We start from the raw sequence: 129,830 nt of genomic DNA on the forward strand, positions 1-129,830 counted from the left end.
GTTGTGGTGGCTGTTGTTGGCAGTCCGGTGTTGGAGGAGAGTGTCTGCTGTAGTGGGGAAGTGTGGTCAGGGCTGTTGAAAGTAGGAGGAGGGGAGGAAAAGGAGGAGGGAAATGTTGGTGGGAGAGCCGTATGGATGGCAAGGGCCAAAGGGTGGGTGCCTTGGTGCAGGTTGTGGTGGCTGTTGTTGGTAGTCCGGTGTTGGAGGAGAGTGTCTGCTGTAGTGGGGAAGTGTGGTTCGGGCTGTTGAAAGTAGGAGGAGGGGAGGAAAAGGAGGAGGGAAGTGTTGGTGGGAGAGCGGTATGGATGGCAAGGGCCAAAGGGTGGGTGCCTTGGTGCAGGTTGTGGTGGCTGTTGTTGGTAGTCCGGTGTTGGAGGAGAGTGTCTGCTGTAGTGGGGAAGTGTGGTCAGGGCTGTTGAAAGTCGGAGGAGGGGAGGAAAAGGAGGAGGGAAGTGTTGGTGGGAGAGCCGTGTGCATGCCAGTGCCAAAAGGGTGGGTGCCTTGGGTCAGGTTGTGGTGGCTGTTGTTGGTAGTCCGGTGTTGGAGGAGAGTGTCTGCTGTAGTGGGGAAGTGTGGTTCGGGCTGTTTCAAAGTAGGAGGAGGGGAGGAAAAGGATGAGGGAAGTGTTGGTGGGAGAGCCGTATGGATGGCAAGGGCCAAAGGGTGGGTGCCTTGGTGCAGGTTGTGGTGGCTGTTGTTGGTAGTTGGGTGTTGGAGGAGAGTGTCTGCTGTAGTGGGGAAGTGTGGTTCGGGCTGTTGAAAGTCGGAGGAGGGGAGGAAAAGGAGGAGGGAAGTGTTGGTGGGAGAGCCGTATGGATGGCAAGGGCAAAAGGGTGGGTGCCTTGGTGCAGGTTGTGGTGGCTGTTGTTGGTAGTCCGGTGTTGGAGGAGAGTGTCTGCTGTAGTGGGGAAGTTTGGTCAGGGCTGTCAAAAACAGGAGGAGGGGAGGAAAAGGAGGAGGGAAGTGTTGGTGGGAGCGCCATATGGATGGCAAGGGCCAAAGGGTGGGTGCCTTGGGTCAGGTTGTGGTGGCTGTTGTTGGTGGTCCGGTGTTGGAGGAGAGTGTCTGCTGTAGTGGGGAAGTGTGGTTCGGGCTGTTGAAAGTCGGAGGAGGGGAGGAAAAGGAGGAGGGAAGTGTTGGTGGGAGAGCCGTATGGATGGCAAGGGCCAAAGGGTGGGTGCCTTGGGTCAGGTTGTGGTGGCTGTTGTTGGTAGTCCGGTGTTGGAGGAGAGTGTCTGCTGTAGTGGGGAAGTGTGGTTCGGGCTGTTGAAAGTAGGAGGAGGGGAGGAAAAGGAGGAGGGAAGTGTTGGTGGGAGAGCCGTATGGATGGCAAGGGCAAAAGGGTGGGTGCCTTGGGTCAGGTTGTGGTGGCTGTTGTTGGTAGTCCGGTGTTGGAGGAGAGTGTCTGCTGTAGTGGGGAAGTGTGGTTCGGGCTGTTGAAAGTCGGAGGAGGGGAGGAAAAGGAGGAGGGAAGTGTTGGTGGGAGAGCCGTATGGATGGCAAGGGCAAAAGGGTGGGTGCCTTGGTGCAGGTTGTGGTGGCTGTTGTTGGTAGTCCGGTGTTGGAGGAGAGTGTCTGCTGTAGTGGGGAAGTGTGGTCAGGGCTGTCAAAAACAGGAGGAGGGGAGGAAAAGGAGGAGGGAAGTGTTGGTGGGAGAGCCGTGTGCATGCCAGTGCCAAAAGGGTGGGTGCCTTGGGTCAGGTTGTGGTGGCTGTTGTTGGTAGTTGGGTGTTGGAGGAGAGTGTCTGCTGTAGTGGGGAAGTGTGGTTCGGGCTGTTGAAAGTCGGAGGAGGGGAGGAAAAGGAGGAGGGAAGTGTTGGTGGGAGAGCCGTATGGATGGCAAGGGCCAAAGGGTGGGTGCCTTGGGTCAGGTTGTGGTGGCTGTTGTTGGTAGTCCGGTGTTGGAGGAGAGTGTCTGCTGTAGTGGGGAAGTGTGGTTCGGGCTGTTGAAAGTCGGAGGAGGGGAGGAAAAGGAGGAGGGAAGTGTTGGTGGGAGAGCCGTATGGATGGCAAGGGCAAAAGGGTGGGTGCCTTGGTGCAGGTTGTGGTGGCTGTTGTTGGTAGTCCGGTGTTGGAGGAGAGTGTCTGCTGTAGTGGGGTAGTGTGGTTCGGGCTGTTGAAAGTCGGAGGAGGGGAGGAAAAGGAGGAGGGAAGTGTTGGTGGGAGCGCCATATGGATGGTAAGGGCCAAAGGGTGGGTGCCTTGGGTCAGATTGTGGTGGCTGTTGTTGGTGGTCCGGTGTTGGAGGAGAGTGTCTGCTGTAGTGGGGAAGTGTGGTTCGGGCTGTTGAAAGTAGGAGGAGGGGAGGAAAAGGAGGAGGGAAGTGTTGGTGGGAGAGCCGTGTGTATGCCAATGCCAAAAGGGGGGGGGTGCCTTGGGTCAGGTTGTGGTGGCTGTTGTTGGTAGTCCGGTGTTGGAGGAGAGTGTCTGCTGTAGTGGGGAAGTGTGGTTCGGGCTGTTGAAAGTAGGAGGAGGGGAGGAAAAGGAGGAGGGAAGTGTTGGTGGGAGAGCCGTATGGATGGCAAGGGCAAAAGGGTGGGTGCCTTGGGTCAGGTTGTGGTGGCTGTTGTTGGTAGTCCGGTGTTGGAGGAGAGTGTCTGCTGTAGTGGGGAAGTGTGGTCAGGGCTGTCAAAAACAGGAGGAGGGGAGGAAAAGGAGGAGGGAAGTGTTGGTGGGAGAGCCGTGTGCATGCCAGTGCCAAAAGGGTGGGTGCCTTGGGTCAGGTTGTGGTGGCTGTTGTTGGTAGTTGGGTGTTCGAGGAGAGTGTCTGCTGTAGTGGGGAAGTGTGGTTCGGGCTGTTGAAAGTCGGAGGAGGGGAGGAAAAGGAGGAGGGAAGTGTTGGTGGGAGAGCCGTATGGATGGCAAGGGCCAAAGGGTGGGTGCCTTGGGTCAGGTTGTGGTGGCTGTTGTTGGTAGTCCGGTGTTGGAGGAGAGTGTCTGCTGTAGTGGGGAAGTGTGGTTCGGGCTGTTGAAAGTCGGAGGAGGGGAGGAAAAGGAGGAGGGAAGTGTTGGTGGGAGAGCCGTATGGATGGCAAGGGCAAAAGGGTGGGTGCCTTGGTGCAGGTTGTGGTGGCTGTTGTTGGTAGTCCGGTGTTGGAGGAGAGTGTCTGCTGTAGTGGGGACGTGTGGTCAGGGCTGTCAAAAACAGGAGGAGGGGAGGAAAAGGAGGAGGGAAGTGTTGGTGGGAGAGCCGTATGGATGGCAAGGGCAAAAGGGTGGGTGCCTTGGTGCAGGTTGTGGTGGCTGTTGTTGGCAGTCCGGTGTTGGAGGAGAGTGTCTGCTGTAGTGGGGAAGTGTGGTCAGGGCTGTTGAAAGTAGGAGGAGGGGAGGAAAAGGAGGAGGGAAATGTTGGTGGGAGAGCCGTATGGATGGCAAGGGCCAAAGGGTGGGTGCCTTGGTGCAGGTTGTGGTGGCTGTTGTTGGTGGTCCGGTGTTGGAGGAGAGTGTCTGCTGTAGTGGGGAAGTGTGGTTCGGGCTGTTGAAAGTCGGAGGAGGGGAGGAAAAGGAGGAGGGAAGTGTTGGTGGGAGAGCCGTATGGATGGCAAGGGCCAAAGGGTGGGTGCCTTGGGTCAGGTTGTGGTGGCTGTTGTTGGTAGTCCGGTGTTGGAGGAGAGTGTCTGCTGTAGTGGGGAAGTGTGGTCAGGGCTGTTGAAAGTAGGAGGAGGGGAGGAAAAGGAGGAGGGAAGTGTTGGTGGGAGAGCCGTGTGCATGCCAGTGCCAAAAGGGTGGGTGCCTTGGGTCAGGTTGTGGTGGCTGTTGTTGGTAGTCCGGTGTTGGAGGAGAGTGTCTGCTGTAGTGGGGAAGTGTGGTTCGGGCTGTTTCAAAGTCGGAGGAGGGGAGGAAAAGGATGAGGGAAGTGTTGGTGGGAGAGCCGTATGGATGGCAAGGGCCAAAGGGTGGGTGCCTTGGGTCAGGTTGTGGTGGCTGTTGTTGGTAGTTGGGTGTTGGAGGAGAGTGTCTGCTGTAGTGGGGAAGTGTGGTTCGGGCTGTTGAAAGTCGGAGGAGGGGAGGAAAAGGAGGAGGGAAGTGTTGGTGGGAGAGCCGTATGGATGGCAAGGGCAAAAGGGTGGGTGCCTTGGTGCAGGTTGTGGTGGCTGTTGTTGGTAGTCCGGTGTTGGAGGAGAGTGTCTGCTGTAGTGGGGAAGTTTGGTCAGGGCTGTCAAAAACAGGAGGAGGGGAGGAAAAGGAGGAGGGAAGTGTTGGTGGGAGCGCCATATGGATGGCAAGGGCCAAAGGGTGGGTGCCTTGGGTCAGGTTGTGGTGGCTGTTGTTGGTGGTCCGGTGTTGGAGGAGAGTGTCTGCTGTAGTGGGGAAGTGTGGTTCGGGCTGTTGAAAGTCGGAGGAGGGGAGGAAAAGGAGGAGGGAAGTGTTGGTGGGAGAGCCGTATGGATGGCAAGGGCCAAAGGGTGGGTGCCTTGGGTCAGGTTGTGGTGGCTGTTGTTGGTAGTCCGGTGTTGGAGGAGAGTGTCTGCTGTAGTGGGGAAGTGTGGTTCGGGCTGTTGAAAGTAGGAGGAGGGGAGGAAAAGGAGGAGGGAAGTGTTGGTGGGAGAGCCGTATGGATGGCAAGGGCAAAAGGGTGGGTGCCTTGGTGCAGGTTGTGGTGGCTGTTGTTGGTAGTCCGGTGTTGGAGGAGAGTGTCTGCTGTAGTGGGGAAGTGTGGTTCGGGCTGTTGAAAGTCGGAGGAGGGGAGGAAAAGGAGGAGGGAAGTGTTGGTGGGAGAGCCGTATGGATGGCAAGGGCAAAAGGGTGGGTGCCTTGGTGCAGGTTGTGGTGGCTGTTGTTGGTAGTCCGGTGTTGGAGGAGAGTGTCTGCTGTAGTGGGGAAGTGTGGTCAGGGCTGTCAAAAACAGGAGGAGGGGAGGAAAAGGAGGAGGGAAGTGTTGGTGGGAGAGCCGTGTGCATGCCAGTGCCAAAAGGGTGGGTGCCTTGGGTCAGGTTGTGGTGGCTGTTGTTGGTAGTTGGGTGTTGGAGGAGAGTGTCTGCTGTAGTGGGGAAGTGTGGTTCGGGCTGTTGAAAGTCGGAGGAGGGGAGGAAAAGGAGGAGGGAAGTGTTGGTGGGAGAGCCGTATGGATGGCAAGGGCCAAAGGGTGGGTGCCTTGGGTCAGGTTGTGGTGGCTGTTGTTGGTAGTCCGGTGTTGGAGGAGAGTGTCTGCTGTAGTGGGGAAGTGTGGTTCGGGCTGTTGAAAGTCGGAGGAGGGGAGGAAAAGGAGGAGGGAAGTGTTGGTGGGAGAGCCGTATGGATGGCAAGGGCAAAAGGGTGGGTGCCTTGGTGCAGGTTGTGGTGGCTGTTGTTGGTAGTCCGGTGTTGGAGGAGAGTGTCTGCTGTAGTGGGGTAGTGTGGTTCGGGCTGTTGAAAGTAGGAGGAGGGGAGGAAAAGGAGGAGGGAAGTGTTGGTGGGAGCGCCATATGGATGGTAAGGGCCAAAGGGTGGGTGCCTTGTGTCAGATTGTGGTGGCTGTTGTTGGTGGTCCGGTGTTGGAGGAGAGTGTCTGCTGTAGTGGGGAAGTGTGGTTCGGGCTGTTGAAAGTCGGAGGAGGGGAGGAAAAGGAGGAGGGAAGTGTTGGTGGGAGAGCCGTATGGATGGCAAGGGCCAAAGGGTGGGTGCCTTGGTGCAGGTTGTGGTGGCTGTTGTTGGTAGTCCGGTGTTGGAGGAGAGTGTCTGCTGTAGTGGGGAAGTGTGGTCAGGGCTGTTGAAAGTCGGAGGAGGGGAGGAAAAGGAGGAGGGAAGTGTTGGTGGGAGAGCCGTGTGCATGCCAGTGCCAAAAGGGTGGGTGCCTTGGGTCAGGTTGTGGTGGCTGTTGTTGGTAGTCCGGTGTTGGAGGAGAGTGTCTGCTGTAGTGGGGAAGTGTGGTTCGGGCTGTTTCAAAGTAGGAGGAGGGGAGGAAAAGGATGAGGGAAGTGTTGGTGGGAGAGCCGTATGGATGGCAAGGGCCAAAGGGTGGGTGCCTTGGGTCAGGTTGTGGTGGCTGTTGTTGGTAGTCCGGTGTTGGAGGAGAGTGTCTGCTGTAGTGGGGAAGTGTGGTTCGGGCTGTTGAAAGTCGGAGGAGGGGAGGAAAAGGAGGAGGGAAGTGTTGGTGGGAGAGCCGTATGGATGGCAAGGGCAAAAGGGTGGGTGCCTTGGTGCAGGTTGTGGTGGCTGTTGTTGGTAGTCCGGTGTTGGAGGAGAGTGTCTGCTGTAGTGGGGAAGTTTGGTCAGGGCTGTCAAAAACAGGAGGAGGGGAGGAAAAGGAGGAGGGAAGTGTTGGTGGGAGCGCCATATGGATGGCAAGGGCCAAAGGGTGGGTGCCTTGGGTCAGGTTGTGGTGGCTGTTGTTGGTGGTCCGGTGTTGGAGGAGAGTGTCTGCTGTAGTGGGGAAGTGTGGTTCGGGCTGTTGAAAGTCGGAGGAGGGGAGGAAAAGGAGGAGGGAAGTGTTGGTGGGAGAGCCGTATGGATGGCAAGGGCCAAAGGGTGGGTGCCTTGGGTCAGGTTGTGGTGGCTGTTGTTGGTAGTCCGGTGTTGGAGGAGAGTGTCTGCTGTAGTGGGGAAGTGTGGTTCGGGCTGTTGAAAGTCGGAGGAGGGGAGGAAAAGGAGGAGGGAAGTGTTGGTGGGAGAGCCGTATGGATGGCAAGGGCAAAAGGGTGGGTGCCTTGGGTCAGGTTGTGGTGGCTGTTGTTGGTAGTCCGGTGTTGGAGGAGAGTGTCTGCTGTAGTGGGGAAGTGTGGTTCGGGCTGTTGAAAGTCGGAGGAGGGGAGGAAAAGGAGGAGGGAAGTGTTGGTGGGAGAGCCGTATGGATGGCAAGGGCAAAAGGGTGGGTGCCTTGGTGCAGGTTGTGGTGGCTGTTGTTGGTAGTCCGGTGTTGGAGGAGAGTGTCTGCTGTAGTGGGGAAGTGTGGTCAGGGCTGTCAAAAACAGGAGGAGGGGAGGAAAAGGAGGAGGGAAGTGTTGGTGGGAGAGCCGTGTGCATGCCAGTGCCAAAAGGGTGGGTGCCTTGGGTCAGGTTGTGGTGGCTGTTGTTGGTAGTTGGGTGTTGGAGGAGAGTGTCTGCTGTAGTGGGGAAGTGTGGTTCGGGCTGTTGAAAGTAGGAGGAGGGGAGGAAAAGGAGGAGGGAAGTGTTGGTGGGAGAGCCGTATGGATGGCAAGGGCCAAAGGGTGGGTGCCTTGGGTCAGGTTGTGGTGGCTGTTGTTGGTAGTCCGGTGTTGGAGGAGAGTGTCTGCTGTAGTGGGGAAGTGTGGTTCGGGCTGTTGAAAGTCGGAGGAGGGGAGGAAAAGGAGGAGGGAAGTGTTGGTGGGAGAGCCGTATGGATGGCAAGGGCAAAAGGGTGGGTGCCTTGGTGCAGGTTGTGGTGGCTGTTGTTGGTAGTCCGGTGTTGGAGGAGAGTGTCTGCTGTAGTGGGGTAGTGTGGTTCGGGCTGTTGAAAGTCGGAGGAGGGGAGGAAAAGGAGGAGGGAAGTGTTGGTGGGAGCGCCATATGGATGGTAAGGGCCAAAGGGTGGGTGCCTTGGGTCAGATTGTGGTGGCTGTTGTTGGTGGTCCGGTGTTGGAGGAGAGTGTCTGCTGTAGTGGGGAAGTTTGGTCAGGGCTGTCAAAAACAGGAGGAGGGGAGGAAAAGGAGGAGGGAAGTGTTGGTGGGAGAGCCGTGTGTATGCCAATGCCAAAAGGGGGGGGGTGCCTTGGGTCAGGTTGTGGTGGCTGTTGTTGGTAGTCCGGTGTTGGAGGAGAGTGTCTGCTGTAGTGGGGAAGTGTGGTTCGGGCTGTTGAAAGTAGGAGGAGGGGAGGAAAAGGAGGAGGGAAGTGTTGGTGGGAGAGCCGTATGGATGGCAAGGGCAAAAGGGTGGGTGCCTTGGGTCAGGTTGTGGTGGCTGTTGTTGGTAGTCCGGTGTTGGAGGAGAGTGTCTGCTGTAGTGGGGAAGTGTGGTCAGGGCTGTCAAAAACAGGAGGAGGGGAGGAAAAGGAGGAGGGAAGTGTTGGTGGGAGAGCCGTATGGATGGCAAGGGCAAAAGGGTGGGTGCCTTGGTGCAGGTTGTGGTGGCTGTTGTTGGCAGTCCGGTGTTGGAGGAGAGTGTCTGCTGTAGTGGGGAAGTGTGGTCAGGGCTGTTGAAAGTAGGAGGAGGGGAGGAAAAGGAGGAGGGAAATGTTGGTGGGAGAGCCGTATGGATGGCAAGGGCAAAAGGGTGGGTGCCTTGGGTCAGGTTGTGGTGGCTGTTGTTGGTGGTCCGGTGTTGGAGGAGAGTGTCTGCTGTAGTGGGGAAGTGTGGTTCGGGCTGTTGAAAGTCGGAGGATGGGAGGAAAAGGAGGAGGGAAGTGTTGGTGGGAGAGCCGTATGGATGGCAAGGGCCAAAGGGTGGGTGCCTTGGGTCAGGTTGTGGTGGCTGTTGTTGGTAGTCCGGTGTTGGAGGAGAGTGTCTGCTGTAGTGGGGAAGTGTGGTCAGGGCTGTTGAAAGTAGGAGGAGGGGAGGAAAAGGAGGAGGGAAGTGTTGGTGGGAGAGCCGTGTGCATGCCAGTGCCAAAAGGGTGGGTGCCTTGGGTCAGGTTGTGGTGGCTGTTGTTGGTAGTCCGGTGTTGGAGGAGAGTGTCTGCTGTAGTGGGGAAGTGTGGTTCGGGCTGTTTCAAAGTAGGAGGAGGGGAGGAAAAGGATGAGGGAAGTGTTGGTGGGAGAGCCGTATGGATGGCAAGGGCCAAAGGGTGGGTGCCTTGGGTCAGGTTGTGGTGGCTGTTGTTGGTAGTTGGGTGTTGGAGGAGAGTGTCTGCTGTAGTGGGGAAGTGTGGTTCGGGCTGTTGAAAGTCGGAGGAGGGGAGGAAAAGGAGGAGGGAAGTGTTGGTGGGAGAGCCGTATGGATGGCAAGGGCAAAAGGGTGGGTGCCTTGGGTCAGGTTGTGGTGGCTGTTGTTGGTAGTCCGGTGTTGGAGGAGAGTGTCTGCTGTAGTGGGGAAGTTTGGTCAGGGCTGTCAAAAACAGGAGGAGGGGAGGAAAAGGAGGAGGGAAGTGTTGGTGGGAGCGCCATATGGATGGCAAGGGCCAAAGGGTGGGTGCCTTGGGTCAGGTTGTGGTGGCTGTTGTTGGTGGTCCGGTGTTGGAGGAGAGTGTCTGCTGTAGTGGGGAAGTGTGGTTCGGGCTGTTGAAAGTCGGAGGAGGGGAGGAAAAGGAGGAGGGAAGTGTTGGTGGGAGAGCCGTATGGATGGCAAGGGCCAAAGGGTGGGTGCCTTGGGTCAGGTTGTGGTGGCTGTTGTTGGTAGTCCGGTGTTGGAGGAGAGTGTCTGCTGTAGTGGGGAAGTGTGGTTCGGGCTGTTGAAAGTAGGAGGAGGGGAGGAAAAGGAGGAGGGAAGTGTTGGTGGGAGAGCCGTATGGATGGCAAGGGCAAAAGGGTGGGTGCCTTGGTGCAGGTTGTGGTGGCTGTTGTTGGTAGTCCGGTGTTGGAGGAGAGTGTCTGCTGTAGTGGGGAAGTGTGGTTCGGGCTGTTGAAAGTCGGAGGAGGGGAGGAAAAGGAGGAGGGAAGTGTTGGTGGGAGAGCCGTATGGATGGCAAGGGCAAAAGGGTGGGTGCCTTGGTGCAGGTTGTGGTGGCTGTTGTTGGTAGTCCGGTGTTGGAGGAGAGTGTCTGCTGTAGTGGGGAAGTGTGGTCAGGGCTGTCAAAAACAGGAGGAGGGGAGGAAAAGGAGGAGGGAAGTGTTGGTGGGAGAGCCGTGTGCATGCCAGTGCCAAAAGGGTGGGTGCCTTGGGTCAGGTTGTGGTGGCTGTTGTTGGTAGTTGGGTGTTGGAGGAGAGTGTCTGCTGTAGTGGGGAAGTGTGGTTCGGGCTGTTGAAAGTCGGAGGAGGGGAGGAAAAGGAGGAGGGAAGTGTTGGTGGGAGAGCCGTATGGATGGCAAGGGCCAAAGGGTGGGTGCCTTGGGTCAGGTTGTGGTGGCTGTTGTTGGTAGTCCGGTGTTGGAGGAGAGTGTCTGCTGTAGTGGGGAAGTGTGGTTCGGGCTGTTGAAAGTCGGAGGAGGGGAGGAAAAGGAGGAGGGAAGTGTTGGTGGGAGAGCCGTATGGATGGCAAGGGCAAAAGGGTGGGTGCCTTGGTGCAGGTTGTGGTGGCTGTTGTTGGTAGTCCGGTGTTGGAGGAGAGTGTCTGCTGTAGTGGGGTAGTGTGGTTCGGGCTGTTGAAAGTAGGAGGAGGGGAGGAAAAGGAGGAGGGAAGTGTTGGTGGGAGCGCCATATGGATGGTAAGGGCCAAAGGGTGGGTGCCTTGTGTCAGATTGTGGTGGCTGTTGTTGGTGGTCCGGTGTTGGAGGAGAGTGTCTGCTGTAGTGGGGAAGTGTGGTTCGGGCTGTTGAAAGTAGGAGGAGGGGAGGAAAAGGAGGAGGGAAGTGTTGGTGGGAGAGCCGTATGGATGGCAAGGGCCAAAGGGTGGGTGCCTTGGTGCAGGTTGTGGTGGCTGTTGTTGGTGGTCCGGTGTTGGAGGAGAGTGTCTGCTGTAGTGGGGAAGTGTGGTTAGGGCTGTTGAAAGTCGGAGGAGGGGAGGAAAAGGAGGAGGGAAGTGTTGGTGGGAGAGCCGTATGGATGGCAAGGGCCAAAGGGTGGGTGCCTTGGTGCAGGTTGTGGTGGCTGTTGTTGGTAGTCCGGTGTTGGAGGAGAGTGTCTGCTGTAGTGGGGAAGTGTGGTTCGGGCTGTTGAAAGTCGGAGGAGGGGAGGAAAAGGAGGAGGGAAGTGTTGGTGGGAGAGCCGTATGGATGGCAAGGGCAAAAGGGTGGGTGCCTTGGTGCAGGTTGTGGTGGCTGTTGTTGGTAGTTGGGTGTTGGAGGAGAGTGTCTGCTGTAGTGGGGAAGTGTGGTTCGGGCTGTTGAAAGTCGGAGGAGGGGAGGAAAAGGAGGAGGGAAGTGTTGGTGGGAGAGCCGTGTGCATGCCAGTGCCAAAAGGGTGGGTGCCTTGGGTCAGGTTGTGGTGGCTGTTGTTGGTAGTCCGGTGTTGGAGGAGAGTGTCTGCTGTAGTGGGGAAGTTTGGTCAGGGCTGTCAAAAACAGGAGGAGGGGAGGAAAAGGAGGAGGGAAGTGTTGGTGGGAGAGCCGTATGGATGGCAAGGGCCAAAGGGTGGGTGCCTTGGGTCAGGTTGTGGTGGCTGTTGTTGGTGGTCCGGTGTTGGAGGAGAGTGTCTGCTGTAGTGGGGAAGTGTGGTTCGGGCTGTTGAAAGTAGGAGGAGGGGAGGAAAAGGAGGAGGGAAGTGTTGGTGGGAGAGCCGTGTGCATGCCAGTGCCAAAAGGGTGGGTGCCTTGGTGCAGGTTGTGGTGGCTGTTGTTGGTAGTCCGGTGTTGGAGGAGAGTGTCTGCTGTAGTGGGGAAGTGTGGTCAGGGCTGTTGAAAGTAGGAGGAGGGGAGGAAAAGGAGGAGGGAAGTGTTGGTGGGAGAGCCGTGTGCATGCCAGTGCCAAAAGGGTGGGTGCCTTGGGTCAGGTTGTGGTGGCTGTTGTTGGTAGTCCGGTGTTCGAGGAGAGTGTCTGCTGTAGTGGGGAAGTGTGGTTCGGGCTGTTGAAAGTAGGAGGAGGGGAGGAAAAGGAGGAGGGAAGTGTTGGTGGGAGAGCCGTATGGATGGCAAGGGCAAAAGGGTGGGTGCCTTGGGTCAGGTTGTGGTGGCTGTTGTTGGTAGTCCGGTGTTGGAGGAGAGTGTCTGCTGTAGTGGGGAAGTGTGGTCAGGGCTGTCAAAAACAGGAGGAGGGGAGGAAAAGGAGGAGGGAAGTGTTGGTGGGAGAGCCGTGTGCATGCCAGTGCCAAAAGGGTGGGTGCCTTGGGTCAGGTTGTGGTGGCTGTTGTTGGTAGTTGGGTGTTGGAGGAGAGTGTCTGCTGTAGTGGGGAAGTGTGGTTCGGGCTGTTGAAAGTCGGAGGAGGGGAGGAAAAGGAGGAGGGAAGTGTTGGTGGGAGAGCCGTATGGATGGCAAGGGCCAAAGGGTGGGTGCCTTGGGTCAGGTTGTGGTGGCTGTTGTTGGTAGTTGGGTGTTGGAGGAGAGTGTCTGCTGTAGTGGGGAAGTGTGGTTCGGGCTGTTGAAAGTCGGAGGAGGGGAGGAAAAGGAGGAGGGAAGTGTTGGTGGGAGAGCCGTATGGATGGCAAGGGCAAAAGGGTGGGTGCCTTGGTGCAGGTTGTGGTGGCTGTTGTTGGTAGTTGGGTGTTGGAGGAGAGTGTCTGCTGTAGTGGGGAAGTGTGGTCAGGGCTGTCAAAAACAGGAGGAGGGGAGGAAAAGGAGGAGGGAAGTGTTGGTGGGAGAGCCGTATGGATGGCAAGGGCCAAAGGGTGGGTGCCTTGGTGCAGGTTGTGGTGGCTGTTGTTGGCAGTCCGGTGTTGGAGGAGAGTGTCTGCTGTAGTGGGGAAGTGTGGTCAGGGCTGTTGAAAGTAGGAGGAGGGGAGGAAAAGGAGGAGGGAAATGTTGGTGGGAGAGCCGTATGGATGGCAAGGGCCAAAGGGTGGGTGCCTTGGTGCAGGTTGTGGTGGCTGTTGTTGGTAGTCCGGTGTTGGAGGAGAGTGTCTGCTGTAGTGGGGAAGTGTGGTTCGGGCTGTTGAAAGTAGGAGGAGGGGAGGAAAAGGAGGAGGGAAGTGTTGGTGGGAGAGCGGTATGGATGGCAAGGGCCAAAGGGTGGGTGCCTTGGTGCAGGTTGTGGTGGCTGTTGTTGGTAGTCCGGTGTTGGAGGAGAGTGTCTGCTGTAGTGGGGAAGTGTGGTCAGGGCTGTTGAAAGTCGGAGGAGGGGAGGAAAAGGAGGAGGGAAGTGTTGGTGGGAGAGCCGTGTGCATGCCAGTGCCAAAAGGGTGGGTGCCTTGGGTCAGGTTGTGGTGGCTGTTGTTGGTAGTCCGGTGTTGGAGGAGAGTGTCTGCTGTAGTGGGGAAGTGTGGTTCGGGCTGTTTCAAAGTAGGAGGAGGGGAGGAAAAGGATGAGGGAAGTGTTGGTGGGAGAGCCGTATGGATGGCAAGGGCCAAAGGGTGGGTGCCTTGGGTCAGGTTGTGGTGGCTGTTGTTGGTAGTCCGGTGTTGGAGGAGAGTGTCTGCTGTAGTGGGGAAGTGTGGTTCGGTCTGTTGAAAGTCGGAGGAGGGGAGGAAAAGGAGGAGTGAAGTGTTGGTGGGAGAGCCGTATGGATGGCAAGGGCAAAAGGGTGGGTGCCTTGGTGCAGGTTGTGGTGGCTGTTGTTGGTAGTCCGGTGTTGGAGGAGAGTGTCTGCTGTAGTGGGGAAGTTTGGTCAGGGCTGTCAAAAACAGGAGGAGGGGAGGAAAAGGAGGAGGGAAGTGTTGGTGGGAGCGCCATATGGATGGCAAGGGCCAAAGGGTGGGTGCCTTGGGTCAGGTTGTGGTGGCTGTTGTTGGTGGTCCGGTGTTGGAGGAGAGTGTCTGCTGTAGTGGGGAAGTGTGGTTCGGGCTGTTGAAAGTCGGAGGAGGGGAGGAAAAGGAGGAGGGAAGTGTTGGTGGGAGAGCCGTATGGATGGCAAGGGCCAAAGGGTGGGTGCCTTGGGTCAGGTTGTGGTGGCTGTTGTTGGTAGTCCGGTGTTGGAGGAGAGTGTCTGCTGTAGTGGGGAAGTGTGGTTCGGGCTGTTGAAAGTAGGAGGAGGGGAGGAAAAGGAGGAGGGAAGTGTTGGTGGGAGAGCCGTATGGATGGCAAGGGCAAAAGGGTGGGTGCCTTGGGTCAGGTTGTGGTGGCTGTTGTTGGTAGTCCGGTGTTGGAGGAGAGTGTCTGCTGTAGTGGGGAAGTGTGGTTCGGGCTGTTGAAAGTCGGAGGAGGGGAGGAAAAGGAGGAGGGAAGTGTTGGTGGGAGAGCCGTATGGATGGCAAGGGCAAAAGGGTGGGTGCCTTGGGTCAGGTTGTGGTGGCTGTTGTTGGTAGTCCGGTGTTGGAGGAGAGTGTCTGCTGTAGTGGGGAAGTGTGGTCAGGGCTGTCAAAAACAGGAGGAGGGGAGGAAAAGGAGGAGGGAAGTGTTGGTGGGAGAGCCGTGTGCATGCCAGTGCCAAAAGGGTGGGTGCCTTGGGTCAGGTTGTGGTGGCTGTTGTTGGTAGTTGGGTGTTGGAGGAGAGTGTCTGCTGTAGTGGGGAAGTGTGGTTCGGGCTGTTGAAAGTCGGAGGAGGGGAGGAAAAGGAGGAGGGAAGTGTTGGTGGGAGAGCCGTATGGATGGCAAGGGCCAAAGGGTGGGTGCCTTGGGTCAGGTTGTGGTGGCTGTTGTTGGTAGTTGGGTGTTGGAGGAGAGTGTCTGCTGTAGTGGGGAAGTGTGGTCAGGGCTGTCAAAAACAGGAGGAGGGGAGGAAAAGGAGGAGGGAAGTGTTGGTGGGAGAGCCGTGTGCATGCCAGTGCCAAAAGGGTGGGTGCCTTGGGTCAGGTTGTGGTGGCTGTTGTTGGTAGTTGGGTGTTCGAGGAGAGTGTCTGCTGTAGTGGGGAAGTGTGGTTCGGGCTGTTGAAAGTAGGAGGAGGGGAGGAAAAGGAGGAGGGAAGTGTTGGTGGGAGAGCCGTATGGATGGCAAGGGCCAAAGGGTGGGTGCCTTGGGTCAGGTTGTGGTGGCTGTTGTTGGTAGTCCGGTGTTGGAGGAGAGTGTCTGCTGTAGTGGGGAAGTGTGGTTCGGGCTGTTGAAAGTCGGAGGAGGGGAGGAAAAGGAGGAGGGAAGTGTTGGTGGGAGAGCCGTATGGATGGCAAGGGCAAAAGGGTGGGTGCCTTGGTGCAGGTTGTGGTGGCTGTTGTTGGTAGTTGGGTGTTGGAGGAGAGTGTCTGCTGTAGTGGGGAAGTGTGGTCAGGGCTGTCAAAAACAGGAGGAGGGGAGGAAAAGGAGGAGGGAAGTGTTGGTGGGAGAGCCGTATGGATGGCAAGGGCAAAAGGGTGGGTGCCTTGGTGCAGGTTGTGGTGGCTGTTGTTGGCAGTCCGGTGTTGGAGGAGAGTGTCTGCTGTAGTGGGGAAGTGTGGTCAGGGCTGTTGAAAGTAGGAGGAGGGGAGGAAAAGGAGGAGGGAAATGTTGGTGGGAGAGCCGTATGGATGGCAAGGGCCAAAGGGTGGGTGCCTTGGTGCAGGTTGTGGTGGCTGTTGTTGGTAGTCCGGTGTTGGAGGAGAGTGTCTGCTGTAGTGGGGAAGTGTGGTTCGGGCTGTTGAAAGTAGGAGGAGGGGAGGAAAAGGAGGAGGGAAGTGTTGGTGGGAGAGCGGTATGGATGGCAAGGGCCAAAGGGTGGGTGCCTTGGTGCAGGTTGTGGTGGCTGTTGTTGGTAGTCCGGTGTTGGAGGAGAGTGTCTGCTGTAGTGGGGAAGTGTGGTCAGGGCTGTTGAAAGTCGGAGGAGGGGAGGAAAAGGAGGAGGGAAGTGTTGGTGGGAGAGCCGTGTGCATGCCAGTGCCAAAAGGGTGGGTGCCTTGGGTCAGGTTGTGGTGGCTGTTGTTGGTAGTCCGGTGTTGGAGGAGAGTGTCTGCTGTAGTGGGGAAGTGTGGTTCGGGCTGTTTCAAAGTAGGAGGAGGGGAGGAAAAGGATGAGGGAAGTGTTGGTGGGAGAGCCGTATGGATGGCAAGGGCCAAAGGGTGGGTGCCTTGGGTCAGGTTGTGGTGGCTGTTGTTGGTAGTTGGGTGTTGGAGGAGAGTGTCTGCTGTAGTGGGGAAGTGTGGTTCGGGCTGTTGAAAGTCGGAGGAGGGGAGGAAAAGGAGGAGGGAAGTGTTGGTGGGAGAGCCGTATGGATGGCAAGGGCAAAAGGGTGGGTGCCTTGGTGCAGGTTGTGGTGGCTGTTGTTGGTAGTCCGGTGTTGGAGGAGAGTGTCTGCTGTAGTGGGGAAGTTTGGTCAGGGCTGTCAAAAACAGGAGGAGGGGAGGAAAAGGAGGAGGGAAGTGTTGGTGGGAGCGCCATATGGATGGCAAGGGCCAAAGGGTGGGTGCCTTGGGTCAGGTTGTGGTGGCTGTTGTTGGTGGTCCGGTGTTGGAGGAGAGTGTCTGCTGTAGTGGGGAAGTGTGGTTCGGGCTGTTGAAAGTCGGAGGAGGGGAGGAAAAGGAGGAGGGAAGTGTTGGTGGGAGAGCCGTATGGATGGCAAGGGCCAAAGGGTGGGTGCCTTGGGTCAGGTTGTGGTGGCTGTTGTTGGTAGTCCGGTGTTGGAGGAGAGTGTCTGCTGTAGTGGGGAAGTGTGGTTCGGGCTGTTGAAAGTAGGAGGAGGGGAGGAAAAGGAGGAGGGAAGTGTTGGTGGGAGAGCCGTATGGATGGCAAGGGCAAAAGGGTGGGTGCCTTGGGTCAGGTTGTGGTGGCTGTTGTTGGTAGTCCGGTGTTGGAGGAGAGTGTCTGCTGTAGTGGGGAAGTGTGGTTCGGGCTGTTGAAAGTCGGAGGAGGGGAGGAAAAGGAGGAGGGAAGTGTTGGTGGGAGAGCCGTATGGATGGCAAGGGCAAAAGGGTGGGTGCCTTGGTGCAGGTTGTGGTGGCTGTTGTTGGTAGTCCGGTGTTGGAGGAGAGTGTCTGCTGTAGTGGGGAAGTGTGGTCAGGGCTGTCAAAAACAGGAGGAGGGGAGGAAAAGGAGGAGGGAAGTGTTGGTGGGAGAGCCGTGTGCATGCCAGTGCCAAAAGGGTGGGTGCCTTGGGTCAGGTTGTGGTGGCTGTTGTTGGTAGTTGGGTGTTGGAGGAGAGTGTCTGCTGTAGTGGGGAAGTGTGGTTCGGGCTGTTGAAAGTCGGAGGAGGGGAGGAAAAGGAGGAGGGAAGTGTTGGTGGGAGAGCCGTATGGATGGCAAGGGCCAAAGGGTGGGTGCCTTGGGTCAGGTTGTGGTGGCTGTTGTTGGTAGTCCGGTGTTGGAGGAGAGTGTCTGCTGTAGTGGGGAAGTGTGGTTCGGGCTGTTGAAAGTCGGAGGAGGGGAGGAAAAGGAGGAGGGAAGTGTTGGTGGGAGAGCCGTATGGATGGCAAGGGCAAAAGGGTGGGTGCCTTGGTGCAGGTTGTGGTGGCTGTTGTTGGTAGTCCGGTGTTGGAGGAGAGTGTCTGCTGTAGTGGGGTAGTGTGGTTCGGGCTGTTGAAAGTCGGAGGAGGGGAGGAAAAGGAGGAGGGAAGTGTTGGTGGGAGCGCCATATGGATGGTAAGGGCCAAAGGGTGGGTGCCTTGGGTCAGATTGTGGTGGCTGTTGTTGGTGGTCCGGTGTTGGAGGAGAGTGTCTGCTGTAGTGGGGAAGTGTGGTTCGGGCTGTTGAAAGTAGGAGGAGGGGAGGAAAAGGAGGAGGGAAGTGTTGGTGGGAGAGCCGTGTGTATGCCAATGCCAAAAGGGGGGGGGTGCCTTGGGTCAGGTTGTGGTGGCTGTTGTTGGTAGTCCGGTGTTGGAGGAGAGTGTCTGCTGTAGTGGGGAAGTGTGGTTCGGGCTGTTGAAAGTAGGAGGAGGGGAGGAAAAGGAGGAGGGAAGTGTTGGTGGGAGAGCCGTATGGATGGCAAGGGCAAAAGGGTGGGTGCCTTGGGTCAGGTTGTGGTGGCTGTTGTTGGTAGTCCGGTGTTGGAGGAGAGTGTCTGCTGTAGTGGGGAAGTGTGGTCAGGGCTGTCAAAAACAGGAGGAGGGGAGGAAAAGGAGGAGGGAAGTGTTGGTGGGAGAGCCGTGTGCATGCCAGTGCCAAAAGGGTGGGTGCCTTGGGTCAGGTTGTGGTGGCTGTTGTTGGTAGTTGGGTGTTCGAGGAGAGTGTCTGCTGTAGTGGGGAAGTGTGGTTCGGGCTGTTGAAAGTCGGAGGAGGGGAGGAAAAGGAGGAGGGAAGTGTTGGTGGGAGAGCCGTATGGATGGCAAGGGCCAAAGGGTGGGTGCCTTGGGTCAGGTTGTGGTGGCTGTTGTTGGTAGTTGGGTGTTGGAGGAGAGTGTCTGCTGTAGTGGGGAAGTGTGGTCAGGGCTGTCAAAAACAGGAGGAGGGGAGGAAAAGGAGGAGGGAAGTGTTGGTGGGAGAGCCGTGTGCATGCCAGTGCCAAAAGGGTGGGTGCCTTGGGTCAGGTTGTGGTGGCTGTTGTTGGTAGTTGGGTGTTCGAGGAGAGTGTCTGCTGTAGTGGGGAAGTGTGGTTCGGGCTGTTGAAAGTAGGAGGAGGGGAGGAAAAGGAGGAGGGAAGTGTTGGTGGGAGAGCCGTATGGATGGCAAGGGCCAAAGGGTGGGTGCCTTGGGTCAGGTTGTGGTGGCTGTTGTTGGTAGTCCGGTGTTGGAGGAGAGTGTCTGCTGTAGTGGGGAAGTGTGGTTCGGGCTGTTGAAAGTCGGAGGAGGGGAGGAAAAGGAGGAGGGAAGTGTTGGTGGGAGAGCCGTATGGATGGCAAGGGCAAAAGGGTGGGTGCCTTGGTGCAGGTTGTGGTGGCTGTTGTTGGTAGTTGGGTGTTGGAGGAGAGTGTCTGCTGTAGTGGGGAAGTGTGGTCAGGGCTGTCAAAAACAGGAGGAGGGGAGGAAAAGGAGGAGGGAAGTGTTGGTGGGAGAGCCGTATGGATGGCAAGGGCAAAAGGGTGGGTGCCTTGGTGCAGGTTGTGGTGGCTGTTGTTGGCAGTCCGGTGTTGGAGGAGAGTGTCTGCTGTAGTGGGGAAGTGTGGTCAGGGCTGTTGAAAGTAGGAGGAGGGGAGGAAAAGGAGGAGGGAAATGTTGGTGGGAGAGCCGTATGGATGGCAAGGGCCAAAGGGTGGGTGCCTTGGTGCAGGTTGTGGTGGCTGTTGTTGGTAGTCCGGTGTTGGAGGAGAGTGTCTGCTGTAGTGGGGAAGTGTGGTTCGGGCTGTTGAAAGTAGGAGGAGGGGAGGAAAAGGAGGAGGGAAGTGTTGGTGGGAGAGCGGTATGGATGGCAAGGGCCAAAGGGTGGGTGCCTTGGTGCAGGTTGTGGTGGCTGTTGTTGGTAGTCCGGTGTTGGAGGAGAGTGTCTGCTGTAGTGGGGAAGTGTGGTCAGGGCTGTTGAAAGTCGGAGGAGGGGAGGAAAAGGAGGAGGGAAGTGTTGGTGGGAGAGCCGTGTGCATGCCAGTGCCAAAAGGGTGGGTGCCTTGGGTCAGGTTGTGGTGGCTGTTGTTGGTAGTCCGGTGTTGGAGGAGAGTGTCTGCTGTAGTGGGGAAGTGTGGTTCGGGCTGTTTCAAAGTAGGAGGAGGGGAGGAAAAGGATGAGGGAAGTGTTGGTGGGAGAGCCGTATGGATGGCAAGGGCCAAAGGGTGGGTGCCTTGGGTCAGGTTGTGGTGGCTGTTGTTGGTAGTTGGGTGTTGGAGGAGAGTGTCTGCTGTAGTGGGGAAGTGTGGTTCGGGCTGTTGAAAGTCGGAGGAGGGGAGGAAAAGGAGGAGGGAAGTGTTGGTGGGAGAGCCGTATGGATGGCAAGGGCAAAAGGGTGGGTGCCTTGGTGCAGGTTGTGGTGGCTGTTGTTGGTAGTCCGGTGTTGGAGGAGAGTGTCTGCTGTAGTGGGGAAGTTTGGTCAGGGCTGTCAAAAACAGGAGGAGGGGAGGAAAAGGAGGAGGGAAGTGTTGGTGGGAGCGCCATATGGATGGCAAGGGCCAAAGGGTGGGTGCCTTGGGTCAGGTTGTGGTGGCTGTTGTTGGTGGTCCGGTGTTGGAGGAGAGTGTCTGCTGTAGTGGGGAAGTGTGGTTCGGGCTGTTGAAAGTCGGAGGAGGGGAGGAAAAGGAGGAGGGAAGTGTTGGTGGGAGAGCCGTATGGATGGCAAGGGCCAAAGGGTGGGTGCCTTGGGTCAGGTTGTGGTGGCTGTTGTTGGTAGTCCGGTGTTGGAGGAGAGTGTCTGCTGTAGTGGGGAAGTGTGGTTCGGGCTGTTGAAAGTAGGAGGAGGGGAGGAAAAGGAGGAGGGAAGTGTTGGTGGGAGAGCCGTATGGATGGCAAGGGCAAAAGGGTGGGTGCCTTGGGTCAGGTTGTGGTGGCTGTTGTTGGTAGTCCGGTGTTGGAGGAGAGTGTCTGCTGTAGTGGGGAAGTGTGGTTCGGGCTGTTGAAAGTCGGAGGAGGGGAGGAAAAGGAGGAGGGAAGTGTTGGTGGGAGAGCCGTATGGATGGCAAGGGCAAAAGGGTGGGTGCCTTGGTGCAGGTTGTGGTGGCTGTTGTTGGTAGTCCGGTGTTGGAGGAGAGTGTCTGCTGTAGTGGGGAAGTGTGGTCAGGGCTGTCAAAAACAGGAGGAGGGGAGGAAAAGGAGGAGGGAAGTGTTGGTGGGAGAGCCGTGTGCATGCCAGTGCCAAAAGGGTGGGTGCCTTGGGTCAGGTTGTGGTGGCTGTTGTTGGTAGTTGGGTGTTGGAGGAGAGTGTCTGCTGTAGTGGGGAAGTGTGGTTCGGGCTGTTGAAAGTCGGAGGAGGGGAGGAAAAGGAGGAGGGAAGTGTTGGTGGGAGAGCCGTATGGATGGCAAGGGCCAAAGGGTGGGTGCCTTGGGTCAGGTTGTGGTGGCTGTTGTTGGTAGTCCGGTGTTGGAGGAGAGTGTCTGCTGTAGTGGGGAAGTGTGGTTCGGGCTGTTGAAAGTAGGAGGAGGGGAGGAAAAGGAGGAGGGAAGTGTTGGTGGGAGAGCCGTATGGATGGCAAGGGCAAAAGGGTGGGTGCCTTGGTGCAGGTTGTGGTGGCTGTTGTTGGTAGTCCGGTGTTGGAGGAGAGTGTCTGCTGTAGTGGGGTAGTGTGGTTCGGGCTGTTGAAAGTCGGAGGAGGGGAGGAAAAGGAGGAGGGAAGTGTTGGTGGGAGCGCCATATGGATGGTAAGGGCCAAAGGGTGGGTGCCTTGGGTCAGATTGTGGTGGCTGTTGTTGGTGGTCCGGTGTTGGAGGAGAGTGTCTGCTGTAGTGGGGAAGTGTGGTTCGGGCTGTTGAAAGTAGGAGGAGGGGAGGAAAAGGAGGAGGGAAGTGTTGGTGGGAGAGCCGTGTGTATGCCAATGCCAAAAGGGGGGGGGTGCCTTGGGTCAGGTTGTGGTGGCTGTTGTTGGTAGTCCGGTGTTGGAGGAGAGTGTCTGCTGTAGTGGGGAAGTGTGGTTCGGGCTGTTGAAAGTCGGAGGAGGGGAGGAAAAGGAGGAGGGAAGTGTTGGTGGGAGAGCCGTATGGATGGCAAGGGCAAAAGGGTGGGTGCCTTGGGTCAGGTTGTGGTGGCTGTTGTTGGTAGTCCGGTGTTGGAGGAGAGTGTCTGCTGTAGTGGGGAAGTGTGGTCAGGGCTGTCAAAAACAGGAGGAGGGGAGGAAAAGGAGGAGGGAAGTGTTGGTGGGAGAGCCGTGTGCATGCCAGTGCCAAAAGGGTGGGTGCCTTGGGTCAGGTTGTGGTGGCTGTTGTTGGTAGTTGGGTGTTCGAGGAGAGTGTCTGCTGTAGTGGGGAAGTGTGGTTCGGGCTGTTGAAAGTCGGAGGAGGGGAGGAAAAGGAGGAGGGAAGTGTTGGTGGGAGAGCCGTATGGATGGCAAGGGCCAAAGGGTGGGTGCCTTGGGTCAGGTTGTGGTGGCTGTTGTTGGTAGTCCGGTGTTGGAGGAGAGTGTCTGCTGTAGTGGGGAAGTGTGGTTCGGGCTGTTGAAAGTCGGAGGAGGGGAGGAAAAGGAGGAGGGAAGTGTTGGTGGGAGAGCCGTATGGATGGCAAGGGCAAAAGGGTGGGTGCCTTGGTGCAGGTTGTGGTGGCTGTTGTTGGTAGTTGGGTGTTGGAGGAGAGTGTCTGCTGTAGTGGGGAAGTGTGGTCAGGGCTGTCAAAAACAGGAGGAGGGGAGGAAAAGGAGGAGGGAAGTGTTGGTGGGAGAGCCGTATGGATGGCAAGGGCAAAAGGGTGGGTGCCTTGGTGCAGGTTGTGGTGGCTGTTGTTGGCAGTCCGGTGTTGGAGGAGAGTGTCTGCTGTAGTGGGGAAGTGTGGTCAGGGCTGTTGAAAGTAGGAGGAGGGGAGGAAAAGGAGGAGGGAAATGTTGGTGGGAGAGCCGTATGGATGGCAAGGGCCAAAGGGTGGGTGCCTTGGTGCAGGTTGTGGTGGCTGTTGTTGGTGGTCCGGTGTTGGAGGAGAGTGTCTGCTGTAGTGGGGAAGTGTGGTTCGGGCTGTTGAAAGTCGGAGGAGGGGAGGAAAAGGAGGAGGGAAGTGTTGGTGGGAGAGCCGTATGGATGGCAAGGGCCAAAGGGTGGGTGCCTTGGGTCAGGTTGTGGTGGCTGTTGTTGGTAGTCCGGTGTTGGAGGAGAGTGTCTGCTGTAGTGGGGAAGTGTGGTCAGGGCTGTTGAAAGTAGGAGGAGGGGAGGAAAAGGAGGAGGGAAGTGTTGGTGGGAGAGCCGTGTGCATGCCAGTGCCAAAAGGGTGGGTGCCTTGGGTCAGGTTGTGGTGGCTGTTGTTGGTAGTCCGGTGTTGGAGGAGAGTGTCTGCTGTAGTGGGGAAGTGTGGTTCGGGCTGTTTCAAAGTAGGAGGAGGGGAGGAAAAGGATGAGGGAAGTGTTGGTGGGAGAGCCGTATGGATGGCAAGGGCCAAAGGGTGGGTGCCTTGGGTCAGGTTGTGGTGGCTGTTGTTGGTAGTTGGGTGTTGGAGGAGAGTGTCTGCTGTAGTGGGGAAGTGTGGTTCGGGCTGTTGAAAGTCGGAGGAGGGGAGGAAAAGGAGGAGGGAAGTGTTGGTGGGAGAGCCGTATGGATGGCAAGGGCAAAAGGGTGGGTGCCTTGGGTCAGGTTGTGGTGGCTGTTGTTGGTAGTCCGGTGTTGGAGGAGAGTGTCTGCTGTAGTGGGGAAGTTTGGTCAGGGCTGTCAAAAACAGGAGGAGGGGAGGAAAAGGAGGAGGGAAGTGTTGGTGGGAGCGCCATATGGATGGCAAGGGCCAAAGGGTGGGTGCCTTGGGTCAGGTTGTGGTGGCTGTTGTTGGTGGTCCGGTGTTGGAGGAGAGTGTCTGCTGTAGTGGGGAAGTGTGGTTCGGGCTGTTGAAAGTCGGAGGAGGGGAGGAAAAGGAGGAGGGAAGTGTTGGTGGGAGAGCCGTATGGATGGCAAGGGCCAAAGGGTGGGTGCCTTGGGTCAGGTTGTGGTGGCTGTTGTTGGTAGTCCGGTGTTGGAGGAGAGTGTCTGCTGTAGTGGGGAAGTGTGGTTCGGGCTGTTGAAAGTAGGAGGAGGGGAGGAAAAGGAGGAGGGAAGTGTTGGTGGGAGAGCCGTATGGATGGCAAGGGCAAAAGGGTGGGTGCCTTGGTGCAGGTTGTGGTGGCTGTTGTTGGTAGTCCGGTGTTGGAGGAGAGTGTCTGCTGTAGTGGGGAAGTGTGGTTCGGGCTGTTGAAAGTCGGAGGAGGGGAGGAAAAGGAGGAGGGAAGTGTTGGTGGGAGAGCCGTATGGATGGCAAGGGCAAAAGGGTGGGTGCCTTGGTGCAGGTTGTGGTGGCTGTTGTTGGTAGTCCGGTGTTGGAGGAGAGTGTCTGCTGTAGTGGGGAAGTGTGGTCAGGGCTGTCAAAAACAGGAGGAGGGGAGGAAAAGGAGGAGGGAAGTGTTGGTGGGAGAGCCGTGTGCATGCCAGTGCCAAAAGGGTGGGTGCCTTGGGTCAGGTTGTGGTGGCTGTTGTTGGTAGTTGGGTGTTGGAGGAGAGTGTCTGCTGTAGTGGGGAAGTGTGGTTCGGGCTGTTGAAAGTCGGAGGAGGGGAGGAAAAGGAGGAGGGAAGTGTTGGTGGGAGAGCCGTATGGATGGCAAGGGCCAAAGGGTGGGTGCCTTGGGTCAGGTTGTGGTGGCTGTTGTTGGTAGTCCGGTGTTGGAGGAGAGTGTCTGCTGTAGTGGGGAAGTGTGGTTCGGGCTGTTGAAAGTCGGAGGAGGGGAGGAAAAGGAGGAGGGAAGTGTTGGTGGGAGAGCCGTATGGATGGCAAGGGCAAAAGGGTGGGTGCCTTGGTGCAGGTTGTGGTGGCTGTTGTTGGTAGTCCGGTGTTGGAGGAGAGTGTCTGCTGTAGTGGGGTAGTGTGGTTCGGGCTGTTGAAAGTAGGAGGAGGGGAGGAAAAGGAGGAGGGAAGTGTTGGTGGGAGCGCCATATGGATGGTAAGGGCCAAAGGGTGGGTGCCTTGTGTCAGATTGTGGTGGCTGTTGTTGGTGGTCCGGTGTTGGAGGAGAGTGTCTGCTGTAGTGGGGAAGTGTGGTTCGGGCTGTTGAAAGTCGGAGGAGGGGAGGAAAAGGAGGAGGGAAGTGTTGGTGGGAGAGCCGTATGGATGGCAAGGGCCAAAGGGTGGGTGCCTTGGTGCAGGTTGTGGTGGCTGTTGTTGGTAGTCCGGTGTTGGAGGAGAGTGTCTGCTGTAGTGGGGAAGTGTGGTCAGGGCTGTTGAAAGTCGGAGGAGGGGAGGAAAAGGAGGAGGGAAGTGTTGGTGGGAGAGCCGTGTGCATGCCAGTGCCAAAAGGGTGGGTGCCTTGGGTCAGGTTGTGGTGGCTGTTGTTGGTAGTCCGGTGTTGGAGGAGAGTGTCTGCTGTAGTGGGGAAGTGTGGTTCGGGCTGTTTCAAAGTAGGAGGAGGGGAGGAAAAGGATGAGGGAAGTGTTGGTGGGAGAGCCGTATGGATGGCAAGGGCCAAAGGGTGGGTGCCTTGGGTCAGGTTGTGGTGGCTGTTGTTGGTAGTCCGGTGTTGGAGGAGAGTGTCTGCTGTAGTGGGGAAGTGTGGTTCGGGCTGTTGAAAGTCGGAGGAGGGGAGGAAAAGGAGGAGGGAAGTGTTGGTGGGAGAGCCGTATGGATGGCAAGGGCAAAAGGGTGGGTGCCTTGGTGCAGGTTGTGGTGGCTGTTGTTGGTAGTCCGGTGTTGGAGGAGAGTGTCTGCTGTAGTGGGGAAGTGTGGTCAGGGCTGTCAAAAACAGGAGGAGGGGAGGAAAAGGAGGAGGGAAGTGTTGGTGGGAGCGCCATATGGATGGCAAGGGCCAAAGGGTGGGTGCCTTGGGTCAGGTTGTGGTGGCTGTTGTTGGTGGTCCGGTGTTGGAGGAGAGTGTCTGCTGTAGTGGGGAAGTGTGGTTCGGGCTGTTGAAAGTCGGAGGAGGGGAGGAAAAGGAGGAGGGAAGTGTTGGTGGGAGAGCCGTATGGATGGCAAGGGCCAAAGGGTGGGTGCCTTGGGTCAGGTTGTGGTGGCTGTTGTTGGTAGTCCGGTGTTGGAGGAGAGTGTCTGCTGTAGTGGGGAAGTGTGGTTCGGGCTGTTGAAAGTAGGAGGAGGGGAGGAAAAGGAGGAGGGAAGTGTTGGTGGGAGAGCCGTATGGATGGCAAGGGCAAAAGGGTGGGTGCCTTGGGTCAGGTTGTGGTGGCTGTTGTTGGTAGTCCGGTGTTGGAGGAGAGTGTCTGCTGTAGTGGGGAAGTGTGGTTCGGGCTGTTGAAAGTCGGAGGAGGGGAGGAAAAGGAGGAGGGAAGTGTTGGTGGGAGAGCCGTATGGATGGCAAGGGCAAAAGGGTGGGTGCCTTGGTGCAGGTTGTGGTGGCTGTTGTTGGTAGTCCGGTGTTGGAGGAGAGTGTCTGCTGTAGTGGGGAAGTGTGGTCAGGGCTGTCAAAAACAGGAGGAGGGGAGGAAAAGGAGGAGGGAAGTGTTGGTGGGAGAGCCGTGTGCATGCCAGTGCCAAAAGGGTGGGTGCCTTGGGTCAGGTTGTGGTGGCTGTTGTTGGTAGTTGGGTGTTGGAGGAGAGTGTCTGCTGTAGTGGGGAAGTGTGGTTCGGGCTGTTGAAAGTCGGAGGAGGGGAGGAAAAGGAGGAGGGAAGTGTTGGTGGGAGAGCCGTATGGATGGCAAGGGCCAAAGGGTGGGTGCCTTGGGTCAGGTTGTGGTGGCTGTTGTTGGTAGTCCGGTGTTGGAGGAGAGTGTCTGCTGTAGTGGGGAAGTGTGGTTCGGGCTGTTGAAAGTCGGAGGAGGGGAGGAAAAGGAGGAGGGAAGTGTTGGTGGGAGAGCCGTATGGATGGCAAGGGCAAAAGGGTGGGTGCCTTGGTGCAGGTTGTGGTGGCTGTTGTTGGTAGTCCGGTGTTGGAGGAGAGTGTCTGCTGTAGTGGGGTAGTGTGGTTCGGGCTGTTGAAAGTCGGAGGAGGGGAGGAAAAGGAGGAGGGAAGTGTTGGTGGGAGCGCCATATGGATGGTAAGGGCCAAAGGGTGGGTGCCTTGGGTCAGATTGTGGTGGCTGTTGTTGGTGGTCCGGTGTTGGAGGAGAGTGTCTGCTGTAGTGGGGAAGTGTGGTTCGGGCTGTTGAAAGTAGGAGGAGGGGAGGAAAAGGAGGAGGGAAGTGTTGGTGGGAGAGCCGTGTGTATGCCAATGCCAAAAGGGGGGGGGTGCCTTGGGTCAGGTTGTGGTGGCTGTTGTTGGTAGTCCGGTGTTGGAGGAGAGTGTCTGCTGTAGTGGGGAAGTGTGGTTCGGGCTGTTGAAAGTCGGAGGAGGGGAGGAAAAGGAGGAGGGAAGTGTTGGTGGGAGAGCCGTATGGATGGCAAGGGCCAAAGGGTGGGTGCCTTGGGTCAGGTTGTGGTGGCTGTTGTTGGTAGTCCGGTGTTGGAGGAGAGTGTCTGCTGTAGTGGGGAAGTGTGGTCAGGGCTGTCAAAAACAGGAGGAGGGGAGGAAAAGGAGGAGGGAAGTGTTGGTGGGAGAGCCGTGTGCATGCCAGTGCCAAAAGGGTGGGTGCCTTGGGTCAGGTTGTGGTGGCTGTTGTTGGTAGTTGGGTGTTCGAGGAGAGTGTCTGCTGTAGTGGGGAAGTGTGGTTCGGGCTGTTGAAAGTCGGAGGAGGGGAGGAAAAGGAGGAGGGAAGTGTTGGTGGGAGAGCCGTATGGATGGCAAGGGCCAAAGGGTGGGTGCCTTGGGTCAGGTTGTGGTGGCTGTTGTTGGTAGTCCGGTGTTGGAGGAGAGTGTCTGCTGTAGTGGGGAAGTGTGGTTCGGGCTGTTGAAAGTCGGAGGAGGGGAGGAAAAGGAGGAGGGAAGTGTTGGTGGGAGAGCCGTATGGATGGCAAGGGCAAAAGGGTGGGTGCCTTGGTGCAGGTTGTGGTGGCTGTTGTTGGTAGTTGGGTGTTGGAGGAGAGTGTCTGCTGTAGTGGGGAAGTGTGGTCAGGGCTGTCAAAAACAGGAGGAGGGGAGGAAAAGGAGGAGGGAAGTGTTGGTGGGAGAGCCGTATGGATGGCAAGGGCAAAAGGGTGGGTGCCTTGGTGCAGGTTGTGGTGGCTGTTGTTGGCAGTCCGGTGTTGGAGGAGAGTGTCTGCTGTAGTGGGGAAGTGTGGTCAGGGCTGTTGAAAGTAGGAGGAGGGGAGGAAAAGGAGGAGGGAAATGTTGGTGGGAGAGCCGTATGGATGGCAAGGGCAAAAGGGTGGGTGCCTTGGGTCAGGTTGTGGTGGCTGTTGTTGGTGGTCCGGTGTTGGAGGAGAGTGTCTGCTGTAGTGGGGAAGTGTGGTTCGGGCTGTTGAAAGTCGGAGGAGGGGAGGAAAAGGAGGAGGGAAGTGTTGGTGGGAGAGCCGTATGGATGGCAAGGGCCAAAGGGTGGGTGCCTTGGGTCAGGTTGTGGTGGCTGTTGTTGGTAGTCCGGTGTTGGAGGAGAGTGTCTGCTGTAGTGGGGAAGTGTGGTCAGGGCTGTTGAAAGTAGGAGGAGGGGAGGAAAAGGAGGAGGGAAGTGTTGGTGGGAGAGCCGTGTGCATGCCAGTGCCAAAAGGGTGGGTGCCTTGGGTCAGGTTGTGGTGGCTGTTGTTGGTAGTCCGGTGTTGGAGGAGAGTGTCTGCTGTAGTGGGGAAGTGTGGTTCGGGCTGTTTCAAAGTAGGAGGAGGGGAGGAAAAGGATGAGGGAAGTGTTGGTGGGAGAGCCGTATGGATGGCAAGGGCCAAAGGGTGGGTGCCTTGGGTCAGGTTGTGGTGGCTGTTGTTGGTAGTTGGGTGTTGGAGGAGAGTGTCTGCTGTAGTGGGGAAGTGTGGTTCGGGCTGTTGAAAGTCGGAGGAGGGGAGGAAAAGGAGGAGGGAAGTGTTGGTGGGAGAGCCGTATGGATGGCAAGGGCAAAAGGGTGGGTGCCTTGGGTCAGGTTGTGGTGGCTGTTGTTGGTAGTCCGGTGTTGGAGGAGAGTGTCTGCTGTAGTGGGGAAGTTTGGTCAGGGCTGTCAAAAACAGGAGGAGGGGAGGAAAAGGAGGAGGGAAGTGTTGGTGGGAGCGCCATATGGATGGCAAGGGCCAAAGGGTGGGTGCCTTGGGTCAGGTTGTGGTGGCTGTTGTTGGTGGTCCGGTGTTGGAGGAGAGTGTCTGCTGTAGTGGGGAAGTGTGGTTCGGGCTGTTGAAAGTCGGAGGAGGGGAGGAAAAGGAGGAGGGAAGTGTTGGTGGGAGAGCCGTATGGATGGCAAGGGCCAAAGGGTGGGTGCCTTGGGTCAGGTTGTGGTGGCTGTTGTTGGTAGTCCGGTGTTGGAGGAGAGTGTCTGCTGTAGTGGGGAAGTGTGGTTCGGGCTGTTGAAAGTAGGAGGAGGGGAGGAAAAGGAGGAGGGAAGTGTTGGTGGGAGAGCCGTATGGATGGCAAGGGCCAAAGGGTGGGTGCCTTGGTGCAGGTTGTGGTGGCTGTTGTTGGTAGTCCGGTGTTGGAGGAGAGTGTCTGCTGTAGTGGGGAAGTGTGGTTCGGGCTGTTGAAAGTCGGAGGAGGGGAGGAAAAGGAGGAGGGAAGTGTTGGTGGGAGAGCCGTATGGATGGCAAGGGCAAAAGGGTGGGTGCCTTGGTGCAGGTTGTGGTGGCTGTTGTTGGTAGTCCGGTGTTGGAGGAGAGTGTCTGCTGTAGTGGGGAAGTGTGGTCAGGGCTGTCAAAAACAGGAGGAGGGGAGGAAAAGGAGGAGGGAAGTGTTGGTGGGAGAGCCGTGTGCATGCCAGTGCCAAAAGGGTGGGTGCCTTGGGTCAGGTTGTGGTGGCTGTTGTTGGTAGTTGGGTGTTGGAGGAGAGTGTCTGCTGTAGTGGGGAAGTGTGGTTCGGGCTGTTGAAAGTCGGAGGAGGGGAGGAAAAGGAGGAGGGAAGTGTTGGTGGGAGAGCCGTATGGATGGCAAGGGCCAAAGGGTGGGTGCCTTGGGTCAGGTTGTGGTGGCTGTTGTTGGTAGTCCGGTGTTGGAGGAGAGTGTCTGCTGTAGTGGGGAAGTGTGGTTCGGGCTGTTGAAAGTCGGAGGAGGGGAGGAAAAGGAGGAGGGAAGTGTTGGTGGGAGAGCCGTATGGATGGCAAGGGCAAAAGGGTGGGTGCCTTGGTGCAGGTTGTGGTGGCTGTTGTTGGTAGTCCGGTGTTGGAGGAGAGTGTCTGCTGTAGTGGGGTAGTGTGGTTCGGGCTGTTGAAAGTAGGAGGAGGGGAGGAAAAGGAGGAGGGAAGTGTTGGTGGGAGCGCCATATGGATGGTAAGGGCCAAAGGGTGGGTGCCTTGTGTCAGATTGTGGTGGCTGTTGTTGGTGGTCCGGTGTTGGAGGAGAGTGTCTGCTGTAGTGGGGAAGTGTGGTTCGGGCTGTTGAAAGTAGGAGGAGGGGAGGAAAAGGAGGAGGGAAGTGTTGGTGGGAGAGCCGTATGGATGGCAAGGGCCAAAGGGTGGGTGCCTTGGTGCAGGTTGTGGTGGCTGTTGTTGGTGGTCCGGTGTTGGAGGAGAGTGTCTGCTGTAGTGGGGAAGTGTGGTTAGGGCTGTTGAAAGTCGGAGGAGGGGAGGAAAAGGAGGAGGGAAGTGTTGGTGGGAGAGCCGTATGGATGGCAAGGGCAAAAGGGTGGGTGCCTTGGTGCAGGTTGTGGTGGCTGTTGTTGGTAGTCCGGTGTTGGAGGAGAGTGTCTGCTGTAGTGGGGAAGTGTGGTTCGGGCTGTTGAAAGTCGGAGGAGGGGAGGAAAAGGAGGAGGGAAGTGTTGGTGGGAGAGCCGTATGGATGGCAAGGGCAAAAGGGTGGGTGCCTTGGTGCAGGTTGTGGTGGCTGTTGTTGGTAGTTGGGTGTTGGAGGAGAGTGTCTGCTGTAGTGGGGAAGTGTGGTTCGGGCTGTTGAAAGTCGGAGGAGGGGAGGAAAAGGAGGAGGGAAGTGTTGGTGGGAGAGCCGTGTGCATGCCAGTGCCAAAAGGGTGGGTGCCTTGGGTCAGGTTGTGGTGGCTGTTGTTGGTAGTCCGGTGTTGGAGGAGAGTGTCTGCTGTAGTGGGGAAGTTTGGTCAGGGCTGTCAAAAACAGGAGGAGGGGAGGAAAAGGAGGAGGGAAGTGTTGGTGGGAGAGCCGTATGGATGGCAAGGGCCAAAGGGTGGGTGCCTTGGGTCAGGTTGTGGTGGCTGTTGTTGGTGGTCCGGTGTTGGAGGAGAGTGTCTGCTGTAGTGGGGAAGTGTGGTTCGGGCTGTTGAAAGTAGGAGGAGGGGAGGAAAAGGAGGAGGGAAGTGTTGGTGGGAGAGCCGTGTGCATGCCAGTGCCAAAAGGGTGGGTGCCTTGGGTCAGGTTGTGGTGGCTGTTGTTGGTAGTCCGGTGTTGGAGGAGAGTGTCTGCTGTAGTGGGGAAGTGTGGTCAGGGCTGTTGAAAGTAGGAGGAGGGGAGGAAAAGGAGGAGGGAAGTGTTGGTGGGAGAGCCGTGTGCATGCCAGTGCCAAAAGGGTGGGTGCCTTGGGTCAGGTTGTGGTGGCTGTTGTTGGTAGTCCGGTGTTCGAGGAGAGTGTCTGCTGTAGTGGGGAAGTGTGGTTCGGGCTGTTGAAAGTCGGAGGAGGGGAGGAAAAGGAGGAGGGAAGTGTTGGTGGGAGAGCCGTATGGATGGCAAGGGCCAAAGGGTGGGTGCCTTGGGTCAGGTTGTGGTGGCTGTTGTTGGTAGTCCGGTGTTGGAGGAGAGTGTCTGCTGTAGTGGGGAAGTGTGGTTCGGGCTGTTGAAAGTCGGAGGAGGGGAGGAAAAGGAGGAGGGAAGTGTTGGTGGGAGAGCCGTATGGATGGCAAGGGCCAAAGGGTGGGTGCCTTGGTGCAGGTTGTGGTGGCTGTTGTTGGTAGTTGGGTGTTGGAGGAGAGTGTCTGCTGTAGTGGGGAAGTGTGGTTCGGGCTGTTGAAAGTCGGAGGAGGGGAGGAAAAGGAGGAGGGAAGTGTTGGTGGGAGAGCCGTATGGATGGCAAGGGCAAAAGGGTGGGTGCCTTGGTGCAGGTTGTGGTGGCTGTTGTTGGCAGTCCGGTGTTGGAGGAGAGTGTCTGCTGTAGTGGGGAAGTGTGGTTCGGGCTGTTGAAAGTAGGAGGAGGGGAGGAAAAGGAGGAGGGAAGTGTTGGTGGGAGAGCCGTATGGATGGCAAGGGCCAAAGGGTGGGTGCCTTGGGTCAGGTTGTGGTGGCTGTTGTTGGTAGTCCGGTGTTGGAGGAGAGTGTCTGCTGTAGTGGGGAAGTGTGGTTCGGGCTGTTGAAAGTAGGAGGAGGGGAGGAAAAGGAGGAGGGAAGTGTTGGTGGGAGAGCCGTATGGATGGCAAGGGCAAAAGGGTGGGTGCCTTGGGTCAGGTTGTGGTGGCTGTTGTTGGTAGTCCGGTGTTGGAGGAGAGTGTCTGCTGTAGTGGGGAAGTTTGGTCAGGGCTGTCAAAAACAGGAGGAGGGGAGGAAAAGGAGGAGGGAAGTGTTGGTGGGAGCGCCATATGGATGGCAAGGGCCAAAGGGTGGGTGCCTTGGGTCAGGTTGTGGTGGCTGTTGTTGGTGGTCCGGTGTTGGAGGAGAGTGTCTGCTGTAGTGGGGAAGTGTGGTTCGGGCTGTTGAAAGTCGGAGGAGGGGAGGAAAAGGAGGAGGGAAGTGTTGGTGGGAGAGCCGTATGGATGGCAAGGGCCAAAGGGTGGGTGCCTTGGGTCAGGTTGTGGTGGCTGTTGTTGGTAGTCCGGTGTTGGAGGAGAGTGTCTGCTGTAGTGGGGAAGTGTGGTTCGGGCTGTTGAAAGTCGGAGGATGGGAGGAAAAGGAGGAGGGAAGTGTTGGTGGGAGAGCCGTATGGATGGCAAGGGCCAAAGGGTGGGTGCCTTGGGTCAGGTTGTGGTGGCTGTTGTTGGTAGTCCGGCGTTGGAGGAGAGTGTCTGCTGTAGTGGGGAAGTGTGGTTAGGGCTGTTGAAAGTAGGAGGAGGGGAGGAAAAGGAGGAGGGAAGTGTTGGTGGGAGAGCCGTATGGATGGCAAGGGCAAAAGGGTGGGTGCCTTGGTGCAGGTTGTGGTGGCTGTTGTTGGTGGTCCGGTGTTGGAGGAGAGTGTCTGCTGTAGTGGGGAAGTGTGGTTCGGGCTGTTGAAAGTAGGAGGAGGGGAGGAAAAGGAGGAGGGAAGTGTTGGTGGGAGAGCCGTGTGTATGCCAATGCCAAAAGGGGGTGGGTGCCTTGGGTCAGGTTGTGGTGGCTGTTGTTGGTAGTCCGGTGTTGGAGGAGAGTGTCTGCTGTAGTGGGGAAGTGTGGTTCGGGCTGTTGAAAGTAGGAGGAGGGGAGGAAAAGGAGGAGGGAAGTGTTGGTGGGAGAGCCGTATGGATGGCAAGGGCAAAAGGGTGGGTGCCTTGGGTCAGGTTGTGGTGGCTGTTGTTGGTAGTCCGGTGTTGGAGGAGAGTGTCTGCTGTAGTGGGGAAGTGTGGTCAGGGCTGTCAAAAACAGGAGGAGGGGAGGAAAAGGAGGAGGGAAGTGTTGGTGGGAGAGCCGTGTGCATGCCAGTGCCAAAAGGGTGGGTGCCTTGGGTCAGGTTGTGGTGGCTGTTGTTGGTAGTTGGGTGTTCGAGGAGAGTGTCTGCTGTAGTGGGGAAGTGTGGTTCGGGCTGTTGAAAGTCGGAGGAGGGGAGGAAAAGGAGGAGGGAAGTGTTGGTGGGAGAGCCGTATGGATGGCAAGGGCCAAAGGGTGGGTGCCTTGGGTCAGGTTGTGGTGGCTGTTGTTGGTAGTCCGGTGTTGGAGGAGAGTGTCTGCTGTAGTGGGGAAGTGTGGTTCGGGCTGTTGAAAGTCGGAGGAGGGGAGGAAAAGGAGGAGGGAAGTGTTGGTGGGAGAGCCGTATGGATGGCAAGGGCAAAAGGGTGGGTGCCTTGGTGCAGGTTGTGGTGGCTGTTGTTGGTAGTCCGGTGTTGGAGGAGAGTGTCTGCTGTAGTGGGGTAGTGTGGTTCGGGCTGTTGAAAGTAGGAGGAGGGGAGGAAAAGGAGGAGGGAAGTGTTGGTGGGAGAGCCGTATGGATGGCAAGGGCAAAAGGGTGGGTGCCTTGGTGCAGGTTGTGGTGGCTGTTGTTGGTGGTCCGGTGTTGGAGGAGAGTGTCTGCTGTAGTGGGGAAGTGTGGTTCGGGCTGTTGAAAGTAGGAGGAGGGGAGGAAAAGGAGGAGGGAAGTGTTGGTGGGAGAGCCGTGTGTATGCCAATGCCAAAAGGGGGTGGGTGCCTTGGGTCAGGTTGTGGTGGCTGTTGTTGGTAGTCCGGTGTTGGAGGAGAGTGTCTGCTGTAGTGGGGAAGTGTGGTTCGGGCTGTTGAAAGTAGGAGGAGGGGAGGAAAAGGAGGAGGGAAGTGTTGGTGGGAGAGCCGTATGGATGGCAAGGGCAAAAGGGTGGGTGCCTTGGGTCAGGTTGTGGTGGCTGTTGTTGGTAGTCCGGTGTTGGAGGAGAGTGTCTGCTGTAGTGGGGAAGTGTGGTCAGGGCTGTCAAAAACAGGAGGAGGGGAGGAAAAGGAGGAGGGAAGTGTTGGTGGGAGAGCCGTGTGCATGCCAGTGCCAAAAGGGTGGGTGCCTTGGGTCAGGTTGTGGTGGCTGTTGTTGGTAGTTGGGTGTTCGAGGAGAGTGTCTGCTGTAGTGGGGAAGTGTGGTTCGGGCTGTTGAAAGTCGGAGGAGGGGAGGAAAAGGAGGAGGGAAGTGTTGGTGGGAGAGCCGTATGGATGGCAAGGGCCAAAGGGTGGGTGCCTTGGGTCAGGTTGTGGTGGCTGTTGTTGGTAGTCCGGTGTTGGAGGAGAGTGTCTGCTGTAGTGGGGAAGTGTGGTTCGGGCTGTTGAAAGTCGGAGGAGGGGAGGAAAAGGAGGAGGGAAGTGTTGGTGGGAGAGCCGTATGGATGGCAAGGGCCAAAGTGTGGGTGCCTTGGGTCAGGTTGTGGTGGCTGTTGTTGGTAGTCCGGTGTTGGAGGAGAGTGTCTGCTGTAGTGGGGAAGTGTGGTTCGGGCTGTTGAAAGTCGGAGGAGGGGAGGAAAAGGAGGAGGGAAGTGTTGGTGGGAGAGCCGTATGGATGGCAAGGGCAAAAGGGTGGGTGCCTTGGTGCAGGTTGTGGTGGCTGTTGTTGGCAGTCCGGTGTTGGAGGAGAGTGTCTGCTGTAGTGGGGAAGTGTGGTCAGGGCTGTTGAAAGTAGGAGGAGGGGAGGAAAAGGAGGAGGGAAATGTTGGTGGGAGAGCCGTATGGATGGCAAGGGCCAAAGGGTGGGTGCCTTGGTGCAGGTTGTGGTGGCTGTTGTTGGTAGTCCGGTGTTGGAGGAGAGTGTCTGCTGTAGTGGGGAAGTGTGGTTCGGGCTGTTGAAAGTAGGAGGAGGGGAGGAAAAGGAGGAGGGAAGTGTTGGTGGGAGAGCCGTATGGATGGCAAGGGCCAAAGGGTGGGTGCCTTGGTGCAGGTTGTGGTGGCTGTTGTTGGTAGTCCGGTGTTGGAGGAGAGTGTCTGCTGTAGTGGGGAAGTGTGGTCAGGGCTGTTGAAAGTAGGAGGAGGGGAGGAAAAGGAGGAGGGAAGTGTTGGTGGGAGAGCCGTGTGCATGCCAGTGCCAAAAGGGTGGGTGCCTTGGGTCAGGTTGTGGTGGCTGTTGTTGGTAGTCCGGTGTTGGAGGAGAGTGTCTGCTGTAGTGGGGAAGTGTGGTTCGGGCTGTTTCAAAGTAGGAGGAGGGGAGGAAAAGGATGAGGGAAGTGTTGGTGGGAGAGCCGTATGGATGGCAAGGGCCAAAGGGTGGGTGCCTTGGGTCAGGTTGTGGTGGCTGTTGTTGGTAGTCCGGTGTTGGAGGAGAGTGTCTGCTGTAGTGGGGAAGTGTGGTTCGGGCTGTTGAAAGTCGGAGGAGGGGAGGAAAAGGAGGAGGGAAGTGTTGGTGGGAGAGCCGTATGGATGGCAAGGGCAAAAGGGTGGGTGCCTTGGTGCAGGTTGTGGTGGCTGTTGTTGGTAGTCCGGTGTTGGAGGAGAGTGTCTGCTGTAGTGGGGAAGTGTGGTCAGGGCTGTCAAAAACAGGAGGAGGGGAGGAAAAGGAGGAGGGAAGTGTTGGTGGGAGAGCCGTATGGATGGCAAGGGCAAAAGGGTGGGTGCCTTGGTGCAGGTTGTGGTGGCTGTTGTTGGCAGTCCGGTGTTGGAGGAGAGTGTCTGCTGTAGTGGGGAAGTGTGGTTCGGGCTGTCGAAAGTAGGAGGAGGGGAGGAAAAGGAGGAGGGAAGTGTTGGTGGGAGAGCCGTATGGATGGGAAGGGCAAAAGGGTGGGTGCCTTGGGTCAGGTTGTGGTGGCTGTTGTTGGTAGTCCGGTGTTGGAGGAGAGTGTCTGCTGTAGTGGGGAAGTGTGGTTCGGGCTGTTGAAAGTAGGAGGAGGGGAGGAAAAGGAGGAGGGAAGTGTTGGTGGGAGAGCCGTATGGATGGCAAGGGCCAAAGGGTGGGTGCCTTGGGTCAGGTTGTGGTGGCTGTTGTTGGTAGTTGGGTGTTGGAGGAGAGTGTCTGCTGTAGTGGGGAAGTGTGGTTCAGGCTGTTGAAAGTAGGAGGAGGGGAGGAAAAGGAGGAGGGAAGTGTTGGTGGGAGAGCCGTGTGCATGCCAGTGCCAAAAGGTGGGTGCCTTGGGTCAGGTTGTGGTGGCTGTTGTTGGTAGTCCGGTGTTGGAGGAGAGTGTCTGCTGTAGTGGGGAAGTGTGGTCAGGGCTGTTGAAAGTAGGAGGAGGGGAGGAAAAGGAGGAGGGAAGTGTTGGTGGGAGAGCCGTGTGCATGCCAGTGCCAAAAGGGTGGGTGCCTTGGGTCAGGTTGTGGTGGCTGTTGTTGGTAGTTGGGTGTTGGAGGAGAGTGTCTGCTGTAGTGGGGAAGTGTGGTTCGGGCTGTTTCAAAGTAGGAGGAGGGGAGGAAAAGGAGGAGGGAAGTGTTGGTGGGAGAGCCGTGTGCATGCCAGTGCCAAAAGGGTGGGTGCCTTGGGTCAGGTTGTGGTGGCTGTTGTTGGTAGTCCGGTGTTGGAGGAGAGTGTCTGCTGTAGTGGGGAAGTGTGGTTCGGGCTGTTGAAAGTAGGAGGAGGGGAGGAAAAGGAGGAGGGAAGTGTTGGTGGGAGAGCCGTATGGATGGCAAGGGCCAAAGGGTGGGTGCCTTGGTGCAGGTTGTGGTGGCTGTTGTTGGTAGTCCGGTGTTGGAGGAGAGTGTCTGCTGTAGTGGGGAAGTGTGGTCAGGGCTGTTGAAAGTCGGAGGAGGGGAGGAAAAGGAGGAGGGAAGTGTTGGTGGGAGAGCCGTATGGATGGCAAGGGCAAAAGGGTGGGTGCCTTGGTGCAGGTTGTGGTGGCTGTTGTTGGTAGTCCGGTGTTGGAGGAGAGTGTCTGCTGTAGTGGGGAAGTGTGGTTCGGGCTGTTGAAAGTCGGAGGAGGGGAGGAAAAGGAGGAGGGAAGTGTTGGTGGGAGAGCCGTATGGATGGCAAGGGCAAAAGGGTGGGTGCCTTGGTGCAGGTTGTGGTGGCTGTTGTTGGTAGTCCGGTGTTGGAGGAGAGTGTCTGCTGTAGTGGGGAAGTGTGGTTCGGGCTGTCGAAAGTAGGAGGAGGGGAGGAAAAGGATGAGGGAAGTGTTGGTGGGAGAGCCGTATGGATGGCAAGGGCAAAAGGGTGGGTGCCTTGGGTCAGGTTGTGGTGGCTGTTGTTGGTAGTCCGGTGTTGGAGGAGAGTGTCTGCTGTAGTGGGGAAGTGTGGTTCGGGCTGTTGAAAGTAGGAGGAGGGGAGGAAAAGGAGGAGGGAAGTGTTGGTGGGAGAGCCGTATGGATGGCAAGGGCAAAAGGGTGGGTGCCTTGGGTCAGGTTGTGGTGGCTGTTGTTGGTAGTCCGGTGTTGGAGGAGAGTGTCTGCTGTAGTGGGGAAGTGTGGTCAGGGCTGTTGAAAGTAGGAGGAGGGGAGGAAAAGGAGGAGGGAAGTGTTGGTGGGAGCGCCGTATGGATGGCAAGGGCCAAAGGGTGGGTGCCTTGGTGCAGGTTGTGGTGGCTGTTGTTGGTAGTCCGGTGTTGGAGGAGAGTGTCTGCTGTAGTGGGGAAGTGTGGTTCGGGCTGTTGAAAGTCGGAGGAGGGGAGGAAAAGGAGGAGGGAAGTGTTGGTGGGAGAGCCGTGTGCATGCCAATGCCAAAAGTGTGGGTGCCTTGGGTCAGGTTGTGGTGGCTGTTGTTGGTAGTCCGGTGTTGGAGGAGAGTGTCTGCTGTAGTGGGGAAGTGTGGTTCGGGCTGTTGAAAGTCGGAGGAGGGGAGGAAAAGGAGGAGGGAAGTGTTGGTGGGAGAGCCGTATGGATGGCAAGGGCCAAAGGGTGGGTGCCTTGGTGCAGGTTGTGGTGGCTGTTGTTGGTAGTTGGGTGTTGGAGGAGAGTGTCTGCTGTAGTGGGGAAGTGTGGTTCGGGCTGTTGAAAGTAGGAGGAGGGGAGGAAAAGGAGGAGGGAAGTGTTGGTGGGAGAGCCGTGTGCATGCCAGTGCCAAAAGGGTGGGTGCCTTGGGTCAGGTTGTGGTGGCTGTTGTTGGTAGTCCGGTGTTGGAGGAGAGTGTCTGCTGTAGTGGGGAAGTGTGGTTCGGGCTGTTGAAAGTCGGAGGAGGGGAGGAAAAGGAGGAGGGAAGTGTTGGTGGGAGAGCCGTATGGATGGCAAGGGCAAAAGGGTGGGTGCCTTGGTGCAGGTTGTGGTGGCTGTTGTTGGTAGTCCGGTGTTGGAGGAGAGTGTCTGCTGTAGTGGGGAAGTGTGGTTCGGGCTGTTGAAAGTAGGAGGAGGGGAGGAAAAGGAGGAGGGAAGTGTTGGTGGGAGAGCCGTATGGATGGCAAGGGCAAAAGGGTGGGTGCCTTGGGTCAGGTTGTGGTGGCTGTTGTTGGTGGTCCGGTGTTGGAGGAGAGTGTCTGCTGTAGTGGGGAAGTGTGGTTCGGGCTGTTGAAAGTAGGAGGAGGGGAGGAAAAGGAGGAGGGAAGTGTTGGTGGGAGAGCCGTGTGCATGCCAGTGCCAAAAGGGTGGGTGCCTTGGGTCAGGTTGTGGTGGCTGTTGTTGGTAGTCCGGTGTTGGAGGAGAGTGTCTGCTGTAGTGGGGAAGTGTGGTTCGGGCTGTTGAAAGTCGGAGGAGGGGAGGAAAAGGAGGAGGGAAGTGTTGGTGGGAGAGCCGTATGGATGGCAAGGGCCAAAGGGTGGGTGCCTTGGGTCAGGTTGTGGTGGCTGTTGTTGGTAGTCCGGTGTTGGAGGAGAGTGTCTGCTGTAGTGGGGAAGTGTGGTTCGGGCTGTTGAAAGTAGGAGGAGGGGAGGAAAAGGATGAGGGAAGTGTTGGTGGGAGAGCCGTATGGATGGCAAGGGCCAAAGGGTGGGTGCCTTGGTGCAGGTTGTGGTGGCTGTTGTTGGTAGTCCGGTGTTGGAGGAGAGTGTCTGCTGTAGTGGGGAAGTGTGGTCAGGGCTGTCAAAAACAGGAGGAGGGGAGGAAAAGGAGGAGGGAAGTGTTGGTGGGAGAGCCGTATGGATGGCAAGGGCAAAAGGGTGGGTGCCTTGGTGCAGGTTGTGGTGGCTGTTGTTGGTGGTCCGGTGTTGGAGGAGAGTGTCTGCTGTAGTGGGGAAGTGTGGTCAGGGCTGTTGAAAGTAGGAGGAGGGGAGGAAAAGGAGGAGGGAAGTGTTGGTGGGAGAGCCGTATGGATGGCAAGGGCCAAAGGGTGGGTGCCTTGGTGCAGGTTGTGGTGGCTGTTGTTGGTAGTTGGGTGTTGGAGGAGAGTGTCTGCTGTAGTGGGGAAGTGTGGTTCGGGCTGTCGAAAGTAGGAGGAGGGGAGGAAAAGGAGGAGGGAAGTGTTGGTGGGAGAGCCGTATGGATGGCAAGGGCAAAAGGGTGGGTGCCTTGGTGCAGGTTGTGGTGGCTGTTGTTGGTAGTCCGGTGTTGGAGGAGAGTGTCTGCTGTAGTGGGGAAGTGTAGTCAGGGCTGTTGAAAGTCGGAGGAGGGGAGGAAAAGGAGGAGGGAAGTGTTGGTGGGAGAGCCGTGTGCATGCCAGTGCCAAAAGGGTGGGTGCCTTGGTGCAGGTTGTGGTGGCTGTTGTTGGTAGTTGGGTGTTGGAGGAGAGTGTCTGCTGTAGTGGGGAAGTGTGGTTCGGGCTGTTGAAAGTAGGAGGAGGGGAGGAAAAGGAGGAGGGAAGTGTTGGTGGGAGCGCCGTATGGATGGCAAGGGCAAAAGGGTGGGTGCCTTGGGTCAGGTTGTGGTGGCTGTTGTTGGTGGTCCGGTGTTGGAGGAGAGTGTCTGCTGTAGTGGGGAAGTGTGGTTCGGGCTGTTGAAAGTCGGAGGAGGGGAGGAAAAGGAGGAGGGAAGTGTTGGTGGGAGAGCCGTATGGATGGCAAGGGCAAAAGGGTGGGTGCCTTGGGTCAGGTTGTGGTGGCTGTTGTTGGTAGTCCGGTGTTGGAGGAGAGTGTCTGCTGTAGTGGGGAAGTGTGGTCAGGGCTGTCAAAAACAGGAGGAGGGGAGGAAAAGGAGGAGGGAAGTGTTGGTGGGAGAGCCGTATGGATGGCAAGGGCAAAAGGGTGGGTGGATTGGTGCAGGTTGTGGTGGCTGTTGTTGGTAGTTGGGTGTTGGAGGAGAGTGTCTGCTGTAGTGGGGAAGTGTGGTCAGGGCTGTTGAAAGTAGGAGGAGGGGAGGAAAAGGAGGAGGGAAGTGTTGGTGGGAGAGCCGTATGGATGGCAAGGGCAAAAGGGTGGGTGCCTTGGGTCAGGTTGTGGTGGCTGTTGTTGGTAGTTGGGTGTTGGAGGAGAGTGTCTGCTGTAGTGGGGAAGTGTGGTTCGGGCTGTTGAAAGTAGGAGGAGGGGAGGAAAAGGAGGAGGGAAGTGTTGGTGGGAGAGCCGTATGGATGGCAAGGGCCAAAGGGTGGGTGCCTTGGTGCAGGTTGTGGTGGCTGTTGTTGGTAGTTGGGTGTTGGAGGAGAGTGTCTGCTGTAGTGGGGAAGTGTGGTCAGGGCTGTTGAAAGTAGGAGGAGGGGAGGAAAAGGAGGAGGGAAGTGTTGGTGGGAGAGCCGTATGGATGGCAAGGGCCAAAGGGTGGGTGCCTTGGGTCAGGTTGTGGTGGCTGTTGTTGGTAGTTGGGTGTTGGAGGAGAGTGTCTGCTGTAGTGGGGAAGTGTGGTTCGGGCTGTTGAAAGTAGGAGGAGGGGAGGAAAAGGAGGAGGGAAGTGTTGGTGGGAGAGCCGTATGGATGGCAAGGGCCAAAGGGTGGGTGCCTTGGGTCAGGTTGTGGTGGCTGTTGTTGGTAGTCCGGTGTTGGAGGAGAGTGTCTGCTGTAGTGGGGAAGTGTGGTTCGGGCTGTTGAAAGTCGGAGGAGGGGAGGAAAAGGAGGAGGGAAGTGTTGGTGGGAGCGCCGTATGGATGGCAAGGGCCAAAGGGTGGGTGCCTTGGGTCAGGTTGTGGTGGCTGTTGCTGGTAGTCCGGTGTTGGAGGAGAGTGTCTGCTGTAGTGGGGAAGTGTGGTTCGGGCTGTTGAAAGTAGGAGGAGGGGAGGAAAAGGAGGAGGGAAGTGTTGGTGGGAGAGCCGTGTGCATGCCAATGCCAAAAGTGTGGGTGCCTTGGGTCAGGTTGTGGTGGCTGTTGTTGGTAGTCCGGTGTTGGAGGAGAGTGTCTGCTGTAGTGGGGAAGTGTGGTTCGGGCTGTTGAAAGTAGGAGGAGGGGAGGAAAAGGAGGAGGGAAGTGTTGGTGGGAGAGCCGTATGGATGGCAAGGGCCAAAGGGTGGGTGCCTTGGGTCAGGTTGTGGTGGCTGTTGTTGGTAGTTGGGTGTTGGAGGAGAGTGTCTGCTGTAGTGGGGAAGTGTGGTTCGGGCTGTCGAAAGTAGGAGGAGGGGAGGAAAAGGAGGAGGGAAGTGTTGGTGGGAGAGCCGTATGGATGGCAAGGGCAAAAGGGTGGGTGCCTTGGGTCAGGTTGTGGTGGCTGTTGTTGGTAGTTGGGTGTTGGAGGAGAGTGTCTGCTGTAGTGGGGAAGTGTGGTTCGGGCTGTTGAAAGTAGGAGGAGGGGAGGAAAAGGAGGAGGGAAGTGTTGGTGGGAGAGCCGTATGGATGGCAAGGGCCAAAGGGTGGGTGCCTTGGGTCAGGTTGTGGTGGCTGTTGTTGGTAGTCCGGTGTTGGAGGAGAGTGTCTGCTGTAGTGGGGAAGTGTGGTTCGGGCTGTTGAAAGTAGGAGGAGGGGAGGAAAAGGAGGAGGGAAGTGTTGGTGGGAGAGCCGTATGGATGGCAAGGGCCAAAGGGTGGGTGCCTTGGTGCAGGTTGTGGTGGCTGTTGTTGGTAGTCCGGTGTTGGAGGAGAGTGTCTGCTGTAGTGGGGAAGTGTGGTTCGGGCTGTCGAAAGTAGGAGGAGGGGAGGAAAAGGAGGAGGGAAGTGTTGGTGGGAGAGCCGTATGGATGGCAAGGGCAAAAGGGTGGGTGCCTTGGTGCAGGTTGTGGTGGCTGTTGTTGGTAGTCCGGTGTTGGAGGAGAGTGTCTGCTGTAGTGGGGAAGTGTAGTCAGGGCTGTTGAAAGTAGGAGGAGGGGAGGAAAAGGAGGAGGGAAGTGTTGGTGGGAGAGCCGTGTGCATGCCAGTGCCAAAAGGGTGGGTGCCTTGGGTCAGGTTGTGGTGGCTGTTGTTGGTAGTTGGGTGTTGGAGGAGAGTGTCTGCTGTAGTGGGGAAGTGTGGTTCGGGCTGTTGAAAGTAGGAGGAGGGGAGGAAAAGGAGGAGGGAAGTGTTGGTGGGAGAGCCGTATGGATGGCAAGGGCCAAAGGGTGGGTGCCTTGGGTCAGGTTGTGGTGGCTGTTGTTGGTAGTCCGGTGTTGGAGGAGAGTGTCTGCTGTAGTGGGGAAGTGTGGTTCGGGCTGTTGAAAGTCGGAGGAGGGGAGGAAAAGGAGGAGGGAAGTGTTGGTGGGAGAGCCGTATGGATGGCAAGGGCAAAAGGGTGGGTGCCTTGGGTCAGGTTGTGGTGGCTGTTGTTGGTAGTCCGGTGTTGGAGGAGAGTGTCTGCTGTAGTGGGGAAGTGTGGTCAGGGCTGTCAAAAACAGGAGGAGGGGAGGAAAAGGAGGAGGGAAGTGTTGGTGGGAGAGCCGTATGGATGGCAAGGGCAAAAGGGTGGGTGCCTTGGGTCAGGTTGTGGTGGCTGTTGTTGGTAGTCCGGTGTTGGAGGAGAGTGTCTGCTGTAGTGGGGAAGTGTGGTCAGGGCTGTTGAAAGTCGGAGGAGGGGAGGAAAAGGAGGAGGGAAGTGTTGGTGGGAGAGCCGTATGGATGGCAAGGGCCAAAGGGTGGGTGCCTTGGGTCAGGTTGTGGTGGCTGTTGTTGGTAGTCCGGTGTTGGAGGAGAGTGTCTGCTGTAGTGGGGAAGTGTGGTTCGGGCTGTTGAAAGTAGGAGGAGGGGAGGAAAAGGAGGAGGGAAGTGTTGGTGGGAGAGCCGTATGGATGGCAAGGGCCAAAGGGTGGGTGCCTTGGTGCAGGTTGTGGTGGCTGTTGTTGGTAGTTGGGTGTTGGAGGAGAGTGTCTGCTGTAGTGGGGAAGTGTGGTTCGGGCTGTTGAAAGTAGGAGGATGGGAGGAAAAGGAGGAGGGAAGTGTTGGTGGGAGCGCCGTATGGATGGCAAGGGCCAAAGGGTGGGTGCCTTGGTGCAGGTTGTGGTGGCTGTTGCTGGTAGTCCGGTGTTGGAGGAGAGTGTCTGCTGTAGTGGGGAAGTGTGGTTCGGGCTGTTGAAAGTAGGAGGAGGGGAGGAAAAGGAGGAGGGAAGTGTTGGTGGGAGAGCCGTATGGATGGCAAGGGCAAAAGGGTGGGTGCCTTGGATCAGGTTGTGGTGGCTGTTCTTGGTAGTTGGGTGTTGGAGGAGAGTGTCTGCTGTAGTGGGGAAGTGTGGTCAGGGCTGTTGAAAGTCGGAGGAGGGGAGGAAAAGGAGGAGGGAAGTGTTGGTGGGAGAGCCGTATGGATGGCAAGGGCCAAAGGGTGGGTGCCTTGGTGCAGGTTGTGGTGGCTGTTGTTGGTAGTCCGGTGTTGGAGGAGAGTGTCTGCTGTAGTGGGGAAGTGTGGTTCGGGCTGTTGAAAGTAGGAGGAGGGGAGGAAAAGGAGGAGGGAAGTGTTGGTGGGAGAGCCGTATGGATGGCAAGGGCCAAAGGGTGGGTGCCTTGGGTCAGGTTGTGGTGGCTGTTGTTGGTAGTCCGGTGTTGGAGGAGAGTGTCTGCTGTAGTGGGGAAGTGTGGTTCGGGCTGTTGAAAATCGGAGGAGGGGAGGAAAAGGAGGAGGGAAGTGTTGGTGGGAGCGCCGTATGGATGGCAAGGGCCAAAGGGTGGGTGCCTTGGGTCAGGTTGTGGTGGCTGTTGCTGGTAGTCCGGTGTTGGAGGAGAGTGTCTGCTGTAGTGGGGAAGTGTGGTTCGGGCTGTTGAAAGTAGGAGGAGGGGAGGAAAAGGAGGAGGGAAGTGTTGGTGGGAGAGCCGTGTGCATGCCAATGCCAAAAGTGTGGGTGCCTTGGGTCAGGTTGTGGTGGCTGTTGTTGGTAGTCCGGTGTTGGAGGAGAGTGTCTGCTGTAGTGGGGAAGTGTGGTTCGGGCTGTTGAAAGTCGGAGGAGGGGAGGAAAAGGAGGAGGGAAGTGTTGGTGGGAGAGCCGTATGGATGGCAAGGGCAAAAGGGTGGGTGCCTTGGGTCAGGTTGTGGTGGCTGTTGTTGGTAGTTGGGTGTTGGAGGAGAGTGTCTGCTGTAGTGGGGAAGTGTGGTTCGGGCTGTCGAAAGTAGGAGGAGGGGAGGAAAAGGAGGAGGGAAGTGTTGGTGGGAGAGCCGTATGGATGGCAAGGGCCAAAGGGTGGGTGCCTTGGGTCAGGTTGTGGTGGCTGTTGTTGGTAGTCCGGTGTTGGAGGAGAGTGTCTGCTGTAGTGGGGAAGTGTGGTTCGGGCTGTTGAAAGTAGGAGGAGGGGAGGAAAAGGAGGAGGGAAGTGTTGGTGGGAGAGCCGTATGGATGGCAAGGGCCAAAGGGTGGGTGCCTTGGGTCAGGTTGTGGTGGCTGTTGTTGGTGGTCCGGTGTTGGAGGAGAGTGTCTGCTGTAGTGGGGAAGTGTGGTTCGGGCTGTTGAAAGTCGGAGGAGGGGAGGAAAAGGAGGAGGGAAGTGTTGGTGGGAGAGCCGTATGGATGGCAAGGGCAAAAGGGTGGGTGCCTTGGTGCAGGTTGTGGTGGCTGTTGTTGATAGTCCGGTGTTGGAGGAGAGTGTCTGCTGTAGTGGGGAAGTGTGGTTCGGGCTGTTGAAAGTAGGAGGAGGGGAGGAAAAGGAGGAGGGAAGTGTTGGTGGGAGAGCCGTGTGCATGCCAGTGCCAAAAGGGTGGGTGCCTTGGGTCAGGTTGTGGTGGCTGTTGTTGGTAGTTGGGTGTTGGAGGAGAGTGTCTGCTGTAGTGGGGAAGTGTGGTTCGGGCTGTTGAAAGTAGGAGGAGGGGAGGAAAAGGAGGAGGGAAGTGTTGGTGGGAGAGCCGTATGGATGGCAAGGGCAAAAGGGTGGGTGCCTTGGTGCAGGTTGTGGTGGCTGTTGTTGGTAGTTGGGTGTTGGAGGAGAGTGTCTGCTGTAGTGGGGAAGTGTGGTTCGGGCTGTTGAAAGTCGGAGGAGGGGAGGAAAAGGAGGAGGGAAGTGTTGGTGGGAGAGCCGTATGGATGGCAAGGGCCAAAGGGTGGGTGCCTTGGGTCAGGTTGTGGTGGCTGTTGTTGGTAGTTGGGTGTTGGAGGAGAGTGTCTGCTGTAGTGGGGAAGTGTGGTCAGGGCTGTCAAAAACAGGAGGAGGGGAGGAAAAGGAGGAGGGAAGTGTTGGTGGGAGCGCCGTATGGATGGCAAGGGCAAAAGGGTGGGTGCCTTGGTGCAGGTTGTGGTGGCTGTTGTTGGTAGTCCGGTGTTGGAGGAGAGTGTCTGCTGTAGTGGGGAAGTGTGGTTCGGGCTGTTGAAAGTAGGAGGAGGGGAGGAAAAGGAGGAGGGAAGTGTTGGTGGGAGAGCCGTATGGATGGCAAGGGCAAAAGGGTGGGTGCCTTGGTGCAGGTTGTGGTGGCTGTTGTTGGTAGTTGGGTGTTGGAGGAGAGTGTCTGCTGTAGTGGGGAAGTGTGGTCAGGGCTGTCAAAAACAGGAGGAGGGGAGGAAAAGGATGAGGGAAGTGTTGGTGGGAGAGCCCTGTGCATGCCAGTGCCAAAATGGTGGGTGCCTTGGGTCAGGTTGTGGTGGCTGTTGTTGGTAGTTGGGTGTTGGAGGAGAGTGTCTGCTGTAGTGGGGAAGTGTGGTTCGGGCTGTTGAAAGTAGGAGGAGGGGAGGAAAAGGAGGAGGGAAGTGTTGGTGGGAGAGCCGTATGAATGCCAATGCCAAAAGGGTGGGTGCCTTGGGTCAGGTTGTGGTGGTTGTTGTTGGTAGTTGGGTGTTGGAGGAGAGTGTCTGCTGTAGTGGGGAAGTGTGGTTCGGGCTGTTGAAAGTAGGAGGAGGGGAGGAAAAGGAGGAGGGAAGTGTTGGTGGGAGAGCCGTGTGCATGCCAGTGCCAAAAGGGTGGGTGCCTTGGGTCAGGTTGTGGTGGCTGTTGTTGGTAGTCCGGTGTTGGAGGAGAGTGTCTGCTGTAGTGGGGAAGTGTGGTCAGGGCTGTTGAAAGTAGGAGGAGGGGAGGAAAAGGAGGAGGGAAGTGTTGGTGGGAGAGCCGTATGGATGGCAAGGGCAAAAGGGTGGGTGCCTTGGTGCAGGTTGTGGTGGCTGTTGTTGGTGGTCCGGTGTTGGAGGAGAGTGTCTGCTGTAGTGGGGAAGTGTGGTCAGGGCTGTTGAAAGTAGGAGGAGGGGAGGAAAAGGAGGAGGGAAGTGTTGGTGGGAGAGCCGTATGGATGGCAAGGGCAAAAGGGTGGGTGCCTTGGGTCAGGTTGTGGTGGCTGTTGTTGGTGGTCCGGTGTTGGAGGAGAGTGTCTGCTGTAGTGGGGAAGTGTGGTTCGGGCTGTTGAAAGTAGGAGGAGGGGAGGAAAAGGAGGAGGGAAGTGTTGGTGGGAGAGCCGTATGGATGGCAAGGGCAAAAGGGTGGGTGCCTTGGTGCAGGTTGTGGTGGCTGTTGTTGGTAGTTGGGTGTTGGAGGAGAGTGTCTGCTGTAGTGGGGAAGTGTGGTTCGGGCTGTTGAAAGTAGGAGGAGGGGAGGAAAAGGAGGAGGGAAGTGTTGGTGGGAGAGCCGTATGGATGGCAAGGGCCAAAGGGTGGGTGCCTTGGTGCAGGTTGTGGTGGCTGTTGTTGGTAGTTGGGTGTTGGAGGAGAGTGTCTGCTGTAGTGGGGAAGTGTGGTCAGGGCTGTCAAAAACAGGAGGAGGGGAGGAAAAGGATGAGGGAAGTGTTGGTGGGAGAGCCCTGTGCATGCCAGTGCCAAAATGGTGGGTGCCTTGGTGCAGGTTGTGGTGGCTGTTGTTGGTAGTTGGGTGTTGGAGGAGAGTGTCTGCTGTAGTGGGGAAGTGTGGTTCGGGCTGTTGAAAGTCAGAGGAGGGGAGGAAAAGGAGGAGGGAAGTGTTGGTGGGAGAGCCGTATGGATGGCAAGGGCAAAAGGGTGGGTGCCTTGGTGCAGGTTGTGGTGGTTGTTGTTGGTAGTTGGGTGTTGGAGGAGAGTGTCTGCTGTAGTGGGGAAGTGTGGTTCGGGCTGTTGAAAGTCGGAGGAGGGGAGGAAAAGGAGGAGGGAAGTGTTGGTGGGAGAGCCGTGTGCATGCCAGTGCCAAAAGGGTGGGTGCCTTGGTGCAGGTTGTGGTGGCTGTTGTTGGTAGTCCGGTGTTGGAGGAGAGTGTCTGCTGTAGTGGGGAAGTGTGGTCAGGGCTGTTGAAAGTAGGAGGAGGGGAGGAAAAGGAGGAGGGAAGTGTTGGTGGGAGAGCCGTATGGATGGCAAGGGCAAAAGGGTGGGTGCCTTGGTGCAGGTTGTGGTGGCTGTTGTTGGTGGTCCAGTGTTGGAGGAGAGTGTCTGCTGTAGTGGGGAAGTGTGGTTCGGGCTGTTGAAAGTAGGAGGAGGGGAGGAAAAGGAGGAGGGAAGTGTTGGTGGGAGAGCCGTATGGATGGCAAGGGCAAAAGGGTGGGTGCCTTGGGTCAGGTTGTGGTGGCTGTTGTTGGTAGTCCGGTGTTGGAGGAGAGTGTCTGCTGTAGTGGGGAAGTGTGGTCAGGGCTGTTGAAAGTAGGAGGAGGGGAGGAAAAGGAGGAGGGAAGTGTTGGTGGGAGAGCCGTATGGATGGCAAGGGCCAAAGGGTGGGTGCCTTGGGTCAGGTTGTGGTGGCTGTTGTTGGTAGTCCGGTGTGGGAGGAGAGTGTCTGCTGTAGTGGGGAAGTGTGGTTAGGGCTGTTGAAAGTAGGAGGAGGGGAGGAAAAGGATGAGGGAAGTGTTGGTGGGAGAGCCGTATGGATGGCAAGGGCAAAAGGGTGGGTGCCTTGGTGCAGGTTGTGGTGGCTGTTGTTGATAGTCCGGTGTTGGAGGAGAGTGTCTGCTGTAGTGGGGAAGTGTGGTTCGGGCTGTTGAAAGTCGGAGGAGGGGAGGAAAAGGAGGAGGGAAGTGTTTGTGGGAGAGCCGTGTGCATGCCAATGCCAAAAGGGTGGGTGCCTTGGTGCAGGTTGTGGTGGCTGTTGTTGGTAGTTGGGTGTTGGAGGAGAGTGTCTGCTGTAGTGGGGAAGTGTGGTTCGGGCTGTTGAAAGTAGGAGGAGGGGAGGAAAAGGAGGAGGGAAGTGTTGGTGGGAGAGCCGTATGGATGGCAAGGGCAAAAGGGTGGGTGCCTTGGGTCAGGTTGTGGTGGCTGTTGTTGGTAGTCCGGTGTTGGAGGAGAGTGTCTGCTGTAGTGGGGAAGTGTGGTTCGGGCTGTTGAAAGTAGGAGGAGGGGAGGAAAAGGAGGAGGGAAGTGTTGGTGGGAGAGCCGTATGGATGGCAAGGGCCAAAGGGTGGGTGCCTTGGTGCAGGTTGTGGTGGCTGTTGTTGGTAGTCCGGTGTTGGAGGAGAGTGTCTGCTGTAGTGGGGAAGTGTGGTCAGGGCTGTTGAAAGTCGGAGGAGGGGAGGAAAAGGAGGAGGGAAGTGTTGGTGGGAGAGCCGTATGGATGGCAAGGGCAAAAGGGTGGGTGCCTTGGTGCAGGTTGTGGTGGCTGTTGTTGGTAGTCCGGTGTTGGAGGAGAGTGTCTGCTGTAGTGGGGAAGTGTGGTTCGGGCTGTTGAAAGTCGGAGGAGGGGAGGAAAAGGAGGAGGGAAGTGTTGGTGGGAGAGCCGTATGGATGGCAAGGGCCAAAGGGTGGGTGCCTTGGGTCAGGTTGTGGTGGCTGTTGTTGGTAGTCCGGTGTTGGAGGAGAGTGTCTGCTGTAGTGGGGAAGTGTGGTTCGGGCTGTTGAAAGTCGGAGGAGGGGAGGAAAAGGAGGAGGGAAGTGTTGGTGGGAGAGCCGTGTGCATGCCAATGCCAAAAGGGGGGGGGGCCTTGGTGCAGGTTGTGGTGGCTGTTGTTGGTAGTCCGGTGTTGGAGGAGAGTGTCTGCTGTAGTGGGGAAGTGTGGTCAGGGCTGTCAAAAACAGGAGGAGGGGAGGAAAAGGAGGAGGGAAGTGTTGGTGGGAGAGCCGTATGGATGGCAAGGGCAAAAGGGTGGGTGCCTTGGGTCAGGTTGTGGTGGCTGTTGTTGGTGGTCCGGTGTTGGAGGAGAGTGTCTGCTGTGGTGGGGAAGTGTGGTTCGGGCTGTTGAAAGTAGGAGGAGGGGAGGAAAAGGAGGAGGGAAGTGTTGGTGGGAGAGCCGTATGGATGGCAAGGGCCAAAGGGTGGGTGCCTTGGGTCAGGTTGTGGTGGCTGTTGTTGGTAGTCCGGTGTTGGAGGAGAGTGTCTGCTGTAGTGGGGAAGTGTGGTTCGGGCTGTTGAAAGTAGGAGGAGGGGAGGAAAAGGAGGAGGGAAGTGTTGGTGGGAGAGCCGTATGGATGGCAAGGGCAAAAGGGTGGGTGCCTTGGTGCAGGTTGTGGTGGCTGTTGTTGGTAGTCCGGTGTTGGAGGAGAGTGTCTGCTGTAGTGGGGAAGTGTGGTTCGGGCTGTTGAAAGTAGGAGGAGGGGAGGAAAAGGAGGAGGGAAGTGTTGGTGGGAGAGCCGTATGGATGGCAAGGGCCAAAGGGTGGGTGCCTTGGGTCAGGTTGTGGTGGCTGTTGTTGGTGGTCTGGTGTTGGAGGAGAGTGTCTGCTGTAGTGGGGAAGTGTGGTTCGGGCTGTTGAAAGTCGGAGGAGGGGAGGAAAAGGAGGAGGGAAGTGTTGGTGGGAGAGCCGTATGGATGGCAAGGGCCAAAGGGTGGGTGCCTTGGGTCAGGTTGTGGTGGCTGTTGTTGGTAGTCCGGTGTTGGAGGAGAGTGTCTGCTGTAGTGGGGAAGTGTGGTCAGGGCTGTCAAAAACAGGAGGATGGGAGGAAAAGGAGGAGGGAAGTGTTGGTGGGAGCGCCGTATGGATGGCAAGGGCCAAAGGGTGGGTGCCTTGGTGCAGGTTGTGGTGGCTGTTGTTGGTAGTCCGGTGTTGGAGGAGAGTGTCTGCTGTAGTGGGGAAGTGTGGTTCGGGCTGTTGAAAGTCGGAGGAGGGGAGGAAAAGGAGGAGGGAAGTGTTGGTGGGAGAGCCGTATGGATGGCAAGGGCCAAAGGGTGGGTGCCTTGGTGCAGGTTGTGGTGGTTGTTGTTGGTAGTCCGGTGTTGGAGGAGAGTGTCTGCTGTAGTGGGGAAGTGTGGTTCGGGCTGTTGAAAGTCGGAGGAGGGGAGGAAAAGGAGGAGGGAAGTGTTGGTGGGAGAGCCGTATGGATGGCAAGGGCCAAAGGGTGGGTGCCTTGGTGCAGGTTGTGGTGGCTGTTGTTGGTAGTCCGGTGTTGGAGGAGAGTGTCTGCTGTAGTGGGGAAGTGTGGTTCGGGCTGTCGAAAGTAGGAGGAGGGGAGGAAAAGGAGGAGGGAAGTGTTGGTGGGAGAGCCGTATGGATGGCAAGGGCAAAAGGGTGGGTGCCTTGGTGCAGGTTGTGGTGCTTGTTGTTGGTAGTTGGGTGTTGGAGGAGAGTGTCTGCTGTAGTGGGGAAGTGTGGTCAGGGCTGTCAAAAACAGGAGGAGGGGAGGAAAAGGATGAGGGAAGTGTTGGTGGGAGAGCCCTGTGCATGCCAGTGCCAAAATGGTGGGTGCCTTGGGTCAGGTTGTGGTGGCTGTTGTTGGTAGTTGGGTGTTGGAGGAGAGTGTCTGCTGTAGTGGGGAAGTGTGGTTCGGGCTGTTGAAAGTAGGAGGAGGGGAGGAAAAGGAGGAGGGAAGTGTTGGTGGGAGAGCCGTATGAATGCCAATGCCAAAAGGGTGGGTGCCTTGGTGCAGGTTGTGGTGGTTGTTGTTGGTAGTTGGGTGTTGGAGGAGAGTGTCTGCTGTAGTGGGGAAGTGTGGTTCAGGCTGTTGAAAGTAGGAGGAGGGGAGGAAAAGGAGGAGGGAAGTGTTGGTGGGAGAGCCGTGTGCATGCCAGTGCCAAAAGGGTGGGTGCCTTGGGTCAGGTTGTGGTGGCTGTTGTTGGTAGTCCGGTGTTGGAGGAGAGTGTCTGCTGTAGTGGGGAAGTGTGGTCAGGGCTGTTGAAAGTAGGAGGAGGGGAGGAAAAGGATGAGGGAAGTGTTGGTGGGAGAGCCGTATGGATGGCAAGGGCAAAAGGGTGGGTGCCTTGGTGCAGGTTGTGGTGGCTGTTGTTGGTGGTCCGGTGTTGGAGGAGAGTGTCTGCTGTAGTGGGGAAGTGTGGTCAGGGCTGTTGAAAGTAGGAGGAGGGGAGGAAAAGGAGGAGGGAAGTGTTGGTGGGAGCGCCATATGGATGGCAAGGGCCAAAGGGTGGGTGCCTTGGTGCAGGTTGTGGTGGCTGTTGTTGGTAGTCCGGTGTTGGAGGAGAGTGTCTGCTGTAGTGGGGAAGTGTGGTCAGGGCTGTTGAAAGTAGGAGGAGGGGAGGAAAAGGAGGAGGGAAGTGTTGGTGGGAGAGCCGTATGGATGGCAAGGGCCAAAGGGTGGGTGCCTTGGGTCAGGTTGTGGTGGCTGTTGTTGGTAGTTGGGTGTTGGAGGAGAGTGTCTGCTGTAGTGGGGAAGTGTGGTTCGGGCTGTTGAAAGTAGGAGGAGGGGAGGAAAAGGAGGAGGGAAGTGTTGGTGGGAGAGCCGTATGGATGGCAAGGGCCAAAGGGTGGGTGCCTTGGTGCAGGTGGTGGTGGCTGTTGTTGGTAGTTGGGTGTTGGAGGAGAGTGTCTGCTGTAGTGGGGAAGTGTGGTTCGGGCTGTTGAAAGTAGGAGGAGGGGAGGAAAAGGAGGAGGGAAGTGTTGGTGGGAGAGCCGTATGGATGGCAAGGGCCAAAGGGTGGGTGCCTTGGGTCAGGTTGTGGTGGCTGTTGTTGGTAGTTGGGTGTTGGAGGAGAGTGTCTGCTGTAGTGGGGAAGTGTGGTTCGGGCTGTTGAAAGTAGGAGGAGGGGAGGAAAAGGAGGAGGGAAGTGTTGGTGGGAGAGCCGTATGGATGGCAAGGGCCAAAGGGTGGGTGCCTTGGTGCAGGTTGTGGTGGCTGTTGTTGGTAGTCCGGTGTTGGAGGAGAGTGTCTGCTGTAGTGGGGAAGTGTGGTCAGGGCTGTTGAAAGTCGGAGGAGGGGAGGAAAAGGAGGAGGGAAGTGTTGGTGGGAGAGCCGTATGGATGGCAAGGGCCAAAGGGTGGGTGCCTTGGGTCAGGTTGTGGTGGCTGTTGTTGGTAGTCCGGTGTTGGAGGAGAGTGTCTGCTGTAGTGGGGAAGTGTGGTTCGGGCTGTTGAAAGTAGGAGGAGGGGAGGAAAAGGAGGAGGGAAGTGTTGGTGGGAGAGCCGTATGGATGGCAAGGGCAAAAGGGTGGGTGCCTTGGGTCAGGTTGTGGTGGCTGTTGTTGGTAGTTGGGTGTTGGAGGAGAGTGTCTGCTGTAGTGGGGAAGTGTGGTCAGGGCTGTCAAAAACAGGAGGAGGGGAGGAAAAGGAGGAGGGAAGTGTTGGTGGGAGAGCCCTGTGCATGCCAGTGCCAAAAGGGTGGGTGCCTTGGGTCAGGTTGTGGTGGCTGTTGTTGGTAGTCCGGTGTTGGAGGAGAGTGTTTGCTGTAGTGGGGAAGTGTGGTTCGGGCTGTTGAAAGTAGGAGGAGGGGAGGAAAAGGAGGAGGGAAGTGTTGGTGGGAGAGCCGTGTGCATGCCAATGCCAAAAGGGGGGGGGGGCCTTGGTGCAGGTTGTGGTGGCTGTTGTTGGTAGTCCGGTGTTGGAGGAGAGTGTCTGCTGTAGTGGGGAAGTGTGGTTCGGGCTGTTGAAAGTCGGAGGAGGGGAGGAAAAGGAGGAGGGAAGTGTTGGTGGGAGAGCCGTATGGATGGCAAGGGCAAAAGGGTGGGTGCCTTGGGTCAGGTTGTGGTGGCTGTTGTTGGTAGTCCGGTGTTGGAGGAGAGTGTCTGCTGTAGTGGGGAAGTGTGGTTCGGGCTGTTGAAAGTAGGAGGAGGGGAGGAAAAGGAGGAGGGAAGTGTTGGTGGGAGAGCCGTATGGATGGCAAGGGCCAAAGGGTGGGTGCCTTGGGTCAGGTTGTGGTGGCTGTTGTTGGTAGTCCGGTGTTGGAGGAGAGTGTCTGCTGTAGTGGGGAAGTGTGGTTCGGGCTGTTGAAAGTAGGAGGAGGGGAGGAAAAGGAGGAGGGAAGTGTTGGTGGGAGAGCCGTATGGATGGCAAGGGCCAAAGGGTGGGTGCCTTGGTGCAGGTTGTGGTGGCTGTTGTTGGTGGTCTGGTGTTGGAGGAGAGTGTCTGCTGTAGTGGGGAAGTGTGGTTCGGGCTGTTGAAAGTAGGAGGAGGGGAGGAAAAGGAGGAGGGAAGTGTTGGTGGGAGAGCCGTGTGCATGCCAGTGCCAAAAGGGTGGGTGCCTTGGTGCAGGTTGTGGTGGCTGTTGTTGGTAGTCCGGTGTTGGAGGAGAGTGTCTGCTGTAGTGGGGAAGTGTGGTTCGGGCTGTTGAAAGTAGGAGGAGGGGAGGAAAAGGAGGAGGGAAGTGTTGGTGGGAGAGCCGTATGGATGGCAAGGGCAAAAGGGTGGGTGCCTTGGTGCAGGTTGTGGTGGCTGTTGTTGGTAGTTGGGTGTTGGAGGAGAGTGTCTGCTGTAGTGGGGAAGTGTGGTTCGGGCTGTTGAAAGTAGGAGGAGGGGAGGAAAAGGAGGAGGGAAGTGTTGGTGGGAGAGCCGTATGGATGGCCATGGCCAAAGGGTGGGTGCCTTGGTGCAGGTTGTGGTGGCTGTTGTTGGTAGTCCGGTGTTGGAGGAGAGTGTCTGCTGTAGTGGGGAAGTGTGGTCAGGGCTGTCAAAAACAGGAGGAGGGGAGGAAAAGGAGGAGGGAAGTGTTGGTGGGAGAGCCGTATGGATGGCAAGGGCAAAAGGGTGGGTGCCTTGGTGCAGGTTGTGGTGGCTGTTGTTGGTGGTCCGGTGTTGGAGGAGAGTGTCTGCTGTAGTGGGGAAGTGTGGTCAGGGCTGTTGAAAGTAGGAGGAGGGGAGGAAAAGGAGGAGGGAAGTGTTGGTGGGAGAGCCGTATGGATGGCAAGGGCAAAAGGGTGGGTGCCTTGGTGCAGGTTGTGGTGGCTGTTGTTGGTAGTTGGGTGTTGGAGGAGAGTGTCTGCTGTAGTGGGGAAGTGTGGTTCGGGCTGTTGAAAGTAGGAGGAGGGGAGGAAAAGGAGGAGGGAAGTGTTGGTGGGAGAGCCGTATGGATGGCAAGGGCCAAAGGGTGGGTGCCTTGGGTCAGGTTGTGGTGGCTGTTGTTGGTAGTTGGGTGTTGGAGGAGAGTGTCTGCTGTAGTGGGGAAGTGTGGTTCGGGCTGTTGAAAGTAGGAGGAGGGGAGGAAAAGGAGGAGGGAAGTGTTGGTGGGAGAGCCGTATGGATGGCAAGGGCCAAAGGGTGGGTGCCTTGGTGCAGGTTGTGGTGGCTGTTGTTGGTAGTCCGGTGTTGGAGGAGAGTGTCTGCTGTAGTGGGGAAGTGTGGTTCGGGCTGTTGAAAGTAGGAGGAGGGGAGGAAAAGGAGGAGGGAAGTGTTGGTTGGAGAGCCGTATGGATGGCAAGGGCAAAAGGGTGGGTGCCTTGGTGCAGGTTGTGGTGGCTGTTGTTGGTAGTTGGGTGTTGGAGGAGAGTGTCTGCTGTAGTGGGGAAGTGTGGTTCGGGCTGTTGAAAGTAGGAGGAGGGGAGGAAAAGGAGGAGGGAAGTGTTGGTGGGAGAGCCGTATGGATGGCAAGGGCAAAAGGGTGGGTGCCTTGGTGCAGGTTGTGGTGGCTGTTGTTGGTAGTCCGGTGTTGGAGGAGAGTGTCTGCTGTAGTGGGGAAGTGTGGTTCGGGCTGTTGAAAGTAGGAGGAGGGGAGGAAAAGGAGGAGGGAAGTGTTGGTGGGAGAGCCGTATGGATGGCAAGGGCCAAAAGGGTGGGTGCCTTGGTGCAGGTTGTGGTGGCTGTTGTTGGTAGTCCGGTGTTGGAGGAGAGTGTCTGCTGTAGTGGGGAAGTGTGGTTCGGGCTGTTGAAAGTAGGAGGAGGGGAGGAAAAGGAGGAGGGAAGTGTTGGTGGGAGAGCCGTATGGATGGCAAGGGCCAAAGGGTGGGTGCCTTGGTGCAGGTTGTGGTGGCTGTTGTTGGTAGTCCGGTGTTGGAGGAGAGTGTCTGCTGTAGTGGGGAAGTGTGGTCAGGGCTGTCAAAAACAGGAGGAGGGGAGGAAAAGGAGGAGGGAAGTGTTGGTGGGAGAGCCGTATGGATGGCAAGGGCAAAAGGGTGGGTGCCTTGGGTCAGGTTGTGGTGGCTGTTGTTGGTGGTCCGGTGTTGGAGGAGAGTGTCTGCTGTAGTGGGGAAGTGTGGTCAGGGCTGTTGAAAGTCGGAGGAGGGGAGGAAAAGGAGGAGGGAAGTGTTGGTGGGAGAGCCGTATGGATGGCAAGGGCAAAAGGGTGGGTGCCTTGGGTCAGGTTGTGGTGGCTGTTTTTGGTAGTCCGGTGTTGGAGGAGAGTGTCTGCTGTAGTGGGGAAGTGTGGTTCGGGCTGTTGAAAGTAGGAGGAGGGGAGGAAAAGGAGGAGGGAAGTGTTGGTGGGAGAGCCGTATGGATGGCAAGGGCCAAAGGGTGGGTGCCTTGGGTCAGGTTGTGGTGGCTGTTGTTGGTAGTTGGGTGTTGGAGGAGAGTGTCTGCTGTAGTGGGGAAGTGTGGTTCGGGCTGTTGAAAGTAGGAGGAGGGGAGGAAAAGGAGGAGGGAAGTGTTGGTGGGAGAGCCGTATGGATGGCAAGGGCCAAAGGGTGGGTGCCTTGGGTCAGGTTGTGGTGGCTGTTGTTGGTAGTTGGGTGTTGGAGGAGAGTGTCTGCTGTAGTGGGGAAGTGTGGTTCGGGCTGTTGAAAGTAGGAGGAGGGGAGGAAAAGGAGGAGGGAAGTGTTGGTGGGAGAGCCGTATGGATGGCAAGGGCAAAAGGGTGGGTGCCTTGGGTCAGGTTGTGGTGGCTGTTGTTGGTGGTCCGGTGTTGGAGGAGAGTGTCTGCTGTAGTGGGGAAGTGTGGTTCGGGCTGTTGAAAGTAGGAGGATGGGAGGAAAAGGAGGAGGGAAGTGTTGGTGGGAGAGCCCTGTGCATGCCAGTGCCAAAAGGGTGGGTGCCTTGGTGCAGGTTGTGGTGGCTGTTGTTGGTAGTCCGGTGTTGGAGGAGAGTGTCTGCTGTAGTGGGGAAGTGTGGTTCGGGCTGTTGAAAGTCGGAGGAGGGGAGGAAAAGGAGGAGGGAAGTGTTGGTGGGAGAGCCGTATGGATGGCAAGGGCCAAAGGGTGGGTGCCTTGGGTCAGGTTGTGGTGGCTGTTGTTGGTAGTCCGGTGTTGGAGGAGAGTGTCTGCTGTAGTGGGGAAGTGTGGTCAGGGCTGTCGAAAGTAGGAGGAGGGGAGGAAAAGGAGGAGGAAAGTGTTGGTGGGAGAGCCGTATGGATGGCAAGGGCAAAAGGGTGGGTGCCTTGGTGCAGGTTGTGGTGGCTGTTGTTGGTAGTCCGGTGTTGGAGGAGAGTGTCTGCTGTAGTGGGGAAGTGTGGTTAGGGCTGTTGAAAGTCGGAGGAGGGGAGGAAAAGGAGGAGGGAAGTGTTGGTGGGAGAGCCGTATGGATGGCAAGGGCCAAAGGGTGGGTGCCTTGGTGCAGGTTGTGGTGGTTGTTGTTGGTCGTCTGGTGTTGGAGGAGAGTGTCTGCTGTAGTGGGGAAGTGTGGTCAGGGCTGTTGAAAGTCGGAGGAGGGGAGGAAAAGGAGGAGGGAAGTGTTGGTGGGAGAGCCGTATGGATGGCAAGGGCCAAAGGGTGGGTGCCTTGGGTCAGGTTGTGGTGGCTGTTGTTGGTAGTCCGGTGTTGGAGGAGAGTGTCTGCTGTAGTGGGGAAGTGTGGTCAGGGCTGTCGAAAGTAGGAGGAGGGGAGGAAAAGGAGGAGGAAAGTGTTGGTGGGAGAGCCGTATGGATGGCAAGGGCAAAAGGGTGGGTGCCTTGGTGCAGGTTGTGGTGGCTGTTGTTGGTAGTCCGGTGTTGGAGGAGAGTGTCTGCTGTAGTGGGGAAGTGTGGTTCGGGCTGTTGAAAGTCGGAGGAGGGGAGGAAAAGGAGGAGGGAAGTGTTGGTGGGAGAGCCGTATGGATGGCAAGGGCCAAAGGGTGGGTGCCTTGGTGCAGGTTGTGGTGGCTGTTGTTGGTAGTTGGGTGTTGGAGGAGAGTGTCTGCTGTAGTGGGGAAGTGTGGTCAGGGCTGTTGAAAGTAGGAGGAGGGGAGGAAAAGGAGGAGGGAAGTGTTGGTGGGAGAGCCGTATGGATGGCAAGGGCAAAAGGGTGGGTGCCTTGGTGCAGGTTGTGGTGGCTGTTGTTGGTAGTCCGGTGTTGGAGGAGAGTGTCTGCTGTAGTGGGGAAGTGTGGTTCGGGCTGTTGAAAGTAGGAGGAGGGGAGGAAAAGGAGGAGGGAAGTGTTGGTGGGAGAGCCGTATGGATGGCAAGGGCCAAAGGGTGGGTGCCTTGGGTCAGGTTGTGGTGGCTGTTGTTGGTAGTCCGGTGTTGGAGGAGAGTGTCTGCTGTAGTGGGGAAGTGTGGTTCGGGCTGTTGAAAGTCGGAGGAGGGGAGGAAAAGGAGGAGGGAAGTGTTGGTGGGAGAGCCGTATGGATGGCAAGGGCAAAAGGGTGGGTGCCTTGGTGTAGGTTGTGGTGCTTGTTGTTAGTAGTTGGGTGTTGGAGGAGAGTGTCTGCTGTAGTGGGGAAGTGTGGTCAGGGCTGTCAAAAACAGGAGGAGGGGAGGAAAAGGATGAGGGAAGTGTTGGTGGGAGAGCCCTGTGCATGCCAGTGCCAAAATGGTGGGTGCCTTGGGTCAGGTTGTGGTGGCTGTTGTTGGTAGTTGGGTGTTGGAGGAGAGTGTCTGCTGTAGTGGGGAAGTGTGGTTCGGGCTGTTGAAAGTAGGAGGAGGGGAGGAAAAGGAGGAGGGAAGTGTTGGTGGGAGAGCCGTATGAATGCCAATGCCAAAAGGGTGGGTGCCTTGGGTCAGGTTGTGGTGGTTGTTGTTGGTAGTTGGGTGTTGGAGGAGAGTGTCTGCTGTAGTGGGGAAGTGTGGTTCGGGCTGTTGAAAGTAGGAGGAGGGGAGGAAAAGGAGGAGGGAAGTGTTGGTGGGAGAGCCGTGTGCATGCCAGTGCCAAAAGGGTGGGTGCCTTGGGTCAGGTTGTGGTGGCTGTTGTTGGTAGTCCGGTGTTGGAGGAGAGTGTCTGCTGTAGTGGGGAAGTGTGGTCAGGGCTGTTGAAAGTAGGAGGAGGGGAGGAAAAGGATGAGGGAAGTGTTGGTGGGAGAGCCGTATGGATGGCAAGGGCAAAAGGGTGGGTGCCTTGGTGCAGGTTGTGGTGGCTGTTGTTGGTGGTCCGGTGTTGGAGGAGAGTGTCTGCTGTAGTGGGGAAGTGTGGTCAGGGCTGTTGAAAGTAGGAGGAGGGGAGGAAAAGGAGGAGAGAAGTGTTGGTGGGAGAGCCGTATGGATGGCAAGGGCAAAAGGGTGGGTGCCTTGGTGCAGGTTGTGGTGGCTGTTGTTGGTAGTTGGGTGTTGGAGGAGAGTGTCTGCTGTAGTGGGGAAGTGTGGTCAGGGCTGTCAAAAACAGGAGGAGGGGAGGAAAAGGAGGAGGGAAGTGTTGGTGGGAGAGCCGTATGGATGGCAAGGGCCAAAGGGTGGGTGCCTTGGGTCAGGTTGTGGTGGCTGTTGTTGGTGGTCCGGTGTTGGAGGAGAGTGTCTGCTGTAGTGGGGAAGTGTGGTCAGGGCTGTTGAAAGTAGGAGGAGGGGAGGAAAAGGAGGAGGGAAGTGTTGGTGGGAGAGCCGTATGGATGGCAAGGGCAAAAGGGTGGGTGCCTTGGTGCAGGTTGTGGTGGCTGTTGTTGGTAGTTGGGTGTTGGAGGAGAGTGTCTGCTGTAGTGGGGAAGTGTGGTTCGGGCTGTTGAAAGTAGGAGGAGGGGAGGAAAAGGAGGAGGGAAGTGTTGGTGGGAGAGCCGTATGGATGGCAAGGGCAAAAGGGTGGGTGCCTTGGGTCAGGTTGTGGTGGCTGTTGTTGGTAGTTGGGTGTTGGAGGAGAGTGTCTGCTGTAGTGGGGAAGTGTGGTTCGGGCTGTTGAAAGTAGGAGGAGGGGAGGAAAAGGAGGAGGGAAGTGTTGGTGGGAGAGCCGTATGGATGGCAAGGGCCAAAGGGTGGGTGCCTTGGTGCAGGTTGTGGTGGCTGTTGTTGGTAGTCCGGTGTTGGAGGAGAGTGTCTGCTGTAGTGGGGAAGTGTGGTTCGGGCTGTTGAAAGTAGGAGGAGGGGAGGAAAAGGAGGAGGGAAGTGTTGGTTGGAGAGCCGTATGGATGGCAAGGGCAAAAGGGTGGGTGCCTTGGTGCAGGTTGTGGTGGCTGTTGTTGGTAGTTGGGTGTTGGAGGAGAGTGTCTGCTGTAGTGGGGAAGTGTGGTTCGGGCTGTTGAAAGTAGGAGGAGGGGAGGAAAAGGAGGAGGGAAGTGTTGGTGGGAGAGCCGTATGGATGGCAAGGGCAAAAGGGTGGGTGCCTTGGTGCAGGTTGTGGTGGCTGTTGTTGGTAGTCCGGTGTTGGAGGAGAGTGTCTGCTGTAGTGGGGAAGTGTGGTTCGGGCTGTTGAAAGTAGGAGGAGGGGAGGAAAAGGAGGAGGGAAGTGTTGGTGGGAGAGCCGTATGGATGGCAAGGGCCAAAAGGGTGGGTGCCTTGGTGCAGGTTGTGGTGGCTGTTGTTGGTAGTCCGGTGTTGGAGGAGAGTGTCTGCTGTAGTGGGGAAGTGTGGTTCGGGCTGTTGAAAGTAGGAGGAGGGGAGGAAAAGGAGGAGGGAAGTGTTGGTGGGAGAGCCGTATGGATGGCAAGGGCCAAAGGGTGGGTGCCTTGGTGCAGGTTGTGGTGGCTGTTGTTGGTAGTCCGGTGTTGGAGGAGAGTGTCTGCTGTAGTGGGGAAGTGTGGTCAGGGCTGTCAAAAACAGGAGGAGGGGAGGAAAAGGAGGAGGGAAGTGTTGGTGGGAGAGCCGTATGGATGGCAAGGGCAAAAGGGTGGGTGCCTTGGGTCAGGTTGTGGTGGCTGTTGTTGGTGGTCCGGTGTTGGAGGAGAGTGTCTGCTGTAGTGGGGAAGTGTGGTCAGGGCTGTTGAAAGTCGGAGGAGGGGAGGAAAAGGAGGAGGGAAGTGTTGGTGGGAGAGCCGTATGGATGGCAAGGGCAAAAGGGTGGGTGCCTTGGGTCAGGTTGTGGTGGCTGTTTTTGGTAGTCCGGTGTTGGAGGAGAGTGTCTGCTGTAGTGGGGAAGTGTGGTTCGGGCTGTTGAAAGTAGGAGGAGGGGAGGAAAAGGAGGAGGGAAGTGTTGGTGGGAGAGCGGTATGGATGGCAAGGGCCAAAGGGTGGGTGCCTTGGGTCAGGTTGTGGTGGCTGTTGTTGGTAGTTGGGTGTTGGAGGAGAGTGTCTGCTGTAGTGGGGAAGTGTGGTTCGGGCTGTTGAAAGTAGGAGGAGGGGAGGAAAAGGAGGAGGGAAGTGTTGGTGGGAGAGCCGTATGGATGGCAAGGGCCAAAGGGTGGGTGCCTTGGGTCAGGTTGTGGTGGCTGTTGTTGGTAGTTGGGTGTTGGAGGAGAGTGTCTGCTGTAGTGGGGAAGTGTGGTTCGGGCTGTTGAAAGTAGGAGGAGGGGAGGAAAAGGAGGAGGGAAGTGTTGGTGGGAGAGCCGTATGGATGGCAAGGGCAAAAGGGTGGGTGCCTTGGGTCAGGTTGTGGTGGCTGTTGTTGGTGGTCCGGTGTTGGAGGAGAGTGTCTGCTGTAGTGGGGAAGTGTGGTTCGGGCTGTTGAAAGTAGGAGGATGGGAGGAAAAGGAGGAGGGAAGTGTTGGTGGGAGAGCCGTGTGCATGCCAGTGCCAAAAGGGTGGGTGCCTTGGTGCAGGTTGTGGTGGCTGTTGTTGGTAGTCCGGTGTTGGAGGAGAGTGTCTGCTGTAGTGGGGAAGTGTGGTTCGGGCTGTTGAAAGTCGGAGGAGGGGAGGAAAAGGAGGAGGGAAGTGTTGGTGGGAGAGCCGTATGGATGGCAAGGGCCAAAGGGTGGGTGCCTTGGGTCAGGTTGTGGTGGCTGTTGTTGGTAGTCCGGTGTTGGAGGAGAGTGTCTGCTGTAGTGGGGAAGTGTGGTCAGGGCTGTCGAAAGTAGGAGGAGGGGAGGAAAAGGAGGAGGAAAGTGTTGGTGGGAGAGCCGTATGGATGGCAAGGGCAAAAGGGTGGGTGCCTTGGTGCAGGTTGTGGTGGCTGTTGTTGGTAGTCCGGTGTTGGAGGAGAGTGTCTGCTGTAGTGGGGAAGTGTGGTTAGGGCTGTTGAAAGTCGGAGGAGGGGAGGAAAAGGAGGAGGGAAGTGTTGGTGGGAGAGCCGTATGGATGGCAAGGGCCAAAGGGTGGGTGCCTTGGTGCAGGTTGTGGTGGTTGTTGTTGGTCGTCTGGTGTTGGAGGAGAGTGTCTGCTGTAGTGGGGAAGTGTGGTCAGGGCTGTTGAAAGTCGGAGGAGGGAAGGAAAAGGAGGAGGGAAGTGTTGGTGGGAGAGCCGTATGGATGGCAAGGGCCAAAGGGTGGGTGCCTTGGGTCAGGTTGTGGTGGCTGTTGTTGGTAGTCCGGTGTTGGAGGAGAGTGTCTGCTGTAGTGGGGAAGTGTGGTCAGGGCTGTCGAAAGTAGGAGGAGGGGAGGAAAAGGAGGAGGAAAGTGTTGGTGGGAGAGCCGTATGGATGGCAAGGGCAAAAGGGTGGGTGCCTTGGTGCAGGTTGTGGTGGCTGTTGTTGGTAGTCCGGTGTTGGAGGAGAGTGTCTGCTGTAGTGGGGAAGTGTGGTTAGGGCTGTTGAAAGTCGGAGGAGGGGAGGAAAAGGAGGAGGGAAGTGTTGGTGGGAGAGCCGTATGGATGGCAAGGGCCAAAGGGTGGGTGCCTTGGTGCAGGTTGTGGTGGTTGTTGTTGGTCGTCTGGTGTTGGAGGAGAGTGTCTGCTGTAGTGGGGAAGTGTGGTCAGGGCTGTTGAAAGTCGGAGGAGGGGAGGAAAAGGAGGAGGGAAGTGTTGGTGGGAGAGCCGTATGGATGGCAAGGGCCAAAGGGTGGGTGCCTTGGTGCAGGTTGTGGTGGTTGTTGTTGGTAGTCCGGTGTTGGAGGAGAGTGTCTGCTGTAGTGGGGAAGTGTGGTTCGGGCTGTTGAAAGTAGGAGGAGGGGAGGAAAAGGAGGAGGGAAGTGTTGGTGGGAGAGCCGTATGGATGGCAAGGGCCAAAGGGTGGGTGCCTTGGGTCAGGTTGTGGTGGCTGTTGTTGGTAGTCCGGTGTTGGAGGAGAGTGTCTGCTGTAGTGGGGAAGTGTGGTTCGGGCTGTTGAAAGTCGGAGGAGGGGAGGAAAAGGAGGAGGGAAGTGTTGGTGGGAGAGCCGTATGGATGGCAAGGGCAAAAGGGTGGGTGCCTTGGTGTAGGTTGTGGTGCTTGTTGTTAGTAGTTGGGTGTTGGAGGAGAGTGTCTGCTGTAGTGGGGAAGTGTGGTCAGGGCTGTCAAAAACAGGAGGAGGGGAGGAAAAGGATGAGGGAAGTGTTGGTGGGAGAGCCCTGTGCATGCCAGTGCCAAAATGGTGGGTGCCTTGGGTCAGGTTGTGGTGGCTGTTGTTGGTAGTTGGGTGTTGGAGGAGAGTGTCTGCTGTAGTGGGGAAGTGTGGTTCGGGCTGTTGAAAGTAGGAGGAGGGGAGGAAAAGGAGGAGGGAAGTGTTGGTGGGAGAGCCGTATGAATGCCAATGCCAAAAGGGTGGGTGCCTTGGGTCAGGTTGTGGTGGTTGTTGTTGGTAGTTGGGTGTTGGAGGAGAGTGTCTGCTGTAGTGGGGAAGTGTGGTTCGGGCTGTTGAAAGTAGGAGGAGGGGAGGAAAAGGAGGAGGGAAGTGTTGGTGGGAGAGCCGTGTGCATGCCAGTGCCAAAAGGGTGGGTGCCTTGGGTCAGGTTGTGGTGGCTGTTGTTGGTAGTCCGGTGTTGGAGGAGAGTGTCTGCTGTAGTGGGGAAGTGTGGTCAGGGCTGTTGAAAGTAGGAGGAGGGGAGGAAAAGGATGAGGGAAGTGTTGGTGGGAGAGCCGTATGGATGGCAAGGGCAAAAGGGTGGGTGCCTTGGTGCAGGTTGTGGTGGCTGTTGTTGGTGGTCCGGTGTTGGAGGAGAGTGTCTGCTGTAGTGGGGAAGTGTGGTCAGGGCTGTTGAAAGTAGGAGGAGGGGAGGAAAAGGAGGAGGGAAGTGTTGGTGGGAGAGCCGTATGGATGGCAAGGGCAAAAGGGTGGGTGCCTTGGGTCAGGTTGTGGTGGCTGTTGTTGGTGGTCCGGTGTTGGAGGAGAGTGTCTGCTGTAGTGGGGAAGTGTGGTTCGGGCTGTTGAAAGTAGGAGGAGGGGAGGAAAAGGAGGAGGGAAGTGTTGGTGGGAGAGCCGTATGGATGGCAAGGGCAAAAGGGTGGGTGCCTTGGGTCAGGTTGTGGTGGCTGTTGTTGGTAGTTGGGTGTTGGAGGAGAGTGTCTGCTGTAGTGGGGAAGTGTGGTTCGGGCTGTTGAAAGTAGGAGGAGGGGAGGAAAAGGAGGAGGGAAGTGTTGGTGGGAGAGCCGTATGGATGGCAAGGGCCAAAGGGTGGGTGCCTTGGTGCAGGTTGTGGTGGCTGTTGTTGGTAGTTGGGTGTTGGAGGAGAGTGTCTGCTGTAGTGGGGAAGTGTGGTCAGGGCTGTCAAAAACAGGAGGAGGGGAGGAAAAGGATGAGGGAAGTGTTGGTGGGAGAGCCCTGTGCATGCCAGTGCCAAAATGGTGGGTGCCTTGGGTCAGGTTGTGGTGGCTGTTGTTGGTAGTTGGGTGTTGGAGGAGAGTGTCTGCTGTAGTGGGGAAGTGTGGTTCGGGCTGTTGAAAGTCGGAGGAGGGGAGGAAAAGGAGGAGGGAAGTGTTGGTGGGAGAGCCGTATGGATGGCAAGGGCAAAAGGGTGGGTGCCTTGGTGCAGGTTGTGGTGGTTGTTGTTGGTAGTTGGGTGTTGGAGGAGAGTGTCTGCTGTAGTGGGGAAGTGTGGTTCGGGCTGTTGAAAGTCGGAGGAGGGGAGGAAAAGGAGGAGGGAAGTGTTGGTGGGAGAGCCGTGTGCATGCCAGTGCCAAAAGGGTGGGTGCCTTGGTGCAGGTTGTGGTGGCTGTTGTTGGTAGTCCGGTGTTGGAGGAGAGTGTCTGCTGTAGTGGGGAAGTGTGGTCAGGGCTGTTGAAAGTAGGAGGAGGGGAGGAAAAGGATGAGGGAAGTGTTGGTGGGAGAGCCGTATGGATGGCAAGGGCAAAAGGGTGGGTGCCTTGGTGCAGGTTGTGGTGGCTGTTGTTGGTGGTCCGGTGTTGGAGGAGAGTGTCTGCTGTAGTGGGGAAGTGTGGTTCGGGCTGTTGAAAGTAGGAGGAGGGGAGGAAAAGGAGGAGGGAAGTGTTGGTGGGAGAGCCGTATGGATGGCAAGGGCAAAAGGGTGGGTGCCTTGGGTCAGGTTGTGGTGGCTGTTGTTGGTAGTCCGGTGTTGGAGGAGAGTGTCTGCTGTAGTGGGGAAGTGTGGTCAGGGCTGTCAAAAACAGGAGGATGGGAGGAAAAGGAGGAGGGAAGTGTTGGTGGGAGCGCCGTATGGATGGCAAGGGCCAAAGGGTGGGTGCCTTGGGTCAGGTTGTGGTGGCTGTTGTTGGTAGTCCGGTGTTGGAGGAGAGTGTCTGCTGTAGTGGGGAAGTGTGGTTCGGGCTGTTGAAAGTAGGAGGAGGGGAGGAAAAGGAGGAGGGAAGTGTTGGTGGGAGAGCCGTATGGATGGCAAGGGCCAAAGGGTGGGTGCCTTGGGTCAGGTTGTGGTGGCTGTTGTTGGTAGTCCGGTGTTGGAGGAGAGTGTCTGCTGTAGTGGGGAAGTGTGGTCAGGGCTGTTGAAAGTAGGAGGAGGGGAGGAAAAGGAGGAGGGAAGTGTTGGTGGGAGAGCCGTATGGATGGCAAGGGCCAAAGGGTGGGTGCCTTGGGTCAGGTTGTGGTGGCTGTTGTTGGTAGTCCGGTGTGGGAGGAGAGTGTCTGCTGTAGTGGGGAAGTGTGGTTAGGGCTGTTGAAAGTAGGAGGAGGGGAGGAAAAGGAGGAGGGAAGTGTTGGTGGGAGAGCCGTATGGATGGCAAGGGCAAAAGGGTGGGTGCCTTGGTGCAGGTTGTGGTGGCTGTTGTTGGTAGTCCGGTGTTGGAGGAGAGTGTCTGCTGTAGTGGGGAAGTGTGGTTCGGGCTGTTGAAAGTAGGAGGAGGGGTGGAAAAGGAGGAGGGAAGTGTTGGTGGGAGAGCCGTATGGATGGCAAGGGCAAAAGGGTGGGTGCCTTGGGTCAGGTGGTGGTGGCTGTTGTTGGTGGTCCGGTGTTGGAGGAGAGTGTCTGCTGTAGTGGGGAAGTGTGGTTCGGGCTGTTGAAAGTAGGAGGAGGGGAGGAAAAGGAGGAGGGAAGTGTTGGTGGGAGAGCCGTATGGATGGCAAGGGCAAAAGGGTGGGTGCCTTGGGTCAGGTTGTGGTGGCTGTTGTTGGTAGTTGGGTGTTGGAGGAGAGTGTCTGCTGTAGTGGGGAAGTGTGGTTCGGGCTGTTGAAAGTAGGAGGAGGGGAGGAAAAGGAGGAGGGAAGTGTTGGTGGGAGAGCCGTATGGATGGCAAGGGCCAAAGGGTGGGTGCCTTGGTGCAGGTTGTGGTGGCTGTTGTTGGTAGTCCGGTGTTGGAGGAGAGTGTCTGCTGTAGTGGGGAAGTGTGGTCAGGGCTGTTGAAAGTCGGAGGAGGGGAGGAAAAGGAGGAGGGAAGTGTTGGTGGGAGAGCCGTATGGATGGCAAGGGCAAAAGGGTGGGTGCCTTGGTGCAGGTTGTGGTGGTTGTTGTTGGTAGTTGGGTGTTGGAGGAGAGTGTCTGCTGTAGTGGGGAAGTGTGGTTCGGGCTGTTGAAAGTCGGAGGAGGGGAGGAAAAGGAGGAGGGAAGTGTTGGTGGGAGAGCCGTATGGATGGCAAGGGCCAAAGGGTGGGTGCCTTGGGTCAGGTTGTGGTGGCTGTTGTTGGTAGTCCGGTGTTGGAGGAGAGTGTCTGCTGTAGTGGGGAAGTGTGGTTAGGGCTGTTGAAAGTAGGAGGAGGGGAGGAAAAGGAGGAGGGAAGTGTTGGTGGGAGAGCCCTGTGCATGCCAGTGCCAAAAGGGTGGGTGCCTTGGGTCAGGTTGTGGTGGCTGTTGTTGGTAGTCCGGTGTTGGAGGAGAGTGTCTGCTGTAGTGGGGAAGTGTGGTTCGGGCTGTTGAAAGTCGGAGGAGGGGAGGAAAAGGATGAGGGAAGTGTTGGTGGGAGAGCCGTGTGCATGCCAATGCCAAAAGGGGGGGGGGCCTTGGTGCAGGTTGTGGTGGCTGTTGTTGGTAGTCCGGTGTTGGAGGAGAGTGTCTGCTGTAGTGGGGAAGTGTGGTCAGGGCTGTCAAAAACAGGAGGAGGGGAGGAAAAGGAGGAGGGAAGTGTTGGTGGGAGAGCCGTATGGATGGCAAGGGCCAAAGGGTGGGTGCCTTGGGTCAGGTTGTGGTGGCTGTTGTTGGTGGTCCGGTGTTGGAGGAGAGTGTCTGCTGTGGTGGGGAAGTGTGGTTCGGGCTGTTGAAAGTAGGAGGAGGGGAGGAAAAGGAGGAGGGAAGTGTTGGTGGGAGAGCCGTATGGATGGCAAGGGCCAAAGGGTGGGTGCCTTGGGTCAGGTTGTGGTGGCTGTTGTTGGTAGTCCGGTGTTGGAGGAGAGTGTCTGCTGTAGTGGGGAAGTGTGGTTCGGGCTGTTGAAAGTAGGAGGAGGGGAGGAAAAGGAGGAGGGAAGTGTTGGTGGGAGAGCCGTATGGATGGCAAGGGCAAAAGGGTGGGTGCCTTGGTGCAGGTTGTGGTGGCTGTTGTTGGTAGTCCGGTGTTGGAGGAGAGTGTCTGCTGTAGTGGGGAAGTGTGGTTCGGGCTGTTGAAAGTAGGAGGAGGGGAGGAAAAGGAGGAGGGAAGTGTTGGTGGGAGAGCCGTATGGATGGCAAGGGCAAAAGGGTGGGTGCCTTGGTGCAGGTTGTGGTGGCTGTTGTTGGTGGTCTGGTGTTGGAGGAGAGTGTCTGCTGTAGTGGGGAAGTGTGGTTCGGGCTGTTGAAAGTCGGAGGAGGGGAGGAAAAGGAGGAGGGAAGTGTTGGTGGGAGAGCCGTATGGATGGCAAGGGCCAAAGGGTGGGTGCCTTGGGTCAGGTTGTGGTGGCTGTTGTTGGTAGTCCGGTGTTGGAGGAGAGTGTCTGCTGTAGTGGGGAAGTGTGGTCAGGGCTGTCAAAAACAGGAGGATGGGAGGAAAAGGAGGAGGGAAGTGTTGGTGGGAGCGCCGTATGGATGGCAAGGGCCAAAGGGTGGGTGCCTTGGTGCAGGTTGTGGTGGCTGTTGTTGGTAGTCCGGTGTTGGAGGAGAGTGTCTGCTGTAGTGGGGAAGTGTGGTTCGGGCTGTTGAAAGTCGGAGGAGGGGAGGAAAAGGAGGAGGGAAGTGTTGGTGGGAGAGCCGTATGGATGGCAAGGGCCAAAGGGTGGGTGCCTTGGTGCAGGTTGTGGTGGTTGTTGTTGGTAGTCCGGTGTTGGAGGAGAGTGTCTGCTGTAGTGGGGAAGTGTGGTTCGGGCTGTTGAAAGTCGGAGGAGGGGAGGAAAAGGAGGAGGGAAGTGTTGGTGGGAGAGCCGTATGGATGGCAAGGGCCAAAGGGTGGGTGCCTTGGGTCAGGTTGTGGTGGCTGTTGTTGGTAGTCCGGTGTTGGAGGAGAGTGTCTGCTGTAGTGGGGAAGTGTGGTTCGGGCTGTTGAAAGTCGGAGGAGGGGAGGAAAAGGAGGAGGGAAGTGTTGGTGGGAGAGCCGTATGGATGTCAAGGGCAAAAGGGTGGGTGCCTTGGTGCAGGTTGTGGTGCTTGTTGTTGGTAGTTGGGTGTTGGAGGAGAGTGTCTGCTGTAGTGGGGAAGTGTGGTCAGGGCTGTCAAAAACAGGAGGAGGGGAGGAAAAGGATGAGGGAAGTGTTGGTGGGAGAGCCCTGTGCATGCCAGTGCCAAAATGGTGGGTGCCTTGGGTCAGGTTGTGGTGGCTGTTGTTGGTAGTTGGGTGTTGGAGGAGAGTGTCTGCTGTAGTGGGGAAGTGTGGTTCGGGCTGTTGAAAGTAGGAGGAGGGGAGGAAAAGGAGGAGGGAAGTGTTGGTGGGAGAGCCGTATGAATGCCAATGCCAAAAGGGTGGGTGCCTTGGTGCAGGTTGTGGTGGTTGTTGTTGGTAGTTGGGTGTTGGAGGAGAGTGTCTGCTGTAGTGGGGAAGTGTGGTTCGGGCTGTTGAAAGTAGGAGGAGGGGAGGAAAAGGAGGAGGGAAGTGTTGGTGGGAGAGCCGTGTGCATGCCAGTGCCAAAAGGGTGGGTGCCTTGGGTCAGGTTGTGGTGGCTGTTGTTGGTAGTCCGGTGTTGGAGGAGAGTGTCTGCTGTAGTGGGGAAGTGTGGTCAGGGCTGTTGAAAGTAGGAGGAGGGGAGGAAAAGGATGAGGGAAGTGTTGGTGGGAGAGCCGTATGGATGGCAAGGGCAAAAGGGTGGGTGCCTTGGTGCAGGTTGTGGTGGCTGTTGTTGGTGGTCCGGTGTTGGAGGAGAGTGTCTGCTGTAGTGGGGAAGTGTGGTTCGGGCTGTTGAAAGTCGGAGGAGGGGAGGAAAAGGAGGAGGGAAGTGTTGGTGGGAGAGCCGTATGGATGGCAAGGGCAAAAGGGTGGGTGCCTTGGGTCAGGTTGTGGTGGCTGTTGTTGGTAGTCCGGTGTTGGAGGAGAGTGTCTGCTGTAGTGGGGAAGTGTGGTCAGGGCTGTTGAAAGTAGGAGGAGGGGAGGAAAAGGAGGAGGGAAGTGTTGGTGGGAGAGCCGTATGGATGGCAAGGGCCAAAGGGTGGGTGCCTTGGGTCAGGTTGTGGTGGCTGTTGTTGGTAGTCCGGTGTTGGAGGAGAGTGTCTGCTGTAGTGGGGAAGTGTGGTTCGGGCTGTTGAAAGTAGGAGGAGGGGAGGAAAAGGAGGAGGGAAGTGTTGGTGGGAGAGCCGTATGGATGGCAAGGGCCAAAGGGTGGGTGCCTTGGTGCAGGTGGTGGTGGCTGTTGTTGGTGGTCCGGTGTTGGAGGAGAGTGTCTGCTGTAGTGGGGAAGTGTGGTTCGGGCTGTTGAAAGTAGGAGGAGGGGAGGAAAAGGAGGAGGGAAGTGTTGGTGGGAGAGCCGTATGGATGGCAAGGGCAAAAGGGTGGGTGCCTTGGGTCAGGTTGTGGTGGCTGTTGTTGGTAGTTGGGTGTTGGAGGAGAGTGTCTGCTGTAGTGGGGAAGTGTGGTTAGGGCTGTTGAAAGTAGGAGGAGGGGAGGAAAAGGAGGAGGGAAGTGTTGGTGGGAGAGCCGTATGGATGGCAAGGGCCAAAGGGTGGGTGCCTTGGTGCAGGTTGTGGTGGCTGTTGTTGGTAGTCCGGTGTTGGAGGAGAGTGTCTGCTGTAGTGGGGAAGTGTGGTCAGGGCTGTTGAAAGTCGGAGGAGGGGAGGAAAAGGAGGAGGGAAGTGTTGGTGGGAGAGCCGTATGGATGGCAAGGGCAAAAGGGTGGGTGCCTTGGGTCAGGTTGTGGTGGCTGTTGTTGGTAGTTGGGTGTTGGAGGAGAGTGTCTGCTGTAGTGGGGAAGTGTGGTTCGGGCTGTTGAAAGTAGGAGGAGGGGAGGAAAAGGAGGAGGGAAGTGTTGGTGGGAGAGCCGTATGGATGGCAAGGGCAAAAGGGTGGGTGCCTTGGGTCAGGTTGTGGTGGCTGTTGTTGGTAGTTGGGTGTTGGAGGAGAGTGTCTGCTGTAGTGGGGAAGTGTGGTTCGGGCTGTTGAAAGTAGGAGGAGGGGAGGAAAAGGAGGAGGGAAGTGTTGGTGGGAGAGCCGTATGGATGGCAAGGGCCAAAGGGTGGGTGCCTTGGGTCAGGTTGTGGTGGCTGTTGTTGGTAGTCCGGTGTTGGAGGAGAGTGTCTGCTGTAGTGGGGAAGTGTGGTTCGGGCTGTTGAAAGTCGGAGGAGGGGAGGAAAAGGAGGAGGGAAGTGTTGGTGGGAGAGCCGTATGGATGTCAAGGGCAAAAGGGTGGGTGCCTTGGTGCAGGTTGTGGTGCTTGTTGTTGGTAGTTGGGTGTTGGAGGAGAGTGTCTGCTGTAGTGGGGAAGTGTGGTCAGGGCTGTCAAAAACAGGAGGAGGGGAGGAAAAGGATGAGGGAAGTGTTGGTGGGAGAGCCCTGTGCATGCCAGTGCCAAAATGGTGGGTGCCTTGGGTCAGGTTGTGGTGGCTGTTGTTGGTAGTTGGGTGTTGGAGGAGAGTGTCTGCTGTAGTGGGGAAGTGTGGTTCGGGCTGTTGAAAGTAGGAGGAGGGGAGGAAAAGGAGGAGGGAAGTGTTGGTGGGAGAGCCGTATGAATGCCAATGCCAAAAGGGTGGGTGCCTTGGTGCAGGTTGTGGTGGTTGTTGTTGGTAGTCCGGTGTTGGAGGAGAGTGTCTGCTGTAGTGGGGAAGTGTGGTTCGGGCTGTTGAAAGTAGGAGGAGGGGAGGAAAAGGAGGAGGGAAGTGTTGGTGGGAGAGCCGTGTGCATGCCAGTGCCAAAAGGGTGGGTGCCTTGGGTCAGGTTGTGGTGGCTGTTGTTGGTAGTCCGGTGTTGGAGGAGAGTGTCTGCTGTAGTGGGGAAGTGTGGTCAGGGGTGTTGAAAGTAGGAGGAGGGGAGGAAAAGGATGAGGGAAGTGTTGGTGGGAGAGCCGTATGGATGGCAAGGGCAAAAGGGTGGGTGCCTTGGTGCAGGTTGTGGTGGCTGTTGTTGGTGGTCCGGTGTTGGAGGAGAGTGTCTGCTGTAGTGGGGAAGTGTGGTTCGGGCTGTTGAAAGTCGGAGGAGGGGAGGAAAAGGAGGAGGGAAGTGTTGGTGGGAGAGCCGTATGGATGGCAAGGGCAAAAGGGTGGGTGCCTTGGTGCAGGTTGTGGTGGCTGTTGTTGGTAGTCCGGTGTTGGAGGAGAGTGTCTGCTGTAGTGGGGAAGTGTGGTCAGGGCTGTTGAAAGTAGGAGGAGGGGAGGAAAAGGAGGAGGGAAGTGTTGGTGGGAGAGCCGTATGGATGGCAAGGGCCAAAGGGTGGGTGCCTTGGTGCAGGTTGTGGTGGCTGTTGTTGGTAGTCCGGTGTTGGAGGAGAGTGTCTGCTGTAGTGGGGAAGTGTGGTTCGGGCTGTTGAAAGTAGGAGGAGGGGAGGAAAAGGAGGAGGGAAGTGTTGGTCGGAGAGCCGTATGGATGGCAAGGGCCAAAGGGTGGGTGCCTTGGTGCAGGTGGTGGTGGCTGTTGTTGGTGGTCCGGTGTTGGAGGAGAGTGTCTGCTGTAGTGGGGAAGTGTGGTTCGGGCTGTTGAAAGTAGGAGGAGGGGAGGAAAAGGAGGAGGGAAGTGTTGGTGGGAGAGCCGTATGGATGGCAAGGGCAAAAGGGTGGGTGCCTTGGTGCAGGTTGTGGTGGCTGTTGTTGGTAGTTGGGTGTTGGAGGAGAGTGTCTGCTGTAGTGGGGAAGTGTGGTTAGGGCTGTTGAAAGTAGGAGGAGGGGAGGAAAAGGAGGAGGGAAGTGTTGGTGGGAGAGCCGTATGGATGGCAAGGGCCAAAGGGTGGGTGCCTTGGTGCAGGTTGTGGTGGCTGTTGTTGGTAGTCCGGTGTTGGAGGAGAGTGTCTGCTGTAGTGGGGAAGTGTGGTCAGGGCTGTTGAAAGTCGGAGGAGGGGAGGAAAAGGAGGAGGGAAGTGTTGGTGGGAGAGCCGTATGGATGGCAAGGGCAAAAGGGTGGGTGCCTTGGGTCAGGTTGTGGTGGCTGTTGTTGGTAGTCCGGTGTTGGAGGAGAGTGTCTGCTGTAGTGGGGAAGTGTGGTTCGGGCTGTTGAAAGTAGGAGGAGGGGAGGAAAAGGAGGAGGGAAGTGTTGGTGGGAGAGCCGTATGGATGGCAAGGGCAAAAGGGTGGGTGCCTTGGGTCAGGTTGTGGTGGCTGTTGTTGGTAGTTGGGTGTTGGAGGAGAGTGTCTGCTGTAGTGGGGAAGTGTGGTCAGGGCTGTCAAAAACAGGAGGAGGGGAGGAAAAGGAGGAGGGAAGTGTTGGTGGGAGAGCCCTGTGCATGCCAGTGCCAAAAGGGTGGGTGCCTTGGGTCAGGTTGTGGTGGCTGTTGTTGGTAGTCCGGTGTTGGAGGAGAGTGTCTGCTGTAGTGGGGAAGTGTGGTTCGGGCTGTTGAAAGTAGGAGGAGGGGAGGAAAAGGAGGAGGGAAGTGTTGGTGGGAGAGCCGTGTGCATGCCAATGCCAAAAGGGGGGGGGGGGCCTTGGTGCAGGTTGTGGTGGCTGTTGTTGGTAGTTGGGTGTTGGAGGAGAGTGTCTGCTGTAGTGGGGAAGTGTGGTTCGGGCTGTTGAAAGTCGGAGGAGGGGAGGAAAAGGAGGAGGGAAGGGTTGGTGGGAGAGCCGTATGGATGGCAAGGGCCAAAGGGTGGGTGCCTTGGGTCAGGTTGTGGTGGCTGTTGTTGGTAGTCCGGTGTTGGAGGAGAGTGTCTGCTGTAGTGGGGAAGTGTGGTTCGGGCTGTTGAAAGTAGGAGGAGGGGAGGAAAAGGAGGAGGGAAGTGTTGGTGGGAGAGCCGTATGGATGGCAAGGGCCAAAGGGTGGGTGCCTTGGTGCAGGTTGTGGTGGCTGTTGTTGGTAGTCCGGTGTTGGAGGAGAGTGTCTGCTGTAGTGGGGAAGTGTGGTTCGGGCTGTTGAAAGTAGGAGGAGGGGAGGAAAAGGAGGAGGGAAGTGTTGGTGGGAGAGCCGTATGGATGGCAAGGGCCAAAGGGTGGGTGCCTTGGTGCAGGTTGTGGTGGCTGTTGTTGGTGGTCTGGTGTTGGAGGAGAGTGTCTGCTGTAGTGGGGAAGTGTGGTTCGGGCTGTTGAAAGTAGGAGGAGGGGAGGAAAAGGAGGAGGGAAGTGTTGGTGGGAGAGCCGTGTGCATGCCAGTGCCAAAAGGGTGGGTGCCTTGGGTCAGGTTGTGGTGGCTGTTGTTGGTAGTCCGGTGTTGGAGGAGAGTGTCTGCTGTAGTGGGGAAGTGTGGTTCGGGCTGTTGAAAGTAGGAGGAGGGGAGGAAAAGGAGGAGAGAAGTGTTGGTGGGAGAGCCGTATGGATGGCAAGGGCAAAAGGGTGGGTGCCTTGGTGCAGGTTGTGGTGGCTGTTGTTGGTAGTTGGGTGTTGGAGGAGAGTGTCTGCTGTAGTGGGGAAGTGTGGTTTGGGCTGTTGAAAGTAGGAGGAGGGGAGGAAAAGGAGGAGGGAAGTGTTGGTGGGAGAGCCGTATGGATGGCAAGGGCCAAAGGGTGGGTGCCTTGGGTCAGGTTGTGGTGGCTGTTGTTGGTAGTCCGGTGTTGGAGGAGAGTGTCTGCTGTAGTGGGGAAGTGTGGTCAGGGCTGTCAAAAACAGGAGGAGGGGAGGAAAAGGAGGAGGGAAGTGTTGGTGGGAGAGCCGTATGGATGGCAAGGGCAAAAGGGTGGGTGCCTTGGTGCAGGTTGTGGTGGCTGTTGTTGGTGGTCCGGTGTTGGAGGAGAGTGTCTGCTGTAGTGGGGAAGTGTGGTCAGGGCTGTTGAAAGTAGGAGGAGGGGAGGAAAAGGAGGAGGGAAGTGTTGGTGGGAGAGCCGTATGGATGGCAAGGGCAAAAGGGTGGGTGCCTTGGTGCAGGTTGTGGTGGCTGTTGTTGGTAGTTGGGTGTTGGAGGAGAGTGTCTGCTGTAGTGGGGAAGTGTGGTTCGGGCTGTTGAAAGTAGGAGGAGGGGAGGAAAAGGAGGAGGGAAGTGTTGGTGGGAGAGCCGTATGGATGGCAAGGGCAAAAGGGTGGGTGCCTTGGGTCAGGTTGTGGTGGCTGTTGTTGGTAGTCCGGTGTTGGAGGAGAGTGTCTGCTGTAGTGGGGAAGTGTGGTTCGGGCTGTTGAAAGTAGGAGGAGGGGAGGAAAAGGATGAGGGAAGTGTTGGTGGGAGAGCCGTATGGATGGCAAGGGCCAAAGGGTGGGTGCCTTGGTGCAGGTTGTGGTGGCTGTTGTTGGTAGTCCGGTGTTGGAGGAGAGTGTCTGCTGTAGTGGGGAAGTGTGGTTCGGGCTGTTGAAAGTCGGAGGAGGGGAGGAAAAGGAGGAGGGAAGTGTTGGTTGGAGAGCCGTATGGATGGCAAGGGCAAAAGGGTGGGTGCCTTGGTGCAGGTTGTGGTGGCTGTTGTTGGTAGTCCGGTGTTGGAGGAGAGTGTCTGCTGTAGTGGGGAAGTGTGGTTCGGGCTGTTGAAAGTAGGAGGAGGGGAGGAAAAGGAGGAGGGAAGTGTTGGTGGGAGAGTCGTATGGATGGCAAGGGCAAAAGGGTGGGTGCCTTGGTGCAGGTTGTGGTGGCTGTTGTTGGTAGTTGGGTGTTGGAGGAGAGTGTCTGCTGTAGTGGGGAAGTGTGGTTCGGGCTGTTGAAAGTAGGAGGAGGGGAGGAAAAGGAGGAGGGAAGTGTTGGTGGGAGAGCCGTATGGATGGCAAGGGCCAAAAGGGTGGGTGCCTTGGTGCAGGTTGTGGTGGCTGTTGTTGGTAGTCCGGTGTTGGAGGAGAGTGTCTGCTGTAGTGGGGAAGTGTGGTTCGGGCTGTTGAAAGTAGGAGGAGGGGAGGAAAAGGAGGAGGGAAGTGTTGGTGGGAGAGCCGTATGGATGGCAAGGGCCAAAGGGTGGGTGCCTTGGGTCAGGTTGTGGTGGCTGTTGTTGGTAGTCCGGTGTTGGAGGAGAGTGTCTGCTGTAGTGGGGAAGTGTGGTCAGGGCTGTCAAAAACAGGAGGAGGGGAGGAAAAGGAGGAGGGAAGTGTTGGTGGGAGAGCCGTATGGATGGCAAGGGCAAAAGGGTGGGTGCCTTGGGTCAGGTTGTGGTGGCTGTTGTTGGTGGTCCGGTGTTGGAGGAGAGTGTCTGCTGTAGTGGGGAAGTGTGGTCAGGGCTGTTGAAAGTCGGAGGAGGGGAGGAAAAGGAGGAGGGAAGTGTTGGTGGGAGAGCCGTATGGATGGCAAGGGCAAAAGGGTGGGTGCCTTGGGTCAGGTTGTGGTGGCTGTTTTTGGTAGTCCGGTGTTGGAGGAGAGTGTCTGCTGTAGTGGGGAAGTGTGGTTCGGGCTGTTGAAAGTAGGAGGAGGGGAGGAAAAGGAGGAGGGAAGTGTTGGTGGGAGAGCGGTATGGATGGCAAGGGCCAAAGGGTGGGTGCCTTGGGTCAGGTTGTGGTGGCTGTTGTTGGTAGTTGGGTGTTGGAGGAGAGTGTCTGCTGTAGTGGGGAAGTGTGGTTCGGGCTGTTGAAAGTAGGAGGAGGGGAGGAAAAGGAGGAGGGAAGTGTTGGTGGGAGAGCCGTATGGATGGCAAGGGCCAAAGGGTGGGTGCCTTGGGTCAGGTTGTGGTGGCTGTTGTTGGTAGTCCGGTGTTGGAGGAGAGTGTCTGCTGTAGTGGGGAAGTGTGGTTCGGGCTGTTGAAAGTAGGAGGAGGGGAGGAAAAGGAGGAGGGAAGTGTTGGTGGGAGAGCCGTATGGATGGCAAGGGCAAAAGGGTGGGTGCCTTGGGTCAGGTTGTGGTGGCTGTTGTTGGTGGTCCGGTGTTGGAGGAGAGTGTCTGCTGTAGTGGGGAAGTGTGGTTCGGGCTGTTGAAAGTAGGAGGAGGGGAGGAAAAGGAGGAGGGAAGTGTTGGTGGGAGAGCCCTGTGCATGCCAGTGCCAAAAGGGTGGGTGCCTTGGGTCAGGTTGTGGTGGCTGTTGTTGGTAGTTGGGTGTTGGAGGAGAGTGTCTGCTGTAGTGGGGAAGTGTGGTTCGGGCTGTTGAAAGTCGGAGGAGGGGAGGAAAAGGAGGAGGGAAGTGTTGGTGGGAGAGCCGTGTGCATGCCAATGCCAAAAGGGTGGGTGCCTTGGGTCAGGTTGTGGTGGCTGTTGTTGGTAGTTGGGTGTTGGAGGAGAGTGTCTGCTGTAGTGGGGAAGTGTGGTTCGGGCTGTTGAAAGTAGGAGGAGGGGAGGAAAAGGAGGAGGGAAGTGTTGTTGGGAGAGCCGTATGGATGGCAAGGGCCAAAGGGTGGGTGCCTTGGGTCAGGTTGTGGTGGCTGTTGTTGGTAGTCCGGTGTTGGAGGAGAGTGTCTGCTGTAGTGGGGAAGTGTGGTCAGGGCTGTCGAAAGTAGGAGGAGGGGAGGAAAAGGAGGAGGAAAGTGTTGGTGGGAGAGCCGTATGGATGGCAAGGGCAAAAGGGTGGGTGCCTTGGTGCAGGTTGTGGTGGCTGTTGTTGGTAGTCCGGTGTTGGAGGAGAGTGTCTGCTGTAGTGGGGAAGTGTGGTTAGGGCTGTTGAAAGTCGGAGGAGGGGAGGAAAAGGAGGAGGGAAGTGTTGGTGGGAGAGCCGTATGGATGGCAAGGGCCAAAGGGTGGGTGCCTTGGTGCAGGTTGTGGTGGTTGTTGTTGGTAGTCTGGTGTTGGAGGAGAGTGTCTGCTGTAGTGGGGAAGTGTGGTCAGGGCTGTTGAAAGTAGGAGGAGGGGAGGAAAAGGAGGAGGGAAGTGTTGGTGGGAGAGCCGTATGGATGGCAAGGGCAAAAGGGTGGGTGCCTTGGTGCAGGTTGTGGTGGCTGTTGTTGGTAGTTGGGTGTTGGAGGAGAGTGTCTGCTGTAGTGGGGAAGTGTGGTTCGGGCTGTTGAAAGTAGGAGGAGGGGAGGAAAAGGAGGAGGGAAGTGTTGGTGGGAGAGCCGTATGGATGGCAAGGGCCAAAGGGTGGGTGCCTTGGTGCAGGTTGTGGTGGCTGTTGTTGGTAGTTGGGTGTTGGAGGAGAGTGTCTGCTGTAGTGGGGAAGTGTGGTTCGGGCTGTTGAAAGTAGGAGGAGGGGAGGAAAAGGAGGAGGGAAGTGTTGGTGGGAGAGCCCTGTGCATGCCAGTGCCAAAATGGTGGGTGCCTTGGTGCAGGTTGTGGTGGCTGTTGTTGGTAGTCCGGTGTTGGAGGAGAGTGTCTGCTGTAGTGGGGAAGTGTGGTTCGGGCTGTTGAAAGTCGGAGGAGGGGAGGAAAAGGAGGAGGGAAGTGTTGGTGGGAGAGCCGTATGGATGGCAAGGGCAAAAGGGTGGGTGCCTTGGGTCAGGTTGTGGTGACTGTTTTTGGTAGTTGGGTGTTGGAGGAGAGTGTCTGCTGTAGTGGGGAAGTGTGGTTTGGGCTGTTGAAAGTAGGAGGAGGGGAGGAAAAGGAGGAGGGAAGTGTTGGTGGGAGAGCCGTATGGATGGCAAGGGCCAAAGGGTGGGTGCCTTGGTGCAGGTTGTGGTGGCTGTTGTTGGTATTCCAGTGTTGGAGGAGAGTGTCTGCTGTAGTGGGGAAGTGTGGTTCGGGCTGTTGAAAGTAGGAGGAGGGGAGGAAAAGGAGGAGGGAAGTGTTGGTGGGAGAGCCGTATGGATGGCAAGGGCCAAAGGGTGGGTGCCTTGGGTCAGGTTGTGGTGGCTGTTGTTGGTAGTCCGGTGTTGGAGGAGAGTGTCTGCTGTAGTGGGGAAGTGTGGTTCGGGCTGTTGAAAGTAGGAGGAGGGGAGGAAAAGGAGGAGGGAAGTGTTGGTGGGAGAGCCGTGTGCATGCCAGTGCCAAAAGGGTGGGTGCCTTGGGTCAGGTTGTGGTGGCTGTTGTTGGTAGTTGGGTGTTGGAGGAGAGTGTCTGCTGTAGTGGGGAAGTGTGGTTCGGGCTGTTGAAAGTCGGAGGAGGGGAGGAAAAGGAGGAGGGAAGTGTTGGTGGGAGAGCCGTATGGATGGCAAGGGCAAAAGGGTGGGTGCCTTGGGTCAGGTTGTGGTGGCTGTTGTTGGTAGTCCGGTGTTGGAGGAGAGTGTCTGCTGTAGTGGGGAAGTGTGGTTCGGGCTGTTGAAAGTCGGAGGAGGGGAGGAAAAGGAGGAGGGAAGTGTTGGTGGGAGAGCCGTATGGATGGCAAGGGCAAAAGGGTGGGTGCCTTGGTGCAGGTTGTGGTGGCTGTTGTTGGTGGTCCGGTGTTGGAGGAGAGTGTCTGCTGTAGTGGGGAAGTGTGGTCAGGGCTGTCAAAAACAGGAGGAGGGGAGGAAAAGGAGGAGGGAAGTGTTGGTGGGAGAGCCGTATGGATGGCAAGGGCAAAAGGGTGGGTGCCTTGGTGCAGGTTGTGGTGGCTGTTGTTGGTAGTTGGGTGTTGGAGGAGAGTGTCTGCTGTAGTGGGGAAGTGTGGTTAGGGCTGTTGAAAGTCGGAGGAGGGGAGGAAAAGGAGGAGGGAAGTGTTGGTGGGAGAGCCGTATGGATGGCAAGGGCCAAAGGGTGGGTGCCTTGGTGCAGGTTGTGGTGGCTGTTGTTGGTAGTCCGGTGTTGGAGGAGAGTGTCTGCTGTAGTGGGGAAGTGTGGTCAGGGCTGTTGAAAGTAGGAGGAGGGGAGGAAAAGGAGGAGGGAAGTGTTGGTGGGAGAGCCGTGTGCATGCCAGTGCCAAAAGGGTGGGTGCCTTGGGTCAGGTTGTGGTGGCTGTTGTTGGTAGTCCGGTGTTGGAGGAGAGTGTCTGCTGTAGTGGGGAAGTGTGGTTCGGGCTGTTGAAAGTCGGAGGAGGGGAGGAAAAGGAGGAGGGAAGTGTTGGTGGGAGAGCCGTATGGATGGCAAGGGCAAAAGGGTGGGTGCCTTGGGTCAGGTTGTGGTGGCTGTTGTTGGTAGTCCGGTGTTGGAGGAGAGTGTCTGCTGTAGTGGGGAAGTGTGGTCAGGGCTGTCAAAAACAGGAGGATGGGAGGAAAAGGAGGAGGGAAGTGTTGGTGGGAGCGCCGTATGGATGGCAAGGGCCAAAGGGTGGGTGCCTTGGTGCAGGTTGTGGTGGCTGTTGTTGGTAGTCCGGTGTTGGAGGAGAGTGTCTGCTGTAGTGGGGAAGTGTGGTCAGGGCTGTTGAAAGTCGGAGGAGGGGAGGAAAAGGAGGAGGGAAGTGTTGGTGGGAGAGCCGTATGGATGGCAAGGGCCAAAGGGTGGGTGCCTTGGTGCAGGTTGTGGTGGCTGTTGTTGGTAGTCCGGTGTTGGAGGAGAGTGTCTGCTGTAGTGGGGAAGTGTGGTCAGGGCTGTTGAAAGTAGGAGGAGGGGAGGAAAAGGAGGAGGGAAGTGTTGGTGGGAGAGCCGTGTGCATGCCAGTGCCAAAAGGGTGGGTGCCTTGGGTCAGGTTGTGGTGGCTGTTGTTGGTAGTCCGGTGTTGGAGGAGAGTGTCTGCTGTAGTGGGGAAGTGTGGTTCGGGCTGTTGAAAGTCGGAGGAGGGGAGGAAAAGGAGGAGGGAAGTGTTGGTGGGAGAGCCGTATGGATGGCAAGGGCCAAAGGGTGGGTGCCTTGGGTCAGGTTGTGGTGGCTGTTGTTGGTAGTCCGGTGTTGGAGGAGAGTGTCTGCTGTAGTGGGGAAGTGTGGTCAGGGCTGTCAAAAACAGGAGGATGGGAGGAAAAGGAGGAGGGAAGTGTTGGTGGGAGCGCCGTATGGATGGCAAGGGCCAAAGGGTGGGTGCCTTGGTGCAGGTTGTGGTGGCTGTTGTTGGTAGTCCGGTGTTGGAGGAGAGTGTCTGCTGTAGTGGGGAAGTGTGGTTCGGGCTGTTGAAAGTCGGAGGAGGGGAGGAAAAGGAGGAGGGAAGTGTTGGTGGGAGAGCCGTATGGATGGCAAGGGCCAAAGGGTGGGTGCCTTGGTGCAGGTTGTGGTGGCTGTTGTTGGTAGTCCGGTGTTGGAGGAGAGTGTCTGCTGTAGTGGGGAAGTGTGGTCAGGGCTGTTGAAAGTAGGAGGAGGGGAGGAAAAGGAGGAGGGAAGTGTTGGTGGGAGAGCCGTATGGATGGCAAGGGCCAAAGGGTGGGTGCCTTGGGTCAGGTTGTGGTGGCTGTTGTTGGTAGTTGGGTGTTGGAGGAGAGTGTCTGCTGTAGTGGGGAAGTGTGGTTCGGGCTGTTGAAAGTAGGAGGAGGGGAGGAAAAGGAGGAGGGAAGTGTTGGTGGGAGAGCCGTATGGATGGCAAGGGCAAAAGGGTGGGTGCCTTGGTGCAGGTTGTGGTGGCTGTTGTTGGTAGTCCAGTGTTGGAGGAGAGTGTCTGCTGTAGTGGGGAAGTGTGGTCAGGGCTGTCAAAAACAGGAGGAGGGGAGGAAGAGGAGGAGGGAAGTGTTGGTGGGAGAGCCCTGTGCATGCCAGTGCCAAAAGGGTGGGTGCCTTGGGTCAGGTTGTGGTGGCTGTTGTTGGTAGTTGGGTGTTGGAGGAGAGTGTCTGCTGTAGTGGGGAAGTGTGGTTCGGGCTGTTGAAAGTAGGAGGAGGGGAGGAAAAGGAGGAGGGAAGTGTTGGTGGGAGAGCCGTATGAATGCCAATGCCAAAAGGGTGGGTGCCTTGGTGCAGGTTGTGGTGGTTGTTGTTGGTAGTCCGGTGTTGGAGGAGAGTGTCTGCTGTAGTGGGGAAGTGTGGTCAGGGCTGTTGAAAGTCGGAGGAGGGGAGGAAAAGGAGGAGGGAAGTGTTGGTGGGAGAGCCGTGTGCATGCCAGTGCCAAAAGGGTGGGTGCCTTGGGTCAGGTTGTGGTGGCTGTTGTTGGTAGTCCGGTGTTGGAGGAGAGTGTCTGCTGTAGTGGGGAAGTGTGGTTCGGGCTGTTGAAAGTAGGAGGAGGGGAGGAAAAGGATGAGGGAAGTGTTGGTGGGAGAGCCGTATGGATGGCAAGGGCAAAAGGGTGGGTGCCTTGGTGCAGGTTGTGGTGGCTGTTGTTGGTGGTCCGGTGTTGGAGGAGAGTGTCTGCTGTAGTGGGGAAGTGTGGTTTGGGCTGTTGAAAGTCGGAGGAGGGGAGGAAAAGGAGGAGGGAAGTGTTGGTGGGAGAGCCGTATGGATGTCAAGGGCAAAAGGGTGGGTGCCTTGGTGCAGGTTGTGGTGGCTGTTGTTGGTAGTCCAGTGTTGGAGGAGAGTGTCTGCTGTAGTGGGGAAGTGTGGTTCGGGCTGTTGAAAGTCGGAGGAGGGGAGGAAAAGGAGGAGGGAAGTGTTGGTGGGAGAGCCGTATGGATGGCAAGGGCCAAAGGGTGGGTGCCTTGGTGCAGGTTGTGGTGGCTGTTGTTGGTAGTCCAGTGTTGGAGGAGAGTGTCTGCTGTAGTGGGGAAGTGTGGTCAGGGCTGTCAAAAACAGGAGGATGGGAGGAAAAGGAGGAGGGAAGTGTTGGTGGGAGCGCCGTATGGATGGCAAGGGCCAAAGGGTGGGTGCCTTGGTGCAGGTTGTGGTGGCTGTTGTTGGTAGTCCAGTGTTGGAGGAGAGTGTCTGCTGTAGTGGGGAAGTGTGGTTCGGGCTGTTGAAAGTCGGAGGAGGGGAGGAAAAGGAGGAGGGAAGTGTTGGTGGGAGAGCCGTATGGATGGCAAGGGCCAAAGGGTGGGTGCCTTGGTGCAGGTTGTGGTGGTTGTTGTTGGTAGTCCGGTGTTGGAGGAGAGTGTCTGCTGTAGTGGGGAAGTGTGGTTCGGGCTGTTGAAAGTAGGAGGAGGGGAGGAAAAGGAGGAGGGAAGTGTTGGTGGGAGAGCCGTATGGATGGCAAGGGCCAAAGGGTGGGTGCCTTTGGTCAGGTTGTGGTGGCTGTTGTTGGTAGTCCGGTGTGGGAGGAGAGTGTCTGCTGTAGTGGGGAAGTGTGGTTAGGGCTGTTGAAAGTAGGAGGAGGGGAGGAAAAGGAGGAGGGAAGTGTTGGTGGGAGAGCCGTATGGATGGCAAGGGCAAAAGGTTGGGTGCCTTGGTGCAGGTTGTGGTGGCTGTTGTTGGTAGTCCGGTGTTGGAGGAGAGTGTCTGCTGTAGTGGGGAAGTGTGGTCAGGGCTGTCAAAAACAGGAGGAGGGGAGGAAGAGGAGGAGGGAAGTGTTGGTGGGAGAGCCCTGTGCATGCCAGTGCCAAAAGGGTGGGTGCCTTGGGTCAGGTTGTGGTGGCTGTTGTTGGTAGTTGGGTGTTGGAGGAGAGTGTCTGCTGTAGTGGGGAAGTGTGGTTCGGGCTGTTGAAAGTAGGAGGAGGGGAGGAAAAGGAGGAGGGAAGTGTTGGTGGGAGAGCCGTGTGCATGCCAATGCCAAAAGGGTGGGTGCCTTGGTGCAGGTTGTGGTGGCTGTTGTTGGTAGTCCGGTGTTGGAGGAGAGTGTCTGCTGTAGTGGGGAAGTGTGGTTCGGGCTGTTGAAAGTAGGAGGAGGGGAGGAAAAGGAGGAGGGAAGTGTTGGTGGGAGAGCCGTATGGATGGCAAGGGCCAAAGGGTGGGTGCCTTGGTGCAGGTTGTGGTGGCTGTTGTTGGTGGTCCGGTGTTGGAGGAGAGTGTCTGCTGTAGTGGGGAAGTGTGGTCAGGGCTGTCAAAAACAGGAGGAGGGGAGGAAAAGGAGGAGGGAAGTGTTGGTGGGAGAGCCGTATGGATGGCAAGGGCAAAAGGGTGGGTGCCTTGGGTCAGGTTGTGGTGGCTGTTGTTGGTGGTCCGGTGTTGGAGGAGAGTGTCTGCTGTAGTGGGGAAGTGTGGTCAGGGCTGTCAAAAACAGGAGGAGGGGAGGAAAAGGAGGAGGGAAGTGTTGGTGGGAGAGCCGTATGGATGGCAAGGGCAAAAGGGTGGGTGCCTTGGGTCAGGTTGTGGTGGCTGTTGTTGGTAGTTGGGTGTTGGAGGAGAGTGTCTGCTGTAGTGGGGAAGTGTGGTTCGGGCTGTTGAAAGTAGGAGGAGGGGAGGAAAAGGAGGAGGGAAGTGTTGGTGGGAGAGCCGTATGGATGGCAAGGGCCAAAGGGTGGGTGCCTTGGTGCAGGTTGTGGTGGCTGTTGTTGGTAGTCCGGTGTTGGAGGAGAGTGTCTGCTGTAGTGGGGAAGTGTGGTTCGGGCTGTTGAAAGTAGGAGGAGGGGAGGAAAAGGAGGAGGGAAGTGTTGGTGGGAGAGCCGTGTGCATGCCAGTGCCAAAAGGGTGGGTGCCTTGGGTCAGGTTGTGGTGGCTGTTGTTGGTAGTCCGGTGTTGGAGGAGAGTGTCTGCTGTAGTGGGGAAGTGTGGTTCGGGCTGTTGAAAGTCGGAGGAGGGGAGGAAAAGGAGGAGGGAAGTGTTGGTGGGAGAGCCGTATGGATGGCAAGGGCCAAAGGGTGGGTGCCTTGGGTCAGGTTGTGGTGGCTGTTGTTGGTAGTCCGGTGTTGGAGGAGAGTGTCTGCTGTAGTGGGGAAGTGTGGTCAGGGCTGTCAAAAACAGGAGGATGGGAGGAAAAGGAGGAGGGAAGTGTTGGTGGGAGCGCCGTATGGATGGCAAGGGCCAAAGGGTGGGTGCCTTGGTGCAGGTTGTGGTGGCTGTTGTTGGTAGTCCGGTGTTGGAGGAGAGTGTCTGCTGTAGTGGGGAAGTGTGGTTCGGGCTGTTGAAAGTCGGAGGAGGGGAGGAAAAGGAGGAGGGAAGTGTTGGTGGGAGAGCCGTATGGATGGCAAGGGCCAAAGGGTGGGTGCCTTGGGTCAGGTTGTGGTGGCTGTTGTTGGTAGTCCGGTGTTGGAGGAGAGTGTCTGCTGTAGTGGGGAAGTGTGGTCAGGGCTGTTGAAAGTAGGAGGAGGGGAGGAAAAGGAGGAGGGAAGTGTTGGTGGGAGAGCCGTGTGCATGCCAGTGCCAAAAGGGTGGGTGCCTTGGGTCAGGTTGTGGTGGCTGTTGTTGGTAGTCCGGTGTTGGAGGAGAGTGTCTGCTGTAGTGGGGAAGTGTGGTTCGGGCTGTTGAAAGTCGGAGGAGGGGAGGAAAAGGAGGAGGGAAGTGTTGGTGGGAGAGCCGTATGGATGGCAAGGGCCAAAGGGTGGGTGCCTTGGGTCAGGTTGTGGTGGCTGTTGTTGGTAGTCCGGTGTTGGAGGAGAGTGTCTGCTGTAGTGGGGAAGTGTGGTCAGGGCTGTCAAAAACAGGAGGATGGGAGGAAAAGGAGGAGGGAAGTGTTGGTGGGAGCGCCGTATGGATGGCAAGGGCCAAAGGGTGGGTGCCTTGGTGCAGGTTGTGGTGGCTGTTGTTGATAGTCCGGTGTTGGAGGAGAGTGTCTGCTGTAGTGGGGAAGTGTGGTTCGGGCTGTTGAAAGTCGGAGGAGGGGAGGAAAAGGAGGAGGGAAGTGTTGGTGGGAGAGCCGTATGGATGGCAAGGGCCAAAGGGTGGGTGCCTTGGTGCAGGTTGTGGTGGCTGTTGTTGGTAGTCCGGTGTTGGAGGAGAGTGTCTGCTGTAGTGGGGAAGTGTGGTCAGGGCTGTTGAAAGTAGGAGGAGGGGAGGAAAAGGAGGAGGGAAGTGTTGGTGGGAGAGCCGTATGGATGGCAAGGGCCAAAGGGTGGGTGCCTTGGGTCAGGTTGTGGTGGCTGTTGTTGGTAGTCCGGTGTTGGAGGAGAGTGTCTGCTGTAGTGGGGAAGTGTGGTTCGGGCTGTTGAAAGTAGGAGGAGGGGAGGAAAAGGAGGAGGGAAGTGTTGGTGGGAGAGCCGTATGGATGGCAAGGGCAAAAGGGTGGGTGCCTTGGGTCAGGTTGTGGTGGCTGTTGTTGGTAGTCCAGTGTTGGAGGAGAGTGTCTGCTGTAGTGGGGAAGTGTGGTTCGGGCTGTTGAAAGTAGGAGGAGGGGAGGAAAAGGAGGAGGGAAGTGTTGGTGGGAGAGCCGTATGGATGGCAAGGGCCAAAGGGTGGGTGCCTTGGTGCAGGTTGTGGTGGCTGTTGTTGGTAGTTGGGTGTTGGAGGAGAGTGTCTGCTGTAGTGGGGAAGTGTGGTTTGGGCTGTTGAAAGTAGGAGGAGGGGAGGAAAAGGAGGAGGGAAGTGTTGGTGGGAGAGCCGTATGAATGCCAATGCCAAAAGGGTGGGTGCCTTGGTGCAGGTTGTGGTGGTTGTTGTTGGTAGTCCGGTGTTGGAGGAGAGTGTCTGCTGTAGTGGGGAAGTGTGGTTCGGGCTGTTGAAAGTCGGAGGAGGGGAGGAAAAGGAGGAGGGAAGTGTTGGTGGGAGAGCCGTGTGCATGCCAGTGCCAAAAGGGTGGGTGCCTTGGTGCAGGTTGTGGTGGCTGTTGTTGGTAGTCCGGTGTTGGAGGAGAGTGTCTGCTGTAGTGGGGAAGTGTGGTTCGGGCTGTTGAAAGTAGGAGGAGGGGAGGAAAAGGATGAGGGAAGTGTTGGTGGGAGAGCCGTATGGATGGCCAGGGCCAAAGGGTGGGTGCCTTGGTGCAGGTTGTGGTGGCTGTTGTTGGTGGTCCGGTGTTGGAGGAGAGTGTCTGCTGTAGTGGGGAAGTGTGGTTTGGGCTGTTGAAAGTAGGAGGAGGGGAGGAAAAGGAGGAGGGAAGTGTTGGTGGGAGAGCCGTATGGATGGCAAGGGCCAAAGGGTGGGTGCCTTGGGTCAGGTTGTGGTGGCTGTTGTTGGTAGTCCGGTGTTGGAGGAGAGTGTCTGCTGTAGTGGGGAAGTGTGGTCAGGGCTGTCAAAAACAGGAGGATGGGAGGAAAAGGAGGAGGGAAGTGTTGGTGGGAGCGCCGTATGGATGGCAAGGGCCAAAGGGTGGGTGCCTTGGTGCAGGTTGTGGTGGCTGTTGTTGGTAGTCCAGTGTTGGAGGAGAGTGTCTGCTGTAGTGGGGAAGTGTGGTTCGGGCTGTTGAAAGTCGGAGGAGGGGAGGAAAAGGAGGAGGGAAGTGTTGGTGGGAGAGCCGTATGGATGGCAAGGGCCAAAGGGTGGGTGCCTTGGGTCAGGTTGTGGTGGCTGTTGTTGGTAGTCCGGTGTTGGAGGAGAGTGTCTGCTGTAGTGGGGAAGTGTGGTTCGGGCTGTTGAAAGTAGGAGGAGGGGAGGAAAAGGAGGAGGGAAGTGTTGGTGGGAGAGCCGTATGGATGGCAAGGGCCAAAGGGTGGGTGCCTTTGGTCAGGTTGTGGTGGCTGTTGTTGGTAGTCCGGTGTGGGAGGAGAGTGTCTGCTGTAGTGGGGAAGTGTGGTTCGGGCTGTTGAAAGTAGGAGGAGGGGAGGGAAAGGAGGAGGGAAGTGTTGGTGGGAGAGCCGTATGGATGGCAAGGGCAAAAGGTTGGGTGCCTTGGGTCAGGTTGTGGTGGCTGTTGTTGGTAGTTGGGTGTTGGAGGAGAGTGTCTGCTGTAGTGGGGAAGTGTGGTCAGGGCTGTCAAAAACAGGAGGAGGGGAGGAAGAGGAGGAGGGAAGTGTTGGTGGGAGAGCCCTGTGCATGCCAGTGCCAAAAGGGTGGGTGCCTTGGGTCAGGTTGTGGTGGCTGTTGTTGGTAGTTGGGTGTTGGAGGAGAGTGTCTGCTGTAGTGGGGAAGTGTGGTTCGGGCTGTTGAAAGTAGGAGGAGGGGAGGAAAAGGAGGAGGGAAGTGTTGGTGGGAGAGCCGTGTGCATGCCAATGCCAAAAGGGTGGGTGCCTTGGTGCAGGTTGTGGTGGCTGTTGTTGGTAGTTGGGTGTTGGAGGAGAGTGTCTGCTGTAGTGGGGAAGTGTGGTTCGGGCTGTTGAAAGTAGGAGGAGGGGAGGAAAAGGAGGAGGGAAGTGTTGGTGGGAGAGCCGTGTGCATGCCAGTGCCAAAAGGGTGGGTGCCTTGGTTCAGGTTGTGGTGGCTGTTGTTGGTAGTTGGGTGTTGGAGGAGAGTGTCTGCTGTAGTGGGGAAGTGTGGTTCGGGCTGTCGAAAGTAGGAGGAGGGGAGGAAAAGGAGGAGGGAAGTGTTGGTGGGAGAGCCGTATGGATGGCAAGGGCCAAAGGGTGGGTGCCTTGGGTCAGGTTGTGGTGGCTGTTGTTGGTAGTCCGGTGTTGGAGGAGAGTGTCTGCTGTAGTGGGGAAGTGTGGTTCGGGCTGTTGAAAGTCGGAGGAGGGGAGGAAAAGGAGGAGGGAAGTGTTGGTGGGAGAGCCGTGTGCATGCCAGTGCCAAAAGGGTGGGTGCCTTGGGTCAGGTTGTGGTGGCTGTTGTTGGTAGTCCGGTGTTGGAGGAGAGTGTCTGCTGTAGTGGGGAAGTGTGGTTCGGGCTGTTGAAAGTAGGAGGAGGGGAGGAAAAGGAGGAGGGAAGTGTTGGTGGGAGAGCCGTATGGATGGCAAGGGGAAAAGGGTGGGTGCCTTGGTGCAGGTTGTGGTGGCTGTTGTTGGTAGTTGGGTGTTGGAGGAGAGTGTCTGCTGTAGTGGGGAAGTGTGGTTCGGGCTGTTGAAAGTAGGAGGAGGGGAGGAAAAGGAGGAGGGAAGTGTTGGTGGGAGAGCCGTATGGATGGCAAGGGCAAAAGGGTGGGTGCCTTGGGTCAGGTTGTGGTGGCTGTTGTTGGTAGTCCGGTGTTGGAGGAGAGTGTCTGCTGTAGTGGGGAAGTGTGGTTCGGGCTGTTGAAAGTCGGAGGAGGGGAGGAAAAGGAGGAGGGAAGTGTTGGTGGGAGAGCCGTATGGATGGCAAGGGCCAAAGGGTGCGTGCCTTGGTGCAGGTTGTGGTGGCTGTTGTTGGTGGTCCGGTGTGGGAGGAGAGTGTCTGCTGTAGTGGGGAAGTGTGGTTCGGGCTGTTGAAAGTAGGAGGAGGGGAGGAAAAGGAGGAGGGAAGTGTTGGTGGGAGAGCCGTATGGATGGCAAGGGCAAAAGGTTGGGTGCCTTGGGTCAGGTTGTGGTGGCTGTTGTTGGTAGTTGGGTGTTGGAGGAGAGTGTCTGCTGTAGTGGGGAAGTGTGGTCAGGGCTGTCAAAAACAGGAGGAGGGGAGGAAAAGGAGGAGGGAAGTGTTGGTGGGAGAGCCGTGTGCATGCCAGTGCCAAAAGGGTGGGTGCCTTGGGTCAGGTTGTGGTGGCTGTTGTTGGTAGTTGGGTGTTGGAGGAGAGTGTCTGCTGTAGTGGGGAAGTGTGGTTCGGGCTGTTGAAAGTAGGAGGAGGGGAGGAAAAGGAGGAGGGAAGTGTTGGTGGGAGAGCCGTATGGATGGCAAGGGCAAAAGGGTGGGTGCCTTGGGTCAGGTTGTGGTGGCTGTTGTTGGTAGTCCGGTGTTGGAGGAGAGTGTCTGCTGTAGTGGGGAAGTGTGGTTCGGGCTGTTGAAAGTAGGAGGAGGGGAGGAAAAGGAGGAGGGAAGTGTTGGTGGGAGAGCCGTATGGATGGCAAGGGCAAAAGGGTGGGTGCCTTGGGTCAGGTTGTGGTGGCTGTTGTTGGTAGTCCGGTGTGGGAGGAGAGTGTCTGCTGTAGTGGGGAAGTGTGGTTCGGGCTGTTGAAAGTAGGAGGAGGGGAGGAAAAGGAGGAGGGAAGTGTTGGTGGGAGAGCCGTATGGATGGCAAGGGCCAAAGGGTGGGTGCCTTGGTGCAGGTTGTGGTGGCTGTTGTTGGTAGTTGGGTGTTGGAGGAGAGTGTCTGCTGTAGTGGGGAAGTGTGGTCAGGGCTGTTGAAAGTAGGAGGAGGGGAGGAAAAGGAGGAGGGAAGTGTTGGTGGGAGAGCCGTGTGCATGCCAGTGCCAAAAGGGTGGGTGCCTTGGGTCAGGTTGTGGTGGCTGTTGTTGGTAGTTGGGTGTTGGAGGAGAGTGTCTGCTGTAGTGGGGAAGTGTGGTTCGGGCTGTTGAAAGTAGGAGGAGGGGAGGAAAAGGAGGAGGGAAGTGTTGGTGGGAGAGCCGTATGGATGGCAAGGGCAAAAGGGTGGGTGCCTTGGGTCAGGTTGTGGTGGCTGTTGTTGGTAGTCCGGTGTTGGAGGAGAGTGTCTGCTGTAGTGGGGAAGTGTGGTTCGGGCTGTTGAAAGTAGGAGGAGGGGAGGAAAAGGAGGAGGGAAGTGTTGGTGGGAGAGCCGTGTGCATGCCAGTGCCAAAAGGGTGGGTGCCTTGGGTCAGGTTGTGGTGGCTGTTGTTGGTAGTTGGGTGTTGGAGGAGAGTGTCTGCTGTAGTGGGGAAGTGTGGTTCGGGCTGTTGAAAGTAGGAGGAGGGGAGGAAAAGGAGGAGGGAAGTGTTGGTGGGAGAGCCGTATGGATGGCAAGGGGAAAAGGGTGGGTGCCTTGGTGCAGGTTGTGGTGGCTGTTGTTGGTAGTTGGGTGTTGGAGGAGAGTGTCTGCTGTAGTGGGGAAGTGTGGTTCGGGCTGTTGAAAGTAGGAGGAGGGGAGGAAAAGGAGGAGGGAAGTGTTGGTGGGAGAGCCGTATGGATGGCAAGGGCAAAAGGGTGGGTGCCTTGGGTCAGGTTGTGGTGGCTGTTGTTGGTAGTCCGGTGTTGGAGGAGAGTGTCTGCTGTAGTGGGGAAGTGTGGTTCGGGCTGTTGAAAGTCGGAGGAGGGGAGGAAAAGGAGGAGGGAAGTGTTGGTGGGAGAGCCGTATGGATGGCAAGGGCCAAAGGGTGGGTGCCTTGGTGCAGGTTGTGGTGGCTGTTGTTGGTGGTCCGGTGTGGGAGGAGAGTGTCTGCTGTAGTGGGGAAGTGTGGTTAGGGCTGTTGAAAGTAGGAGGAGGGGAGGAAAAGGAGGAGGGAAGTGTTGGTGGGAGAGCCGTATGGATGGCAAGGGCAAAAGGTTGGGTGCCTTGGGTCAGGTTGTGGTGGCTGTTGTTGGTAGTTGGGTGTTGGAGGAGAGTGTCTGCTGTAGTGGGGAAGTGTGGTCAGGGCTGTCAAAAACAGGAGGAGGGGAGGAAAAGGAGGAGGAAAGTGTTGGTGGGAGAGCCGTATGGATGGCAAGGGCAAAAGGGTGGGTGCCTTGGGTCAGGTTGTGGTGGCTGTTGTTGGTAGTTGGGTGTTGGAGGAGAGTGTCTGCTGTAGTGGGGAAGTGTGGTTCGGGCTGTTGAAAGTAGGAGGAGGGGAGGAAAAGGAGGAGGGAAGTGTTGGTGGGAGAGCCGTATGGATGGCAAGGGCCAAAGGGTGGGTGCCTTGGTGCAGGTTGTGGTGGCTGTTGTTGGTAGTCCGGTGTTGGAGGAGAGTGTCTGCTGTAGTGGGGAAGTGTGGTCAGGGCTGTCAAAAACAGGAGGAGGGGAGGAAAAGGAGGAGGGAAGTTTTGGTGGGAGAGCCCTGTGCATGCCAGTGCCAAAATGGTGGGTGCCTTGGGTCAGGTTGTGGTGGCTGTTGTTGGTAGTCCGGTGTTGGAGGAGAGTGTCTGCTGTAGTGGGGAAGTGTGGTTCGGGCTGTTGAAAGTCGGAGGAGGGGAGGAAAAGGAGGAGGGAAGTGTTGGTGGGAGAGCCGTGTGCATGCCAATGCCAAAAGGGGGGGGGCCTTGGTGCAGGTTGTGGTGGCTGTTGTTGGTAGTCCGGTGTTGGAGGAGAGTGTCTGCTGTAGTGGGGAAGTGTGGTCAGGGCTGTCAAAAACAGGAGGAGGGGAGGAAAAGGAGGAGGGAAGTGTTGGTGGGAGAGCCGTATGGATGGCAAGGGCAAAAGGGTGGGTGCCTTGGTGCAGGTTGTGGTGGCTGTTGTTGGTAGTCCGGTGTTGGAGGAGAGTGTCTGCTGTAGTGGGGAAGTGTGGTTCGGGCTGTTGAAAGTAGGAGGAGGGGAGGAAAAGGAGGAGGGAAGTGTTGGTGGGAGAGCCGTATGGATGGCAAGGGCAAAAGGGTGGGTGCCTTGGGTCAGGTTGTGGTGGCTGTTGTTGGTAGTCCGGTGTTGGAGGAGAGTGTCTGCTGTAGTGGGGAAGTGTGGTTCGGGCTGTTGAAAGTCGGAGGAGGGGAGGAAAAGGAGGAGGGAAGTGTTGGTGGGAGAGCCATGTGCATGCCAGTGCCAAAAGGGTGGGTGCCTTGGGTCAGGTTGTGGTGGCTGTTGTTGGTAGTCCGGTGTTGGAGGAGAGTGTCTGCTGTAGTGGGGAAGTGTGGTTCGGGCTGTTGAAAGTAGGAGGAGGGGAGGAAAAGGAGGAGGGAAGTGTTGGTGGGAGAGCCGTATGGATGGCAAGGGGAAAAGGGTGGGTGCCTTGGTGCAGGTTGTGGTGGCTGTTGTTGGTAGTTGGGTGTTGGAGGAGAGTGTCTGCTGTAGTGGGGAAGTGTGGTTCGGGCTGTTGAAAGTAGGAGGAGGGGAGGAAAAGGAGGAGGGAAGTGTTGGTGGGAGAGCCGTATGGATGGCAAGGGCAAAAGGGTGGGTGCCTTGGGTCAGGTTGTGGTGGCTGTTGTTGGTAGTCCGGTGTTGGAGGAGAGTGTCTGCTGTAGTGGGGAAGTGTGGTTCGGGCTGTTGAAAGTAGGAGGAGGGGAGGAAAAGGAGGAGGGAAGTGTTGGTGGGAGAGCCGTATGGATGGCAAGGGCCAAAGGGTGGGTGCCTTGGGTCAGGTTGTGGTGGCTGTTGTTGGTAGTCCGGTGTTGGAGGAGAGTGTCTGCTGTAGTGGGGAAGTGTGGTCAGGGCTGTTGAAAGTAGGAGGAGGGGAGGAAAAGGAGGAGGGAAGTGTTGGTGGGAGAGCCGTGTGCATGCCAGTGCCAAAAGGGTGGGTGCCTTGGTTCAGGTTGTGGTGGCTGTTGTTGGTAGTTGGGTGTTGGAGGAGAGTGTCTGCTGTAGTGGGGAAGTGTGGTTCGGGCTGTCGAAAGTAGGAGGAGGGGAGGAAAAGGAGGAGGGAAGTGTTGGTGGGAGAGCCGTATGGATGGCAAGGGCAAAAGGGTGGGTGCCTTGGGTCAGGTTGTGGTGGCTGTTGTTGATAGTCCGGTGTTGGAGGAGAGTGTCTGCTGTAGTGGGGAAGTGTGGTTCGGGCTGTTGAAAGTAGGAGGAGGGGAGGAAAAGGAGGAGGGAAGTGTTGGTGGGAGAGCCGTATGGATGGCAAGGGCAAAAGGGTGGGTGCCTTGGGTCAGGTTGTGGTGGCTGTTGTTGGTAGTTGGGTGTTGGAGGAGAGTGTCTGCTGTAGTGGGGAAGTGTGGTTCGGGCTGTTGAAAGTAGGAGGAGGGGAGGAAAAGGAGGAGGGAAGTGTTGGTGGGAGAGCCGTATGGATGGCAAGGGCCAAAGGGTGGGTGCCTTGGGTCAGGTTGTGGTGGCTGTTGTTGGTAGTCCGGTGTTGGAGGAGAGTGTCTGCTGTAGTGGGGAAGTGTGGTTCGGGCTGTTGAAAGTAGGAGGAGGGGAGGAAAAGGAGGAGGGAAGTGTTGGTTGGAGAGCCGTATGGATGGCAAGGGCAAAAGGGTGGGTGCCTTGGTGCAGGTTGTGGTGGCTGTTGTTGGTAGTTGGGTGTTGGAGGAGAGTGTCTGCTGTAGTGGGGAAGTGTGGTTCGGGCTGTTGAAAGTCGGAGGAGGGGAGGAAAAGGAGGAGGGAAGTGTTGGTGGGAGAGCCGTGTGCATGCCAGTGCCAAAAGGGTGGGTGCCTTGGGTCAGGTTGTGGTGGCTGTTGTTGGTAGTCCGGTGTTGGAGGAGAGTGTCTGCTGTAGTGGGGAAGTGTGGTTCGGGCTGTTGAAAGTAGGAGGAGGGGAGGAAAAGGAGGAGAGAAGTGTTGGTGGGAGAGCCGTATGGATGGCAAGGGCAAAAGGGTGGGTGCCTTGGTGCAGGTTGTGGTGGCTGTTGTTGGTAGTCCGGTGTTGGAGGAGAGTGTCTGCTGTAGTGGGGAAGTGTGGTTCGGGCTGTTGAAAGTAGGAGGAGGGGAGGAAAAGGAGGAGGGAAGTGTTGGTGGGAGAGCCGTATGGATGGCAAGGGCAAAAGGGTGGGTGCCTTGGGTCAGGTTGTGGTGGCTGTTGTTGGTAGTCCGGTGTTGGAGGAGAGTGTCTGCTGTAGTGGGGAAGTGTGGTTCGGGCTGTTGAAAGTCGGAGGAGGGGAGGAAAAGGAGGAGGGAAGTGTTGGTGGGAGAGCCGTGTGCATGCCAGTGCCAAAAGGGTGGGTGCCTTGGTGCAGGTTGTGGTGGCTGTTGTTGGTAGTTGGGTGTTGGAGGAGAGTGTCTGCTGTAGTGGGGAAGTGTGGTTCGGGCTGTTGAAAGTAGGAGGAGGGGAGGAAAAGGAGGAGGGAAGTGTTGGTGGGAGAGCCGTATGGATGGCAAGGGGAAAAGGGTGGGTGCCTTGGTGCAGGTTGTGGTGGCTGTTGTTGGTAGTTGGGTGTTGGAGGAGAGTGTCTGCTGTAGTGGGGAAGTGTGGTTCGGGCTGTTGAAAGTAGGAGGAGGGGAGGAAAAGGAGGAGGGAAGTGTTGGTGGGAGAGCCGTATGGATGGCAAGGGCAAAAGGGTGGGTGCCTTGGGTCAGGTTGTGGTGGCTGTTGTTGGTAGTCCGGTGTTGGAGGAGAGTGTCTGCTGTAGTGGGGAAGTGTGGTTCGGGCTGTTGAAAGTAGGAGGAGGGGAGGAAAAGGAGGAGGGAAGTGTTGGTGGGAGAGCCGTATGGATGGCAAGGGCCAAAGGGTGGGTGCCTTGGTGCAGGTTGTGGTGGCTGTTGTTGGTAGTTGGGTGTTGGAGGAGAGTGTCTGCTGTAGTGGGGAAGTGTGGTTCGGGCTGTTGAAAGTAGGAGGAGGGGAGGAAAAGGAGGAGGGAAGTGTTGGTGGGAGAGCCGTATGGATGGCAAGGGCAAAAGGGTGGGTGCCTTGGGTCAGGTTGTGGTGGCTGTTGTTGGTAGTCCGGTGTTGGAGGAGAGTGTCTGCTGTAGTGGGGAAGTGTGGTTCGGGCTGTTGAAAGTAGGAGGAGGGGAGGAAAAGGAGGAGGGAAGTGTTGGTGGGAGAGCCGTATGGATGGCAAGGGCCAAAGGGTGGGTGCCTTGGTGCAGGTTGTGGTGGCTGTTGTTGGTAGTTGGGTGTTGGAGGAGAGTGTCTGCTGTAGTGGGGAAGTGTGGTCAGGGCTGTTGAAAGTAGGAGGAGGGGAGGAAAAGGAGGAGGGAAGTGTTGGTGGGAGAGCCGTGTGCATGCCAGTGCCAAAAGGGTGGGTGCCTTGGTTCAGGTTGTGGTGGCTGTTGTTGGTAGTTGGGTGTTGGAGGAGAGTGTCTGCTGTAGTGGGGAAGTGTGGTTCGGGCTGTCGAAAGTAGGAGGAGGGGAGGAAAAGGAGGAGGGAAGTGTTGGTGGGAGAGCCGTATGGATGGCAAGGGCAAAAGGGTGGGTGCCTTGGTGCAGGTTGTGGTGGCTGTTGTTGATAGTCCGGTGTTGGAGGAGAGTGTCTGCTGTAGTGGGGAAGTGTGGTTCGGGCTGTTGAAAGTAGGAGGAGGGGAGGAAAAGGAGGAGGGAAGTGTTGGTGGGAGAGCCGTATGGATGGCAAGGGCAAAAGGGTGGGTGCCTTGGGTCAGGTTGTGGTGGCTGTTGTTGGTAGTTGGGTGTTGGAGGAGAGTGTCTGCTGTAGTGGGGAAGTGTGGTTCGGGCTGTTGAAAGTAGGAGGAGGGGAGGAAAAGGAGGAGGGAAGTGTTGGTGGGAGAGCGGTATGGATGGCAAGGGCCAAAGGGTGGGTGCCTTGGGTCAGGTTGTGGTGGCTGTTGTTGGTAGTTGGGTGTTGGAGGAGAGTGTCTGCTGTAGTGGGGAAGTGTGGTCAGGGCTGTCAAAAACAGGAGGAGGGGAGGAAGAGGAGGAGGGAAGTGTTGGTGGGAGAGCCCTGTGCATGCCAGTGCCAAAAGGGTGGGTGCCTTGGTTCAGGTTGTGGTGGCTGTTGTTGGTAGTTGGGTGTTGGAGGAGAGTGTCTGCTGTAGTGGGGAAGTGTGGTTCAGGCTGTCGAAAGTAGGAGGAGGGGAGGAAAAGGAGGAGGGAAGTGTTGGTGGGAGAGCCGTATGGATGGCAAGGGCAAAAGGGTGGGTGCCTTGGTGCAGGTTGTGGTGGCTGTTGTTGATAGTCCGGTGTTGGAGGAGAGTGTCTGCTGTAGTGGGGAAGTGTGGTTCGGGCTGTTGAAAGTAGGAGGAGGGGAGGAAAAGGAGGAGGGAAGTGTTGGTGGGAGAGCCGTATGGATGGCAAGGGCAAAAGGGTGGGTGCCTTGGGTCAGGTTGTGGTGGCTGTTGTTGGTAGTCCGGTGTTGGAGGAGAGTGTCTGCTGTAGTGGGGAAGTGTGGTTCGGGCTGTTGAAAGTAGGAGGAGGGGAGGAAAAGGAGGAGGGAAGTGTTGGTGGGAGAGCCGTATGGATGGCAAGGGCCAAAGGGTGGGTGCCTTGGGTCAGGTTGTGGTGGCTGTTGTTGGTAGTTGGGTGTTGGAGGAGAGTGTCTGCTGTAGTGGGGAAGTGTGGTTCGGGCTGTTGAAAGTAGGAGGAGGGGAGGAAAAGGAGGAGGGAAGTGTTGGTTGGAGAGCCGTATGGATGGCAAGGGCAAAAGGGTGGGTGCCTTGGTGCAGGTTGTGGTGGCTGTTGTTGGTAGTTGGGTGTTGGAGGAGAGTGTCTGCTGTAGTGGGGAAGTGTGGTTCGGGCTGTTGAAAGTAGGAGGAGGGGAGGAAAAGGAGGAGGGAAGTGTTGGTGGGAGAGCCGTGTGCATGCCAGTGCCAAAAGGGTGGGTGCCTTGGGTCAGGTTGTGGTGGCTGTTGTTGGTAGTCCGGTGTTGGAGGAGAGTGTCTGCTGTAGTGGGGAAGTGTGGTTCGGGCTGTTGAAAGTAGGAGGAGGGGAGGAAAAGGAGGAGAGAAGTGTTGGTGGGAGAGCCGTATGGATGGCAAGGGCAAAAGGGTGGGTGCCTTGGTGCAGGTTGTGGTGGCTGTTGTTGGTAGTCCGGTGTTGGAGGAGAGTGTCTGCTGTAGTGGGGACGTGTGGTTCGGGCTGTTGAAAGTCGGAGGAGGGGAGGAAAAGGAGGAGGGAAGTGTTGGTGGGAGAGCCGTATGGATGGCAAGGGCAAAAGGGTGGGTGCCTTGGTGCAGGTTGTGGTGGCTGTTGTTGGTAGTTGGGTGTTGGAGGAGAGTGTCTGCTGTAGTGGGGAAGTGTGGTCAGGGCTGTCAAAAACAGGAGGAGGGGAGGAAAAGGAGGAGGGAAGTGTTGGTGGGAGAGCCGTATGGATGGCAAGGGCAAAAGGGTGGGTGCCTTTGGTCAGGTTGTGGTGGCTGTTGTTGGTGGTCCGGTGTTGGAGGAGAGTGTCTGCTGTAGTGGGGAAGTGTGGTCAGGGCTGTTGAAAGTAGGAGGAGGGGAGGAAAAGGAGGAGGGAAGTGTTGGTGGGAGAGCCGTGTGCATGCCAATGTCAAAAATGTGGGTGCCTTGGGTCAGGTTGTGATGGCTGTTGTTGGTAGTCCGGTGTTGGAGGAGAGTGTCTGCTGTAGTGGGGAAGTGTGGTCAGGGCTGTTGAAAGTCGGAGGAGGGGAGGAAAAGGAGGAGGGAAGTGTTGGTGGGAGAGCCGTATGGATGGCAAGGGCCAAAGGGTGGGTGCCTTGGGTCAGGTTGTGGTGGCTGTTGTTGGTAGTCCGGTGTTGGAGGAGAGTGTCTGCTGTAGTGGGGAAGTGTGGTTCGGGCTGTTGAAAGTTGGAGGAGGGGAGGAAAAGGAGGAGGGAAGTGTTGGTGGGAGCGCCGTATGGATGGCAAGGGCCAAAGGGTGGGTGCCTTGGGTCAGGTTGTGGTGGCTGTTGCTGGTAGTCCGGTGTTGGAGGAGAGTGTCTGCTGTAGTGGGGAAGTGTGGTTCGGGCTGTTGAAAGTAGGAGGAGGGGAGGAAAAGGAGGAGGGAAGTGTTGGTGGGAGAGCCGTGTGCATGCCAATGCCAAAAGTGTGGGTGCCTTGGGTCAGGTTGTGGTGGCTGTTGTTGGTAGTTGGGTGTTGGAGGAGAGTGTCTGCTGTAGTGGGGAAGTGTGGTTAGGGCTGTTGAAAGTCGGAGGAGGGGAGGAAAAGGAGGAGGGAAGTGTTGGTGGGAGAGCCGTATGGATGGCAAGGGCCAAAGGGTGGGTGCCTTGGTGCAGGTTGTGGTGGCTGTTGTTGGTAGTTGGGTGTTGGAGGAGAGTGTCTGCTGTAGTGGGGAAGTGTGGTCAGGGCTGTTGAAAGTAGGAGGAGGGGAGGAAAAGGAGGAGGGAAGTGTTGGTGGGAGAGCCGTATGGATGGCAAGGGCCAAAGGGTGGGTGCCTTGGGTCAGGTTGTGGTGTCTGTTGTTGGTAGTCCGGTGTTGGAGGAGAGTGTCTGCTGTAGTGGGGAAGTGTGGTTCGGGCTGTTGAAAGTAGGAGGAGGGGAGGAAAAGGAGGAGGGAAGTGTTGGTGGGAGAGCCGTATGGATGGCAAGGGCAAAAGGGTGGGTGCCTTGGTGCAGGTTGTGGTGGCTGTTGTTGGTAGTCCGGTGTTGGAGGAGAGTGTCTGCTGTAGTGGGGAAGTGTGGTTCGGGCTGTTGAAAGTCGGAGGAGGGGAGGAAAAGGAGGAGGGAAGTGTTGGTGGGAGAGCCGTATGGATGGCAAGGGCCAAAGGGTGGGTGCCTTGGTGCAGGTTGTGGTGGCTGTTGTTGGTAGTTGGGTGTTGGAGGAGAGTGTCTGCTGTAGTGGGGAAGTGTGGTTCGGGCTGTTGAAAGTCGGAGGAGGGGAGGAAAAGGAGGAGGGAAGTGTTGGTGGGAGAGCCGTATGGATGGCAAGGACAAAAGGGTGGGTGCCTTGGGTCAGGTTGTGGTGGCTGTTGTTGGTAGTCCGGTGTTGGAGGAGAGTGTCTGCTGTAGTGGGGAAGTGTGGTCAGGGCTGTCAAAAACAGGAGGAGGGGAGGAAAAGGAGGAGGGAAGTGTTGGTGGGAGAGCCGTATGGATGGCAAGGGCAAAAGGGTGGGTGCCTTGGGTCAGGTTGTGGTGGCTGTTGTTGGTAGTCCGGTGTTGGAGGAGAGTGTCTGCTGTAGTGGGGAAGTGTGGTTCGGGCTGTTGAAAGTAGGAGGAGGGGAGGAAAAGGAGGAGGGAAGTGTTGGTGGGAGAGCCGTATGGATGGCAAGGGCAAAAGGGTGGGTGCCTTGGGTCAGGTTGTGGTGGCTGTTGTTGGTAGTTGGGTGTTGGAGGAGAGTGTCTGCTGTAGTGGGGAAGTGTGGTTCGGGCTGTTGAAAGTAGGAGGAGGGGAGGAAAAGGAGGAGGGAAGTGTTGGTGGGAGAGCCGTATGGATGGCAAGGGCCAAAGGGTGGGTGCCTTGGTGCAGGTTGTGGTGGCTGTTGTTGGTAGTCCAGTGTTGGAGGAGAGTGTCTGCTGTAGTGGGGAAGTGTGGTTCGGGCTGTTGAAAGTAGGAGGAGGGGAGGAAAAGGAGGAGGGAAGTGTTGGTGGGAGAGCCGTATGGATGGCAAGGGCAAAAGGGTGGGTGCCTTGGTGCAGGTTGTGGTGGCTGTTGTTGGTAGTTGGGTGTTGGAGGAGAGTGTCTGCTGTAGTGGGGAAGTGTGGTTCGGGCTGTTGAAAGTCGGAGGAGGGGAGGAAAAGGATGAGGGAAGTGTTGGTGGGAGAGCCGTATGGATGGCAAGGGCAAAAGGGTGGGTGCCTTGGTGCAGGTTGTGGTGGCTGTTGTTGGTAGTCCGGTGTTGGAGGAGAGTGTCTGCTGTAGTGGGGAAGTGTGGTTCGGGCTGTTGAAAGTCGGAGGAGGGGAGGAAAAGGAGGAGGGAAGTGTTGGTGGGAGAGCCGTATGGATGGCAAGGGCCAAAGGGTGGGTGCCTTGGGTCAGGATGTGGTGGCTGTTGTTGGTAGTTGGGTGTTGGAGGAGAGTGTCTGCTGTAGTGGGGAAGTGTGGTTCGGGCTGTTGAAAGTAGGAGGATGGGAGGAAAAGGAGGAGGGAAGTGTTGGTGGGAGAGCCGTATGGATGGCAAGGGCCAAAGGGTGGGTGCCTTGGTGCAGGTTGTGGTGGCTGTTGTTGGTAGTTGGGTGTTGGAGGAGAGTGTCTGCTGTAGTGGGGAAGTGTGGTCAGGGCTGTTGAAAGTAGGAGGAGGGGAGGAAAAGGATGAGGGAAGTGTTGGTGGGAGAGCCGTGTGCATGCCAGTGCCAAAAGGGTGGGTGCCTTGGGTCAGGTTGTGGTGGCTGTTGTTGGTAGTCCGGTGTTGGAGGAGAGTGTCTGCTGTAGTGGGGAAGTGTGGTTCGGGCTGTTGAAAGTCGGAGGAGGGGAGGAAAAGGAGGAGGGAAGTGTTGGTGGGAGAGCCGTATGGATGGCAAGGGCCAAAGGGTGGGTGCCTTGGTGCAGGTTGTGGTGGCTGTTGTTGGTAGTTGGGTGTTGGAGGAGAGTGTCTGCTGTAGTGGGGAAGTGTGGTTCGGGCTGTTGAAAGTCGGAGGAGGGGAGGAAAAGGAGGAGGGAAGTGTTGGTGGGAGAGCCGTATGGATGGCAAGGGCAAAAGGGTGGGTGCCTTGGTGCAGGTTGTGGTGGCTGTTGTTGGTAGTCCGGTGTTGGAGGAGAGTGTCTGCTGTAGTGGGGAAGTGTGGTTCGGGCTGTTGAAAGTAGGAGGAGGGGAGGAAAAGGAGGAGGGAAGTGTTGGTGGGAGAGCCGTATGGATGGCAAGGGCAAAAGGGTGGGTGCCTTGGGTCAGGTTGTGGTGGCTGTTGTTGGTAGTCCGGTGTTGGAGGAGAGTGTCTGCTGTAGTGGGGAAGTGTGGTCAGGGCTGTCAAAAACAGGAGGAGGGGAGGAAAAGGAGGAGGGAAGTGTTGGTGGGAGAGCCGTATGGATGGCAAGGGCCAAAGGGTGGGTGCCTTGGGTCAGGTTGTGGTGGCTGTTGTTGGTAGTCCGGTGTTGGAGGAGAGTGTCTGCTGTAGTGGGGAAGTGTGGTTCGGGCTGTTGAAAGTAGGAGGAGGGGAGGAAAAGGAGGAGGGAAGTGTTGGTGGGAGAGCCGTATGGATGGCAAGGGCCAAAGGGTGGGTGCCTTGGGTCAGGTTGTGGTGGCTGTTGTTGGTAGTCCGGTGTTGGAGGAGAGTGTCTGCTGTAGTGGGGAAGTGTGGTTCGGGCTGTTGAAAGTAGGAGGAGGGGAGGAAAAGGAGGAGGGAAGTGTTGGTGGGAGAGCCGTATGGATGGCAAGGGCAAAAGGGTGGGTGCCTTGGTGCAGGTTGTGGTGGCTGTTGTTGGTAGTCCGGTGTTGGAGGAGAGTGTCTGCTGTAGTGGGGACGTGTGGTTCGGGCTGTTGAAAGTCGGAGGAGGGGAGGAAAAGGAGGAGGGAAGTGTTGGTGGGAGAGCCGTATGGATGGCAAGGGCAAAAGGGTGGGTGCCTTGGTGCAGGTTGTGGTGGCTGTTGTTGGTAGTCCGGTGTTGGAGGAGAGTGTCTGCTGTAGTGGGGAAGTGTGGTTCGGGCTGTTGAAAGTAGGAGGAGGGGAGGAAAAGGATGAGGGAAGTGTTGGTGGGAGAGCCGTATGGATGGCAAGGGCAAAAGGGTGGGTGCCTTGGGTCAGGTTGTGGTGGCTGTTGTTGGTAGTCCGGTGTTGGAGGAGAGTGTCTGCTGTAGTGGGGAAGTGTGGTTCGGGCTGTTGAAAGTAGGAGGATGGGAGGAAAAGGAGGAGGGAAGTGTTGGTGGGAGAGCCGTATGGATGGCAAGGGCAAAAGGGTGGGTGCCTTGGTGCAGGTTGTGGTGGCTGTTGTTGGTAGTCCGGTGTTGGAGGAGAGTGTCTGCTGTAGTGGGGAAGTGTGGTCAGGGCTGTCAAAAACAGGAGGAGGGGAGGAAAAGGAGGAGGGAAGTGTTGGTGGGAGAGCCGTATGGATGGCAAGGGCCAAAGGGTGGGTGCCTTGGGTCAGGTTGTGGTGGCTGTTGTTGGTGGTCCGGTGTTGGAGGAGAGTGTCTGCTGTAGTGGGGAAGTGTGGTCAGGGCTGTTGAAAGTCGGAGGAGGGGAGGAAAAGGAGGAGGGAAGTGTTGGTGGGAGAGCTGTATGGATGGCAAGGGCAAAAGGGTGGGTGCCTTGGTGCAGGTTGTGGTGGCTGTTGTTGGTAGTCCGGTGTTGGAGGAGAGTGTCTGCTGTAGTGGGGAAGTGTGGTTCGGGCTGTTGAAAGTAGGAGGAAGGGAGGAAAAGGAGGAGGGAAGTGTTGGTGGGAGAGCCGTATGGATGGCAAGGGCCAAAGGGTGGGTGCCTTGGGTCAGGTTGTGGTGGCTGTTGTTGGTAGTTGGGTGTTGGAGGAGAGTGTCTGCTGTAGTGGGGAAGTGTGGTCAGGGCTGTTGAAAGTAGGAGGAGGGGAGGAAAAGGATGAGGGAAGTGTTGGTGGGAGAGCCGTGTGCATGCCAGTGCCAAAAGGGTGGGTGCCTTGGGTCAGGTTGTGGTGGCTGTTGTTGGTAGTCCGGTGTTGGAGGAGAGTGTCTGCTGTAGTGGGGAAGTGTGGTTCGGGCTGTTGAAAGTAGGAGGAGGGGAGGAATAGGAGGAGGGAAGTGTTGGTGGGAGAGCCGTATGGATGGCAAGGGCAAAAGGGTGGGTGCCTTGGTGCAGGTTGTGGTGGCTGTTGTTGGTAGTCCGGTGTTGGAGGAGAGTGTCTGCTGTAGTGGGGAAGTGTGGTTCGGGCTGTTGAAAGTCGGAGGAGGGGAGGAAAAGGAGGAGGGAAGTGTTGGTGGGAGAGCCGTATGGATGGCAAGGGCCAAAGGGTGGGTGCCTTGGTGCAGGTTGTGGTGGCTGTTGTTGGTAGTCCGGTGTTGGAGGAGAGTGTCTGCTGTAGTGGGGAAGTGTGGTTCGGGCTGTTGAAAGTCGGAGGAGGGGAGGAAAAGGATGAGGGAAGTGTTGGTGGGAGAGCGGTATGGATGGCAAGGGCCAAAGGGTGGGTGCCTTGGGTCAGGTTGTGGTGGCTGTTGTTGGTAGTTGGGTGTTGGAGGAGAGTGTCTGCTGTAGTGGGGAAGTGTGGTTCGGGCTGTTGAAAGTAGGAGGAGGGGAGGAAAAGGAGGAGGGAAGTGTTGGTGGGAGAGCCGTATGGATGGCAAGGGCCAAAGGGTGGGTGCCTTGGGTCAGGTTGTGGTGGCTGTTGTTGGTAGTCCGGTGTTGGAGGAGAGTGTCTGCTGTAGTGGGGAAGTGTGGTCAGGGCTGTTGAAAGTAGGAGGAGGGGAGGAAAAGGAGGAGGGAAGTGTTGGTGGGAGAGCCGTGTGCATGCCAGTGCCAAAAGGGTGGGTGCCTTGGGTCAGGTTGTGGTGGCTGTTGTTGGTAGTCCGGTGTTGGAGGAGAGTGTCTGCTGTAGTGGGGAAGTGTGGTTCGGGCTGTTGAAAGTAGGAGGAGGGGAGGAAAAGGAGGAGGGAAGTGTTGGTGGGAGAGCCGTGTGCATGCCAGTGCCAAAAGGGTGGGTGCCTTGGGTCAGGTTGTGGTGGCTGTTGTTGGTAGTTGGGTGTTGGAGGAGAGTGTCTGCTGTAGTGGGGAAGTGTGGTTCGGGCTGTTGAAAGTAGGAGGAGGGGAGGAAAAGGAGGAGGGAAGTGTTGGTGGGAGAGCCGTATGGATGGCAAGGGCCAAAGGGTGGGTGCCTTGGGTCAGGTTGTGGTGGCTGTTGTTGGTGGTCCGGTGTTGGAGGAGAGTGTCTGCTGTAGTGGGGAAGTGTGGTCAGGGCTGTTGAAAGTAGGAGGAGGGGAGGAAAAGGAGGAGGGAAGTGTTGGTGGGAGAGCCGTATGGATGGCAAGGGCAAAAGGGTGGGTGCCTTGGGTCAGGTTGTGGTGGCTGTTGTTGGTATTTGGGTGTTGGAGGAGAGTGTCTGCTGTAGTGGGGAAGTGTGGTTCGGGCTGTTGAAAGTCGGAGGAGGGGAGGAAAAGGAGGAGGGAAGTGTTGGTGGGAGAGCCGTATGGATGGCAAGGGCCAAAGGGTGGGTGCCTTGGGTCAGGTTGTGGTGGCTGTTGTTGGTAGTCCGGTGTTGGAGGAGAGTGTCTGCTGTAGTGGGGAAGTGTGGTCAGGGCTGTCAAAAACAGGAGGAGGGGAGGAAAAGGAGGAGGGAAGTGTTGGTGGGAGAGCCGTATGGATGGCAAGGGCAAAAGGGTGGGTGCCTTGGGTCAGGTTGTGGTGGCTGTTGTTGGTGGTCCGGTGTTGGAGGAGAGTGTCTGCTGTAGTGGGGAAGTGTGGTCAGGGCTGTTGAAAGTGGGAGGAGGGGAGGAAAAGGAGGAGGGAAGTGTTGGTGGGAGAGCCGTATGGATGGCAAGGGCAAAAGGGTGGGTGCCTTGGGTCAGGTTGTGGTGGCTGTTGTTGGTAGTCCGGTGTTGGAGGAGAGTGTCTGCTGTAGTGGGTAAGTGTGGTTCGGGCTGTTGAAAGTAGGAGGAGGGGAGGAAAAGGAGGAGGGAAGTGTTGGTGGGAGAGCGGTATGGATGGCAAGGGCCAAAGGGTGGGTGCCTTGGGTCAGGTTGTGGTGGCTGTTGTTGGTAGTTGGGTGTTGGAGGAGAGTGTCTGCTGTAGTGGGGAAGTGTGGTTCGGGCTGTTGAAAGTCGGAGGAAGGGAGGAAAAGGAGGAGGGAAGTGTTGGTGGGAGAGCCGTATGGATGGCAAGGGCAAAAGGGTGGGTGCCTTGGTGCAGGTTGTGGTGGCTGTTGTTGGTAGTCCGGTGTTGGAGGAGAGTGTCTGCTGTAGTGGGGACGTGTGGTTCGGGCTGTTGAAAGTCGGAGGAGGGGAGGAAAAGGAGGAGGGAAGTGTTGGTGGGAGAGCCGTATGGATGGCAAGGGCAAAAGGGTGGGTGCCTTGGTGCAGGTTGTGGTGGCTGTTGTTGGTAGTCCGGTGTTGGAGGAGAGTGTCTGCTGTAGTGGGGAAGTGTGGTCAGGGCTGTTGAAAGTAGGAGGAGGGGAGGAAAAGGAGGAGGGAAGTGTTGGTGGGAGAGCCGTATGGATGGCAAGGGCCAAAGGGTGGGTGCCTTGGGTCAGGTTGTGGTGGCTGTTGTTGGTAGTTGGGTGTTGGAGGAGAGTGTCTGCTGTAGTGGGGAAGTGTGGTTCGGGCTGTTGAAAGTCGGAGGAGGGGAGGAAAAGGAGGAGGGAAGTGTTGGTGGGAGAGCCGTATGGATGGCAAGGGCCAAAGGGTGGGTGCCTTGGGTCAGGTTGTGGTGGCTGTTGTTGGTAGTCCGGTGTTGGAGGAGAGTGTCTGCTGTAGTGGGGAAGTGTGGTCAGGGCTGTCAAAAACAGGAGGAGGGGAGGAAAAGGAGGAGGGAAGTGTTGGTGGGAGAGCCGTATGGATGGCAAGGGCGAAAGGGTGGGTGCCTTGGTGCAGGTTGTGGTGGCTGTTGTTTGTGGTCCGGTGTTGGAGGAGAGTGTCTGCTGTAGTGGGGAAGTGTGGTCAGGGCTGTTGAAAGTAGGAGGAGGGGAGGAAAAGGAGGAGGGAAGTGTTGGTGGGAGAGCCGTATGGATGGCAAGGGCCAAAGGGTGGGTGCCTTGGGTCAGGTTGTGGTGGCTGTTGTTGGTAGTCCGGTGTTGGAGGAGAGTGTCTGCTGTAGTGGGGAAGTGTGGTCAGGGCTGTTGAAAGTCGGAGGAGGGGAGGAAAAGGAGGAGGGAAGTGTTGGTGGGAGAGCCGTATGGATGGCAAGGGCCAAAGGGTGGGTGCCTTGGTGCAGGTTGTGGTGGCTGTTGTTGGTGGTCCGGTGTTGGAGGAGAGTGTCTGCTGTAGTGGGGAAGTGTGGTCAGGGCTGTCAAAAACAGGAGGAGGGGAGGAAAAGGAGGAGGGAAGTGTTGGTGGGAGAGCCGTATGGATGGCAAGGGCAAAAGGGTGGGTGCCTTGGGTCAGGTTGTGGTGGCTGTTGTTGGTAGTTGGGTGTTGGAGGAGAGTGTCTGCTGTAGTGGGGAAGTGTGGTTCGGGCTGTTGAAAGTAGGAGGAGGGGAGGAAAAGGAGGAGGGAAGTGTTGGTGGGAGAGCCGTATGGATGGCAAGGGCCAAAGGGTGGGTGCCTTGGTGCAGGTTGTGGTGGCTGTTGTTGGTAGTTGGGTGTTGGAGGAGAGTGTCTGCTGTAGTGGGGAAGTGTGGTTCGGGCTGTTGAAAGTAGGAGGAAGGGAGGAAAAGGAGGAGGGAAGTGTTGGTGGGAGAGCCGTATGGATGGCAAGGGCAAAAGGGTGGGTGCCTTGGGTCAGGTTGTGGTGGCTGTTGTTGGTAGTTGGGTGTTGGAGGAGAGTGTCTGCTGTAGTGGGGAAGTGTGGTTCGGGCTGTTGAAAGTAGGAGGAGGGGAGGAAAAGGAGGAGGGAAGTGTTGGTGGGAGAGCCGTATGGATGGCAAGGGCAAAAGGGTGGGTGCCTTGGGTCAGGTTGTGGTGGCTGTTGTTGGTAGTTGGGTGTTGGAGGAGAGTGTCTGCTGTAGTGGGGAAGTGTGGTTCGGGCTGTTGAAAGTAGGAGGAGGGGAGGAAAAGGAGGAGGGAAGTGTTGGTGGGAGAGTCGTATGGATGGCAAGGGCCAAAGGGTGGGTGCCTTGGGTCAGGTTGTGGTGGCTGTTGTTGGTAGTCCGGTGTTGGAGGAGAGTGTCTGCTGTAGTGGGGAAGTGTGGTCAGGGCTGTCAAAAACAGGAGGAGGGGAGGAAAAGGAGGAGGGAAGTGTTGGTGGGAGAGCCGTATGGATGGCAAGGGCAAAAGGGTGGGTGCCTTGGGTCAGGTTGTGGTGGCTGTTGTTGGTGGTCCGGTGTTGGAGGAGAGTGTCTGCTGTAGTGGGGAAGTGTGGTCAGGGCTGTTGAAAGTCGGAGGAGGGGAGGAAAAGGAGGAGGGAAGTGTTGGTGGGAGAGCCGTATGGATGGCAAGGGCAAAAGGGTGGGTGCCTTGGTGCAGGTTGTGGTGGCTGTTGTTGGTAGTCCGGTGTTGGAGGAGAGTGTCTGCTGTAGTGGGGAAGTGTGGTTCGGGCTGTTGAAAGTAGGAGGAGGGGAGGAAAAGGAGGAGGGAAGTGTTGGTGGGAGAGCCGTATGGATGGCAAGGGCAAAAGGGTGGGTGCCTTGGTGCAGGTTGTGGTGGCTGTTGTTGGTAGTTGGGTGTTGGAGGAGAGTGTCTGCTGTAGTGGGGAAGTGTGGTCAGGGCTGTCAAAAACAGGAGGAGGGGAGGAAAAGGAGGAGGGAAGTGTTGGTGGGAGAGCCGTATGGATGGCAAGGGCCAAAGGGTGGGTGCCTTGGGTCAGGTTGTGGTGGCTGTTGTTGGTAGTCCGGTGTTGGAGGAGAGTGTCTGCTGTAGTGGGGACGTGTGGTTCGGGCTGTTGAAAGTCGGAGGAGGGGAGGAAAAGGAGGAGGGAAGTGTTGGTGGGAGAGCCGTATGGATGGCAAGGGCCAAAGGGTGGGTGCCTTGGTGCAGGTTGTGGTGGCTGTTGTTGGTAGTCCGGTGTTGGAGGAGAGTGTCTGCTGTAGTGGGGAAGTGTGGTCAGGGCTGTTGAAAGTAGGAGGAGGGGAGGAAAAGGAGGAGGGAAGTGTTGGTGGGAGAGCCGTATGGATGGCAAGGGCAAAAGGGTGGGTGCCTTGGGTCAGGTTGTGGTGGCTGTTGTTGGTAGTTGGGTGTTGGAGGAGAGTGTCTGCTGTAGTGGGGAAGTGTGGTTCGGGCTGTTGAAAGTAGGAGGAGGGGAGGAAAAGGAGGAGGGAAGTGTTGGTGGGAGAGCCGTATGGATGTCAAGGGCCAAAGGGTGGGTGCCTTGGGTCAGGTTGTGGTGGCTGTTGTTGGTAGTCCGGTGTTGGAGGAGAGTGTCTGCTGTAGTGGGGAAGTGTGGTCAGGGCTGTCAAAAACAGGAGGAGGGGAGGAAAAGGAGGAGGGAAGTGTTGGTGGGAGAGCCGTATGGATGGCAAGGGCAAAAGGGTGGGTGCCTTGGGTCAGGTTGTGGTGGCTGTTGTTTGTGGTCCGGTGTTGGAGGAGAGTGTCTGCTGTAGTGGGGAAGTGTGGTCAGGGCTGTTGAAAGTAGGAGGAGGGGAGGAAAAGGAGGAGGGAAGTGTTGGTGGGAGAGCCGTATGGATGGCAAGGGCAAAAGGGTGGGTGCCTTGGTGCAGGTTGTGGTGGCTGTTGTTGGTAGTCCGGTGTTGGAGGAGAGTGTCTGCTGTAGTGGGGAAGTGTGGTCAGGGCTGTTGAAAGTCGGAGGAGGGGAGGAAAAGGAGGAGGGAAGTGTTGGTGGGAGAGCCGTATGGATGGCAAGGGCAAAAGGGTGGGTGCCTTGGGTCAGGTTGTGGTGGCTGTTGTTGGTGGTCCGGTGTTGGAGGAGAGTGTCTGCTGTAGTGGGGAAGTGTGGTCAGGGCTGTTGAAAGTAGGAGGAGGGGAGGAAAAGGATGAGGGAAGTGTTGGTGGGAGAGCCGCATGGATGGCAAGGGCAAAAGGGTGGGTGCCTTGGGTCAGGTTGTGGTGGCTGTTGTTGGTGGTCCGGTGTTGGAGGAGAGTGTCTGCTGTAGTGGGGAAGTGTGGTTCGGGCTGTTGAAAGTAGGAGGAGGGGAGGAAAAGGAGGAGGGAAGTGTTGGTGGGAGAGCCGTATGGATGGCAAGGGCCAAAGGGTGGGTGCCTTGGTGCAGGTTGTGGTGGCTGTTGTTGGTAGTTGGGTGTTGGAGGAGAGTGTCTGCTGTAGTGGGGACGTGTGGTTCGGGCTGTTGAAAGTCGGAGGAGGGGAGGAAAAGGAGGAGGGAAGTGTTGGTGGGAGAGCCGTATGGATGGCAAGGGCCAAAGGGTGGGTGCCTTGGGTCAGGTTGTGGTGGCTGTTGTTGGTAGTCCGGTGTTGGAGGAGAGTGTCTGCTGTAGTGGGGAAGTGTGGTTCGGGCTGTCAAAAACAGGAGGAGGGGAGGAAAAGGAGGAGGGAAGTGTTGGTGGGAGAGCCGTATGGATGGCAAGGGCCAAAGGGTGGGTGCCTTGGGTCAGGTTGTGGTGGCTGTTGTTGGTAGTCCGGTGTTGGAGGAGAGTGTCTGCTGTAGTGGGGAAGTGTGGTTCGGGCTGTTGAAAGTAGGAGAATGGGAGGAAAAGGAGGAGGGAAGTGTTGGTGGGAGAGCCGTATGGATGGCAAGGGCAAAAGGGTGGGTGCCTTGGGTCAGGTTGTGGTGGCTGTTGTTGGTAGTTGGGTGTTGGAGGAGAGTGTCTGCTGTAGTGGGGAAGTGTGGTTCGGGCTGTTGAAAGTCGGAGGAGGGGAGGAAAAGGAGGAGGGAAGTGTTGGTGGGAGAGCCGTATGGATGGCAAGGGCAAAAGGGTGGGTGCCTTGGGTCAGGTTGTGGTGGCTGTTGTTGGTGGTCCGGTGTTGGAGGAGAGTGTCTGCTGTAGTGGGGAAGTGTGGTTCGGGCTGTTGAAAGTAGGAGGAGGGGAGGAAAAGGAGGAGGGAAGTGTTGGTGGGAGAGCCGTATGGATGGCAAGGGCCAAAGGGTGGGTGCCTTGGTGCAGGTTGTGGTGGCTGTTGTTGGTAGTCCGGTGTTGGAGGAGAGTGTCTGCTGTAGTGGGGAAGTGTGGTTCGGGCTGTTGAAAGTAGGAGGAGGGGAGGAAAAGGAGGAGGGAAGTGTTGGTGGGAGAGCCGTATGGATGGCAAGGGCAAAAGGGTGGGTGCCTTGGGTCAGGTTGTGGTGGCTGTTGTTGGTAGTCCGGTGTTGGAGGAGAGTGTCTGCTGTAGTGGGGAAGTGTGGTTCGGGCTGTTGAAAGTAGGAGGATGGGAGGAAAAGGAGGAGGGAAGTGTTGGTGGGAGAGCCGTATGGATGGCAAGGGCAAAAGGGTGGGTGCCTTGGGTCAGGTTGTGGTGGCTGTTGTTGGTGGTCCGGTGTTGGAGGAGAGTGTCTGCTGTAGTGGGGAAGTGTGGTTCGGGCTGTTGAAAGTAGGAGGAGGGGAGGAAAAGGAGGAGGGAAGTGTTGGTGGGAGAGCTGTATGGATGGCAAGGGCAAAAGGGTGGGTGCCTTGGGTCAGGTTGTGGTGGCTGTTGTTGGTAGTTGGGTGTTGGAGGAGAGTGTCTGCTGTAGTGGGGAAGTGTGGTTCGGGCTGTTGAAAGTCGGAGGAGGGGAGGAAAAGGAGGAGGGAAGTGTTGGTGGGAGAGCCGTGTGCATGCCAGTGCCAAAAGGGTGGGTGCCTTGGTGCAGGTTGTGGTGGCTGTTGTTGGTAGTCCGGTGTTGGAGGAGAGTGTCTGCTGTAGTGGGGAAGTGTGGTTCGGGCTGTTGAAAGTCGGAGGAGGGGAGGAAAAGGAGGAGGGAAGTGTTGGTGGGAGAGCCGTATGGATGGCAAGGGCAAAAGGGTGGGTGCCTTGGTGCAGGTTGTGGTGGCTGTTGTTGGTAGTCCGGTGTTGGAGGAGAGTGTCTGCTGTAGTGGGGAAGTGTGGTTCGGGCTGTTGAAAGTAGGAGGATGGGAGGAAAAGGAGGAGGGAAGTGTTGGTGGGAGAGCCGTATGGATGGCAAGGGCCAAAGGGTGGGTGCCTTGGGTCAGGTTGTGGTGGCTGTTGTTGGTAGTCCGGTGTTGGAGGAGAGTGTCTGCTGTAGTGGGGAAGTGTGGTCAGGGCTGTTGAAAGTAGGAGGAGGGGAGGAAAAGGAGGAGGGAAGTGTTGGTGGGAGAGCCGTGTGCATGCCAGTGCCAAAAGGGTGGGTGCCTTGGGTCAGGTTGTGGTGGTTGTTGTTGGTAGTCCGGTGTTGGAGGAGAGTGTCTGCTGTAGTGGGGAAGTGTGGTTCGGGCTGTTGAAAGTAGGAGGAGGGGAGGAAAAGGAGGAGGGAAGTGTTGGTGGGAGAGCCGTATGGATGGCAAGGGCCAAAGGGTGGGTGCCTTGGGTCAGGTTGTGGTGGCTGTTGTTGGTAGTCCGGTGTTGGAGGAGAGTGTCTGCTGTAGTGGGGAAGTGTGGTTCGGGCTGTTGAAAGTAGGAGGAGGGGAGGAAAAGGAGGAGGGAAGTGTTGGTGGGAGAGCCGTGTGCATGCCAGTGCCAAAAGGGTGGGTGCCTTGGGTCAGGTTGTGGTGGCTGTTGTTGGTAGTCCGGTGTTGGAGGAGAGTGTCTGCTGTAGTGGGGAAGTGTGGTTCGGGCTGTTGAAAGTAGGAGGAGGGGAGGAAAAGGAGGAGGGAAGTGTTGGTGGGAGAGCCGTATGGATGGCAAGGGCCAAAGGGTGGGTGCCTTGGGTCAGGTTGTGGTGGCTGTTGTTGGTAGTCCGGTGTTGGAGGAGAGTGTCTGCTGTAGTGGGGAAGTGTGGTCAGGGCTGTTGAAAGTAGGAGGAGGGGAGGAAAAGGAGGAGGGAAGTGTTGGTGGGAGAGCCGTATGGATGGCAAGGGCCAAAGGGTGGGTGCCTTGGGTCAGGTTGTGGTGGCTGTTGTTGGTAGTCCGGTGTTGGAGGAGAGTGTCTGCTGTAGTGGGGAAGTGTGGTTCGGGCTGTTGAAAGTAGGAGGATGGGAGGAAAAGGAGGAGGGAAGTGTTGGTGGGAGAGCCGTATGGATGGCAAGGGCCAAAGGGTGGGTGCCTTGGGTCAGGTTGTGGTGGCTGTTGTTGGTAGTTGGGTGTTGGAGGAGAGTGTCTGCTGTAGTGGGGAAGTGTGGTTCGGGCTGTTGAAAGTAGGAGGAGGGGAGGAAAAGGAGGAGGGAAGTGTTGGTGGGAGAGCTGTATGGATGGCAAGGGCAAAAGGGTGGGTGCCTTGGGTCAGGTTGTGGTGGCTGTTGTTGGTAGTTGGGTGTTGGAGGAGAGTGTCTGCTGTAGTGGGGAAGTGTGGTTCGGGCTGTTGAAAGTAGGAGGAGGGGAGGAAAAGGAGGAGGGAAGTGTTGGTGGGAGAGCCGTATGGATGGCAAGGGCCAAAGGGTGGGTGCCTTGGGTCAGGTTGTGGTGGCTGTTGTTGGTAGTCCGGTGTTGGAGGAGAGTGTCTGCTGTAGTGGGGAAGTGTGGTCAGGGCTGTTGAAAGTAGGAGGAGGGGAGGAAAAGGAGGAGGGAAGTGTTGGTGGGAGAGCCGTGTGCATGCCAGTGCCAAAAGGGTGGGTGCCTTGGGTCAGGTTGTGGTGGTTGTTGTTGGTAGTCCGGTGTTGGAGGAGAGTGTCTGCTGTAGTGGGGAAGTGTGGTTCGGGCTGTTGAAAGTAGGAGGAGGGGAGGAAAAGGAGGAGGGAAGTGTTGGTGGGAGAGCCGTATGGATGGCAAGGGCCAAAGGGTGGGTGCCTTGGGTCAGGTTGTGGTGGCTGTTGTTGGTAGTCCGGTGTTGGAGGAGAGTGTCTGCTGTAGTGGGGAAGTGTGGTTCGGGCTGTTGAAAGTAGGAGGAGGGGAGGAAAAGGAGGAGGGAAGTGTTGGTGGGAGAGCCGTGTGCATGCCAGTGCCAAAAGGGTGGGTGCCTTGGGTCAGGTTGTGGTGGCTGTTGTTGGTAGTCCGGTGTTGGAGGAGAGTGTCTGCTGTAGTGGGGAAGTGTGGTTCGGGCTGTTGAAAGTCGGAGGAGGGGAGGAAAAGGAGGAGGGAAGTGTTGGTGGGAGAGCCGTATGGATGGCAAGGGCAAAAGGGTGGGTGCCTTGGGTCAGGTTGTGGTGGCTGTTGTTGGTAGTTGGGTGTTGGAGGAGAGTGTCTGCTGTAGTGGGGAAGTGTGGTCAGGGCTGTTGAAAGTAGGAGGAGGGGAGGAAAAGGAGGAGGGAAGTGTTGGTGGGAGAGCGGTATGGATGGCAAGGGCCAAAGGGTGGGTGCCTTGGGTCAGGTTGTGGTGGCTGTTGTTGGTAGTCCGGTGTTGGAGGAGAGTGTCTGCTGTAGTGGGGAAGTGTGGTTCGGGCTGTTGAAAGTAGGAGGATGGGAGGAAAAGGAGGAGGGAAGTGTTGGTGGGAGAGCCGTATGGATGGCAAGGGCCAAAGGGTGGGTGCCTTGGGTCAGGTTGTGGTGGCTGTTGTTGGTAGTTGGGTGTTGGAGGAGAGTGTCTGCTGTAGTGGGGAAGTGTGGTTCGGGCTGTTGAAAGTAGGAGGAGGGGAGGAAAAGGAGGAGGGAAGTGTTGGTGGGAGAGCCGTGTGCATGCCAGTGCCAAAAGGGTGGGTGCCTTGGGTCAGGTTGTGGTGGCTGTTGTTGGTGGTCCGGTGTTGGAGGAGAGTGTCTGCTGTAGTGGGGAAGTGTGGTCAGGGCTGTTGAAAGTAGGAGGAGGGGAGGAAAAGGATGAGGGAAGTGTTGGTGGGAGAGCCGTATGGATGGCAAGGGCAAAAGGGTGGGTGCCTTGGGTCAGGTTGTGGTGGCTGTTGTTGGTGGTCCGGTGTTGGAGGAGAGTGTCTGCTGTAGTGGGGAAGTGTGGTTCGGGCTGTTGAAAGTCGGAGGAGGGGAGGAAAAGGAGGAGGGAAGTGTTGGTGGGAGAGCCGTATGGATGGCAAGGGCCAAAGGGTGGGTGCCTTGGGTCAGGTTGTGGTGGCTGTTCTTGGTAGTCCGGTGTTGGAGGAGAGTGTCTGCTGTAGTGGGGAAGTGTGGTTAGGGCTGTTGAAAGTCGGAGGAGGGGAGGAAAAGGAGGAGGGAAGTGTTGGTGGGAGAGCGGTATGGATGGCAAGGGCCAAAGGGTGGGTGCCTTGGGTCAGGTTGTGGTGGCTGTTGTTGGTAGTCCGGTGTTGGAGGAGAGTGTCTGCTGTAGTGGGGAAGTGTGGTTCGGGCTGTTGAAAGTAGGAGGAGGGGAGGAAAAGGAGGAGGGAAGTGTTGGTGGGAGAGCGGTATGGATGGCAAGGGCAAAAGGGTGGGTGCCTTGGGTCAGGTTGTGGTGGCTGTTGTTGGTAGTTGGGTGTTGGAGGAGAGTGTCTGCTGTAGTGGGGAAGTGTGGTTCGGGCTGTTGAAAGTCGGAGGAGGGGAGGAAAAGGAGGAGGGAAGTGTTGGTGGGAGAGCCGTATGGATGGCAAGGGCAAAAGGGTGGGTGCCTTGGTGCAGGTTGTGGTGGCTGTTGTTGGTAGTTGGGTGTTGGAGGAGAGTGTCTGCTGTAGTGGGGAAGTGTGGTTCGGGCTGTTGAAAGTCGGAGGAGGGGAGGAAAAGGAGGAGGGAAGGGTTGGTGGGAGAGCCGTATGGATGGCAAGGGCCAAAGGGTGGGTGCCTTGGGTCAGGTTGTGGTGGCTGTTGTTGGTAGTCCGGTGTTGGAGGAGAGTGTCTGCTGTAGTGGGGAAGTGTGGTTAGGGCTGTTGAAAGTCGGAGGAGGGGAGGAAAAGGAGGAGGGAAGTGTTGGTGGGAGAGCGGTATGGATGGCAAGGGCCAAAGGGTGGGTGCCTTGGGTCAGGTTGTGGTGGCTGTTGTTGGTAGTCCGGTGTTGGAGGAGAGTGTCTGCTGTAGTGGGGAAGTGTGGTTCGGGCTGTTGAAAGTAGGAGGAGGGGAGGAAAAGGAGGAGGGAAGTGTTGGTGGGAGAGCGGTATGGATGGCAAGGGCAAAAGGGTGGGTGCCTTGGGTCAGGTTGTGGTGGCTGTTGTTGGTAGTTGGGTGTTGGAGGAGAGTGTCTGCTGTAGTGGGGAAGTGTGGTTCGGGCTGTTGAAAGTCGGAGGAGGGGAGGAAAAGGAGGAGGGAAGTGTTGGTGGGAGAGCCGTATGGATGGCAAGGGCAAAAGGGTGGGTGCCTTGGTGCAGGTTGTGGTGGCTGTTGTTGGTAGTCCGGTGTTGGAGGAGAGTGTCTGCTGTAGTGGGGAAGTGTGGTTCGGGCTGTTGAAAGTCGGAGGAGGGGAGGAAAAGGAGGAGGGAAGTGTTGGTGGGAGAGCCGTATGGATGGCAAGGGCCAAAGGGTGGGTGCCTTGGGTCAGGTTGTGGTGGCTGTTGTTGGTAGTCCGGTGTTGGAGGAGAGTGTCTGCTGTAGTGGGGAAGTGTGGTTCGGGCTGTTGAAAGTAGGAGGAGGGGAGGAAAAGGAGGAGGGAAGTGTTGGTGGGAGAGCCGTATGGATGGCAAGGGCCAAAGGGTGGGTGCCTTGGGTCAGGTTGTGGTGGCTGTTGTTGGTAGTCCGGTGTTGGAGGAGAGTGTCTGCTGTAGTGGGGAAGTGTGGTTCGGGCTGTTGAAAGTCGGAGGAGGGGAGGAAAAGGAGGAGGGAAGTGTTGGTGGGAGAGCCGTATGGATGGCAAGGGCAAAAGGGTGGGTGCCTTGGGTCAGGTTGTGGTGGCTGTTGTTGGTAGTCCGGTGTTGGAGGAGAGTGTCTGCTGTAGTGGGGAAGTGTGGTTCGGGCTGTTGAAAGTAGGAGGATGGGAGGAAAAGGAGGAGGGAAGTGTTGGTGGGAGAGCCGTATGGATGGCAAGGGCAAAAGGGTGGGTGCCTTGGTGCAGGTTGTGGTGGCTGTTGTTGGTAGTTGGGTGTTGGAGGAGAGTGTCTGCTGTAGTGGGGAAGTGTGGTTCGGGCTGTTGAAAGTCGGAGGAGGGGAGGAAAAGGAGGAGGGAAGTGTTGGTGGGAGAGCCGTATGGATGGCAAGGGCAAAAGGGTGGGTGCCTTGGGTCAGGTTGTGGTGGCTGTTGTTGGTAGTTGGGTGTTGGAGGAGAGTGTCTGCTGTAGTGGGGAAGTGTGGTTAGGGCTGTTGAAAGTCGGAGGAGGGGAGGAAAAGGAGGAGGGAAGTGTTGGTGGGAGAGCCGTATGGATGGCAAGGGCCAAAGGGTGGGTGCCTTGGGTCAGGTTGTGGTGGCTGTTGTTGGTAGTCCGGTGTTGGAGGAGAGTGTCTGCTGTAGTGGGGAAGTGTGGTTCGGGCTGTTGAAAGTAGGAGGAGGGGAGGAAAAGGAGGAGGGAAGTGTTGGTGGGAGAGCGGTATGGATGGCAAGGGCAAAAGGGTGGGTGCCTTGGGTCAGGTTGTGGTGGCTGTTGTTGGTAGTTGGGTGTTGGAGGAGAGTGTCTGCTGTAGTGGGGAAGTGTGGTCAGGGCTGTTGAAAGTAGGAGGAGGGGAGGAAAAGGAGGAGGGAAGTGTTGGTGGGAGAGCCGTATGGATGGCAAGGGCAAAAGGGTGGGTGCCTTGGTGCAGGTTGTGGTGGCTGTTGTTGGTAGTCCGGTGTTGGAGGAGAGTGTCTGCTGTAGTGGGGAAGTGTGGTTCGGGCTGTTGAAAGTAGGAGGAGGGGAGGAAAAGGATGAGGGAAGTGTTGGTGGGAGAGCCGTATGGATGGCAAGGGCCAAAGGGTGGGTGCCTTGGGTCAGGTTGTGGTGGCTGTTGTTGGTAGTCCGGTGTTGGAGGAGAGTGTCTGCTGTAGTGGGGAAGTGTGGTTCGGGCTGTTGAAAGTCGGAGGAGGGGAGGAAAAGGAGGAGGGAAGTGTTGGTGGGAGAGCGGTATGGATGGCAAGGGCCAAAGGGTGGGTGCCTTGGGTCAGGTTGTGGTGGCTGTTGTTGGTAGTCCGGTGTTGGAGGAGAGTGTCTGCTGTAGTGGGGAAGTGTGGTCAGGGCTGTTGAAAGTAGGAGGAGGGGAGGAAAAGGAGGAGGGAAGTGTTGGTGGGAGAGCCGTATGGATGGCAAGGGCCAAAGGGTGGGTGCCTTGGGTCAGGATGTGGTGGCTGTTGTTGGTAGTTGGGTGTTGGAGGAGAGTGTCTGCTGTAGTGGGGAAGTGTGGTTCGGGCTGTTGAAAGTAGGAGGATGGGAGGAAAAGGAGGAGGGAAGTGTTGGTGGGAGAGCCGTATGGATGGCAAGGGCAAAAGGGTGGGTGCCTTGGTGCAGGTTGTGGTGGCTGTTGTTGGTAGTTGGGTGTTGGAGGAGAGTGTCTGCTGTAGTGGGGAAGTGTGGTTCGGGCTGTTGAAAGTAGGAGGAGGGGAGGAAAAGGAGGAGGGAAGTGTTGGTGGGAGAGCCGTATGGATGGCAAGGGCAAAAGGGTGGGTGCCTTGGTGCAGGTTGTGGTGGCTGTTGTTGGTAGTCCGGTGTTGGAGGAGAGTGTCTGCTGTAGTGGGGAAGTGTGGTTCGGGCTGTTGAAAGTAGGAGGAGGGGAGGAAAAGGAGGAGGGAAGTGTTGGTGGGAGAGCCGTATGGATGGCAAGGGCCAAAGGGTGGGTGCCTTGGGTCAGGTTGTGGTGGCTGTTCTTGGTAGTCCGGTGTTGGAGGAGAGTGTCTGCTGTAGTGGGGAAGTGTGGTTAGGGCTGTTGAAAGTCGGAGGAGGGGAGGAAAAGGAGGAGGGAAGTGTTGGTGGGAGAGCGGTATGGATGGCAAGGGCCAAAGGGTGGGTGCCTTGGGTCAGGTTGTGGTGGCTGTTGTTGGTAGTCCGGTGTTGGAGGAGAGTGTCTGCTGTAGTGGGGAAGTGTGGTTCGGGCTGTTGAAAGTAGGAGGAGGGGAGGAAAAGGAGGAGGGAAGTGTTGGTGGGAGAGCGGTATGGATGGCAAGGGCCAAAGGGTGGGTGCCTTGGGTCAGGTTGTGGTGGCTGTTGTTGGTAGTTGGGTGTTGGAGGAGAGTGTCTGCTGTAGTGGGGAAGTGTGGTTCGGGCTGTTGAAAGTCGGAGGAGGGGAGGAAAAGGAGGAGGGAAGTGTTGGTGGGAGAGCCGTATGGATGGCAAGGGCAAAAGGGTGGGTGCCTTGGTGCAGGTTGTGGTGGCTGTTGTTGGTAGTTGGGTGTTGGAGGAGAGTGTCTGCTGTAGTGGGGAAGTGTGGTTCGGGCTGTTGAAAGTCGGAGGAGGGGAGGAAAAGGAGGAGGGAAGTGTTGGTGGGAGAGCCGTATGGATGGCAAGGGCCAAAGGGTGGGTGCCTTGGGTCAGGTTGTGGTGGCTGTTCTTGGTAGTCCGGTGTTGGAGGAGAGTGTCTGCTGTAGTGGGGAAGTGTGGTTAGGGCTGTTGAAAGTCGGAGGAGGGGAGGAAAAGGAGGAGGGAAGTGTTGGTGGGAGAGCGGTATGGATGGCAAGGGCCAAAGGGTGGGTGCCTTGGGTCAGGTTGTGGTGGCTGTTGTTGGTAGTCCGGTGTTGGAGGAGAGTGTCTGCTGTAGTGGGGAAGTGTGGTTCGGGCTGTTGAAAGTAGGAGGAGGGGAGGAAAAGGAGGAGGGAAGTGTTGGTGGGAGAGCGGTATGGATGGCAAGGGCCAAAGGGTGGGTGCCTTGGTGCAGGTTGTGGTGGCTGTTGTTGGTAGTTGGGTGTTGGAGGAGAGTGTCTGCTGTAGTGGGGAAGTGTGGTTCGGGCTGTTGAAAGTCGGAGGAGGGGAGGAAAAGGAGGAGGGAAGTGTTGGTGGGAGAGCGGTATGGATGGCAAGGGCAAAAGGGTGGGTGCCTTGGTGCAGGTTGTGGTGGCTGTTGTTGGTAGTCCGGTGTTGGAGGAGAGTGTCTGCTGTAGTGGGGAAGTGTGGTTCGGGCTGTTGAAAGTAGGAGGAGGGGAGGAAAAGGATGAGGGAAGTGTTGGTGGGAGAGCCGTATGGATGGCAAGGGCCAAAGGGTGGGTGCCTTGGGTCAGGTTGTGGTGGCTGTTGTTGGTAGTCCGGTGTTGGAGGAGAGTGTCTGCTGTAGTGGGGAAGTGTGGTTCGGGCTGTTGAAAGTAGGAGGAGGGGAGGAAAAGGAGGAGGGAAGTGTTGGTGGGAGAGCCGTATGGATGGCAAGGGCCAAAGGGTGGGTGCCTTGGGTCAGGTTGTGGTGGCTGTTGTTGGTAGTCCGGTGTTGGAGGAGAGTGTCTGCTGTAGTGGGGAAGTGTGGTTCGGGCTGTTGAAAGTAGGAGGAGGGGAGGAAAAGGAGGAGGGAAGTGTTGGTGGGAGAGCCGTATGGATGGCAAGGGCAAAAGGGTGGGTGCCTTGGGTCAGGTTGTGGTGGCTGTTGTTGGTAGTCCGGTGTTGGAGGAGAGTGTCTGCTGTAGTGGGGAAGTGTGGTTCGGGCTGTTGAAAGTAGGAGGATGGGAGGAAAAGGAGGAGGGAAGTGTTGGTGGGAGAGCCGTATGGATGGCAAGGGCAAAAGGGTGGGTGCCTTGGTGCAGGTTGTGGTGGCTGTTGTTGGTAGTTGGGTGTTGGAGGAGAGTGTCTGCTGTAGTGGGGAAGTGTGGTTCGGGCTGTTGAAAGTCGGAGGAGGGGAGGAAAAGGAGGAGGGAAGTGTTGGTGGGAGAGCCGTATGGATGGCAAGGGCCAAAGGGTGGGTGCCTTGGTGCAGGTTGTGGTGGCTGTTGTTGGTAGTTGGGTGTTGGAGGAGAGTGTCTGCTGTAGTGGGGAAGTGTGGTTAGGGCTGTTGAAAGTCGGAGGAGGGGAGGAAAAGGAGGAGGGAAGTGTTGGTGGGAGAGCCGTATGGATGGCAAGGGCCAAAGGGTGGGTGCCTTGGTGCAGGTTGTGGTGGCTGTTGTTGGTAGTCCGGTGTTGGAGGAGAGTGTCTGCTGTAGTGGGGAAGTGTGGTTCGGGCTGTTGAAAGTAGGAGGAGGGGAGGAAAAGGAGGAGGGAAGTGTTGGTGGGAGAGCGGTATGGATGGCAAGGGCAAAAGGGTGGGTGCCTTGGGTCAGGTTGTGGTGGCTGTTGTTGGTAGTTGGGTGTTGGAGGAGAGTGTCTGCTGTAGTGGGGAAGTGTGGTCAGGGCTGTTGAAAGTAGGAGGAGGGGAGGAAAAGGAGGAGGGAAGTGTTGGTGGGAGAGCCGTATGGATGGCAAGGGCAAAAGGGTGGGTGCCTTGGTGCAGGTTGTGGTGGCTGTTGTTGGTAGTCCGGTGTTGGAGGAGAGTGTCTGCTGTAGTGGGGAAGTGTGGTTCGGGCTGTTGAAAGTAGGAGGAGGGGAGGAAAAGGATGAGGGAAGTGTTGGTGGGAGAGCCGTATGGATGGCAAGGGCCAAAGGGTGGGTGCCTTGGGTCAGGTTGTGGTGGCTGTTGTTGGTAGTCCGGTGTTGGAGGAGAGTGTCTGCTGTAGTGGGGAAGTGTGGTTCGGGCTGTTGAAAGTCGGAGGAGGGGAGGAAAAGGAGGAGGGAAGTGTTGGTGGGAGAGCCGTATGGATGGCAAGGGCCAAAGGGTGGGTGCCTTGGGTCAGGTTGTGGTGGCTGTTGTTGGTAGTCCGGTGTTGGAGGAGAGTGTCTGCTGTAGTGGGGAAGTGTGGTCAGGGCTGTTGAAAGTAGGAGGAGGGGAGGAAAAGGAGGAGGGAAGTGTTGGTGGGAGAGCCGTATGGATGGCAAGGGCCAAAGGGTGGGTGCCTTGGGTCAGGATGTGGTGGCTGTTGTTGGTAGTTGGGTGTTGGAGGAGAGTGTCTGCTGTAGTGGGGAAGTGTGGTTCGGGCTGTTGAAAGTAGGAGGATGGGAGGAAAAGGAGGAGGGAAGTGTTGGTGGGAGAGCCGTATGGATGGCAAGGGCAAAAGGGTGGGTGCCTTGGTGCAGGTTGTGGTGGCTGTTGTTGGTAGTTGGGTGTTGGAGGAGAGTGTCTGCTGTAGTGGGGAAGTGTGGTTCGGGCTGTTGAAAGTAGGAGGAGGGGAGGAAAAGGAGGAGGGAAGTGTTGGTGGGAGAGCCGTATGGATGGCAAGGGCCAAAGGGTGGGTGCCTTGGGTCAGGTTGTGGTGGCTGTTGTTGGTAGTTGGGTGTTGGAGGAGAGTGTCTGCTGTAGTGGGGAAGTGTGGTTCGGGCTGTTGAAAGTCGGAGGAGGGGAGGAAAAGGAGGAGGGAAGTGTTGGTGGGAGAGCGGTATGGATGGCAAGGGCCAAAGGGTGGGTGCCTTGGTGCAGGTTGTGGTGGCTGTTGTTGGTAGTTGGGTGTTGGAGGAGAGTGTCTGCTGTAGTGGGGAAGTGTGGTTCGGGCTGTTGAAAGTAGGAGGAGGGGAGGAAAAGGAGGAGGGAAGTGTTGGTGGGAGAGCCGTATGGATGGCAAGGGCCAAAGGGTGGGTGCCTTGGGTCAGGTTGTGGTGGCTGTTGTTGGTAGTTGGGTGTTGGAGGAGAGTGTCTGCTGTAGTGGGGAAGTGTGGTTCGGGCTGTTGAAAGTCGGAGGAGGGGAGGAAAAGGAGGAGGGAAGTGTTGGTGGGAGAGCCGTATGGATGGCAAGGGCCAAAGGGTGGGTGCCTTGGTGCAGGTTGTGGTGGCTGTTGTTGGTAGTCCGGTGTTGGAGGAGAGTGTCTGCTGTAGTGGGGAAGTGTGGTCAGGGCTGTTGAAAGTCGGAGGAGGGGAGGAAAAGGAGGAGGGAAGTGTTGGTGGGAGAGCCGTATGGATGGCAAGGGCCAAAGGGTGGGTGCCTTGGTGCAGGTTGTGGTGGCTGTTGTTGGTAGTCCGGTGTTGGAGGAGAGTGTCTGCTGTAGTGGGGAAGTGTGGTCAGGGCTGTTGAAAGTAGGCGGATGGGAGGAAAAGGAGGAGGGAAGTGTTGGTGGGAGAGCCGTATGGATGGCAAGGGCAAAAGGGTGGGTGCCTTGGTGCAGGTTGTGGTGGCTGTTGTTGGTAGTCCGGTGTTGGAGGAGAGTGTCTGCTGTAGTGGGGACGTGTGGTTCGGGCTGTTGAAAGTAGGAGGAGGGGAGGAAAGGAGGAGGGAAGTGTTGGTGGGAGAGCCGTATGGATGGCAAGGGCCAAAGGGTGGGTGCCTTGGGTCAGGTTGTGGTGGCTGTTGTTGGTAGTTGGGTGTTGGAGGAGAGTGTCTGCTGTAGTGGGGAAGTGTGGTTCGGGCTGTTGAAAGTAGGAGGATGGGAGGAAAAGGAGGAGGGAAGTGTTGGTGGGAGAGCCGTATGGATGGCAAGGGCCAAAGGGTGGGTGCCTTGGTGCAGGTTGTGGTGGCTGTTGTTGGTAGTTGGGTGTTGGAGGAGAGTGTCTGCTGTAGTGGGGAAGTGTGGTTCGGGCTGTTGAAAGTAGGAGGAAGGGAGGAAAAGGAGGAGGGAAGTGTTGGTGGGAGAGCCGTATGGATGGCAAGGGCCAAAGGGTGGGTGCCTTGGGTCAGGTTGTGGTGGCTGTTGTTGGTAGTTGGGTGTTGGAGGAGAGTGTCTGCTGTAGTGGGGAAGTGTGGTTCGGGCTGTTGAAAGTCGGAGGAGGGGAGGAAAAGGAGGAGGGAAGTGTTGGTGGGAGAGCCGTATGGATGGCAAGGGCCAAAGGGTGGGTGCCTTGGGTCAGGTTGTGGTGGCTGTTGTTGGTAGTCCGGTGTTGGAGGAGAGTGTCTGCTGTAGTGGGGAAGTGTGGTCAGGGCTGTTGAAAGTCGGAGGAGGGGAGGAAAAGGAGGAGGGAAGTGTTGGTGGGAGAGCCGTATGGATGGCAAGGGCCAAAGGGTGGGTGCCTTGGTGCAGGTTGTGGTGGCTGTTGTTGGTAGTCCGGTGTTGGAGGAGAGTGTCTGCTGTAGTGGGGAAGTGTGGTCAGGGCTGTTGAAAGTAGGCGGAGGGGAGGAAAAGGAGGAGGGAAGTGTTGGTGGGAGAGCCGTATGGATGGCAAGGGCAAAAGGGTGGGTGCCTTGGTGCAGGTTGTGGTGGCTGTTGTTGGTAGTCCGGTGTTGGAGGAGAGTGTCTGCTGTAGTGGGGACGTGTGGTTCGGGCTGTTGAAAGTCGGAGGAGGGGAGGAAAAGGAGGAGGGAAGTGTTGGTGGGAGAGCCGTATGGATGGCAAGGGCCAAAGGGTGGGTGCCTTGGTGCAGGTTGTGGTGGCTGTTGTTGGTAGTCCGGTGTTGGAGGAGAGTGTCTGCTGTAGTGGGGAAGTGTGGTTCGGGCTGTTGAAAGTAGGAGGAGGGGAGGAAAAGGAGGAGGGAAGTGTTGGTGGGAGAGCCGTGTGCATGCCAGTGCCAAAAGGGTGGGTGCCTTGGGTCAGGTTGTGGTGGCTGTTGTTGGTAGTCCGTTGTTGGAGGAGAGTGTCTGCTGTAGTGGGGAAGTGTGGTTAGGGCTGTTGAAAGTCGGAGGAGGGGAGGAAAAGGAGGAGGGAAGTGTTGGTGGGAGAGCCGTATGGATGGCAAGGGCCAAAGGGTGGGTGCCTTGGTGCAGGTTGTGGTGGTTGTTGTTGGTAGTCCGGTGTTGGAGGAGAGTGTCTGCTGTAGTGGGGAAGTGTGGTCAGGGCTGTTGAAAGTAGGAGGAGGGGAGGAAAAGGAGGAGGGAAGTGTTGGTGGGAGAGCCGTATGGATGGCAAGGGCCAAAGGGTGGGTGCCTTGGGTCAGGTTGTGGTGGCTGTTGTTGGTAGTTGGGTGTTGGAGGAGAGTGTCTGCTGTAGTGGGGAAGTGTGGTTCGGGCTGTTGAAAGTAGGAGGAGGGGAGGAAAAGGATGAGGGAAGTGTTGGTGGGAGAGCCGTATGGATGGCAAGGGCCAAAGGGTGGGTGCCTTGGGTCAGGTTGTGGTGGCTGTTGTTGGTAGTTGGGTGTTGGAGGAGAGTGTCTGCTGTAGTGGGGAAGTGTGGTTCGGGCTGTTGAAAGTAGGAGGAGGGGAGGAAAAGGAGGAGGGAAGTGTTGGTGGGAGAGCCGTATGGATGGCAAGGGCAAAAGGGTGGGTGCCTTGGGTCAGGTTGTGGTGGCTGTTGTTGGTAGTCCGGTGTTGGAGGAGAGTGTCTGCTGTAGTGGGGAAGTGTGGTTCGGGCTGTTGAAAGTAGGAGGAGGGGAGGAAAAGGAGGAGGGAAGTGTTGGTGGGAGAGCCGTATGGATGGCAAGGGCAAAAGGGTGGGTGCCTTGGGTCAGGTTGTGGTGGCTGTTGTTGGTAGTTGGGTGTTGGAGGAGAGTGTCTGCTGTAGTGGGGAAGTGTGGTTCGGGCTGTTGAAAGTAGGAGGAGGGGAGGAAAAGGAGGAGGGAAGTGTTGGTGGGAGAGCCGTATGGATGGCAAGGGCAAAAGGGTGGGTGCCTTGGGTCAGGTTGTGGTGGCTGTTGTTGGTAGTTGGGTGTTGGAGGAGAGTGTCTGCTGTAGTGGGGAAGTGTGGTTCGGGCTGTTGAAAGTAGGAGGAGGGGAGGAAAAGGAGGAAGGAAGTGTTGGTGGGAGAGCCGTATGGATGGCAAGGGCCAAAGGGTGGGTGCCTTGGGTCAGGTTGTGGTGGCTGTTGTTGGTAGTCCGGTGTTGGAGGAGAGTGTCTGCTGTAGTGGGGAAGTGTGGTTCGGGCTGTTGAAAGTCGGAGGAGGGGAGGAAAAGGAGGAGGGAAGTGTTGGTGGGAGAGCGGTATGGATGGCAAGGGCAAAAGGGTGGGTGCCTTGGGTCAGGTTGTGGTTGCTGTTGTTGGTAGTCCGGTGTTGGAGGAGAGTGTCTGCTGTAGTGGGGAAGTGTGGTCAGGGCTGTTGAAAGTCGGAGGAGGGGAGGAAAAGGAGGAGGGAAGTGTTGGTGGGAGAGCCGTATGGATGGCAAGGGCCAAAGGGTGGGTGCCTTGGTGCAGGTTGTGGTGGCTGTTGTTGGTAGTCCGGTGTTGGAGGAGAGTGTCTGCTGTAGTGGGGAAGTGTGGTCAGGGCTGTTGAAAGTAGGCGGAGGGGAGGAAAAGGAGGAGGGAAGTGTTGGTGGGAGAGCCGTATGGATGGCAAGGGCAAAAGGGTGGGTGCCTTGGTGCAGGTTGTGGTGGCTGTTGTTGGTAGTCCGGTGTTGGAGGAGAGTGTCTGCTGTAGTGGGGACGTGTGGTTCGGGCTGTTGAAAGTCGGAGGAGGGGAGGAAAAGGAGGAGGGAAGTGTTGGTGGGAGAGCCGTATGGATGGCAAGGGCCAAAGGGTGGGTGCCTTGGTGCAGGTTGTGGTGGCTGTTGTTGGTAGTCCGGTGTTGGAGGAGAGTGTCTGCTGTAGTGGGGAAGTGTGGTTCGGGCTGTTGAAAGTAGGAGGAGGGGAGGAAAAGGAGGAGGGAAGTGTTGGTGGGAGAGCCGTGTGCATGCCAGTGCCAAAAGGGTGGGTGCCTTGGGTCAGGTTGTGGTGGCTGTTGTTGGTAGTCCGTTGTTGGAGGAGAGTGTCTGCTGTAGTGGGGAAGTGTGGTTAGGGCTGTTGAAAGTCGGAGGAGGGGAGGAAAAGGAGGAGGGAAGTGTTGGTGGGAGAGCCGTATGGATGGCAAGGGCCAAAGGGTGGGTGCCTTGGTGCAGGTTGTGGTGGTTGTTGTTGGTAGTCCGGTGTTGGAGGAGAGTGTCTGCTGTAGTGGGGAAGTGTGGTCAGGGCTGTTGAAAGTAGGAGGAGGGGAGGAAAAGGAGGAGGGAAGTGTTGGTGGGAGAGCCGTATGGATGGCAAGGGCCAAAGGGTGGGTGCCTTGGGTCAGGTTGTGGTGGCTGTTGTTGGTAGTCCGGTGTTGGAGGAGAGTGTCTGCTGTAGTGGGGAAGTGTGGTTCGGGCTGTTGAAAGTAGGAGGAGGGGAGGAAAAGGATGAGGGAAGTGTTGGTGGGAGAGCCGTATGGATGGCAAGGGCCAAAGGGTGGGTGCCTTGGGTCAGGTTGTGGTGGCTGTTGTTGGTAGTTGGGTGTTGGAGGAGAGTGTCTGCTGTAGTGGGGAAGTGTGGTTCGGGCTGTTGAAAGTAGGAGGAGGGGAGGAAAAGGAGGAGGGAAGTGTTGGTGGGAGAGCCGTATGGATGGCAAGGGCAAAAGGGTGGGTGCCTTGGGTCAGGTTGTGGTGGCTGTTGTTGGTAGTCCGGTGTTGGAGGAGAGTGTCTGCTGTAGTGGGGAAGTGTGGTTCGGGCTGTTGAAAGTAGGAGGAGGGGAGGAAAAGGAGGAGGGAAGTGTTGGTGGGAGAGCCGTATGGATGGCAAGGGCAAAAGGGTGGGTGCCTTGGGTCAGGTTGTGGTGGCTGTTGTTGGTAGTTGGGTGTTGGAGGAGAGTGTCTGCTGTAGTGGGGAAGTGTGGTTCGGGCTGTTGAAAGTAGGAGGAGGGGAGGAAAAGGAGGAGGGAAGTGTTGGTGGGAGAGCCGTATGGATGGCAAGGGCAAAAGGGTGGGTGCCTTGGGTCAGGTTGTGGTGGCTGTTGTTGGTAGTTGGGTGTTGGAGGAGAGTGTCTGCTGTAGTGGGGAAGTGTGGTTCGGGCTGTTGAAAGTAGGAGGAGGGGAGGAAAAGGAGGAAGGAAGTGTTGGTGGGAGAGCCGTATGGATGGCAAGGGCCAAAGGGTGGGTGCCTTGGGTCAGGTTGTGGTGGCTGTTGTTGGTAGTCCGGTGTTGGAGGAGAGTGTCTGCTGTAGTGGGGAAGTGTGGTTCGGGCTGTTGAAAGTCGGAGGAGGGGAGGAAAAGGAGGAGGGAAGTGTTGGTGGGAGAGCGGTATGGATGGCAAGGGCAAAAGGGTGGGTGCCTTGGGTCAGGTTGTGGTTGCTGTTGTTGGTAGTCCGGTGTTGGAGGAGAGTGTCTGCTGTAGTGGGGAAGTTTGGTTCGGGCTGTTGAAAGTAGGAGGAGGGGAGGAAAAGGAGGAGGGAAGTGTTGGTGGGAGAGCCGTATGGATGGCAAGGGCCAAAGGGTGGGTGCCTTGGTGCAGGTTGTGGTGGCTGTTGTTGGTGGTCCGGTGTTGGAGGAGAGTGTCTGCTGTAGTGGGGAAGTGTGGTTCGGGCTGTTGAAAGTGGGAGGAGGGTAGGAAAAGGAGGAGGGAAGTGTTGGTGGGAGAGCCGTATGGATGGCAAGGACAAAAGGGTGGGTGCCTTGGGTCAGGTTTTGGTGGCTGTTGTTGGTAGTTGGGTGTTGGAGGAGAGTGTCTGCTGTAGTGGGGAAGTGTGGTCAGGGCTGTTGAAAGTAGGAGGAGGGGAGGAAAAGGAGGAGGGAAGTGTTGGTGGGAGAGCCGTATGGATGGCAAGGGCAAAAGGGTGGGTGCCTTGGGTCAGGTTGTGGTGGCTGTTGTTGGTAGTCCGGTGTTGGAGGAGAGTGTCTGCTGTAGTGGGGAAGTGTGGTCAGGGCTGTTGAAAGTAGGAGGAGGGGAGGAAAAGGATGAGGGAAGTGTTGGTGGGAGAGCCGTATGGATGGCAAGGGCAAAAGGGTGGGTGCCTTGGGTCAGGTTGTGGTGGCTGTTGTTGGTAGTCCGGTGTTGGAGGAGAGTGTCTGCTGTAGTGGGGAAGTGTGGTTCGGGCTGTTGAAAGTAGGAGGAGGGGAGGAAAAGGAGGAGGGAAGTGTTGGTGGGAGAGCCGTGTGCATGCCAGTGCCAAAAGGGTGGGTGCCTTGGGTCAGGTTGTGGTGGCTGTTGTTGGTAGTTGGGTGTTGGAGGAGAGTGTCTGCTGTAGTGGGGAAGTGTGGTTCGGGCTGTTGAAAGTAGGAGGAGGGGAGGAAAAGGAGGAGGGAAGTGTTGGTGGGAGAGCCGTGTGTATTCCACTGCCAAAAGGGTGGGTGCCTTGGGTCAGGTTGTGGTGGCTGTTGTTGGTAGTTGGGTGTTGGAGGAGAGTGTCTGCTGTAGTGGGGAAGTGTGGTTCGGGCTGTTGAAAGTAGGAGGAGGGGAGGAAAAGGAGGAGGGAAGTGTTGGTGGGAGAGCCGTATGGATGGCAAGGGCAAAAGGGTGGGTGCCTTGGGTCAGGTTGTGGTGGCTGTTGTTGGTAGTCCGGTGTTGGAGGAGAGTGTCTGCTGTAGTGGGGAAGTGTGGTCAGGGCTGTCAAAAACAGGAGGAGGGGAGGAAAAGGAGGAGGGAAGTGTTGGTGGGAGAGCCGTATGGATGGCAAGGTCCAAAGGGTGGGTGCCTTGGTGCAGGTTGTGGTGGCTGTTGTTGGTAGTCCGGTGTTGGAGGAGAGTGTCTGCTGTAGTGGGGAAGTGTGGTTCGGGCTGTTGAAAGTCGGAGGAGGGGAGGAAAAGGAGGAGGGAAGTGTTGGTGGGAGAGCCGTATGGATGGCAAGGGCCAAAGGGTGGGTGCCTTGGGTCAGGTTGTGGTGGCTGTTGTTGGTAGTTGGGTGTTGGAGGAGAGTGTCTGCTGTAGTGGGGAAGTGTGGTCAGGGCTGTTGAAAGTAGGAGGAGGGGAGGAAAAGGAGGAGGGAAGTGTTGGTGGGAGAGCCGTATGGATGGCAAGGGCCAAAGGGTGGGTGCCTTGGGTCAGGTTGTGGTGGCTGTTGTTGGTAGTCCGGTGTTGGAGGAGAGTGTCTGCTGTAGTGGGGAAGTGTGGTCAGGGCTGTTGAAAGTCGGAGGAGGGGAGGAAAAGGAGGAGGGAAGTGTTGGTGGGAGAGCCGTATGGATGTCAAGGGCCAAAAGGGTGGGTGCCTTGGTGCAGGTTGTGGTGGCTGTTGTTGGTAGTCCGGTGTTGGAGGAGAGTGTCTGCTGTAGTGGGGAAGTGTGGTCAGGGCTGTTGAAAGTAGGAGGAGGGGAGGAAAAGGAGGAGGGAAGTGTTGGTGGGAGAGCCGTGTGCATGCCAGTGCCAAAAGGGTGGGTGCCTTGGTGCAGGTTGTGGTGGCTGTTGTTGGTAGTTGGGTGTTGGAGGAGAGTGTCTGCTGTAGTGGGGAAGTGTGGTTCGGGCTGTTGAAAGTAGGAGGAGGGGAGGAAAAGGATGAGGGAAGTGTTGGTGGGAGAGCCGTATGGATGGCAAGGGCAAAAGGGTGGGTGCCTTGGGTCAGGTTGTGGTGGCTGTTGTTGGTAGTCCGGTGTTGGAGGAGAGTGTCTGCTGTAGTGGGGAAGTGTGGTCAGGGCTGTTGAAAGTCGGAGGAGGGGAGGAAAAGGAGGAGGGAAGTGTTGGTGGGAGAGCCGTATGGATGGCAAGGGCCAAAGGGTGGGTGCCTTGGGTCAGGTTGTGGTGGCTGTTGTTGGTAGTCCGGTGTTGGAGGAGAGTGTCTGCTGTAGTGGGGAAGTGTGGTTCGGGCTGTTGAAAGTCGGAGGAGGGGAGGAAAAGGAGGAGGGAAGTGTTGGTGGGAGCGCCGTATGGATGGGAAGGGCAAAAGGGTGGGTGCCTTGGGTCAGGTTGTGGTGGCTGTTGTTGATAGTCCGGTGTTGGAGGAGAGTGTCTGCTGTAGTGGGGAAGTGTGGTCAGGGCTGTTGAAAGTAGGAGGAGGGGAGGAAAAGGAGGAGGGAAGTGTTGGTGGGAGAGCCGTATGGATGGCAAGGGCAAAAGGGTGGGTGCCTTGGGTCAGGTTGTGGTGGCTGTTGTTGGTAGTTGGGTGTTGGAGGAGAGTGTCTGCTGTAGTGGGGAAGTGTGGTTCGGGCTGTTGAAAGTAGGAGGAGGGGAGGAAAAGGAGGAGGGAAGTGTTGGTGGGAGAGCGGTATGGATGGCAAGGGCAAAAGGGTGGGTGCCTTGGTGCAGGTTGTGGTGGCTGTTGTTGGTAGTCCGGTGTTGGAGGAGAGTGTCTGCTGTAGTGGGGAAGTGTGGTTCGGGCTGTTGAAAGTAGGAGGATGGGAGGAAAAGGATGAGGGAAGTGTTGGTGGGAGAGCCGTATGGATGGCAAGGGCAAAAGGGTGGGTGCCTTGGTGCAGGTTGTGGTGGCTGTTGTTGGTAGTTGGGTGTTGGAGGAGAGTGTCTGCTGTAGTGGGGAAGTGTGGTTCGGGCTGTTGAAAGTAGGAGGAGGGGAGGAAAAGGATGAGGGAAGTGTTGGTGGGAGAGCCGTATGGATGGCAAGGGCCAAAGGGTGGGTGCCTTGGGTCAGGTTGTGGTGGCTGTTGTTGGTGGTCCGGTGTTGGAGGAGAGTGTCTGCTGTAGTGGGGAAGTGTGGTTCGGGCTGTTGAAAGTCGGAGGAGGGGAGGAAAAGGAGGAGGGAAGTGTTGGTGGGAGAGCCGTATGGATGGCAAGGGCCAAAGGGTGGGTGCCTTGGGTCAGGTTGTGGTGGCTGTTGTTGGTAGTTGGGTGTTGGAGGAGAGTGTCTGCTGTAGTGGGGAAGTGTGGTTCGGGCTGTTGAAAGTCGGAGGAGGGGAGGAAAAGGAGGAGGGAAGTGTTGGTGGGAGAGCCGTATGGATGGCAAGGGCCAAAGGGTGGGTGCCTTGGTGCAGGTTGTGGTGGCTGTTGTTGGTAGTTGGGTGTTGGAGGAGAGTGTCTGCTGTAGTGGGGAAGTGTGGTTCGGGCTGTTGAAAGTCGGAGGAGGGGAGGAAAAGGAGGAAGGAAGTGTTGGTGGGAGAGCCGTATGGATGGCAAGGGCAAAAGGGTGGGTGCCTTGGTGCAGGTTGTGGTGGCTGTTGTTGGTAGTTGGGTGTTGGAGGAGAGTGTCTGCTGTAGTGGGGAAGTGTGGTTCGGGCTGTTGAAAGTCGGAGGAGGGGAGGAAAAGGAGGAGGGAAGTGTTGGTGGGAGAGCGGTATGGATGGCAAGGGCCAAAGGGTGGGTGCCTTGGGTCAGGTTGTGGTGGCTGTTGTTGGTAGTCTGGTGTTGGAGGAGAGTGTCTGCTGTAGTGGGGAAGTGTGGTTCGGGCTGTTGAAAGTAGGAGGAGGGGAGGAAAAGGAGGAGGGAAGTGTTGGTGGGAGAGCCGTATGGATGGCAAGGGCAAAAGGGTGGGTGCCTTGGGTCAGGTTGTGGTGGCTGTTGTTGGTAGTCCGGTGTTGGAGGAGAGTGTCTGCTGTAGTGGGGAAGTGTGGTTCGGGCTGTTGAAAGTAGGAGGAGGGGAGGAAAAGGAGGAGGGAAGTGTTGGTGGGAGAGCCGTATGGATGGCAAGGGCCAAAGGGTGGGTGCCTTGGGTCAGGTTGTGGTGGCTGTTGTTGGTAGTCCGGTGTTGGAGGAGAGTGTCTGCTGTAGTGGGGAAGTGTGGTCAGGGCTGTTGAAAGTCGGAGGAGGGGAGGAAAAGGAGGAGGGAAGTGTTGGTGGGAGAGCCGTATGGATGGCAAGGGCAAAAGGGTGGGTGCCTTGGGTCAGGTTGTGGTGGCTGTTGTTGGTAGTCCGGTGTTGGAGGAGAGTGTCTGCTGTAGTGGGGAAGTGTGGTTAGGGCTGTTGAAAGTAGGAGGAGGGGAGGAAAAGGAGGAGGGAAGTGTTGGTGGGAGAGCCGTGTGCATGCCAGTGTCAAAAATGTGGGTGCCTTGGGTCAGGTTGTGGTGGCTGTTGTTGGTAGTTGGGTGTTGGAGGAGAGTGTCTGCTGTAGTGGGGAAGTGTGGTTCGGGCTGTTGAAAGTAGGAGGAGGGGAGGAAAAGGAGGAGGGAAGTGTTGGTGGGAGAGCCGTGTGTATTCCAATGCCAAAAGTGTGGGTGCCTTGGGTCAGGTTGTGGTGGCTGTGTTGGTAGTCCGGTGTTGGAGGAGAGTGTCTGCTGTAGTGCGGAAGTGTGGTTCGGGCTGTTGAAAGTAGGAGGAGGGGAGGAAAAGGAGGAGGGAAGTGTTGGTGGGAGAGCCGTATGGATGGCAAGGGCCAAAGGGTGGGTGCCTTGGTGCAGGTTGTGGTGGCTGTTGTTGGTAGTCCGGTGTTGGAGGAGAGTGTCTGCTGTAGTGGGGAAGTGTGGTCAGGGCTGTTGAAAGTCGGAGGAGGGGAGGAAAAGGAGGAGGGAAGTGTTGGTGGGAGAGCCGTATGGATGGCAAGGGCCAAAGGGTGGGTGCCTTGGGTCAGGTTGTGGTGGCTGTTGTTGGTAGTCCGGTGTTGGAGGAGAGTGTCTGCTGTAGTGGGGAAGTGTGGTCAGGGCTGTTGAAAGTAGGCGGAGGGGAGGAAAAGGAGGAGGGAAGTGTTGGTGGGAGAGCCGTATGGATGGCAAGGGCCAAAGGGTGGGTGCCTTGGGTCAGGTTGTGGTGGCTGTTGTTGGTAGTCCGGTGTTGGAGGAGAGTGTCTGCTGTAGTGGGGAAGTGTGGTTCGGGCTGTTGAAAGTAGGAGGAGGGGAGGAAAAGGAGGAGGGAAGTGTTGGTGGGAGAGCCGTATGGATGGCAAGGGCCAAAGGGTGGGTGCCTTGGGTCAGGTTGTGGTGGCTGTTGTTGGTAGTTGGGTGTTGGAGGAGAGTGTCTGCTGTAGTGGGGAAGTGTGGTTCGGGCTGTTGAAAGTAGGAGAAGGGGAGGAAAAGGAGGAGGGAAGTGTTGGTGGGAGAGCCGTATGGATGGCCAGGGTCAAAGGGTGGGTGCCTTGGTGCAGGTTGTGGTGGCTGTTGTTGGTAGTCCGGTGTTGGAGGAGAGTGTCTGCTGTAGTGGGGAAGTGTGGTCAGGGCTGTCGAAAACAGGAGGAGGGGAGGAAAAGGAGGAGGGAAGTGTTGGTGGGAGAGCCGTATGGATGGCAAGGGCCAAAGGGTGGGTGCCTTGGGTCAGGTTGTGGTGGCTGTTGTTGGTAGTCCGGTGTTGGAGGAGAGTGTCTGCTGTAGTGGGGAAGTGTGGTCAGGGCTGTTGAAAGTAGGAGGAGGGGAGGAAAAGGATGAGGGAAGTGTTGGTGGGAGAGCCGTTTGGATGGCAAGGGCCAAAGGGTGGGTGCCTTGGGTCAGGTTGTGGTGGCTGTTGTTGGTAGTCCGGTGTTGGAGGAGAGTGTCTGCTGTAGTGGGGAAGTGTGGTCAGGGCTGTTGAAAGTCGGAGGAGGGGAGGAAAAGGAGGAGGGAAGTGTTGGTGGGAGAGCCGTATGGATGGCAAGGGCCAAAGGGTGGGTGCCTTGGGTCAGGTTGTGGTGGCTGTTGTTGGTAGTCCGGTGTTGGAGGAGAGTGTCTGCTGTAGTGGGGAAGTGTGGTTCGGGCTGTTGAAAGTCGGACGAGGGGAGGAAAAGGATGAGGGAAGTGTTGGTGGGAGCGCCGTATGGATGGGAAGGGCAAAAGGGTGGGTGCCTTGGGTCAGGTTGTGGTGGCTGTTGTTGGTGGTCCGGTGTTGGAGGAGAGTGTCTGCTGTAGTGGGGAAGTGTGGTCAGGGCTGTTGAAAGTAGGAGGAGGGGAGGAAAAGGAGGAGGGAAGTGTTGGTGGGAGAGCCGTGTGCATGCCAATGTCAAAAATGTGGGTGCCTTGGTGCAGGTTGTGGTGGCTGTTGTTGGTAGTTGGGTGTTGGAGGAGAGTGTCTGCTGTAGTGGGGAAGTGTGGTTCGGGCTGTTGAAAGTAGG

The sequence above is a fragment of the Struthio camelus genome, chromosome 17 (assembly GCF_040807025.1).
Source record: "Struthio camelus isolate bStrCam1 chromosome 17, bStrCam1.hap1, whole genome shotgun sequence".
Taxonomy (NCBI): Eukaryota; Metazoa; Chordata; class Aves; order Struthioniformes; family Struthionidae; genus Struthio; species Struthio camelus.